The sequence below is a fragment of the Aphelocoma coerulescens genome, chromosome 6 (assembly GCF_041296385.1).
Source record: "Aphelocoma coerulescens isolate FSJ_1873_10779 chromosome 6, UR_Acoe_1.0, whole genome shotgun sequence".
Classification (NCBI taxonomy): domain Eukaryota; kingdom Metazoa; phylum Chordata; class Aves; order Passeriformes; family Corvidae; genus Aphelocoma; species Aphelocoma coerulescens.
Genome location: NC_091020.1, coordinates 29,009,749 through 29,152,379, shown reverse-complemented (window position 1 = coordinate 29,152,379; position 142,631 = coordinate 29,009,749). Strand labels below are relative to the sequence as shown.

The window sequence follows — 142,631 nt, the reverse complement described above, 5'->3', positions numbered from 1 at the left end:
TTGAAAAAGAGACAACAATTTCTTTACACTAACTATCCCCTAGTTACCCTGATGTCCTTTCTTATTTCCATTTTAAGTTTAGTGTAACATAAACATTTCGGCTGGAATCACAAAACAAGGATTCCTTAGAAATGTCTGGATGTAGTCAAATACAGGCTCATAACTGATATGGATGACTGTGGAGTGACTGGGAAAAAAAGTATTTGAAGTAAATTTGTCCTTTCCCTAGGTTGTCGTCTGTTGTTTGTTGTGACCTCTTGCTTTAAGAGATTTCCAAAGGTAGTAGGTAGCATTGCAGTTAATCAAGGATAAAACCCATTCTTTAGACATTTTAAAGCATTATCAGATCAGACTGGTTTAAATAGGATCATTTTCCTACACGAGCAGGCTCTAGTCACTAATAGAAAAAAGTATTTCCTGGACAATTCCCGCATATTTCCCTGTCAGAACAATCCATGAGTCTCCATGGTACAAACTGGCATAAATTGAGTGTTGCATATCTACTTTGTTTCTTACACGCTACTTTTGTTTTATGTTCTCTGGTTATTTTCTGTGGCTGTACTGAGTCTGACCTCATGCATAGTTGCCTTCTCCCCTCCTTTGGCCCTTGCAACTCTTGTTTCTCTGTTGTTTTTGGGACACTCCCTCTGAAATGAATGCAGATACCAGAATGGAGCCCAGGCTTTGCTAAATCACATGCCAAAGCTTGCATGTCTCCTGGATCAGCCTTCTGACAGACAACAGGAAAGGCTTTTCTGTGTGAGATGAACAAGAAAATTGGCTACAGTTACTTAGATCTAGTGCCGGGCTACACGGAGGTCCAGCAGTGCTGGGACTCTGAGGATTTGAGTTCTCTGCTTGGCTGTGCTGCAAGCATTAATTTTGGTCCAGGGTGAGTTGCTTAAACTCCCAAGCTCTCACTTGTTTCATCAGCTGGAAAGTAGTTTGCACTTGCCCACTGAACAGTTTAACATGAGTTTTATCTTGAGCTGTTCTCCCAGCCTTCCCCATAGCACCAAGCCCTGTCACAGAGCTGGGCTCTCTGGGTCAGTAGAAATTTTGGGGCCCATGCAGCTCACCCAACCCCAGAATTTCTGCTGGCCTTGCACTTGAACTGTCTCAGTGAACCACAAGTCAGATCAACCAAAGCTGCCTTCTAGCTGCAAGGCCCCTGCTGTACCAGGAATTTTGCTGCTTAGCCAAGACAGGTCTCAGTAAACTGATTTAACTCAGTTGGAAATTTTTCCAGTATAACCCGTGCTCCCTAGGAGCTGCCTGATGCATTTGTAAAATCTTCTTTCTTTGTTATGTCCATTGGAATGGTTTTTAAGGTCAGAAGAACTGCTAAAGTCATTTTGCTTGACCTTCTCTTTTCAAAATCAGAGCTTTTCCCTAGAAACCAAATGAAAGCTTATCCTTTGGGAAATTACCCAGTCATGAAAACTGCAGAATGATTGCAAGGCCAAACGTTTTCCCTCATGCTGCTTAAATTACCTTTGCTTTTTAGAAACTTCACCTTGTTTTGAGGTTAAATTTGTCTAATTCCAGCTTTTTGATGTCACAGAGTTTTCAATGGGATTGAAAAGCTCCTGCTCTTTCCTGCTATTACCTCCTTTCTTGGCTTTAATCACCTGTCATTGTGATCTAGTCCCCTCTGAAGCCTTTATCTGAGTAATGATTTGACTCTGAGTCCTTCAGGATCACAGCTAAAAGCTCACCTTGTGCTGATGTTCTTCATTGATTTCCCTTCTGCAAATCCACCTGTATGCACACACCAGGGTTATAAAATTTTTTCTCCTTTTCCTTTATATTCTTTGTATACATTAAATGATCAGAAGAGCCATCCCTTTCAGGTCCTCTGTGACAACCTTTTCTGGGAGATTTTGATGATGTTCCCCAACTGCCTCTGTCAATTGCTGTTGCCCAGAACATGGCTCTCAGTCTCACAAGCCCTTGCCTTCTCGATTTGCAGGCATTTTACATCAGTCTGTTAGAACACACTTGGTTGGTTTAGATGGCTTAAACAAGCATTGCCTATGAGTCACCAGCACATTCACCAGGGAAGGTTTTGTATTCTTGTCTTGGCCAGCGGTACCTCATGCTGTGGGTTGCAGGAAGTAATCTCTGAGGTATCTGGCTCAGCAGAGCCTCCCCTGCTATCAGAGCCATCTGTCTGAGCAATGCCTAGATACAGTTTTCTTAAGCCTCTTTGAGTTGAAATTATTCAGGTCTTGAATAACTTGTAAATCTTGATTCATGAAAAACACTATTAAAAAGAAAAATCTTGCTCACTAAACAGTATCAAACAAGAAATTGGCATTGTCAAATACAGACCCTAAAGATACACATCCTGAGTACTCCTGCCTTTTCTATGTCATCTTTCATCATTTTTCATCTACAGCTCGCAAGGGAGCTTTGCCTGATCTGCTTTTGTTTTTTTCATATCATGCTCTAATAAAGATTTTTATTGTCTTTAAACATACTGTTCCTACTTATTTCTTTGGTAAACTTATCTTTCTTATTAGTTGTGTTTATTTCTAATGTAATGACTTAGTCATTGCCTTTTTTTTTTCTTTTTAGTTAATATTATCTCATTTCTTATGATTGAGACATGCAGCAGAATGTCTTAAAGATTGTTGGGTTTTCCTTTTATGGTTGCTTTAAGATCTAGGAATATGTATGTTCCTTCCAAATGCCACATGCATGTATAATTATATATCCATATCTAACACTGCTCGCTGTTTTTGTTTGTCCATGCATGCAAACAAATCATGATTGGAGATAATTGCTAATTTTTGAAAATGATGACAAGCTTTTTATATTAGGATGAGGTTCAGTACTTATTACCTGCTGTCAGGTGCAAAACTTTCTGATTTATGAAGTAATTCTACTGAGTTTTTTTTAAGCTACAAAGGAGGTTTGTTACTGGCTTTTCTAGCTAGACTTCAGCAGGTTGGAGTCAGCTGTACTTCTACTGACTGATGAAGTTATTTCCAGTTCAAGTTACTTCCCATTGTTTCAGAACTATTGTTGCAGCACTGCAAATACAGCTGCAGTGGATGTGACCTGCTAATGCACAAACATCAGCTCTGTTACTCGAGGTCCAGCCAGAGGAACAGGTCGAGGGACCAAAAGTCACTTCATGTGAAGAGCTAAAAGGAGAAACAAGGTCGTGTCTCACTCCTGAACTCCCATATTCCTGATAACTCGGTGGTTCTGCCATCCCCTAATGAAGGAAAACACGAGGATGACTTGGAAAGGGGGAGATTCCCGGCATTGCGGAAGATTGGATACTGTGTGTATCCGGTACAAAATCCATTCCCAGGGCTCCCTGCTGTCCCTTCACTTGTGCCACGGAACTGGCACTTGGCACTGAACCAAGCCAAGGGCTTTGCTTTGCTCTCGGCAGGCTGGAAGCTGGGGCTGGAATGGCTTTCCCACCATGCTGCAGACATGGGTCACTCAGTACAGCGCAGCACACCTACGCTGCACTCTTGCAGTCAGCACAGGCTTTTCTCTGGCTGGTGGAGTCAAAATTGCAGTTATTCCAGCATTAGGCTGTTTGAAAAGGCCCTTGGCACTGTGGTGGAGTTACTGTAAAGTAGCTTTCCTGGTTAATTCTAATTGCAAACTAATCCAGAAATATGAATGTGGCTGTAAGCAGATCCCTCAGTTTCTGAAGTATCTTTTCACGTCAAAAATCGTGCTGGACAAAATGTATACAACATAAAGGAATATTTAGTTATCTAACGCTTTCTGAAGCTTATAGATTACAGAAGATATAGAAAGCCTATACCTATACTTGTAAACTGGACCTGTTCCAGCATTGTTGAGAAACAGAGAAGGGATTTGTGTCAGATACTTGCTGCTGAGGAGTTCAAAATTAAAAAAATCTTTGCAATAAATGGGGTTTAAAAGAAAATTAAATGGTGGGTGCTGGATTTTACTTTCATATGCACCTAAAATAAGGGTAATGAAGGCAGTGAATCACAGATTCATATTATAATTAGATAGAAATGTAACTTAATAAAATATAGTACATATATTTCTGCTGGATTGCTTCTGATTAGCTACATATTCAGTTAGTGGGATTAGATTTCTCTGTACATAAATCTAACATAAGATCCTAACGGGGTGATGCTGAAATCCTGGCACTAGGTAATAAAGCCGTGTTTGCAGTTGCTTTGCTCCTTTTTACTGCCCACAAGATCCTAGAGAGCCACTTTGGCTCCTGTGGGTACTTCTCTTAGTTGAGTGGAATTCCCTTTTTTGTACTGACCTCCTTCTGTTAACTGTGTAGGTAACACAAAATCTCAGCTTTGATCCTGTGTGTAGCAATAGGTGGATTTGCCCCTTAAAGACAGAATGAACAGCTCCATAAAGACCATAACTGATAGTTAAACATCTCACCTGTGTGTGCACCTTGCTCAACTTTGGGTGTTGCAGGAAAGTGAGAGCTCAAAGCAGAGCTGACAGTGCAATCACAAGGAACTCCTAGGACCTTATAATAAGGCAAGTCCAGTTGGTGTTCAGCTGCCACGAGGGCTGTTTCTTCATGCCAGCAGAGCAGTTGCACAGCTGGGGATTTAGACTGAATGATTACTCACATCTCTGCTGTAAGGAAAAACTGTATTCCATGCAGTGAATAACTGCACTGCTGTCAGCAGCAGCTGATGGCTACAACAATATTGTGTGTCGATAGAATTAACATTAATAAGTTACAAAGTTTTTTACAGTTCATCTATTAAGGAATACACTAGCATGACATTGTCAGTCACTTGTAATGCTGAGAAGTATTTTTGTATAAAATCAGACACTGGGCATGAATTAACAGTGCAAGTGTTCATAACAGCAGGGCAGCTGGGGTTTTGTCTCACCCAAGGCAGCAGAGCAATCAGTGGAAGATTCTGAGGGTCTCCCATGTCTCTTCCATGCATATTGTCATTCAGATTTACAGTCACAGCCTCACGCTCCATTTCCCACTTTTCCCCAGTCCTGTGTATTGCAGCTCTATCAGCTTGGGAACTGCCAGTGTGAGCTCTGCTTCCTGCTGCTCCATCCTCTTGCAGGTTGAACAGAGGCAGAGGCTGTGCTGAGAGCTGTTTCTATTGAGACGTTGTGACAGTAGTGTAAAAAACAGCTTTAGAAGGTCCAAATTTTAAAGATGTGTATTAAACAAGAACTAATTTTTTAAAAAAATTATTACAGTTTCCTTCCATTGGAGTAATAAAGAAACTTATGATAGATTCTGAAGTCCTTTGGAAGCAAAGAAACTGCACTTTTATTTTTTTTTTCTGAGCACAGATATTTGTAGTGACTTGCTAAACAGATAAGAGCCTGGGAAAAATGAGTGGACAGTTTGGGTCAGGATGTTATTAGAAGCAAATTTTGGTCTTCGCAGTGTTTATGCTGTTCCAGCCGCCTGTGAGATCACAGAAGCCTGCAGAGAAGGAAACAATGGAATTTGATGTTACACCAAACATCAAACAGGGTTGAAGGTTCTTTGACCTCTGCAAGTAATTAAAATAAAGCTTCACTGGAAAATGGTAGGCTACTGCCACAGTTCCTGTTTTACAATTCATGACATTCCTTAAGGGGTTTAAAAGATGAGTCTGAATTATTCTTTGTGCTGCTCCTTAGTCCTTAAGAGAGTTAAGAAATCAAGTCATTCTCCTCAGTTGTGGTAGGAGTAAATATTGGATAGGTTTGTCCATCAAATGGGCCTATTATAACTGTTCATAAAAACTTTAAAAAAGGGGAAAAGGGGAAGTGCTTTTACTCTCAAATGTACTCTTTCAACTACATAATAGTTTTTTATAGTATTTAAATAGAAAAGTTAAGCTTTCTACATGTTTAATAGCTCTCTGTCAGGTGACTGCTGGGTTATCTCTGAAAGGAGAGTGAGCAAATGCAGCTGTGCAAATGTAACACAACAAATATGCACTTAATTGTGTCCTTTGGCCAGCAGAACATGTCTGTTCGTAATTAGTTCTTCCTCTACCAGACCCAGTGGCATGTGAGCTCTCCTAGTGGGATTCTTGTTATTGTTCTCTCTGGCTCTTGTTCACTGTTGTTCTGGAAGGAAGGACAGAGCTAAAGGCATGAGTAATAGGAAATCTTAAGCTCTCACGTTCACCAAAGAGGAAAACATTTATTTAATCAGCCTAGAGCTTTACAAGCACTTGGAGAATAGAAGTTAGTCTTGTGGGAAGTGGGGGCAGAGGGGTTGGACTCAGAAAACACAGCCCTTGGCTTTTGAAGTGCTGTTACCCTGGGGTTAACGCTGTACATGAGCTCAGTGCAGGTACTTTTTCAGCTGGGTTTTTGGGACATGTTGTGTCAGCTTGTCTGCAGCTGTATTTGCAGCTCCTGGGTTGGAAATATTTCTTCCAATACCCACCACTGCCTTGCTTGACAGCTAGGTGTGACAGTACATTTCTGGCTTCAGGAGGTCCCCAAACAAGTGACGTTGATAAAGTGAAGGTAAATGAGTGTCGTGCACGTTGTGAAGAGGTTGGAGCATCAGGGTGAGAAGGTTGTACACGACCTCAGAGAACGGTGTTCAGCTGGTGCTTCAAACACCTCCCAGCCCTTTAGTTTACCTTTTAAACTGGTAAAGGTCTCTAAACTGGGTGCACACAGTGTGTAACCCAGTGCCTCTGTTCTGCCACCTCTCTCGTTCTGGACAACTGAGCAGGGTCATTACCCCCCCCCCCCCCCCTCATTAGAAGGAGCCTTCAAAGCCCTCTGAAAACAGCCCACAGAGGCTTTTCAAATGGCTTAATCAGCTAAGGAGGATTTGTAAAGTCCAAGTTGAAGTCATTTGGGAGAACAGCATGCTGGGAAAAGGCTGGAAATTTATAGCTTCTGAGTCTGAAAAGGTGATCTTTGAAAAATCTGGTATGAAAAATGTGGTTTCTCATTGTCAACTATTATTATAGGTCTTGGTATTGTCATAATACATAATAGCATTTGTACTTTTGCTCGTGTCACCTGGGACATGTCCTCTCCAGAATAAACACATCCAGCTCCCCTGTATAGCCCATCATCCATGAATCCTGGTCCCTGAGCCTCCGACAGTCCTTCATAAGCATTGGAGATGTGATAGCATGATTTTCTTTTTAAGACTGGTTATGAAGAATACATTTCTATAATGGTTTTCCATGGCAGTGTTTCTCCAAAGTACTTCATGTAGGACACTAAATGTAATTTAACCTGCTTTGTAGACTGGGAAACTGAAGGTCAGTGTTGATACAGACTTGATTCCAGTTTAAGTCTTGAAATTACCAGAATAAATAGAGCCTTAATACTACTTAAAATAATATTGTATCTATTTCATTAACAGGAACATGCATATAATGTGTATATTATGTATAGTATATTTCTTTAGTAGTATATAGAAAATAACTAAAACTCTTATATTGATCAGTCACCAATCAGTGAGATTTGCAGAACCATAGAAAGCTACTCAAATTTAGCATTCATATATTTATGTTTATAATTATATTTATAGAATTTCTTTGGTGACTGTTTCTTCACTCTGCAATTTGAAGGCTCTGGAAGTATTTGGTAAATGAGAACATACTTCTGCTTTTTTAAATTTAATTTTTTCTCTCTACTGTGTTCAAATGGGATTTAATCTGAGAACCTATTTTAGATTTGTCAGTGTGGGTAGAAGATAAATAGGCAAGTCAGAAGAGGTTGTATGTTGTCATAAATTGGTAACTGATGTGCTTTGCTTTTAGGGCAAATGCAAGTGTCTGATGATTTAACAGAGACTTTACAGGCAGTGACAGCAACACATAGGTTTAATATTTCATTTGACAATAAACTGCTGTCAATTCATTCAATTCCATTTAAGAATTTGTATGCGTAGTAAAAATGTTAAATATTATTTTGGTTGGTTTTAGCACTTCTAGCTAAGCAAACCAAGGTATTTACAGCAATTAATTTAGCTTACTCTGTCTTACTGTAGGGACAGTCCTCTAAGATATGGGTCACAGTTTGTACTTGGTGGTTTGGATGGTCCCGACAACTCAACCAAAGTGAAATAATTCAGAAGGGAGTATAAGCAGTGTATAACCCAGTGGCTGCATGGCACAGAGAACTGCAAAGGATTTCTGGGTGTGAACTTGGGAAGGGGCAAGGAGAACTCAGTATAGTGAGAAGAAAAAAGCCTTTAACCCTCTCTCACCTTGACTGAAGAATGTTTGGGGCAAATGTGCACTTAATCAATGTTACCTCTTACTGCCATGAGGATTGAGATGCAAACCTTTTAATGCACAGCACAGTAGCATAAGATCCCAGGAAGCTGCACACTGAACATACTGAATGAGGGTTTAGTAGCCCTAAAAGGGCAAAAGCAGATGTCTAAGAAGTGTGAATATTACACTGACTTGCTGATGCAAAAGGTTTTCCTAATGCATTATAAATGACTGATTTTTAGCAACCATTTTCCCAGATGATCACAGCAAGTCAGGCACAGCAAGATGAGTCCTGAATTAGATGAGATTCAGAATGTTTTCCAGCAGATACTCACTGTAGAAAGGATCCCACTCATGAGTTGTAGAAACACTACAGAGGCAGAAAACTCAAACTGTTTTGGAAGTGTTTAACAACAACAACTGCAGCTGCTCTGGTATGTGACTTCCCCAAAACCTCTCCAGTGCAGGGTGTGTTCGCACTTCGACTTTGCAGGGTTGTGTTATCTGGGGTGTGGTGTTCATTCATCATCACTCACACCAGGCTAAAATTTGGCCAGTTGTTTCAGTCTCGGGGAAAGACCTGATAAACTTGAAATCCATCCCTTTGGCTGTATTGAAGAGGCAGGTGTACATGGTTTAAACTATATTCCCTTGACAGTAGCTTATCAGAAGTTTGTCCAGGAAAATGAAACTTCAGAGAAGCCACAGGTCTACGCATAATAATGTGATGAATTCTGGATTTCTTTATCCTATAAATTCCAGTCTTGAATTAAACTAGTGGGACATCTCAGAGGTTAAATAATTGCTAGGGAGAGTCAGAGATGAAGAAGACAGCCAGTAAGGAAAATGATAGAAAATGAGCATTAACTGTGTTTTTCTCTCTCAGTTCAATATTGGCTTTGTTGCTGCAAGTCAAACATCAGTTCTGCATCTTCTCCCTCATTAGCTTTTCTTCCTTGAGTAAACATATTTTCTAGTGACTTTTCATTTTCCCTTTTAGAAGAGACCCTCTTTTGCCTGATGGCTCTAAATCTGCTGTACTAAAAACCCCTAAATCCCATTACTCTCTCTGTTTGGTGGATTTTGCCCCTAAAGAGCAAGAATCAACAGTAAATGCAGGATCTGATTAAGAGAAGTGCAGGTTTTTTGCAACTGAACAGTAAAATATATAACTAAACTAACAGCACATTGAGTCGTCTTCTGTGGACTTGTATTGCTGAAATTCCTGGATGGGAGTTGTTCAAACTGAATGGTGCAACTTTACCTGTAGAAGAGCTGGGTGGTAGAGCTGGTTTTCTGGTAGCTGTCAGGTACTTTAATCCATGTACTTCATCATCTCTTATAAATACTTTTAAATAGAAAGCCTGTGTGATGAATGTCAAATGTGAACCAAAAAAATGTTATTATTCTTCTCAATAGACAAATGGAAAGGTTGGATTTATTAATGTTACAGTCTTAAGTATAATGAGGTAGGAAATGCTTTTGATGACATTTTACAAGTCAGCTCTAGAGTAAACAGGTACTCTGTGCATATAACATCTCAGTGGATGGGGAATATTTGTGAAAAAGGAGTTGAGGTTAATTGGTTTGTAAAGCCAGATACAAATTTAAAGACTTTTAGAATTCTTTACTTGTCACTATGAAGGGTCATTTTCTAGGATTAATTCTTTTTCTGTTTAAAACCCTGATGTGGATATTGTGTGCTTAGTTTATGATGTGAGGAAGCTAATGCACTGATTGCTTCTCCTAAGAAGAAGAAATTGCATTAATATTTGTGCCTTGATCTTTCCTGTCCTTATAGTCCTGAAATCTGATCAGCTTTACCTATTATGGGTATCAATGTATTTAAGAGAATGAATGACTCAGTGGATTTGGATTTGGGAAACAGGATCTAGGGTACTTAGGACCTTTTGCATCAGTACAAATTCAGCTCAAGCTGTCTGTGCTGGTGTAGCTTCTGAAGTCAGGCATCTGTGAATTGAATTAATGGTCCCAGAAGTGGCTCTGGAAAGCTCTCTCCACTAACGCCCATATCAGCAGTGTAGGGAAGAAGGCCAAGGAATGAAATGGCAGGTTGAAAACTCATTCATTGACTAAAACCTTCCTTAACAATGGATCGAGAAAAATGTGTTGTTTGGCAAAATGAGGAGGTAGCAGGTTTACACAAATTAACTGCAGTGTGACATTCATTGCCTTGGACTGTTAGAATGATGAAGATTTAAAAAGGTGTTTGTCAAATCTTGGGGAACAGATACATTATGATGTAGCTCCTGGCCAGGAAGACACTGATTACTTGGGTGGGAAGGTGTGAAGAGGAAGGGCTGATCTGTATTGCCTTTCCTCTTGCAGACTTTTCCCCAAGCAGTCACTTCTGGCCTCCGTTGAGGACAGGATAGACCTCAGGACTGAAGCAATGTGGCAGAGCTTACATTCTCCGTGCTACTGTCACATCATGAGGGCAGTGTTGTATCATAACAGGTGAACTAGAAGAAAAAGGACAATGGTCAGTCAGCAAATGATGAGTGCTCACAAGCAGTGCAATGCATTTGTCCCTCATGTCCCTTTTTTGTTTTTGTGTAGGCAGGTGACAAGCATTATCATCCAAGCTGTGCACGATGCAGCAGATGCAACCAAATGTTCACAGAAGGAGAAGAAATGTATCTGCAAGGTAAGGATATCTCCATTCCAAAACAAGAAAATCAGACGTGATTTTTCTGTCACAGACCTCAGGATATAAACCCTCCCCATGTAATATGGCTAAGGAGGACTACAGTCATTCTGTCTTCAGTAGTGTTCTCATATTTTTTCACTTGATTCTTTTTTGCTCTATTAGGTGGCCATAACTGGCTCTGCAGGGACTCTGCACCCTTGCTGAGGCAGCCTGTGCTTGCTAAAAAATGAAATGTATTTATCCGTGAGATGCCTCTGAATTTGGCATCTCATGGATGACTTAGCCCCAGAATGGTGTATGAGATACCAGACAAAGTGAAGGGATTTCCCCTGATTTCTGCTGATCAGTTTCTCTGCTCTTCTGGACCACACTCCAAACTGTAAAAGGCAAGGGAAAATCTTCCAGAAGCTGCAGTGAGTTTGTTTTGAACCATGTCAACCTCATTCTTTATGCACATTGACAGAGTCTCTCCTCTGGTTCTTAATCATATTTGCTTCCCTTGCTACTTCCCTTTTATCTGGTCACATCTCTCTCTTTATTCCCATTTACTTTATTTTTATATCTTTCTATAGTCACCTCTTTCTTGTACGTTTATTTTTATATCCCCTTTCTTGTTAACAGTCTAGTGCTCCCAAGAATTGCCAGGCTTGTTTTTTTCATGATCTTTTCACATAAAAAAGAATATGCTCTTTTCTTTGATTAAAAGTAGCCTTGATCTGAATCCCACCTACTCTCTGAGAGGGTAGCATACTAACTATTGAATTATTTTAATTACTTGCTGTAGTATTACTGTTGGTAGAAGGATGTATAATACCCATTTATGTAAGCCAGAAATAAAAGTGAAAAAGGCAGATACATATTGTGATTTTATATATTGCACTTAGGTTAGAAAACTTGATGTACTTGAAAGGAATGTAGAAGAATAGGGAAAAAATTATGAAAGTGTGGTAACAGCCATCTCTTGAAATCCTGAGGAGAGGTTCTTGCTGGAGGAGTTCCAAAATAAGATAATATTGTTAAGGCATTCCTTTGAAGCTAGCTTGTTTTATTTTGTAGTTTGTCCTTCCTTGCAGTCCCTCTCTCATCTCTCACTGACCTTATACCTCAGTCATCTTATTCCAGCTGTGCACAGAACGGGATGTGAAATTGTGTAGCAGCTCTGCATTGCAGGAGCAGGGAGAGGCTGGAAGAGGGCTGGGTGGGAGGTGCTGCTTTCTGATGGCAAATTGGGAGGACTAATTTGAAAGCAGCAGTTAGAGCATCTGGCATATCTTAGTTTCCTCACATCATGGTGTGATAAAGTACAGGCAGAGTTCAAGATGAGCATCAGTTTGTCCTTTGCTGTCATTAATTAATAACAGCCATTTCCAACTGGTGCCATTTGCACCAGTCTAGCAGAGAGTGGGATTTTGGGTTGATTGAGCAGGCTTTGGTGTAAATTTCTGCAGATCAAAATGAGACAGAAGGTATCACTTCTACTTAAACTAGGCAGGACTTTATCCTGGACAAGTTCAGGTGATATGAAAGAGGAGAGGAGAGAAATCTGGCTGCTTGATCTGCTGTTCTCAATGTATTTCTCTTTCTGTGATTATGAATCAATGTTCCTTGTGTTTACTCTGTCTCAAGGGAGGGGCACCTCAAATTGCATTGCTTTATCGTTCATAAGCTGCTTTCTGACTAAATAATGTAATTGCTGAGTGTGCTCCAGACTGTCCTGCCAAAGCTTTCCTTGCTTAATTCAGTGTGCTTGCAAGAGTGAAGACCTAAAAGCTTTTCCTGTGCAAAGCTCTCAGCTGAAATGCATACCCTGACTCCATCCAAATCACTGACCCTAGGGTGCAGAATAACAGCATTCCAAGCATTTCTCTGAAATAAAAATACAACATCACAACAATAAAGCTAGAACAAAAATCAGTTGTTGATAAAATATATGAAAATAGGCGGCTTCCATCTCACTTCTAATTGTCCTCTCCCTAGGATATGAAAGCACAGTCTTGGTATTGCTTTGTATAATAGAGGAGCCTGGCAGGATTGTGGTAGAAACTTGTATTAGAAATGTGTGGGAAACCTGCAAAAGGAGAACATGGACAAACAAGCTGTCTGTCTTGGGGCTTTCTATGTTAGGGATGGTTGGAATAATGCTAGCAGAAGCACTCTGGCTTGGCACTCCTCCAACAGATGAAAATGAAAAGGAAGCAGCACCAGAAACTGCCTCTTTCCCACTGACTTCCTGGTAATACATTATTATATGGGCTTCCCCAGAAGGCTGTTGCTGAGCTATGATTGCCCAGTATTTAGAGGGATGCTGATGTTGAAATAATGGTATGTGCAAAGCATAAAGCTGAATAAATGAGCATGCTAGTTGGTGTTTGCCAGGTGAGCAAACATACATATGTTAAGAATGGGAATAATCACCATTTGCTGAACTGTTCCCAGCAGTAAAAGAGAGGAGTGATGCAGCTTGGGAACTTGCACCCTTAAAAGCATTTCAAAATAGATTGGTCTCAAAGGCCGTGATTTAGTAACACATCACCATAACTGCAGTCAGTCATGAGTTTCAGAGTTACATGGCAATTTATAACTTCTTCATCCAATAAGCAATTAACATGAAACTTTGTTTTGACTTCATAACCTATCACCTTTGGTACTTTTTACTGCATTGTGTCTGTTCCACAACCAATAACTTGCTAGCTCACATGCACACATATACTTCTATTATAACATCTAAATTCTTAACTTGAACTATAAAATCACATTACTATACTTAAAAACCCTTCACCATATTACCCAATACATTTTCTTACTTATACCTATAGAAACCTAGGTTTATAATTCTTCTGTTTAAAGTCTGTATAGCTTTGCTACTACATCAGCCTGGGCTGTAAATCAATCCTGGGCTGTAAATCAAATTCCTTAATGCCTGTGGAAGTTTCTTCTTCTCTGTTTCCCACAGATTGGCATGTTTGGATGAATAGTATCTACAAAATATAGGTGGCTCGGAGTTCAAGATCACAACAAATATTTCCATTTAACTTCTTAAGCCTGCTGTGTCTGATTAGGATTTATAAATGTCACATCTTTCAAATCTCTTATCATTTTGTGAAAGAAAACCCACAACCCTTAGCTAAGTTTCACCATGAAAATGGCATCCTGCATTTCTTGTTCACTTTCAGCATTCTCACAGAGTGTCCCTAAAATTGTGCCAGTTTGTGATAAATACTGCCCCAAATACTGTGATAGCTTTCTCTTTGATGGTAGGGAAAGTTTAATAGAAAAGAATCACAGAATTGTTAAGGTTGGAAAGACCCCTGAGATCATCAACTCCTATCATTAAGCTAACAGTGAGGTCCAGAGGAATAGGGATTATTTTTCTCAGGGCCACACAGGAAGGAAGCTCAGAGCTGGATTTGAGACTTGAACCAAAATCTTCTGAGTCTTAGATCATCCTTGAGCAATAGGTGTCATATTCAGAGAAGTACTACTCAGATCACTTCTTTTAACATGAACTTACAGCCTTACAACCTGAACTTTCTTCCTCCTGCATGGACAGGGCATGGCTCCCTCCTGATCTCGCAGGCTCTGTGGGGTCCTGGCTCTGAGGCTGCTGTTTGTTTACAGAGAAGGCTGTTGGTGCACCTCCCCTGTTGTCTGGTGGTTTCCCTCTGCCAAATGCACAGTTTCTTCTTCCTCGGCTTAGACTCACAGCCAAACATCTCAGACCCTTGATCCAGAGTCACAGCATTCTGTCCTGTCTCCTGATGATGACTGTGCTGCATACTGCTGGGAAGTGAGATGATTCCTGCTGGTCTTTACTTCTGTACCAAGCCATGTAAGGGCTTGTTAGAAGAAAGTTTCCTGGGGCCCTGACCCATCCTTCTCCTGGGCTCTGAGGGTGGGTTTCCTCTGGCTGCTCTTGAGCTAATAGTCACCAGCAGGAGATCTGGACTTGGCTCTGTTTGGTTTCTTTGTGGACAGAGTGAAGAGGTGATGCTCCCCCCTGCAGATAGTCAGGGCTCTGGATTGGCTTTGTGGTGACTGGAATGAAGGATGAATTTGACTGCAGCTGCAGTCAGTGTTAAAAATCAGTGTTAGTTTCTGCTCTGTTTCAACTTGGCCAATACCTGCCAGCAGCTTTCCAGTAGTGACCACAGTTTACACTCTGTTCCAAAGGATGGCTGAAATGGGATGGAAATTCTCCTTGCCCCTGACATTGCTCAGTCCTTGAGGACAGCAGGCTATTCCTACTTTACAGCATAAGAAAGAATCTCATATATTGGGAAACAAACAGCAGAGGACTTGACTTTTTTAGTAGAATGCATAGCTGGAATAGGCCATGTGGAAACACCAGTGCCACACATCAGAGCACGGGGTAGAAGTGCAGTGTGTGCCAATGGCAGGTACGGTGTGCTGGGATCCAGGAAGAGGCTCTCTCACATGCTGCTTTGCACCACCTGTCATCCTGGCCTCTCACCCACTGCCAGTGGGTCACACACAGCCCTGGCTCTTGCACTATGAATTTTTAAATTTTGCTTTTCATTTTGCTTGAGGGAGGATGTGATCTGAGTAGCACTTTACTGTAACTGAGTATGACACCTATTGCTCAATCGACTTATCATCAGAACTTCCTTTCTCGGTGCAGGGCAGTACGTAAGGGGAGAACAGATCAGGTAGCCATGGCCCAGTTCCTTTGCTCTTACCCTCCATCCTGCCAGAGGAACCCTCTCTCTTTCAGTTCCTCCAGCTGGTGCTCACTGACTCTGTTGCTGCTTGAGGCTGCTTGAGTTTTAATTAAGAATGTGTGCAAAGTGCTTTGACAGCCTCAGGACAAAGCTGAAGATACACCAAGGATTTGAATACTTTTTTGTTTCCCTTGTATTTCCCATGAGCTAGACTTTAATGTGAATACTCTCATAGTTCATACAGATTCACCATCTGATGCAATGAAGAGATTCTCTTTAATAACTGACTTGTCATGACCAGAAGTCATCTGCTTTGCTCTGAATAAAGATGTGTTTTTCCTCCCTCAGGTTCCACTGTCTGGCATCCCGACTGTAAGCAATCCACTAAGACTGAAGAGAAGCTCCGGGTAAGCTGAACTCATGGCTCAATGACACACCATACATTTTGCACACACAGTAATTGAATGTTGTTTTTAAAAGAGTGACTTTTTCCATGTTTTTTTCGCATAGCTGTCACAACTCTGGCAGAATATACAGTGGAGGCACTTCAGAGGTATTGCTCTGATTTTTAGGCTTACCACCTTCACATACCTGTCTCAGTGCACTGCCTTAAAGATAGTGTCATTTACTGACATACAGACGTGGCCAAGTATCTAAGACACTTCATTTCATATCTCAGTTGTTGTGAGAGAGACTCTTAAGGAGAAGATATGAACAGGGCAAATGCTATCATATATTTTAGTGGTTTTGCACATCTGTGTAATTGCTCTATAGTTATCCCCTGTTCTGCGTGGTTATTTGCAGCATTTAGACAAGATGAACTCTTCTTTCTTTGCCATCCAAGTACGCCTCAACCTAAAGTGATCCTGATTTGAATGCCAAAAAGAGCCACAGTTATCCTTGAAGTCACATCAACATATTCAGACAACCTTTCTGGGTCAAACCCTCAGTGACAATAATGCTGCACTGATAAATGCTAGAGCCTGGCTTTTTGCATGAACCAGGCAATTCTAAGCCCTTATTCACTGATTCATCCTCTGGACAATTTTCTCTTTTTGATGTCCCTTGAATTTTGCTAATTTGCCAGGATATTAATATTGGAGACTGCATACGAATAAATTGTCTTTCAGATAAGGAAACTAAGAGGTACTGGTATGAAGATACCTACGACATCCTGTGGGTTGTATTCTATGTGTGTCTCATTCACAGGAAGCCACATCCTTTAGCATTTATTCCAGTACACTGATCTGTAAAACATCCCCCCCAGAGAATTTATTATGGTCATAGGTAATGTGCAGATAAATTCTTGTTGAGCAGGGTTCATGTTAGTGTGGGCAAAAACATAACTGGTCCTGTGGTCTAGAATGGCCAAACCTCAGTGCAGGTACCATCCAGCATTCACACATTGTTCTGTCCTGACTTTTTGTAAGAAAACAGAAAATGATGCCAGACTGGATTTTCTTCCTCATTTAACAGTGTAAATGTAAGACAGTATTTTGGCCATGCTTAAGTGTCAGAATGCTTGTGCCTTCTAGTACTTGGTTTCAGTACAATACTTCCCTTTCACTTGGACCCAGGAGTCTTATCAAAGCACTCCTGACTACACTGTGGCCCTTATTAGCCTTCTCCAGCTGACCTTATAAATCAGTTGGCTTATTTCCATTCCCCATGGAAATGGCTCTAGTCCTCTTCAAGTATTTCCCTTTTCATCAGCATTTTCCCCCCCCAGCTAATTTTAATTGAAGTGAGAGAAGTAAATGGATTCACTCACCTGCAAGGCTTTGCCTAAGTGAGTTTTTGCAGGAAGATGAAGTGAAGCTCAAGAAGGCATTGAGGGAGCATCTGAACAATGTCACAGCACAGCTGTCTGGCAGGACCATGCTCCTGGAGGAGAGCTTCTAGGCAGAGGTTTAATATGTCCTTAAAAGGCATTGATAAATGCACCATACTGAAGCTGGCTGAGAGATGCACCATTTTTAGCTTCTATGGTACATCATAGATAGTCTCTGTCTGCTCTGGTGCAAAGTCAGACACCTTATTCTAAAATCAGCTGGAGTTCACTTTGATGACTTTGACATGTGCTTCATCTTGTTGACCCAAATGAAGGCAGTAGCAAACAGGTAGGTACAGAAACAAACACAACTGGGGGAACTGTGTGCTATTTGAGCATGTCAGCACTAAATTGGGATCTGTACTTTGATTGAATTTCAGTTTTTTATTCAGGGTCAGGCCTAGATTTTCTGGTGGTTCTGCAAAAAGCCAGTGCCATTGCCTATTTGCTTGCTGGGTTTCCTTTCCCTATAGAACAAGAGAAAACAAAAAGCCCTTTTATCACTGAAGTCACTTCAGAAGTTTTCAGCAAGTTCTATTTTCTCTCAGTAACTGAATTGTGATATAAACTAATCAGCATTCGAGCTGGTCAGGATCTGAGAGGGAGTTCATAAAAGCAATGGTTGCTTTAGATCTTTTCCCTACGGACATTTGTGGAAGTTTACAAAGACCAAACAAACAGAAAACAAAGCAACCATATGCATGTTACAAAAATATATATTGTTTAGGTGTTTATTTACAACTGTCTGGCTGTTTGTGATTCTGCAGCAGTCAGTAAGTAACAGATATTATAACACAAGTAGATGATAATAACTTGATTGAAAAAAGAGCTTAACCACTGAACTGGGGAAACTGCTTTCCTTTTCACTCATTTTTCCCTTTTGTGTTTCATGACAGCATTCCTCATCTGAGTTCTTTTATCCAAAGAGTCTGGTTCTGCGCAGGCCACGCTCTGCAGAGGTTTGCTGTTGTGTTTTCATAGTGTTGATAATGATCTTCTTTACTGAGAAGATTCTTCATTATTGTCATTTGCTGCGCTTGCTACTACTCCTGCCACACAGCTTTCCTGCTATCACTTGCCACCATGGGCACTGACGCTGTATTTTGCATCACTTGTTTCAGTGTTGCTTGTTAATTCTCACATTTTTTATTTTGTTTAATGAAATGCTTAAAATTAACTTTTTTATTTTAGATTCAGATGAGCTTTTGGGGGCTGTAGTATTGGTCTTGCAGTATTCCAGAAAGTTTTCCTTCTGAAACAAAAAAATTAGAGAGAAAATATGAAGCAAATTAAAATGGTGAAAAATATCTGACTTTAAAGTGATGGTTAAAAAGAAATAGTTTTCCATGAAGAATGACTTACGTTTTTAGAAAAAAAAAATGCCATCAGTTAAGTCACTTCCTTTTTTGTTTATATTGACCAACCACCCATGAATACTTTAGTTGAGAAAATGCTTACAAAATCCCAGGTTTGGATATATTCTATGTGCTGCCTGAGTGCATTTGCCTCTCTAATCTGGTGCACATCCACATGTGAGTTGCAAGGTCCTCTCTGTCCTCTCGACCCTGGAGTAGCTTTCTACTTTCAGATTTTACTGAGTTTGCTTTGCACCTACAAACACCACCCACTTCCACTTCTTCTCCTTCAGGGCAGTGTTTATTTGTTGGTTGTATCTGCTGTGGGACGTGTGGCTGTGCTGATGCAGGTGCACCTGAGGTAGTTTTCACCTGGTGATGAAGTCAGAGCGCACTGGTGTGGACCTGGTCCAGGCTGGCAGCAGGCAGACAGGCTGAGAGCCCGTGCCACTGGATTTCCTTGGTGTTGGTTTGTGCAGCCTTCACATCTCTAATGGCAGAGTAGATGCAGCCATATGTCAGCCAGGGCAGGGTGTCTGTGTTAGATCCAGCCTGCAGGATGGGGTTGGATGGTGGAACCCAAAGCTGTGATTCAGTGAGGGTTAGCGCAAGCCCTCTACCCTTTGTCCTGCACAGCAGTTTAGTTACTTAACTACTCTTGAACACCTCTCTCTCTGTTGGCTACAGATCTGTGTATCAAGAAAATGCAGCATAAAGATGTGTTATCAGCCCTCCTAAGGAGAGCAGTGTCTCTTCAGTCCTAAGCTTTATGGAATAAAATGTTGGAGTCTGAGAACAGCAAACTGTGGGCCATATCACTCATCTTTTAGGCCAGTGTAGTGACCTTTTGCATTTAGCTTAGCATGCACGAGTCTGAGTTTCCAGTGTTGAAATCCAGGAGCCTTAGGATTAAAAAAACAAATCCTATTCAATGTATTGGAAAAATATGCAGGGCAAAATAGGAGCAGCCCACATTAAAATAAAGGTATGTTCTGCTTCTTACTTTGTAGACGGTGTAGAATACAAATAGCTTAGGGTGAGATGAATATCCTCTTGTGTAAATCTGGTCAGTACTAAATTCTCTTTAGACTTACATGTTGGTTCTACAAAGTGTAACTCAAGGCAGATTTTGGCTTCAAGGCTTTCTCTACAGAGTAGACACAAAGGTACTGTCATTGCTGTTGCTATAAAAGTGGGCCTTGAATCTACATGAAAATTGTAGTTTGAAAATGGTTAGGTGAAATCCTCTGAATTCTCTGAGAAGCTTGTGTTGAATTCAGTGTGTTCTGGACTTCCCACTTTATTTTCTTGTTCTTCCCACTTAACTTGCTCTTGATGAAGGCTAAGTTTGCATGAGTAGTATTGTAGAAGTTTTTTTGGTACCAACATACCTTCAGTCATTATGTGCTGAAAATTCATTCTCTCTTCTGGCCTTTGTGTCCAGAAGGGAAAGAAAAAATAGTTGTAACCTATTAATATCTGTGTCTGTGTGAATTTGAACTTAACCTTTTCACTAGTTTTGTCTTGATGCATATTTAGTGCAGAGAAATAAGGAATGCATGCATTTGAAGGAAACACTCTTGTAAGGAGAAGGGTACAGTTAAACCAGCAGAGAGGCATAAAGAGTGCTGACATTGAGGGGTTTTGTTGGTGTTGTACAGCCACTAAAAATTACAAAAATCCATAGGAAATCCATACTTTATGAACCCTGGTTCCAAATCCTAATTAACTGTAAAACCTCCCAATTGATAGAGCAGATAGTGTAACAAGTGTTGTACTAAAAAAGTCAAATCCCTTACTGTTGGAAAGTCTGCCCAGTAGAAGAAATTCCATCCTAATCTTCTATTAGTTTATTTATAAATATGCTTCACTTAAAGTAGCTTCTGAGGTTTAGAGAATTTGCTTAAGCGCTAATGTTAAATGTTATTAAGTGAAAACATATTCATTCTTCTGCAGCTATTATCACCGCCTTGCATAATGAACTCTATCAAAAAATTAAGGCAGGTACTGTAAATGGTGACGATGCCTTTGTTAAACGATAGTGCATCCATTTGGCCAGATGTTCTTGGGATCAGTTTTGATCTGGTTGCCTGCACCTGTAAGTTTTTACAGAGCATGATGCTGAACATCTGTACTTGAGAATGCCAGAGCCACCACATTGTAGCAGCACCTGGATGATGTGAATGGCTCTAGTGGGGATTCTTTTATTTTTTTAAGAAGTTATTTATTTAGATGATATACCATGCATGATGACATGATAAACAGGGGTAAATGCAGATGAACATCTTAAGCATTGTAGTCTAATATTAAAATATCAAGTTAATCAGTTTGGGGCATCTGCATGGGTGATGTGATAACTGAGCACTCAATTCACGGTGAACCTAAGAGGATGAGCATGACAGTTGGTATTACCTCTATCAGTCTGCAAATTAAACTGGTAAAGAACTTCTGTGTTGAAGGCAAATGCATGGAATGAAGAACAAAAACATGAAAATAAGAAGTCTGTGATAAAGTGGGAAATACTGAGAAGCCTTGCAAATACTTTAGATGCTTTGTGATCTTTTTTTTCCTTTGGCTCCTTTAATGACATGCATGAATTTTACTTGACTCAATTTCTATTGATTTTTTTTTCATATACTTCATAGACTTTCTGTATTTGGTACAGACATCCTGTATTGATATATTTACTACTGTTACATCCATTTGCGGGGAAGAGGAAAGGAAAAAAGCGATGACTCTTCTACTGTCAGAAAATGTGGAGAAGCCATGTACCACCAGAAAAGAAAAAAATTATTAGCTCTTCATAGAAATTTCCTTTAAATTTCTCTGCACAAAGATGGCTTTATATAAAGCTGTATTTGAATCCTTCATGGAAAAGATCATGTAAAAAATGTTTCAGATCGGTTTGTAGAAGAAGTAAGGCAGCTTAACTTGTTTTGTTGCTGGGAGTGTAGGACAAGTGTTACAGGACTATTGTGATGGAAGTAAATACCTCTAAATTATTGCATTCATATTAAATATTGTGCCCTTTTTCTTCACCTGTTTTCTTTGAACAACGTGTGAAAGAGATGCTCTCATGTTATCTCTGCATCTCCAATGTTAAAGGTTACATCAGAGCCATTCCTATTCCTGTTTTAGCTGTGCTCTGATCAGCTCCCCTCTAAGGTGGAATTTGCACCCCAGTGCAGGTACATCAATAGAGAACTTGACCTCCAGTGTGTCTCTTGCCACCTGTTTAAGATACAGAGTCACAATGGTGTTACACAGGGTCAGGGATGAAAGTGGAACATTCTATCTAATAAAAGCCATACCAGGTCACAGATTTTCAAATGGGAGCTATTACAGGTCTCTTAGGAGAGGAGCCAACCATAGCAACTAAAAGTATGCCAGAGGAACAGCTTATATCAAGGAATCTTTGGTTTGTTAAAGCAAGCAGCATGAATGTTTTTAAGTGCAATGCAATTGTCTTTAGGGGAAAGTGCAATGCTGTGAAGGATTCCAGACCATATGGGAAGAAGCAGAGTAGGAAAGAGCCATCTGTGATGGAAACAGCCTGGGTAACTCAAAATAAGAAATAGGGCAAAGTGAGGCAGGAAGGGTGAGAGTAGATGTACGAGTCCTTCTCATGCACTGTCTTCAAGGGTATGTTTAGACATAAGCAAGGTACAGGCCTGGGAGCTGCTAGAGGAGCCTCAGAGTTCCAGGTCTGCTTGGATTCAGCTCCTCAGGAAAGGAGCAGTGTGTGCTCAGGCCGTGGCTGGCAGCAGGGCGTCCTGCCCAGGCAGCAGGGAGCTTTGCAGTAGGCAGAAGGTAAAATTGATGTACGCAGAAAGAATTACAGAAAATAGAAAACTGGTTTAAAGGGTGTCATATCTGGCTCATGCCCTTGTTAATGGGATGGTAAAGAGGAACTTGGAACAGAAACACAGTGAGGAAATGAAGAACAGGTGCTACAACTTACCAGTCCATCTGACAACTCCTCCTGTACTCCAGGGCTAAGAGCACCTAAGAAATTTATTATCAGGATATGGCTGAAACTATCTTCTTAATGTACCTAACTAATGAATTCACTGAAGTGATAAATGCAAGTGAATTTTCCTTAAATGATAAGATTTTTAGCAGTGACAATAAGAGATAAGTCTAAGGAGGTGGAGCAAGGACTGAGAATTCCTTGTTTTCTGAGGCAATTATAAAAGATCCAAAGGGCCTGCCAAGTGGGAATAAGCCATAACTGCCTCTAACACTTGTTTTCCTACAACAGGGAAAATTGAGCAGACTAAACTCTCAAAGTATGTCTGCCAAAAGCCAAAGGTAACAGAAAAACCCCTAACAGTACCTCAAGTACTTCATACTGTTCCCTATGTTGTAATGAAAACAGTTGCTTTCCATAGTAACTGCAGCAACATGTGACATGTGTCTCCACTCAAACAGAGTGAAATGGAAGAATGGAAGGGAGAATAAAGTGTTTCTCAACAGCAGCTAGATTTTTCCAGCTCAATTCTTGTAACATTTCCATGAAACAAGTGCTTGGTTGTTGGGTTTTTTGGTTTGGGAGGAGCTTAAGGGCAGATGAGAAATTTCTGTTCCCTTTTGAGATGTAGGAATTTGCAGCTACAGAGTGAAAAGCAAAGAAACATGTAAAGGTCCAGCTGAGAAAGTGTTCTCAAACATGCTCTGGAGAGGATTTGTGAAGGTATCAGTCCACAGCTACATCTGCTCTCTGTTTGATCCAAATCTTACATTTTTTGGTGGAACATATTTGAAGCCTTTTGTTTCTCTAACTCTCCCTGAATGTGGTGACTTCATTTTCAAAAGCAAAGTCAGAGAAAGCCCGCTGTATGATCCATGACTAGTTTTCAGCATTTTATATACAGATGGTTCCAATTGCTTCTCTGGCTTTGAAATTAAAAGTAGAAAGTCTCTGGGGTCAATTGAAGGGTTCTTCAGGAAATGTATGCTGAGAGATTAGATAGGTCCAGTAGCCTTTTTGTGCTCACTCCAGTATTTCCTAAGAAACAGTGAGCCAGGCTGTCAAGCCTTGTTTCTCTTCAGGTGTGCCTGAAGGTCCCTTAGTCCAGGGGGCCTAATGTCACAAGCTGATGAGGTAAGGGCTGTTACCAGGATTTAATTTTAAGTGACTTGGAAGTATCCCACTGCACTGGTGTCATCAGAGTCATCTGCTAGCACCAGGCTTTGTGATGGGATTTGGTTCTTTGCAGTCAATGAGGCAGCAAAAACTGTTCATGGTTTCTCAGTTGCAACTGGGATATGGTTGACTACCTTTGTGTGTCTGCTGCGTGCCAAGTTTAGGAGTAATCTTCAAAACAGCCAGGGTGACTTTGGATCAAATAGAATACTTTTCAAATGCATCAGGTTTTCAGGATCCCCACATCCTGGTCATCAGTTATTTTGTCTCCTCTCACAAAACTTCCTCCAGGGCATCAGTGTCTATTTAGTCCTGACAAAGTGTTGGAAAATGTACTGAATGTAGCAGCTCTGGCTCTGCAGGGATGAGAGTGTTCTCATGAGTTTTGGTTTGCAGGACATTGTCATTAAACATCATGACTTTTGCAGTGTGAGGAACCATGACATTTCAGTCAACATTTGACTTCCCTGCTGCATCTTGGTTGTGCTGCAGATGTAGGGAACAGCTCCAATCAAAGGACTTCAGGTCCTTCTATGTAGGAAGGCTGAATTCAGTTCTGATGATTTCATTCCTAATGGAAATCCAGGGATTGAACACGTGGAAAGAGATAACGTGTGTGCTGTGCTCCTCACAACGGTTTTGTCTGCTGGACTGCTGATCCCTACAGTGGTTTGTGAACTAATGTGTTGCTAAAATGACCAGCAGGACTATCCTGGATGGTTCTTTGTATGGCTCCTACAGTGTCTCTGGCAGGTGCTGTTTGATTTTGTTCATTATTGTTGTCAGTCTAGTCTTTTACACTGTATGATTTAGAAAACCTCTTCCCCTCTCACACCACTCCTTCCCCTACCAAAAAAAAAAAAAAATAAAAAAAAAAAATAAAGCCCACTTGCCTCACAATATTGTGGAATTTGCCAGAATGCTTGCATTTGTGTTGACATTTTTTCCTAAATTCAGTTATTTTCAAGATGTATGCAGATTTCTTCAGTTAAAATTGCCAATGTTAATGGCTTCAGATTGCTCTCAAAAGTTCCCTTTTGTTTTTCAGCCTACAAGAACATCATCAGAAAGCATTTATTCCAGACCAGGTTCCAGTATACCTGGCTCTCCAGGCCACACTATCTATGTAAGTATTCCTTCTGATGAATAAGCTGCTGAGCCTTTGCTTGCATGAACTACTTATGCTGAAATAAATCACTTTTATACGGATGCTTTGTTTTAGTGCTTAAATTGTTAAAGCTGTTGCCATGTAGCTTTTATAACTACAGGATTTGAAGAGCAGGGTAGGCCTTTTCCAGGTCACATTTCTCTTGGAAAGGTACAGTAAATCTTTTGATGTCACTTGGTGGTGTGAAGAGGGACAGAGGGCAGAAGGGTCATTAAACTTTGTAAGGATTTTGTGAGGAGATCTGTGCACTTTGATACACAATTTTTGAGAGATCTGCTCTCTGCACTTGGGGAATGTGGGGAGCAGGATCAGCTACACTGAAAGAAGCCTGCCTGATCCAGCGCCTTCCATTTTGAAAGTCAGATTTTTTGGTTGTGAAAGGAAAGGTGTTTTTAATTTAGGACAAAACTGTTATTAAGCATAATGCTGAATCACTGATTTTATAGATAACCTTGAGATTATATAGATGAAAATAGAGAATAAAACACAGAAATTTGGCAGTTACAATAATGCAGGAAAAATGTCCAAAAGTATGAATCTCACGTCCTGAGTTAAACTCTAGTTCTTCTGTAGATTTCAACAATCACAAAAATAAGCTGATATGTGGAAAGTGTTGACACTGCAGATATCAAAAGACAAAGCATGTCCTGGAGAACTACCATTCTGTGGGTAATATCAACTTCATAAACTGTAGTTTATGAAATTTAATTACTGCTCAAAATCACCATCTGTAGAGCAACGTGGCAGCCTAGATCAGGGTCTACAAAAATATCTGTAGTAATTTATATTGGATTAAGAGTATCCAGACATATTTGCAGCTCATTAACAGACCGTGGTAAAAATACTACATCATATATTAATATACCTAAATATTTTAAAGGTTAAAATGGCTTAAGGTATTTTGTTTTATCTGGTAATTAAAAGCTAAACAGATTTGATTCTGTTTTTAGACAGTGATTGTCCTAACTATTTCAAACCTTTCTTCTCTAGCAGGAAATGTTTTGTATTGTTTCTAGTTTAAGGCATTGCTTAAGAACCACCAAGACCAGTGTTTGTTAGAGACCTTAGGAAGGCAAATGCATGTTAATCTGAAGTTACTAGGTGCTAGCACTCAGCAAGAACAGAACTGAATGTGAGTTCCCTTATGCAATCTATTATGAATAAATAAGGTATCTAGTAGAAGTGTTGGAAAACAATTTGAGTATCTTTCACTTTTAGTCAGCAGTGTATTTCAGTAAGGTAGGTAAAAAAGTATGCTGATAACTTTTAAAGTCTTTCTGTAACTAAAGAAATATATTATTATCTAAACTGATTGTAAGACCTCTTTCTATCTCCCTCTAATGGGTGCAGCTGACTTTGGAATTTATTTCCTACTTCCTTTTTTTAACTAGTCAAAATCTCCTTGCAGTCTCATTGGAAAAAATAGTCCATGCTTGCACCATATAGCTGGTAAGGAATGGATGCTTTAGTCAGAAGCTTGGGTATAGGATGAGTGAGGAATGTAATGTAATAATTTCATTTGGGAGTTTGAAAACCCAGTCCTGACAGTCCTCCTTGTCTTTTTATTTCCTTCCAGTAAGTTCTGTTTCCTCTTGTGTGCACAGTTATAAATTGAGTATCTGTCTGTGGTCTTCAGCATGAAATCCTTTTGTAATCTCTGTAATCTGCAAACTAAATTGATGTTATCACCCATTTTACATATGGGAAAACAAGAGCAGAAAGGTGAAAATACTTGCCTGAGGCCACAAAATGAGTCATTTGCAGAGCTGAAGTTTCCAGCTCACTACTGGGGATAAGAAACTTTTGTAAATAGATCTATATATGCCATGTTCTTTCTTCCCTAAGAGAAGTGGAAACACTGTGAGCTGCTGTAGAGGAGGCCTGCTGGAGAAGAACAAGAAGCATTCACTGCACATGTAGGGTGCCTAAAAGGGGTTTCCATAGCAACAGTGTGACAACAAATACACAAAATCATAAATTGTATAAAACAGAAATTGCCAGTGCATTTTTGTAAGTTAATTTGTCTTCTGTCTTTGACCTTTAGGCAAAAGTAGACAATGAAATCCTTGATTACAAGGATTTAGCAGCCATTCCCAAAGTCAAGGCCATTTATGACATTGAACGTCCAGACCTAATTACTTATGAGCCATTCTACACCTCCGCCTACGAGGACAGACAGGAGAGACAGAGTCTTGGAGAGGTAATGACCCCCCAGCACCTCATTCCTCTGTGCGCTGCGTCCAGAGCCCGCTTCGCTTCCCATCGCACTCCTGGAGATGGTTGCTGCTGCTGTTCACACTGCTTTGTGTCTGTCTGATCTGGGGGTACTGGGAACACTCATGGTGCTGCCTCAGTGTGAAACTGCAGGATTAGACACCTGCACTAACACCAGCAGAGGAATGGCAGGGGGGAGGCTTGCAGGCTATCTCTGTGTGCTTCCTCGTAACTCCCAGGGGTATCCTAATCTTTGGGAATGGCCAAGTCCAGAAAGTGAGGCAAAAGCCAATGTGCTGCTGTGCTGTGCAGCACCAATATTCACAAGAGAATAGGAGGAATACCATGATATTCTATGGACTAAGAGCAGCAGGATACTTATCTCCCAGATACTGAAGGGAAGTATATATCACCAGAGCACTTTGCCAGACATACTGGATAAAACTGTGTCAGGCTGAAGTGCTCTTCCACCTGGGAAAGCAGGTTAGTCGTGTTATAGACATTCCTGCCTCGCATTTTAACCTGCTGGCATTTATTAAGGATTCTTGTATCATGCAGCAATAAGAAAAAGCTATGTCATTTATTCTTCTAAACTTGTGCATAAAGGTATCTTTCAGATTGTCAGTCCCCAGTTTCCTCAGGTGAATTTCCATAGCTGCAATTACTATTTACATGATTCCAGTGCAGTCTGTGAAGCAGGTTTTGTCATCTAATACCATCTGTCTGTGAATCAGCCTTCCTGAATGCAAATCTAAATGGATGTGGAAATGGATTTACTGCTGCAATCTCAGTGACCTTACTGACTGTAACTGAATTGAGTATGAAGATAAGTTGAAGAAAAAAGAATTACAGCAAATCATTCAGGCACCAGTGGTCTGTAGATGACCAGATCAGTGTGACTGGTAATCTGCTTTCTTCTCAGTGTTCTGCCCACCAGCAGGTCAGAACTGCATCAGTTTTTCTCATTTGTTCTTTAATGTTTTATAGAGTTATTTTAAATCATGAATTGAAAATTCAGCTCAGGAATAAAATAAGAGATTAACAGGTCAGAACACTACAGAATTTCTCCCCTCCAATTTATGTTGGTAGTGAATCCAGCTTGCATCTGGTTCAAAACCACTGTGAGATGCATTGGTGACCTCTGACCAGTTCCAACAGGCCTGACCCATTCCACAAAACCTGCTACAAACACAAGTCTCTTGCTGGTCACACAGAGGGAGCTAATCTCACCAGAGAAAGTGAACTATTTGTTAATCCTTAAAGGGAAGCTTCTTACTGACAAAGAAGTATGTTGGAAGCTGATAAAGCAGTATGGTGTAAGTTGTCTGCTTTTATGCTTGTTCTGGGAATAAGCAAAAGCCTTTGGGGTTTTCTTACACCGTATTTTCACCAGCATTAAATTCAGTTAATTTCTAGTGACTACAGAAATTTGTTCTGGAAACAGACGGGGCTCTCCCTTTCTTTTCAGAAGGTCTTGGGTTTTCACCCAATGCTGCTGCTGACTTCTGTCACCTTGGGCAAGTTACCTCACCTCTTTGTATCTGTTTCTCATCCTTTCCCTTGCCCTAATGAGAACACAAGCCCATTGGGGTGGACTGATCCCTTACCCTGTGTTTGTTTTGTGGTAATCAAGTGACAGCAACCCTGGTACAACACACATCAGTCCCCATCATCTTTAAAAAGCAAAGAAGGTGACATGTTTAATCTTGCAGACAGTGATTTATCCTGCATTCTCTTTGCAAAAGGTGTGTATGTGGTGGTGTTAAATAAAAGGGTACCTTCAGTTTACCCTTGTACACTGGAAATGCCCCTCACGATGATTTAAAGAGAAAAAGGAAAAAAAAAAAAAAAAAACCAACAAGCAACCCAGTCTCAGCAAAGGATTTTTGGGTGTACAAGGGGACAGGTGCAAGAGGCACTGAACTTTATCCAGAGATGAACACAGACCGTAGTTCTAGGGGATGGGCTACAAGAAGACAGTACACTTTAGCCGCAGAAAGCGAGAAAACAGCATGGCAGTGAGCAGAGCGGGCGTGAGGCTGCTCTCAGTGCGGGGCAGGGCAGTGCCCGGGCGGGTTTCCCACTCGCGATCCCTGCTGGGCTCGATCCCGGCGCTGGAGCCGCGCTGTCCCGGCGCCCTCTCGCGGGGAGCGCGGGCTGGCTGCGGCTGCCATCGGGCTCCGAAGAGACAAACGAGATTGGAAATTAATGTTATGCTACCGAGGCTGGCCCGCAACAGAGTGAGAAAGTTTCCAGAAACTGTCAGGTACGCAGGTTCTTCAGGACCTGTCAGTTCTGCCCTGTAAGCAGCAACCTGATGAGCGCTGAAGTCGTCTTTTCTCAGCTCCAACTTTTGTTGGGTATATATTGAGAAGCAGCACTTTATGTCCTTTATTTCAAGTATTCTGTTTGTTGAAAGCACTCTTAAACACCTTTCTCTAAACAAACGGACAAAAAATGAGAAAAGGATTTTTCCAAGTATGATGGATGCTTTAAAATGGAGCAGAGATCCCACCTGGTAGTTCAGTTAAAAGACAGCTAAAATGGCATCAGGGTGAAATGCTGGAACTTGTGTTGCAGAATGACACCTTTAAAAATTAGCAGAAGTTTCCCAGATGAAAAAATGACCTGTGTGGCTTCAGGTATTAAAGCAGACTCTCAGATCTCAAAGCAACAGAGAATTGAGCCTGTTGTGGTAGAAAATTTTATGTAAATTTGGTCAGAACGAGCCCTCTTCCCCTTCCTCTTTCTCTTCCCCTTCCTGTTCCCCTTCACCTTCTCCTTCCTCTTCCTTTCCCTCTTCTTCTTCCTTTCCCCCTTCCCCAACTGGAGTCATCACTGTATTTCCACTGGCTTGCTGTTCTGGAATGGAGCTGCCTTTCTCAGTCACCTGCACAGTGTGTTTTAAACTGACCATAGTGTGGCTGTCTGTAATAGACCAGGTTTTAAAATACCTGGAGAACCAAATATTCCTTGGCAGCCTCAGAGTTTGAGATCTGACAGTTCACCTGTGCATGATGAAGCAGTAACTTGGCTGCAGAGTGAGGTTCCGTTTCCCAAAAAGCAGGGAGATGATGTCAGCTAGTGATGGAGTAAAAATACATGAAAGGAAAAATACCTGGATTCAGCACGCTACTTTTTGGGCTGCCTTGCCAGTCTTAGATTCCTATGACCACCTTTACTGTAGCTGCTACCTCAGCATCCAGGTAACTCCAGCAGATGATAGAAATTCCTCTATTTAGAGTAACACGTGAATTGCTAGTAGAAAAAGTGTGGGAATGCACCTCACAACATCTGCTTCTTTCATTCATACTGAGAGTTTTAGGTTAGCTCTCAGTTTTTGTAGAGAATGCTGTTCCAAAGCACTGTGTATGGCATGTTTCATGTGGAACAAAGTTTTTACAGCTGCTGCTGTTAGATGATAGGAATTAGGAAAACACGAATATAAAAGACTTTCAAGGCTTTGATGGAAAGTAACAAAAGCAGTCTTTAACAGCTTTATGGAAACTTGATGAAAAGGAGACGTCCTGTATCCAATAAAAAACATTGCTCCTTTGTTTGGATACTTTGCATTCCCAGTGTTACCATCTCCATGAGAGTGAATGGTCTCTCAATCCAAAATGTATGGGTATTTACCAGCTGGATATTTATTACCAGAAACTCTGCACACGTTTTACACTACTGATGTTGTACATTAGAGTAGTAGTTAGACCAGAATCAGCAGTTTTGCTTCTGAGATATTATCTTAATAGCTGTATCATTCTATAATTGTGGTCTTATTTAAAAGCATAATCTCTTGCCCATTTTATTATGACAAATAATATTGAAGTTTTGTGCACAAAGGAAATAATTAAATCCTGCTCTCCCAGCTTCAAATTGTCTGGTGGTTAAAGAGCACATAACTGGTAATTACACATAGCCTTTATTCTTGTTTGTACCATCAGCATATGCATAATGGTATGTTTCTTCTAAAGGTATTTCTTGCCTCAGTTTCCCTATCTGTGTTGCAGAAAGTTTTCATAATATTGTGCATATTTCTGCCCACTGGCCTTTGTGCAGTTCTTTCACTACACATGCTTGTAATTCCTGTCTGTTCTCCTTACGTCACCAAGGAGCAACACAGAGATTTAAAGGAGGTTATATCAAAGAAATGGTGATGACGACTACGTGCTCCTTTGCATGGGTATGACATGTAAGGCCTTGGGGAGAAACACATTTTTGCCAGTGTGTGTGCATTGGAGGGAAAACATGCTTCATCCTGAAAGATATTCTGTATTTTGATTTTCCATGCAAAGCTCTGAGTTATGTTTATTTACTTTTGATTTCCATTTTAAAGATTTCTTCATAACAGGCATGGTTGTTAAATTAATAACTCTTTCTGATTTTGATCTTTCCAGCTATGTTTTAATTACCACAATGATTAGATGGCTAAGATGATCTTGCATGATACTTGACTGAATTATTCACACTTATAAAGATTCTCCCAGAAACTTTAAACTTCAATGATTCATGGACCAGTCCCTGAGCGATGTGGAAAAAGCAGGTTCCGGTGCTGGGATGGCCTCAGTAATTTCTGCATTGCCACTTTACATTGCCATATATCAGAGTATCTGCAGCAATGTTTAGATTACCTTTTTCTGTCCCAGTATATGCAATGGTATGATTTCATAACCTTATTTTTTATGTCTTTGCAGTCTCCAAGGACATTATCACCTACCCCTTCTGCAGAAGTAAGTTTGGTGGAACCTTTGTGGGCAGTATCCTACTGTAATTAGAATTATTCCCTCGAAGCAATGCAGGCATTGGGTTTATTATCAGTCAAATCCATCTCTGTTTGCCACACAGGCATGTTTTCTCGATGTTGAAACTTAACAAAAATTATTTCTAAGAAGGAAAAATGAAGCTCTTATTGAGCAATTGTACAAAAAGTGGAGCTACCACTCCTCCTGGTTGCTGTCTGTAAAGCAGAGCCCTGTGTCCAGCAGGCGTCACTTCTGGTACATTCCTGCTCCTTGTGGCACAGGCGGATTCAGAGCTCGAGAGCTGCAGGATTTACAGGAGATAAAATGCTGCTCTAAGCATCTAAATAATAAACCGTGTTTGCTACTGAAACATTTGCAGTTTTATCTTGAAGAAAACAAAACTATGGTCTCCTTTGGTTTTGCTTTGCCAGAGGAGTTAATTTGAACATCATAATAACAGGAAACATTTGTGACATCATTTGTCAGGATACAAGAGATGCTCTTGCAGAATCATCATCGTTGCATTATCACGTTGCTTATTTGCAACGTAAAAGTTGTACTGATTGCTACTAGTTAAAAATTAAGGGACTGTAAAATTTCTTGTAAATCTTCATGCATTAACATCAGTCCTTTCCCTTTTGTCCTGGTTTAGTTTGCTTCATGGGGGGCAGGGGAGAGGGGGGGTGTGTGAAGGTGTTGTCTGTTTTGAGGTTTTTTGTTTGTTTCTTTTACTGACTTTTTTTACCCCCAGGAAACCAAGTAAATTGAATTTTGCTATACAAGGAGGTGTCATGTTCTCAGATGCATGGGGAATCTGATTTGGATATAAATATCTGCTGATGTAGCTGGTTGTGACACATGGTAAATTTAGCCACAGAGAGCTCTGTGCTACACCTATGGAATTCTTGCTGGTCTCCAAGTTAGCTCACTGATGGCCAGCTCATGTATCTGTCTTGTGCAGGTCACTACAGGACACACACTCTCTGGATGCAGCTTCCCTTATGGAGTCAGGGACTGTGGGCAAATCTAGGATTATATAGAGTTAAATAGAAATTACAGGTGGAGTTGGAACCTTCCAAGACTGAATTCTGACTATAGAAATGGGTTGGAGCAGATCCTTGGAGAACAGTGCTAATAAAGTAGGTTGAAAGCTTAAGGGATGTTACTATTTCAGTCGCTTCTGCTGATGCCTTCAGATCCATGGAAGTTAAGTGCTGCTAAGAATGTGCAATGTGCATTTACATTTATCAGTGGATGCCTCTGTCCTGCAGGGCTATCAGGATGTTCGGGACCGCATGATTCACAGGTCTACCAGCCAGGGCTCCATTAACTCTCCCGTGTACAGTCGGCACAGCTACACCCCCACCATGTCACGTTCCCCCCAGCATTTCCACAGACCTGGTAAGGGCAACTGCATTACAAACACATGAAAAAATATTGTTTCTTTATTATGCCACTCAGTGGTGCAGTGAAGCACTTGTTTCTCTTAGAAGTGCAATTTTAGGATTGAAAAATTGTTGTGTATTTTAGTGTCTCATTTTCTACCTGTTTATTGTTCTGGATTGACATAGTCTTTTGCACTAGGCTGGCTGTTTCTTGCATCATAAATATAAGTCTTCTGGTTTTGTTTCCAGTCAATTCTTTAAAAAATATTTTTATGTTTCTGAAAGCAAGTGAAAATTTGCAGCAGTGAATCGCAAACTTCCTTCTGGAATTTGGGAGAAGTATCACATATTGGAAACAAAAATTACGGCTTGCTGTACAGAAATTAGTAATGTAGGTTAACTCCCTTGTAAAAAAATCCTTTAAAGCTTGGTGCAGCCATAGAATCTCACATTCAGAAGCAAAATACCCATATGCTCCAAATTGCTAGTCATTTTTTAAGACATGGACTCAGATGGTATCTTTTTAATTAAAGCCATAGGCAATTGCCTGGGAACACTTGAAAACACCAACTTTACTTTTTAGCAGTCATGTACAAGTTCTGTGTGCAGTATAGAAAATGTACAGGTCATTCAGGTTCCCAGTGCCTCCAAAATTACTGGTTGTGTATATAAAAGCAAGATATGAAAATGAGCTATTCATCCACACCCAAACTGCATAAAAATGTATTGCTAAATGCTATTCATTGAAGACTCTTCAAGACTGATTTTATTGTGTATGGTAATGAATTAAATCTTTGTGATCTGTTTTTAAATTAAGTGATACAATCGCACGGTTTCATCTTCCTTGGTGATTACAGCTGAACAGTTGGGATGCCAAAAGCCCATATGCAATAGGAGCTGCATTTTTAAAATTAAAGATTTATAATAGAGCCACCACTGTGGAACTTGAATGCTGTAGCCATTTCCTAGTGGGGGTGGGCTGAAAGCAGCCAATTGTGTCTGTCAGTGAATGCCTTATTTAAGGGACCCAAGGGAGGTGGGACAGAAGCAAATTGTGTCTGATACTTAGTGCTGACAACATGACTGTGTTTTAAGATGACGTTACAACTGAAACTGAAAGAGACTTGAAAACGTGAAAAAGCTGCAAACTTCTGTCCCTTGATTCTCCAGTTCTGAGGGGATTTTTCCATTTTTATCTGTTGTCTCAGGGATGTGAACAAATCCAGGCGCTATTCCAGACTTGACTGTGATTGAGTTTTACTGTCTGTGTTCAGTCAAAGACCTTCCCCAGAAGCAATCTCTGTTTATGTAACTCTTGTGATGGGCAGATGGGCTCAAGCCAGAGTTTGGATCCAAATGTAAAATCTTCCAAAGTCCATAGCCTGAAGGATTTTCTGAGAAGATATTTGTTCAAACTTACCTCTGTTCAGATGATCTCATCTTGGGCTCGCCTGTTACTGACCCTCATGTGACACAGAAGTAATTCTGTACAATTCATCATTTGATGTTTCCTATCCTGTTTTAGGGTAGTTGTTAAAGCTACTTTAATAATTTTCCTACAGTAATTATTTTCCTACAGTGATTACTCATGTTGAATAATAGCAGTTGTATATGTTCTTTTTTTTCCTCCTAATGGCACTTCTTTTCACCATGTTATTTTGCAAGAATAATTTCTCTCTGAATAAACCCAGTGGCCCCATATAACTTCTTTTTTGCTCCCAGCTAGCCCTTGAGAGAGAAGTGAACTGCTGCACTGACGTTGTCAGCATAAGGTTCTTCAAAAATCAAGTGCTACAAGTTCTGAAAAAGTTTGCAGCCTTTTCCTCCCGTGGTGCCCTAGCTGATGTTGGCAGCGTTTTTGGAATGTCTTAAAACAATAGAAAACAGCTTGCATGCCTCTTGACTGACATTTTTTGGTCAGGCACTTTTCAAACCAGCTGCTTTCTTAACTAATTGGGCGTCAATGTTTGTGATGTTTGCATGCTGGTAGCAGGCTACTTTCTGGTAACAAGGCATAGGTCAGAAGCTCATTAAGCCAATGATGTTATGCTAAATTAGCGATGCAGTTCAAAGCTAAGCCTCTCTTCTAATAACTTCCTGTAATTTTGTCTTAACATTTACGGACCCTTTGGTGCATCTTTAACCGTTTTGTTTTTTTCTCCTTCCTTCTTTCCAGAATCCTAATTGTTCAATGCCTTTTTTTTTCTCCTTCCTTCGAAGCCTCCTTCCCTGCCTGTCTCTTATTGCTTTTCTTTGTCTCCGTTCTGTCCTGCCCCCCGCCTCCCCGCTGCCGCAGAGCTGCTGGCTCTGGGTGCGCAGCGCGTGGTACCCCCGCGCACGAGCAGCCGCGGCCCCGCTCTCCATGACTCCCGCCCCAACTCCCCCTTCCGACACCACTTCATCCCCCATGTCAAAGGTAAGGAGCCAGGACTCTCTCCAAGGAGTATCCTCCAGGCTGGAGATCTGTTAGCGTTCTGGCAGAGCTGATAAGGCGTGTCTCCGGGAGGTTGCCTATGGCTGTGTTAGCTGAGCATGCCTCGAAATGTGCTGTTGCACTCAAAACTACAGTAGAATAGACATAATGTCCTTTTTTCTGGAGGAAATATGTCATTTCTAAGGGCCCTAGTTGAAGAGTCACCAAGCATTTACCTGGTAGAAACACACAGAAAAGCATTGTCATTTATTACCTAGAACCTGTATGTGCCTAATTTAGCTTCTTTCTAAAGCAGTACACAACAATCCCTTCAGCAGTTAGCTTATCAAATTTAATTACTGCCACGTTCTTAAAGCATGCATTGAAAAAATTGATTACAGTATTGCCTGAATGAGAACGAGGTGATCAAAAATACGGAGAAGAAAAAAAAGAGATGATATAAAGATCAATGGCAACAAGGAAGTTAATCTTTGTTATTCACATTGGCAATAATTAGGGCCGAAAAAAGTAAAATTAAAATCTCTAGGCCTCTCCTCAACTAATGCAAATTGGAAGGCTCTGCTGAAAGCAGTAGCATTGCAAGGATTTACATTATTTGAGGATCTGGTCCTTTTTTCAATCTTTTATTTTCCATGGTTTGATTTGGAGGAGGATTATTCTTTCACTGTGTCTCTTCAAGGAACTCACTTAGCTCAATAAGATTTTAGTTTTGTTTCTTGCTTTTTGTGAATGTTTGATTTCTGTTGTAGCACTTGGCTGGGCCGTCTCTTCTCTTGGGGAGAAGGTCAGAGCTTATATTACCTGCAAGAGCTCAAAAAGAGAGAGCTGAGTAAATTGAACATAGATCACAATCTGGCACCATTGATTAATGTAGATAATCTGGAGATAATCAAAATCAGTTGCAAGAAAGTTGTTGCCATGAAATTTCAAGAAATGTTAATAGATCTCAACATCATGGCTCTTTAAGCATTCAGATCACCACTACTAATTTTATATTCTTGCCTTTTTAGATGATTTTTAATAATCTGCACTGTCCACTTTCCTACTATGTCACTATTTAAAAAAAAAATCTCACTTAAAAAGATTGGGACCCTTAAAAATAGATATACTGCTCATTTCAGCATGCAGTTAATTCATAGTCCTTGCAATTTCAACATTTCTTTGCTGTAAGTCCAAATTAATGCTCACACTCTTTCAAGTGGCATTTTCATTCTTTTTCTGTTGAGAAAATAGCTTCTTCAACAGAGAAATGAGAAGAACTATTGGAAATCCATGCTTATTGTTTTCAGATTTCAAAGAATCACCTGGCATGTAGATCAGGTATTTTTTTCAGTTGTTGGTAAAAAAGGCCAAGTGGGATTACAAGTGCTGTAGACAGAGGGGTGGGTATGGTTTTTATCAGATATGTCCTGGAAGATGTTGTAAGAATCCTCAGTTTTCTGAAGGCCTGGACATCATTTATGTGTCATTACTCAGCAAAGCTCCTGAAAGCTCGAATACATATCACTGTGACAGAAGAGGCACCATGGGATCTTTTTACTGACTCAGCCTTTCTCGCTGGTACTTTTAGCAAGAAGGTGAACTTGATGTTGGTTTGTAAGAAAGATTTCACAAAACTGTAATTTTGGGGTTTTTTTCCTTTAAGAGTCAGAAAATACAGATGGTGTCTCAACTGCTTTGGTAAAGGGACATGATTTCCCAGCAGCATAATGATAACTGAAGTGTCATGTGACACATTACACCTGTGTTATTTTGTATGCTCAAGCCAGAAAACAGACATTTAGACCAGTTTCAGTGTGTTTTCATACAACATAAGGCTTAAAGAAGCATAATGATTAAATCTCACAGACATAGCCAAAAGTAAAGAAATTGGAGGAATGAAAGGGGCTAAATACGCCTCAGAAAGTTTTAGTGAGAGCTTGTTGATGTAACATACAGGTTGAAAAAGCTGGAAGGGTATGTAATATGCATCAGCTTAGACTTAATTTAACCTAATTTCCATTGAATTTGGTCTTGTCTCAATAAAGTACTGTCTTCTCTATGAAAGAATCAAAACAAGTCCACGAATGAAAGAAACCTTGACCCTTCTGAAATCAGAGACAAAACTCCCATTGAGAGCCAGGATTTCATCTCACATGCCTAGAATTTTTCAGAGGCATTCAAGAATATTGCAAAGCCCCCATAAGAATTCCATGTAAGAGAGTTTCAAAGTAGTGTGTATTCCTTTGCTCACAGACCTTCCCAAGAGAATCTACCCACCTTCATAGAGAATTTGGACCTTGCTTATCACAGGCTCCCACTTTCCTTCCCTGAGGCAGGTCTCTGAAATCAAATGCTTTCTGTACCTGGTAACTATTTACAGGGTTTTGTGGATGCAGATGAAAGTTCTGCTCTGGAAAACAGTTGTGTTTTGGCTGTTTCATGATTTTCAGTTTTGTGTGTGAAATAAGGGCTACACATCTGGACAAGAGGATGAATGATAGTTTGACAAAACCTGAATAGGAGTAAGGGTTTTAGGTACTGTTGAGCTTGTTTTCCTGTGTCTACTCAGAAGTAGAGAAAGAAGCTGACAGAAGGCTCAGTGTTGGTTGCATATGGGTTTTTGGCCTGATTCTGTGAGCTGAGCTTGTGGATCCCACTGAGCCCAGTGGTGAGCACTTCAGAAGGCAGCCGGAACCTGCATTACACTGGGCTGTGTGTGGGCAAGCAGTTCTATTCCTGGCTGCTAGGGCAACCTGCCTAACAAATTCAGCTATAGAAAACTACTACCCGATGGAGCAAAGAGAAGGAAAGGAAAAAAAAAGCCTCTGAATTTCCCTTCTGCTGCGCTCTAGTGATGATTTTTAGATTAAGCTTGTTCCATTATTTCTTAACATCCCCCCCCCTACACACAGGCATATTCATCTTCATGCCAAGGGTGTGAGAATTAGTTCTTTCTACAGTGTTGGTGAACCAGAGTGCTCTTGTTGCTTTGGGGAGTTAACAGTAGTTACAGCATATCTGACACAGTGAGAGAGACTTTCCTGTGCAGGCAAGGAACCCAAATTTAATGGGTTTTGTGTAAAGCTACAAGCAGGCTGGCCATGAGGCCCTGGGAGACAGGTAGAGGCAGCCAGGAGCTCTGCTGTCCTCTGTGCATGTGCACATTCCACAGATGTTGGCACTGCTTCCATAAATTGTGGGTGGTTTTGCAGCTGCATCCCAAGCACTTAAGCCTCGTTATGAGAGTGGGCTCCTTGGGGATGGCCTAATGGGAATCTAAGTAGATGTACCATTCCCTCTTGCAGAGGTTGGAAGTAATGAGGCTGCCATCCTAGGAAGTGTAAAGGGGAGTTATTTGTCACTACTAGCAAGAGTCATTAGGTACCCCAGGAAATAGAAGCCAGCAGAGACATCTGTAAAGCATCACATGCAGGATGATACCACAGTAATTATCTGCCTGGTTAGTAGGTGCATTATACATCACCAGTTCTCTCTAAACAAATTATCTGTGTCCCAGATGCAAGACCAGCCAGCATACATTTATGGGTGTGAGCACACTTAGTTGTGTCTAGAGGTAGAGAGGGCTCTAAGAAAGGTTTCTTCCCTGTATTTGTTGTGTTGGTGACAGAAGCACTGCAAATTGAACACACCCACATTTAGACTATCAGTTCCCAGTAGTTAAAACGTATTTGTGACTCCTCTGTGTGACAAGTCCACAGGTCAATAAATCCCCTTTGTTTTTTCTCTTTTATTGAGTGTAATTGCTAAGGGAAGCAGAAAAACAAAGTGACATGTTCTGTATAAACAATTAACTGTATCTCGAGACCTATCAATATTAAAGAAGTTTTTTTCCTTATAAAACAACGATTTTGCTGAAAAGTAACTCATGATTTCTCAATAGGAACAAAAGACATAAGTAAAATAAAGTGAGGTGTTCCGCCATCATAATAGCTCAAAGGCTGGAGAAGTAGAACACAATATTGGAATTGCTAAGTAAAGAGCCATAGATTGAAATATGACAGTAATGTTTAACTAATCATTCATGCTGCTTTTCAGAGTTAGCAAAACTAGCCCTTACTGTTACCTTGCAAGAAGCTCAGCCTCGCTGCACCCTAAATAGAAAACAACCATCAACTCATGTGGTTGAAAGCGCATAATGTCATTTAGGGCTGAAATGTCAAAGTGCTAAATACAGAATTTTGCACATGCATTCTTCTGGACAACTTTTGTACAGCCAAGGCCCCTGAACTGTGCATGTAATTTTTGAAACATTCATATGCAGTGGGTTAACTTGCATACTGGCTGAAGCCTCTGTGGCACATCTCTGCAAAGTTTGTAAAGAGCATTTGTTTTTTCCCTTTTAGTGCCTTTTAGATTGGCAGATGACTGTTCAAGTAAAAGAGGATTTTTTGTGTAAATTGTAAAGAAGACTTCTTTTTTCCTTCTCCCACACCTATCTCCCCACCCCAAATATATAAATAGCATGCTGAGTCTAAGGTTTTGGGTCCTCTAACAGGACATAAGAAACGGGTCTGCAGTTTATTTTTTCTTATGTTTTATAGCCCTCCTGTATTTGTTATCATTCCCTCCTCCACCTTCCATTTTTTTTCTTGCTTCCTAATCAGCATTTATAGGGTTTTTTAAGCCCTTATGCATTCTTTAAAAATGAAAGGGGTTTGATGCTCCCCTACTTTTCACTTCTGGGGTCACCGCCCTCATGTAAAATAAGCATCTGTGTGGATGGTTTTTCCTTGTGGGAGTTTGCTCTAGTGTGAAGAGTGGTACAATAAAAGAGGCAGCTGCATTCCTTTAAGGTACACACACAGACATGTGAATGAATATCTGGCTGTTAAGTGTTGATTCTTGGGGATCCACCATCGTGGCTGTGCAGCAGCCCTCTCTCCCTGACAAGACGCAGGAACTTTCAGGGCCGTTGGATTGCTGTGGGGCATTGTCAGGAGGAAAAGGGGTAGTCCCACTAAGAGTAATCCTACAAATAGAACAAACTGTGTGTGCAAACTAGAACTAAGGGTTTTAGGTATTAGATTCAGATTTGCTAAATCAGCAGTGAAGTATTGTCATCAGAGCCAAATTTGGCATTGACAGAGATTTGAAGCGGCACGAACGATGTGGGTGCAGCCACCAGATGGGCTGCACTGCTTTACAAATTATTTTGCCATATCAGAATTTTCCTAAACCAATGAAAGAGTGTGTAAGGAACAGTTAAGCCTCTTGATATGGGCCAAGTGACCTAACAGCTATTTTCTGTTTCTGGTTTCTGTACACTTTTGGTTTAGTGAACTGTAGTAACTGCCAGCATCTGCTTCTATCTGCTTTGGGTTTGCATATCAACTACTCTGCTCCGTGTTTGCGCCTTTTACTTACAAATATCAGTCTCCATACTAAATCATCATTGCCAAGTAACCTTCCATTCTTCTTTTCTATACTGCCCATCTAATCACCAGCTACGAACACACAGCTCCTGCCTGCATGCCGTCAGAATGAGTCTGAGCTGCTCAAACCTCAACTCCAGCCTGAACATGAATTTTTGTCTCTGCAGGAATAGCAGGGGGGAAAAAAGTCACCAGGGCTACTACCAGTCCTCCTCATCGTTTGTATTTATATTTTGGTTCAACTTCTTTTCTCCCTGGAGATTTTGATTCCACCAGTTTTGTTTGGGTTTGATTGGACTTGCTTTTTTTTTTATTGCTCTCCCTCTTCTCATTTTGTTTTCTCCATTCTTTCATTGGAGGCAATGAGCCGTCCAGCGGTCGGAACTCCCCTGTCCCCTATCGGCCTGACAGTCGCCCTCTCACTCCAACTTACGCTCAGGCCCCTAAACATTTCCATGTTCCAGGTAGGAGCTGGCACTGTGTGTGTCTCACTGTCCTGTCACAGTGTAGAATGTAGCCTTTAATGTAACTTCTGTCTTGTCTCCATCGTTTCACACCGTTTACCATGGGTTGCACCCTCAGGGTTTGGAACTGCTTCTGGGCTCGCTGAGAGGAGTAGTGCCTTAAGAACGTGGGGGTTCATTGTGATTTTTACCTATTCTCTTGGTCAGGTGTTTCACTGTAAGACTGCTTCATTTTTTAGGGTCTGTTGATGGTCTGTGAGCTGTATATGAGCTATGTAGGGCTTGGTTTTTCTCCCAGTTGCACCAGCTGAGCACCAGCGTAGCTCTGCTAATTTTAGAGGAGTTGGTTTTGATGCATATGCAGAAAAGAGGTTGAGTGATGTAATGGCCAGTGAGCCATTACATGTGTTGTTCATTCAGATTGTTGTGACTTGTTTCAGTCTTGAACCCAACAATTCTAGTTTAGTGTTCCTTTCTTTTTAAAGCACGTGAGGTTGTTTCTTGTTTTGTGCAATGGCCTGGTGTCCTCAGAGAGATCTGCAGATCCACATGAACATGTGTGCCTTAGGATGTCCTTTCTGTAGAGGACAGTTTCTGTTTTGAAGTGAGCTCCACAGTTGTTCCAGCATCTGAGAAGCCCATGTGTCTTGGATTTTGATGGGATGAGCTGTGTGTCCCTAGGGTTTGGACATGCATCTGGTTGCTTCAGCACTAGCTGAAAGCCTTGTTCTATCCAGTTATTTTCAGATTCCCTTCAGCCTGGTGTTCTTCCACAGTGCAAGAGGTTACTACCCTTCCTGGTCTCCTCAAATCTGGCAGATAAACATTTTGTGCACACCCCCTTTCCATCAGGGTGACCTGGCTTGGCTGAGGTCAGCTCTTTAACTGCTTAAGCTCACCTGGCTCTCGGTGTCTCGCCTAAACTCAAGCCTAATTGCATGAATAGCTGTGAGAAATGACCTGGAGCATCGTGGGGGAGCTCTCCTCGCCAGCTGGCGTGGTGCAGCCACGGAAGGAGCTGTGCTCCCATTCTCCCTGGAGCTTTCTGGTGTCCATGTGCGCAAAAGGACTGCATGACTACCCTTGTAATATTCATACCTGTTTGCTGGTCAAGTGGCCATAACAAATCACACACAGGAATGAAAGACCACAGTGTCTTTGTGTGCACTGAGTTTGCCTGTTTATTTAAGGATGTAGGGTTCTGCAGGGTATGATTTGCCTCTGTTTCAGTAGGTTTTTAGGTTTAGCTTTCCTTCATGCCAAAGGCAAAGTTGTCTCCTGTAGCACTTTAATTGGATCTGTGATACAGTGCATGTGTTTCTGAAATTCCTTTTCATCTTCCATTCTAATGTAACTGAAAACTTTTTTCAGGCAGAATAAAGTAGCAAAATGGGTTTCTGACATTAATTTTCTAGCTCCCTGCAGCTCAATTTGCTCTTCTAATAAGATTTTGGCACATTTTTGCACTGTAGTGCTGATTTTGGATTAGCTTTTGTATTTGTAGCTGTGCCGAATACACAAAGTGTTGGCTGGGATGGGAAGGTAGTTTAGAACGAAATGGTTCCTGTCTTAGATTATTATTTGTAAAAATATGGTATCACTTAGACATGCTGTAGATTTACTGCATTAGAGTTCTGGGGAGTGTTTTTATTCTGATTTACTTAGGTAATATGCAATATGGTGGGCCTTGCATAAAAAAAATCACAAAAAAAAAGGAAGAAAAACTGTCCTTGTGGTTTGAGAATTAGTAGCACATCAGTGAACACTGCATAAAGAATCCCTTTGACTCACTGAAGTGTGGCTGTTGTTGCCTGTTGAAAACAGTGTCCTACGTGTCTATGTTGTTCTCTGGATTTTGAAGTGAATTGTAGGCTTGCTGCATTCTCCTCTGTTCCATCCAGCCAGTCAGTTGGAAAGAAAATTGAGCTGTTCTGACTGAAGCACAGTTTTCCACAGAAGTCATTTGGTGTGGTTTTCCCCAAATGGCTTGTATCTTCACCATTGAAATGTCTTGCCTGCTTACATTTCCTCTCTTTTATCCCACTTTAAAATAAATGGTTCATGAGTTGATGCATCCACATGTTATGGAATCAGCTCCAAAGGACTTCATACCACACGTCTTTGACTTTTCACTTGTTCTTATGTTTTCTTTTCTTTAAATAATCTGGTTTTGTATAATACTAGAAATAGCTTTCTGGCTTTTTCTTGTGCTATATCCTTGATTTGGTCTGTCTGTTGCTTTAGTGGTGGAGTTATCTTTATCTAAAACTGAAGCAGTTTTCACATCCCCTTTTTTCTGTTTCTTAATATCACAGATCAAGGTGTCAACATTTACAGGAAGCCTCCCATCTACAAACAACACGGTAAATGACCTTTCCCTTTTTATTTCAACACTGGAGTGTCAGCTGAATTAAAGGGTGTACAATTAGTGAAAAGCATTCAATTTTTACTTTCTAAGCATAAAAATTTAGTAGTCCAAGCTTGAAGTGGCTGTAATTGCATGTCCTGGAAAGTGATTATGTTTTAAAGCATGTTGTTTTGTTTGGATTATATGGTTTAATCTTGCCATGTGGATATTAATGGCAAAATTGCCATTAGCTGGGATTTTGCTGTTTGCATTATGATACCTTCCAGCATTTCTCTTCTTTAAGTTTCTATTTTAAGAGTATAGGTACTGGTCATGTTAAAGTGGATTAACAGTAGACTGATCTCTGACAGGGACTTCGTGAAATATCCTTATTTTAAACAGACACAGTACAATAATTTATTTCAACAGCAAAGATGGAGATGTTATAATCAGACTGGAATTCCACATGTACCTGTGGCTTTAAATAAGAATCTTTAATTAGTGAAGATACTGTAGGTGACTTATCACTGAGAAGGCTAATTTGACTCTCAGCCCTGTGGTACAGCTCAGGTAGTTTGCTGTACTTGTTTTTCCAGGCGTTTGGCTTCTGAGTTGGACAGCAGTGTTAGTGCTCTAAGCTTTTTGGTGTTGGTGTTGTTATAGCAAGTCTGAAATGCAGGTGATGGCAGGAGCCCATGGCCTTGCCTGTCTGTAATCCCACGGGGAAGGCTGCATTGTAAAGAAGTGTGTTCACTTCCCTCCTGCTGTGAACAGAAAGCTGTGCATACGAGATGTTTTTTATTTACCTTGGTGAAAGACAGATTACTCCACTATTTATAGACTGAATTTGCATCCCTTTCCAGATGTTTTATCCAGTGGAATGTGTTTAGGGTTAAGTAGCAAATCAGCAGCACTACAGGGCTTAGATGAACAGTTGGCTGAGAGCTGGGATGAGCAGGAAAGCCCACAAATCCATTCTGTAGTCAGGAGTGAGCACTGCAAATTACACTGCTTCGGTATCACATCAGGGTTTTCCTTCTGTCTTTTTTAAGTTTCAAGCCATATGCTCATTTTTGAAAAAGTCTTAACATTGTTTCTGTTTATTTTTATGGTTTTAATGTATCTCCTCACCTTCCATTAACATGTGAATGTTTAACCACTGACATCACCAATTCTAATAAGTAAGTACTGTTTGAAGTCATGCTTTTGTAAACTCTGACCAGCTTCCTCCATGCCTGCAATTATGCTTAGAGTTTTCCAATCATCAAATGCTCAGAATTCCCAATGATATCTAACACTGATGTTGCTTAACTACCTGGAACATGTTGGATGAGCAACACGGTGCATCACTTTGTTAAAAGATGTCTTTCTGTGTAAAAAAAAAAAGAGAAAAGGAAAGAAGGGTCCAGAACCCTTGCTTCTGATACCATAGCCTCAATAGCAAAGGTGATTTGAGCTAATATTTTCCAGCTCAGAGGTAGTTAAGGCTGGGTTTAATGTAGACTTAATCCTATCAGATTTTTTTTTTCTTTTTTAATGTCGAGAAGAGAAAGCCATAATGCACGTCCTAACATGCTTTTACAAGGCTTTGGCTTAAAATGGAATTTAAGTGGAAGCACCACTACTGAGCTATTTTATTGGTGAGGTTCATTGTTTGCAAGTGCCTTGCCCTGCAGAGGTGATCTTAATGGAGTTTAGTATTTATTAATAAATTCAAGTCTGTTTTTTCTACTACTGCATGCTCTAAGCAAGGGCATGCAGCATGAAAAAAATCCCCTAGTTAAACATATTTGTTTCAGGTTTCTTTTCTTCTTTGTTTTGCAGCTTTTCACAGATAAAATAAGAAATAATTAGCATCAGTAGTGTTAGAATTTGTACTGTTAGTCTAAATTATTTATTTTCTTGCCCTAGAAGGAAAACATGTTAGTACATAAATATGAGTTCATCTTCATAAATAATCAGCTGTCCTTAGGAGATATTGGCAAATACTGTTAGGCTGCATTTTCTTACTCTTGCCTAATCATTCTTACACCGTGAAACCCTAGTAAAATCCAAAGCTGATTTGGGGTTATTTTGGGGTGGGGTTGCGGGAGGAGAGGAAGGTTTGATTCCAGCCTATTGGCAAGAGAAAGGCATTGCTTTGCTTCAAACTGCAATTGGAAAAGCAAAACATGAAAATGTTTGCTTTTGAAAACTAACTTCTTGTAAAGTATAAATTTTTGCCAGCTTAAGGCTGACCTTTGTACTGCTCCAGATTATTACATAGCTAAGTTCCCTGATTGCCATCTAGATGCAGCTGCCTTGGCAGCACAGAGCAAGTCCTCCGAGGATATCATCAAGTCCTCCAAGTTCCCAGCAGCTCATGCACCAGCACCCAACGAGATACCAAAGATTGAGACTGACCACTGGCCAGGCCCTCCCTCCCTGGCTGCCCTAGGTATGCAAACACAAACCATTCAACTCTGCGGCTCGAAAGGTACCGGTGCCCAAGGACGTGAACGTGTAGGAAAGGTGGTGTCCACAAAGGTGGTGTCCAGATGCTCACCATGAAGTGCAGTTCTCCTGGTGAGACCACTGAGTGTCTGAATCTAAAGCTATTGAATTGCACTGAGAATAAGGGGTTTTGCTAAAGGACTTGGGATTGATCACACAGATATTAACCCATAAGCAAATTTTTTGAACTCTAGTGCGGTAGCTTAAAAAGTGTGGTGTGTCACACAAGCCTGACTTCTTTCAGTTATTCTATTTAATCTTTTAGTCCTAAACTAATAGCAAAAATTGCACAGAAAATATGATTGTCTCCAACCACATGACTAATTTCATTGCAAGAAGCAACAATTGAATTGGAACTATTAACAGACTAAATAATTCCTGATTTTCAGAGTTACTGTTTCTACAGACTTTGTATTTTTCTTCTGTGTTTTAGCACTACACATATTTTCTTTTCTTTAATCCATGTGCACCATCAATTAAAATTTTTTTTCTTTGTATTTTTTTTCCTCTGTTATTTTTTTTTATTGACCCCTATAGCATAAAATAAGCTATCTAGCCCGGTTCATTCCTGAAGTCATGTCTGAAGCACTGAGGTGTTGCTTGTTTCAGGTCTCTGTGAGGGAATGTATGGCTTTCCTAACAGTGGGATCTTCACAGAAGTTCTGGGAGAGGAGACACAGGGTGGGAGAACTCAGAGACCAGTTGAAGGGGCTGCACATTCAGCAGCAATTTTTGGAAAATGTCCTTTAATTGGGATTGCAACCTGACAAACATGTAGAGTCCCTGAGTCACAGGGATAACATCAACATACTTGAAGCTCTCTCATCTATATACTTGAAATGTGTGCACATACTTTAAACACTGAGTTTGTCTAGCACAGAGTTGGTAAATAACTATATCAGATAAAGCCCTGTGCAGAAAAAAATAGAACTGCTGTCTAAATGCTTGCAGGAATAGCACATCCTGTGTATTCATGGAATTGTCCTGGCATCCAGACTGGGTTATTTCTTAAGAATATTTTAAAAAGAATTATTCAATAAAAACTAAAGAACTAAAATGTACAACACCTGTGCCTTAATTTATTTTAGCTTTATCCAGTGGATTAAATTATTTTATGTCATTTTAGACTAAGCCAATGCCTTGTTTATTCCAAATACGAGCGTTCATGTAGGAGACAAATGTAGTTTAATTTTCCATTTGAAGTGTTAATTCAGATTTGCTTCTCTGGATCTAGATAAAAGTGTAAATGTAAATCAGACTTTAGGTTTTCAGCTGTGATCCAACTGCTGGTGTTATTAAACCCCATGTTTCTAGAACCAGCAACGTGAACTCCTTTCTCTATTACATTGAATCCCGGCTTTTGTATGCAGGACAGCTGCTTGTTTTGGAACTCATATGCAGTTTAAGTTCTTGTTTAGTTTATAACAAGCCTGATAACCATAGGGTAGGCTACCCAAGTGAGTTTTATTAAGAGGGAGTTTTGAAAAAGTCTTTTGACTTTGTGGGAAAATGTTGCTTTGTTTATTCAGCAAATAAAACTGACCAGTACTTTGAACTAGCATTGAGGTCTTTGAGCTGCAGTTGAACTGATGCCCAAAGCTATCTCTGTGCTGTGGTTTTGTGGAAGCAGGAGCTGACATGAGACGCAGATCAAGTGGAAGGGAGGAAGATGATGAGGAGCTGCAGAGACGCCGACAGCTGCAGGAGGAGCAGCTCATGAAGGTGGTTATAAACTTGTCCTCATGCTGTTTCTGAACACCATCTAATAAATGCCCTTTGCTTTCTGTAAGCAATTTTTACCACTGTCTTGGTCAGCTTTGTTTTATTGATATGATTTTTAATTCCCATTTGTAGCTCAACTCTGGTCTGGGACAGTTAATACTGAAGGAAGAGATGGAAAAGGAGAGTCGCGGTAGGTCAGCCCTTTCTGCCAGTCGTTACGATTCTCCAGGTAATTCATGGAGACAATAAAGCTAATCATGAACAGTGGATAGTAAACACCACGAATACACATATCAAGCAGTGTCTCAGAAGAGAGACAGCTGGGAAGACTGCTTGATACGTCTGTATGTGGTGATCTGCCCTGAAAGAGTGGCCTAATTCGTCACCTGGTTTTGGTGAGGGGAGGACTGTTGTGGTTGTTCTTAAATTAGAAGAAATATGAGGCTGAGGATTTTCAGGCAATTTTGAGGAGAGAGCTGTTTTAATATAGATGAGGAGTGGGGTGAAGTGTTCAGCGGCTGTGACATCACACACATGCTAATAGGCTGGGTTATTAAATTACAACAACACATTTTGCTTAAAATGGTGGTTCCTATCCCTGTTTAGCCTCTTCTCCTAGGGAAAGAAATTCAGCAGTATTGACCAGTGGGGCTGCATATTCCAAACATAGCCAGTGTTTTCATCTGGGCTGACATTTTGATTGTATTTTGTTCCAGAGCAAAAGCACAAGAGTTAACTTTGGTTAATTGGTGACTTAGATTCTTTGCCTCATTGCACATTTTGATGTACAGCTGTGGCCTTCTCACATGTCCAGAGAAGGGTTTGGGGGTTTTATTTCACTCTGTTCATTCAGCAGCCATTGTAACACAGAAGCTGTACTTTGAGCCAAGAAGGGACAAGATGGGTCTCTCTGGAGTCATCCACTGGAGCAGCTGCCAAGCAAACTAAGATTTCCTTGTGTTCCCTGTTTTATAAGTGTGTTGCCTTGATGGCCTTCGAGAGGATTCCTGTGGCTCTCCCTCACTGTCTAATTTTTATGGGGTCAGAGTCTACCTGCTCAACTCAGAGCTTATGATTTTTTTATTAACCTTGTAACAGGTTGGAGAACTTTATTTGAGATGTGTCCATCCCTTTTTGCAAGGACAATCAGTGCAGTCATCAATTGCCTTTTGGAATCTGGGGTGTCTTTCCCAAATCTGATGTCATGGCTGATCAATGAGCTTTTTTTTAAATCCAGTGGAGACCACCTTGATTTTGAGCCTAGAAAAATCAGTGTCCCTTATTAATGGCCTGCCACCATGGCACGAGAAAGCTGTTTGTAATTTACAGAATGTGTGGAAGTTTCTGTTGAGTTTGGGACTGAGTTTCTTGAAGTCAGTGTGTCTCAGTTAGTTGTGTATATGCCTGGCTCTTTTAACTGTGTATTTTGTACTAGGTGATTCCTCAAGTGTTCGGGTTTTTAGTTTCCATGGGATTTTTTGAGTAAAATATTTTCCCTTCCTCGTTCAACAGCACATGCTTCAGCCTCCAAAACTTCTTCTCTCCCTGGGTATGGAAAAAATGGACTTCACAGGGTAAGAAGATGGTGATTTTGAGAAGTGAAAGGTGGCTTTAATTATCCATGGTATTTATTTCCATATCAACTGTATTGGATTTTCAGTTTGATAAATGTTTCTTATAAAACCACCTGAACCCAGACCAAACCTATTTTCCCCTCCCACAAACTACTTTGCTAAAAAGGCAAGAAAGCAATGCAAGAAATACTGTAAAATTGAGGGGGAAATAAAAAAATTAAAGCAATTTATTTCTCCCCATGTACCAACCTGCTTATAAAGTCATGAAGTGTGAATTTATGTGCTCTTTTCCTGTTACAGCCGGTCTCTACAGATTTTGGTCAGTACAACAGTTATGGAGATGTGAGTGGTGCTGTAAGAGGTAAGGATGAGGAGCCTTTTACAGTCTATAAATGTAAAAATGTTATAATGTTTGATCATTTCTGCTGTTTTATATTAAGGCTGTGGATGTGATTACTTTGTATTTGCTCAGTACTTTTTAATTTTCTCTGGCAAACTCAATTAACTCAAAACATTTCAAATACCTGCTAAAAATGTTGGGTTTATTTTGCTGAATCTGCCGTGTGGAACTAATCCTTGTTTATGCCAAGGGACTGCTTTAGCACTGGATCAAATGGAAAGCAAGTAATGTGTATACTATCAGGAAAAAGACCTTCAGTGACAGTGTTTCCTTTCTCTGCAAATGGCCATTCACTGTGCAGTCTGAAAGAATGGGAAGTGAAGAAAGTGAAGAAAGGGAGATCATGCCCTCTAATCCTCATTGCTGCTCATGATCTTCATTATGATTTTGAGCTGGATGTGATAACAGTCTTGCCAAATAAAAATTGACAATATTATTTATGAAAGTTACGAAACTTGGAGAGTTAAGGAAAAGGACTGCAATACTTGGAGTGTTCGACTCTACAAACCAAGTCCAAAATTAGAAATGTTGCTGGCCTTAGAGAATCAGATGGGATTTTGGAAAAATCAGGTAGACAAGAAAACAGAGAAGGAGTCTCTGGTAGATTGTGACTGATTCCTGTCCTTCCACACTCTAAACCTGATGAGATTTCTCTTTTTGCTTTTCAGATTTCCAGGTAGAGTACGGGTTTTCATCAATCAACTGACAACAGAACTTAAAGCAGCTACTTGTTCAACTCTGAGTTTCTGCTACAGGGAAGGGTTTCCTAAGACAATAGCTTTGATTTTCCTGCATGTTTATGCATAATCACCAATGTAGATTCTTATCAACAAAATACAGGCACAGCCTTGGATTCCTCCTTGTTAACCTCCCCAGAGCTGAGTTGAGACAGCTCACACCAGTTCTGTGACTTGCTCTGTAAAATCCACTGTCTGTTCATATATGAGTTATCTGTAATAGTCTCCTCTGGACACGTGAGGGTGGATTTATTTCCAGCCTCTCTAGTACTGTCCCCAGAGACACATAGAAAGTCTCTTCCGGAGGCAATTTTCTCTCAAACCAGGAGTTTTGAACTCCTCAATTTCACCGTGGAATTTGCTGTCCAGACAAGATGGCTGAGCAGTAGTTTTCTACAGTGCTGCCATCACAGATGAGCCAGAAAGAAGTGTGCTTGCAAATATAAACCTTTTAACTTCAATTACTGCTTGCAGGCATTTTTTCAGAATGGTTTGAGTCTGCCTGGCTCCTCAGCACAGTCACAATATGAAATGGCAATTTAAGAAAGAGTTTCATTACTTGGATAATTTTGTTAATGGCATATCAAAATCATGATGATTGGAAAGAGATTAAGATTATGGGAAGGGAGCAGAACTGTCCATGTATTGTGCTCCAAATGTTATTTCCTTAGATATAGTACCTGTGTCAAAACAGCACCTTTTTATCCTATCCCTGTTTATGTTCATAGTAAAAATTTCCCATTGTACAGACAAAAAAAAAAAAAAGAAATCCCTCAGCTGATACAGTAAATTACAAGAAAGAAAGCCCAGAGGTGTAAGAGTGCTTTCTGTGCTGTTGGGTGGGATCTGAGTTAATGCTAGGGAAGAATTAGAGAAGAACTTTACCTAGTCACTGGGTTGGGAGAGGGCCCAGCACTCTCTTGGAGTGCCCAGGTCCCCCTGGAAAGTGATACTGGTCAGCTCAGTGTGGGGCTGTCACCAGCCTTAGCAGGGACAGGAGCTGTGGTGGCTGAGAGGACTGAGGATCCCTGCCTCAGAGGTGTAGTGAACAGTAGCCATGGCAATGATCGATACAGTAAGACCAAGAATTAAGGCTTGAAGGAAGTCTCAGGGCAAATTCACCTTTGTCTTCACCACTACTTGAGTGCCTTTACCCTCTGTGTGTGTAACCTTTGTGTCTGATGTATACCTGTATCCGATGCAGTCCCTCCCGGATGGTCATGTCCCTGGAATGAGAATGGACAGAGGAGTATCTATGCCTAACATGTTGGAGCCAAAGGCAAGTGCAGATGTTATTCACTTTCCTTCAAGACACTGAAGGTTTTACTGTGAAATGCAGATAAAATATGGGAAATGTCTTAGTTCCCTTGTTTTCCTTTTCTTCACCTCAGTCCCTGCTCCTTATGTGCCAATCCTCTCCCTTTGTTCTGGGCTTTGTTCTGCAGGTGTTGGTACTCAGGCAGGCTGAGGGCAGCCCAGGTGTGCTTCCCGAGTTAAGGAAGCCTTTCTAGGGACAAAGTGATGGGTATGGAAGGTGCTCCATAGCTGGTTCTCTGTCAGGCTTTCACCAGCCAAAGCACCAGGCCAAACTCAGTGGGAAGGTCTCAGATCTGCCCAGTTTGAAAAGGGCTGCAGAATATTGTGGCTCACAATACGCTGCTGAGGCTGCCTTAATGTAACAATTATGGAAATACATGGATCTTTGACTGGAAGTAAGGTACCTACATGTCTGTCTGGATCTGTTCCTTAGCTCTCAGCACTGTTAACCTGAGACCTGTCCATAATGTTGAATTCCCTATACGAGAAACTCTTCAGGAGATTCATTGGAAAAAGAGGCAATGTCTGCTAATTATAATTTAAGATACAAATTATAATGCTTTTACAGCTATGTCTGAAGACACCTGAGTCAAAAATGAATATAATATATAGAGGGAATTCAACCAGGGCTGTGTTTTAAATCTTACAACTTTATTGCCGGTGAACCTTCCATGAAATCATGATTTTGCCAAAGTTACAAGGATCATAATTCCTGCAGTTAAGTGAGGAGCTCACTTTGCAAACCAGATTACTTCTTGTGCTTCCGAGTCACCTCCAGACAAACTGTACAAGGCAATAACCCTGGCTTTATAAGCTGAGACCCCAGTGCACTGTGCAGTTACAAGTGGTTTTATGTATTACATAAATAAGACCTTGGGGACTCCTGAGATACTACTTTTTATTCCAATTAATTTCTCTTTCAGTGCAATAGAAATTATTACAGTCACCACTGCTGTTGATGTACCCAGTGATTTGGGATGCTATTTTGGGTGACAAATTCTGTCAGTATTATTAATGACAAAATTTAATTATTCTTTATTAATTATTATTTTAATGATAAAAATTATGGGAAATTTCCTGAGATAATAGATCACTTTCTGTTAATATTTATAAAGGTGATGCCAGACACTCAGCATGTGTGAATTGGCACTGTTTTTATTCATGTCAGTGGTTCAACACTAACTTAAACCTGATAAAGCAAAATAAGCCAATTCAGAGTCAGCATGAAACACATGAAAAGTAAATAATAATCCTAAGAATGACCAAATCTTACCAAATGGTTCTCCAGAAAGGACAGAATTTGTGCATCTTGCCAGCCCAGATTGAGACATGCCTTGTTATGAATATTTAAATATAAAATGTATTTATGACCATAGATCTTGACTTAAACTCTGCCTGTTTAAATATGAAAAGTTACATTTTAGTTTCCTATAATGCTGTTTATGGTAGCCATTTCCAGTATCAAACATAAACAATGTAATTCCAAGTATAGACTTAATTGTACAATTGTGACAATGTCAGAATCTCATAAGAATCATATCTTACAGTTGGTATGTAAGCATACATTATTTAAATTATTATTACTTACAATAAACTCAGTGGTGTGTTCATTGATGCCTGAATGTTATTTATTATGTTTTTGAAAAGTTCATTGGGATAATTGTTAACAATGGAATGAACTTAATTGCTGAGTACTGCACAAAAGTTGATTAAGTCAGACTTCTGATGTTGAAATAATGTAATTAATAGCACTTGATAATAGCTCAGCTCTCTCCAGGAGAGCTTTGATGGTCTCACTCGTGTTCCCAGTGGGCAACTAAGACAAGACCCATAAATGACAGTAAAGGCTGAGCCAGTTACCACTGAAGTTTTCAGAAAAACTTCATTGACTTCAGTAGGGGTTGGATGAGGGGTCTGGGAATGCTGCTCTCCTGCTCTGCAGAGACAGGCAATGAGAAAGGCTCTAGAGATGCTCTGGCAGACAGAACATGAGCTCTCCTAAGTCATTCCAGGCATGGAAGTGTCCATCCAAGGAAAAAAAAAACCTTAGAACAGAGTTTTATTTTCCAGGGATGATTCTGGAAACTGATTTTGAGATTTTCTAAAATCCTTTCTAAGCAGCACTGTTTCTGTTAGTTGTTCAAATTCTTTAACTGTCTAAAAAGGCAAGGAAAGTCATGTGATAAATTCTACTGAATACAGTGGCCCCCACTAATTAATATCTTGCTTATTCAGAGATGCTGCTTTTTTCACATACTTTCATGTTTTAGAAGTCCACTCACTAACTGTGTCTCTTTAGGGCCATCCACACTCTGGCAACCATTAGTCAGACCAATGAGTGACAAATGCAATTACCTTAATAAATTTTTACATTGATGGATGAGGAAGTATATTGCCTAGAAAGGACTCTGCCTGACCAAAGACAGCTGATGTGTTTTATACACAATAAAAACTGTGGCTTTAAAATATAACGCAGTTCAACGCTAAACAAGTTCTGGCTCTGTCCAGATCAGCCTGTCTTCCATATAACTTTAGGAAAAAATGATAAGAAAAAAACCCCCTGATATTTGCTTTGAAAAAGAAAATGAATATTTGTGTGTTTATGAAAATGAGACACATTTTGTTCTGTCTGCTTTAGAATATAAATATAAATATCTCTTTTTCCCCCTTTTATACATTGTTAACAGATTTTTCCATATGAAATACTCATGGTGACCAACAGAGGGCGAAATAAAATACTAAAAGATGTAGACAGAACCAGGCTGGAGGTAAGAGAAGCAAGTTCCTAAATGCTCTTTCCTGCTGAAGTTGTTTGTTGTTTGTGAAAGCTGAAACACTGACATGCGGGTCCTGAGAAATGTGGGACGATTTCTCAGCATTAATCAGGGAAAGATGAATCAGACATTGGGAGGAAGCAGCTGCATCTCCTAGAATGATCTCCCACACCTCTGTCTCCCTGCTCATAGACTGAGCTTCTCACAATCCCCTTAGGTTTCCAGGCATTTCATTATATACTGCTGGATTTGCTAAAAGCCCCAAATTGCACAAGTTTCACAGGATCCATATTGGAATGGAGCAATACTTTGTTCGATCTTGGATCATCTCTTAGCTAAGAGTCTGTGTCAGCCATCCTTGAGGATCAAAAGTCTAACTTTCTTTAACTCATCATGAGTCCTGTGACTTAGTTAGACTGGCTGATATCCAAAAACACGAGGATCTGAATCTCTGCCAACAAACAAATAATAGTTTACAGCTTTGTGGATTAGGAAGACTTAAGCAGCCCAGTGGAATGCTGGGGACGCTTATGTTGTTTGTAGTCAGTTAATCTTCTGTGGAGATGAATGGGAGGAGCCACAAAAATGTGGGTAATTTGGGTAATAATTTGGGTTTATGCCCATTTTTATTATTAGATATGTGGTCACTAATCAGAATTCAGTGCTGCATTAGATTAGTGCTGCAGGGAGACACTTTCCTCATCCAGTGCACTCCAAAGTGGCTGAACAAGAGGTAACTTGTGCACAGGACAGCACCAAAAAGTGTTTCATTAGCAGTAGAGAAGTGTGCTGAACAGTTAGGCTGGCCAGACATCTTCCTTCTCAGAACTTGGAGCATGTCAACCTTCAGCCCCTCTGCAGAGCTCTCCTGAAAACCGCGGGTCTGTTTGGATTTCCATAGGCAGAGGTGACTCGCTAAAGCTGGGACGGGAGTGCAGGAGCTGGTCTATCACTGCTTGTTGGATGGCTTCACACCAATCATTTCTCTGTCTCTTGCTTATTCAGCAAGTGAAATAGTTCCCTGATTGATTCCTTGGGCACCCAGGTCCATGAGGACTTGGATATGTGTATTGCCAAAGCATTATTTTTTTCCAGCAATGGCTCTTACACAGCGACATTAAATCCCTAAGGCACTCCAACCTCCTGTTGTGTCTCTTTGGCTTTGACTGACCATTGCCTTTTCTCCTTTTTTTTTTTTTTCCTTCCCTCCTTTTTTTGTTTTTTAAAGCGTCACTTAGCACCTGAAGTTTTTCAAGAAATATTTGGCATGACGATACAGGAGTTTGACAAGTTACCTCTCTGGAGACGCAACGACATGAAGAAAAAAGCAAAACTCTTTTAAAAATCTCTCTTTAAACAAACCAACAACAAATGATGCATAGAATATTGTATCACACAGTCCAAACTGTTTGGAAGCAACTACTTATCCACCAAAAAGGGAAAATCAACATAGTGGCACCTCTGTACACATCAGTTGAACAAGATGAACAATTGCCCTCCTGGAATGCAGGGAGAAAATACCTGGGCTCAGAAACAGCAATGCTAGTTTTCAGAGGTGTCAACCTGTTACCTGTTATTATACAGGATAGAAAACTGTTCTGTTCTTCTCCCTCAATGATACTCCCTTTACTTCTCTCCACAATGCGATGGACTTTATTGCTAGAGCCAGGAAGTGCCCTTAGGATGCCTTGTAGACTAAAGTAGTTGTAACCACTCCAAGAACTGGAAGAGAATATATACATATATAAATATATATATATATGTATGCGTGTTTGCCTGTGTGCGCACATGTATTTATATCTCTCCATCTATCTCTGTGTGTGTGTGTGTGTGTATGTGTGTATATGTGTGTATACATGGAGAGGGACATAGGTAGGTCTGTAGGGAAGGAGGAAAAGCCCCTTGTAACTTATCCACGTGGTCACATTAAGGCTTTCACCCAACTGTTTCTTACTTGGCACTCTTTTGACACTTCATGTAACACAGCCTGCTACGGTGGGTGCTCTGCTCACCTACAGGACATACCACTTGGATTTCTGGAAAATGGACTCCTTGTAAATATTTGCTAGGGTAGAGGAAGTGAATTGCTGTGTGTGTTGTCAGTCTTCCCTCTTCCACACTTTCTGCTTGAATTAATAAGGCTGGAGCTTAACCAGTCCTTTGAATAATTTAAAATCACTTAAGTAATGGGAATGATGGAGAAGAGTCGGTTTTCTTGTAATTTACTCCAGGAGGTGGGTGGATGGGCGTGGGAGTGACGGAGTGAGAAAATGCTATTTTAAGTGTACCCTGGTTTTCACCCAGAGATTTTAGGACAAACTCCCTGCTAGTAATTACTAGTACAGCTCATCAGACTGCAGTGGAGTTGTAGGATTTTACAACGGCAGGGAGGATGGTTCTCTGCAAGCTAACATGCAAATTCATCCCTCTTAGGGAGGAATGTTTATGAATTTAAAGGTACCATCAAGGTGCCAAGCTCTGCCAATAGAGGCTTTTTGATTAAACTGCAGTAGCTGTTGTCAATATGGCACAGTGCATGGGGCCAAGCACTCATTTTAGTTAATTTAGGTTTTCACTTGTGCTTGGAAAAGAGGGCACAGACTTTTTTTTTTCTTTTCCTTTCTTGAAGCATCAAAGCTCCAGCCTTGGTTATTTTTATTTCCCTTTGTGCCTGACTTGGTTTTTGAAGACAGAGTAATCATGCAAGACAGTTTCTGAGCTGCATTGAACTCCTTATTGCTTTCAGTCTTCTTCCAATATGCTGCAGCTTGAAAAACTGCCTGTATATACCTTAACTGCTTCTGGGCAAGTCCTATACAGAGGAGGACATGAGCACCAAAGTAATTGAATGGATGCATTGTGACTGCCAGGTCAGCTTTTTCTCTTCCTTGGTGCTTAACTGCCAATGCGTAACTGCACTAATGAGCCTGTCTCCTGATAGGAGAGGGACATTTAGGTTCTGTGTCTGTCAAAGAATATCAAGGTTTCCTTTTTAATGCAGAAACTTCAGGCACTGGAGACATCAGAACCTTTGTATTTTCTGTTATATGAGACATTGGTGTTAAAATCTGGAAGTCAGGAAGGGGAAACAGTCCCGTGTAGTTGTGAGATTCAGTATCACTGTGTTGAGTTCTCTGTATCACCAAATTACATTTCATCATGAACTGTGCAGGACAGCCCAAACCCTGACTCTTCTTTGCTGGTTTAGGAAGTCCTGTTGTGACAGATCACTGTGGTTCCTTTGATAAAATCTGAGATGAAGATTCAGTGTGTGAGAGACAGAGACCAGGGCTCAGCACCTGCTCCATGTCCCTAGAGCTAAGGGAATTTGGGTCTGTGGGACAAGCTGGAGAACATGCCACCATGGAGATCTGGCATCACCCCCACTGAACAGAAGTCCCTGGGGACACTGTGACACACACTTGAGAGTGAGGTCTCTGGGTGGTACGAGGTTGCAGCAGGGATCAGTGTAAGATGTTTCACTCCATTTTTCAGAACATGCATCTGAAAGGTTTTTAGAGGAGCTCTGAGAAGTAAATGGGAGTGTTAGGGGCTTGGGTAGGTTGAGATGCATTTCTGAGTGACTGCTGAAACCAAATCCTTATGATGAAAGAACAGCAGTGTTTTACACTCACAGACTTCCTGAATGCTGTGGTCTCAGAAATTCAGTGTTTGGTCACCTGCAAGGTGTGGCTTAACTTTGAGATGAACATTTGAGTTTTAGTGCATTTAACCTATTAAAATTCTCCAAATTGTCATCCCACATCCTAAAGACACTGAAACTGTTAGGCATCACAGGTATTTTAGTCCAAGTCACCTTGACCATACCCCTTTTAGACCTGAAGAGTTGCTCTCTCAAGGATGTGAGCTGCCAGTCTGCATTTTTCTGTCCCCATCTCTAGGTTACTACTGAACTTCTCATAGCACATCCGAAACACACTACCCAGTCATTTCAGAAATGACTAAGCCAGGTTGTTTTCTTACCTCTCCCTCCTATGCAAAAAAAAAAAAAAAAAAAAAAAAGAAAAAAAAAAAGAAAAAAGGAAAAAAAAAAGAAAAAAAAGGAATTAAAAAAAAAAGAAAAAAAAACCCTCAGCTGTGAAGGATGGCATGGTAATTTGGATCTGCCTCATCAACTGAGAATTTAAAACTGCAGCTGAATCTTGGGAAGGAATGAAGAGAAGCCAGCTTAGATGTTGCAGAAACAATTCATCTCTGATTGGATTTTTGGGTCGCTGCTGGCTCCCATCTCACTGGTGTGGAGCAGTCAGTCAGTTCACAGCCCTCTACGCTAAACTTACTACTGCTTTATTCCTCACTGAGAACATGAAGGGTTTTCTGAGCTTCAGTTTCATGCCTACAGTTAATTCCCAGCCACCTACATGTAGACACACCCCAACAGATCATCTGTCCACAAAACCCACAGCTGCAGCCAGCCAGGGGGGCGGGAGGATTTCTGCAGTGGGCTCTTAGTGATTGTCACTGCAACATTTTCTGTTCCTTCATCTGGTCTTCCCACCTAAAAAGAAAATGTAGCCCCAGGGAGAATTTTCTTTGTAAGCAATTAATCATTCTCCTGGTATCCATTGAGTAGCAGTTCTTAGTAATTCCCCTCTTTGATATTCCCTTGAGACATGTCAGGAGTTGGACTAGGTGGTCTTTAAAGGTCCCTTCCAACCCAAATCATTCTGTGATTCTATGAATATGCCTTAAGTACATGCTTGTGTTCTTCTATCTCCTGCAAAGCATTTAAGCTTCTGACAAATTCCCATCCCATCAATGCTATCAACAGAATGTCATTACCAAGATGACTGAAAACTGATTGCTTTTGTCTTCTTCTTTCTCCTTTTCTGCTTTAGGAGCAATGTAAGAACAAGGCCCAGTCAAAGTGTTGCAGAATAACCCCACGTGTACACATGGGATGATGTACACATGGGATTATGTACACATGCAGGTCCTTGAGCACAGGTGCACGTGTGGCACACGCCCTCCCCATTTGGAGCCCATTAAATATCGAGTGTGGTGTGTTGTGGATGTACTGCAGTGTGCTGTGAAAGGTTAGGCTGGCAGAACTCAATAGCTGTATTTGGGGTAAGACATCTCTGTGGCTCCAGTAGTGCTTTTACTTCTGTCAAGACAGATGTCATCTCTCCTTACAAAGTCCTATAGTCCCAAGTCTGTGGGCCAGGCACTGAAGTGCTTGCTGCCCTTTTCCTGTTGTAGTTGGGAAATCCTTTCTCAGCCATGAAGTTCATGTGTCCTGCTGTTCAAGGGAGGTCACCAGCAGCCTCTTTTGTAAAAGTTTGCTACACTGAAGTTACACATATTTTGAAGTGAATCCCTTTCCACAATCCCTTTGTCTCCTCACAGGGTAATATTGATGGACAGAGAAGGGTTAAGGTCTGGGAAGGAGGAGGGCTGGCATAAGCTTGATTTCTCCAGGGCTTGCCAGGGTGGTGTTTGGCAGGATTAAAGGAAAACACTAGCATGAGCCTGTAGTACCTGTTTCAGACTGTGGGGAAGTCAAGTTTGGAGTTCATAGCATGTGAGCACCCACACTGAAATTAATGGTATGAGGCTGTTAGAACAAGCAACAGGAAAATTAGGCCCCAGAATGGTAAAAATATGAACATCCTCTGAACTCATCTTGGAATGACTTATTTTGGCTCACCCTGACTTAGGAGGAGATGTTGGCATATTTGGACCATAGCCTAGTAGAGCAGACAAATGAAAACCACCCTTTCTCTCACTCTGTGATTCATTGCTTTCCTCTGGAATGTGTTTGTGGAGGAGGATGTCCACATCCTGAATGTTACCTACAGCAGTGAGGAACACCAGTCAGTGATAATGACAATTCAATAAAACACTTGCAGGAAACAAGAATTAAGCTCATCTGTCCCAAAATGCCACTCATCTTTCCATGCCAGAGGGATGCTATGGGCTTGTCTCCACTGCCCCCTTCCCCATTCAGTTCTCCCCAGGTCATGGTCTGGTTTGTGGCCCTGTCAACACACCCACTAGAGTCCAGCACAGTCTTCAGGGTAGATGCTTAGCAAGGGCTGGTCTTGACAATATGTGGTACATTTTTACCCCATTGCTGCAAAATGAAGAGCTGGAGAGAGCTCCTGAGCACTGTGACAGTAGCACAATGCGCCTTTTCCCTTTAGCATGGAAACACTCCTTTCACTGTGGGCTGCAGCACTGCTCTGGCTGATCGGTTTTGCCTTGTGATTTCTCCCACACACCTTTTTTGTGCTTAATAAAAAAAAAGAAACGACAACAACAAAAAATCCATCACAATGCAAAGATACCGAGTTTTCAGTGAGACAACTCTGCTGGCAGGAGCTTTGTGATGCCCACATTTGGCAGAAGTGTTATTAATTTTAATGTAAGCATCAGTGCAGGAAGTGGCAATGTAATTGGCCATTAATGTTGTTTGCCTGTATGCAAAATAAATTATTTGTTGCCCAAAGGGCTTCTAACAGGGAAGTAGATTTCTGCTAATGAGTTGCTCAGAAATGCTCGTCCTTGTGAAGAGGGAGTACTTCCATGTGCACTGTGGTCCTTTTGAGGTAAAACAGAGATGACAAAGGCAAACAGTAACCTGTTCTGTCAGGATCACCAGAGTTAGTACAGGTGTTGGTCCCAGGACTTGCAGAACTGAGGCCCACAGGATCTTGTCCCTGGGCATTAGGAAATGCAGCATTTCAGCAGCAGAAGCAGCTGTGGGAATCCCAGCGGTGCCTTACCAGGCTGAGTCTCTAGCTCCCTTAGGATGCTTTGACAGGTCCCACTGGACATTTGCCTGGGCTTTTGTCACGGAACACCTACAGAATGCACTTCCCCCCAGATGCAAACCCGCTGGCAGCGGTGGAGCCTCTCGCTGGCACCGCACCCCTGGAGCCAGGGAAGCCTCTGGCTGCTGTGTGTGCCCACAGCGAGGAGCTCGGTGTGTCACTCCCAGATCAGCCCTGTCCAAGCAGTGAGGCTTGGTCGTTGTGGACAACTCTTCCTGTAAGGGGGCCTTACAGCTGGGGGCTTTTTTTAAGCTTTGGAAACTGAAACTAATTTTTTAAAGGTATACTTTCCTTTAAATCAGTAGATTTTGGCAATAGAATTTTTTTATTGTTTTATTTTTTTTTTCTCCTCCCTCCACATGTTACAAACCAGCGTTTTGGGGAGGTGTCCCTGTGTTTTCCATTCATCTGTCTCTTTTTCTGAGTCTCTGTAAAAGTGAATCAATGTCTTGTCTGTACAGTAAGTCTGCTTGTATGCATAATGAGAAGTTGAGCTGGGTTGCTGTTCTGTACAATTAGTGTTTCCACTGTCATACTGCAAACAGCACATATTGCACTCCTGTGCCACTGTAATCTGCATCACTGTTGTACTCAAGTCAATGAATAAAGTTTGGAGCTTTATTCTTAATTCCTGGATTCATGTTGCCTCATTTATTTTGGTTTTTCTTTTTTCATTTTGCAGAGTTATAGCAAAGTTCTCTTACAAAATAGGATGTGTGCTCAAGAAGAGAGCTCTCAGGTGAGATATGAGTGATCAGAGCAAGACAGATGACAGTTACAGGTTTGAAATTTGTCACAAGGCTTCTTGTAGCTAATCCACTAGAAATAGATACTCACTAGAAATAGGTATTCGTGCAAACCACATAGAAGTGTTACTTGTCAGTTGTGGTTTAAAATGACCTGAGATACCAGCAAGGTCAAATAGACCATGCTGTTGTGTCAGCTTCAAAGGCTAAATGGTTTCCTTTCTTGACCTTTGCAAATTCAGCTACATTGTTAGTCCCCATCTTGAAAATGGTTTATATTTAAAGTTAGGTGTTTGCTCAATCATCTGGAGTTTAAACCTGCCTACCCTTGGTGTGGGGTGGAAGGTGGGGGATGATGCCATCCAAGGAAATTGGGTGTTTATCACACCCATGATGTGCTGAACACCTGGGCCCAGCAGACCATCGTGGCAGCACAATTAAGCACGTGGTGCTTCTGAGGATGTGATGCAGCACAAACCCTGCACAGTCCTTGAGCATCCAGAAAGCCCCTGCAGCACCAGGATCCATGCCCTGCAGACACCAGGTTCTTCATCTTCTCTCCCACTCCTCAGCCCTCTGAGACTCCCCCCTCCCCTTCCCCTACCTTGATGCTCCCCACAAGTTCTCTCTCATGACAAAGGTAAAGCTTCCCCAGGGTTTTACTTCAGTGTACTGTGTTGAGAGTGTTTAAGGACTGAGTCTCCGATGAGATGAGGACTCAGGTTCCTGCTTGGAGAACAACAGCTGGAGGATTCAACACCACCATGAAGTTACTCTTTAGCAAGGTTCGTATCTGCCTGGATTTCTGCTGTGTTGTGTGTGTGCTGAGACTTGCACAAGAGAAACTTCTCTGTGAACAAATCCAGCAACCTGGTGGCAGTTAGACGTGTCCTTTCTTTGGATTGCATCTCGGGGCATTTCCTGTTAAACTCCCTGGGCATCTTCACTCCTTTAGGAAGTAGGGAAGGTCTGTGCATGAAGTACCTGCTTAAAAAAACACAAGTGAAAGTCTATGATTTGGCCTTGGGACTTTCTAGACAGTTTCCCAAACATAGAAAAAACTCAAAACCCAAAGTCTCCCTTTAGAATCACTCTGTCTCTTGAAAATCCACCAGCTGGCAGTCAGCTCCCTCCCTCAGCAGTTACAGTGCAGTGCCAGCCCTGGGACATGTCCTGCCAGCCCAAGCTCTGGAGATCCCAAGCAGCAATCCCAGCTGGGGATCATTGACCTGGCAGTGTCATGGAGCAGTTGCTCCATTACAGCCTCCCCCAGACCAGGGAACATTATCCTGACTGCACTTCTGTGTGTAGAGCAAATTCACAAGGATCCATTCTGGTCATCAGCCCCACAGTGTGACAGTGCCAGCCCGCCTAAGCACATTCTAAATTTCCCTCTGGTTAAATACACAAGCCCACTGAAATCAAAGTCTAGGATTGCTATTTTTTTTTTTTTTAATTGTTAGCCCATTTCCCCCTGCTCCCCTCCTCCCCACAAGTAATGTGAAGTTTATGACCCCTGAGTAATGACTGTGGAATGCTCTGCATCCTACAGCCATCTCGAGGCATCTGGCAATGGGAATCTTCACAGCATGTAAAAAATACACAGATAATACCATTGTAAATAACTCAGATCAAAACAAGTCAAATGTCAATGCTAATTTGCTGTCAAGTATAGCCCAAGACCACTTCCTCCTGCAAGAGGAGAGACCCAGTTCCCAAGTGTGACTTGCTCCCCACCAAAAGAAGCTTATTCTCCACAAAAAATCTCTCCAAACTGAGTTAACAAGAGTGGAGTTTTTTCTCCTTACTGTTTTATTTTTTCTGTAGCTTTTGTGCCTGTCTGCTGCAGAGTCCAAGGCTGGGAAATGAAACTTCAGTTTTGCCTGACATTTTTCTATTGTTAAAAAGGACTCTTGGGAGAGATATTTACTGTTTTCTATGGCTCAGTCAGAGGGCAAGAGAGAAAAGTTGTTCCAGGAGTCCCCATTACAAAGCATTTTTTCACATAGGCTCACTTTTATTTTTTAAAGGCTGGGAGATTAAAGAGCCGGCAGCCCTGGAACAGGAAGTTTGCTGTACATCCAAAGGTCAGGTGGGTCTCAGACAGCCTCTGCTTCCAGCTCTTTTATATACACACTGCAGATTAAAATGTACATCCCAGGCTGGATGTAGCCATGGCAGTGACGGGGGCCCACGGGTTTGGGGGAAAGGAAGAGAGGGGAAGCAGGAAAAAGCAGAGCACAGCCTCTCCTCGGGCTGGGATTTCATAAGACAAAGCACTGGGTGGCTGTTCAGCCAGCTTAAGGTATTCCCACGCCCCCACAGCTTTTTCCTGCCATCAGATATGTCAGCATGACTGCTTGTGGGGTCACTCTCAGTGACATTCGGGAACTAATCCTGCTTAAAAAAACATTTTTTACTTTTTATTTTATTGCATAGCATCGTTGGGGTTTTTTTATCTTTTTAAACCGAGTGAGTTCCCTGCTTTGAGTTAACCTCCCAAAACCAGTTGTGCTGGGCATGAAAAATGGGGTGGCCACAAGTGAACAGTGGGGTCTGAAGGAAGAGCAGAGCACATTAAACTGCCAGTGATACTGCACTCTGTGTGTCATGAAAGCTGTCTCAAGTCCATGGCAGAGAGGGCAGCTGGTGGCATTCCTTCAATTCCAGCAGTACCACCCCACCTCCTGTGACTGTCAGTTTAAAAGGGTAGCGTTGTCTCCAAGACGTTTGAGGGTCACACTGCTGGAGTTAGGTACTTTGTGCAAGGTGAGGAGTGTTTCAGCTGCCACCCCAGCATGAAAGAGGGAGGCAAGGGGATGGACTAAATCCCATCTCCACCGTGCACCTTCTGGAGGAGGTGGCTGTTCTGCTGGCCGAGGAAGCCAGGTGCAGACCCTGAGAGCTCTGTGGTCTGTGCGAGGTTGGGTGTTTCGGGGCACAAGCTGGGACAGAGCCCTGCCAGGCACACTTGCTTGGTATTGTAATGTCTTTGCTAAAACTATGGCAATACTGTTTGGACCTAAGTCAGGAGAAGATGATCTCTACAGAGTTGAGCTCCTCTTAGTGAAATTCCTGGCCTTCCAAGTTGGCAAGAGCAAAGGTCTGGATGTAAGTTATCAGTGCATCCCTGGGCAGCCAGTGAAGAAGCATCAAAAAGTGAGCCAGGTCTGCCAGGAACAGACTGACAGATCTGGAGGCTGATTTTGCTGCTTGGGGTCTGCCACACCTGGGAGTCATCTATTTCCCGTAATTTGGGCTATCCCAGCCCCCACAACTCCAGGCAGTGGAGGGAAGAGTCAATGGTAGAACCAAACCTCTTTGCAGGAATAGCCCAGTAAAGCTGCCAGAGGGAAACAGGGCTCCCCCTTGGCTGTCTCTCCTGGATTTAGGCTGGATACTGCAGAGGAGACAAAATGCAGCTGACTCCATTCAAGGAATTCATTGACAAAGGCTCTGAGGCTTTATGTGAACCAAAGCATTTGCTGTGAAACAAGCAAGAGACAAGGTAATAATTGAATCAGGGTTCACAATGAATGAACTGCTGCTGAGAAATGCCTGCTTCACAGCCTTGATATAGTCAGGATGTTCAATGACTGCCAGGGGCAAACTCTGTGGTATCTCAGTTAGCTCTTACCCTAATTACCGTTTACAGAGACGTTGCTGCTAGATGAATGAGGACTGCAATATAAGGACTTTAGTAAGATTTATTGATGAGATTACATGAATAATTCCCCTTGCAATGATGCATTTAAGACCACAGATATTGTGGGAGGAGGAAAGCCAGTGTTTGATATTTTGAATGATTTTAAAGTGTGTGTTTTGTTTTTATGTTTCAGCTATTGCTGTTCCCTCTAACTGTTCTCTTTCAAAAAAAAAAAAAAAAAATTAATCCTCCTGCCACCTAGGTTTGTGAAACAATAGTAGATAATTGAAAATAAGCTTCTTCTGAGGCCAGTAAATATTGGATAAATGACTCTATGATAACTGGTCTGCCATGGTGCTCAGGCAGCCCAGAACATAACGCTTCAGCGGTCTGATGTTGCTCTGATCTCTTGGCACTCAAAGTTTGGGTTTTCCGTAACTAACTAATTGTTCAGCTTCCTGAAAATTACATTTGTGCTCTTTCTCCCTTGGGAGCAATCCCAACAGAGGACCCTTCGGAGAATTTTCATGGGCCTGGCCATTTTGAGTGACAAGAGAGGTACCACCAGGGTAGGCAGATAACCTGGGGGGAAAAGCTGGCTGAAAACTTGACCCTGTGAGGAAAAAATTAGTAACTTTTAATCATATCAGCAAGCCTGTCAGCCTCAACAGGCAGCCAACCCACTGCCAGTGCTGAGATAAAGGAAGGGATGAGGGAAGGCATTACCACTCAGTGGCAAGTTTCAGCAAAGCAGAATTGACCCTCTGCCCAGGTCCCAGGATTTGACTTCTTCTCCTCATGGGACACCCAGGAAAGTTCACTCCAAATTAACTAAACTTAAATAAACCAAATTTACTAATCATCGCCCCAAGTGCCTTTAGTTAGATTAGCTCACTGTGGAATGGAGTAAACCAAAACAAATTTAAGACACTTGAAGTCTGAAGTTTTGTAGGATGTTCTGCAAGTCTCTTGTCTGCAAGTCTGCAAGTCTGCAAGATACTAAAGCTGCTGTAGCTCACCAGTTCACCACCACTCCTCTGCTGCATGTCACTTCCTAAAGCTGCAGCACTGAAGCCTCTGAAGATGTGAACACTGCATGCAAACACCTACAGGTTACTTCAAGAGATGTTCTTTGGTGGTGCCATGGCTTTGTGCTGAAAACTAAGTGCCACAACAACAATAGTGTTTGGTGAGTGGCCAGTGAGAAGCAAGCAGGGGACAGAACAGGCAACATCTCTTGAAAAAGCTTCAGTTCGGAGAATTGCCTATCAGCAGAAACCTCTTCCTGTAGCAGGAACTCACAGGTCCCCTTGTGACCTGTGGCCTGTCTGTGGGGAGACCAGAAAGGTGCATTCAGGCTGGAGCACGTGCAACTGTACAGTCACCTTCTGCCCACCCAGTCTGTTGTGGCTGCAGCTCTTTGCTCCCAAGGGATGGGCAGATGATGGATTGAGTGTGCAAGGGCCCCAGGCACTGCAGGACACTCTTCCCTCGTGCCATTTGTACACGAGGTGATGCACACACCATTGCCCAGTGTAGCCAGTGGCAGCCCTAATGGCCCATGGTCCTGGGCGACTCTCCCAGTTGCTCCTCTCCTCCAAAAAAACCATTTCTGGGCACCTGGCCTGCAGTGTGAAACAGCCTTTGTGTGATATTTTGTCAGCTACAAATAATTGAAAAAGGCCTACATAAAGTCCTAATTGTGTCACAGAACAGGCTCTTCAGTCATCCATCTTCCTATTAAACTTGTGAATTTCAGCTACTCAGCCCTGTTGGAGTTATTTTCCCCTTCCCCTCCTTCTTCTTTTAAGCTTCTATTTATATTCTCTCAGTTGTCTCTGCCAGAAGATCTCATGTGGATACATTAGGCCTTTTCAAAAGGAAAGTTGGATTACAGCGATTTTTCTCCCCGTAGGACACAACAGCTTCATCATTCGTAACAGAGCAATACACTATAACTTCATTATAGATGGCATGAAGCTGGCCTATTTAAACAGAATACTTAATGATGGTTAGGAAGGCAGGAGAAATTCAGCTCCACAGCTCTATGTGTGAAAAGAGAAACAGCATTTTTTGGTTTTTACTGAGGCGGATTTCTTGATTCTTAATTAAATATCTTTTCACAGGAACAAAAAAAAACCAACAAGTGGAAGATTCAACTGGCATAGGTGGGACCTATTACCTGGCAGTTAATTCCACTTTGGCAGGTAGTTTGGCATACCCTAACATATAATATTTATAGCAGGGAAGGAAACTTGGACTCCTCTGTAGTACTCAGCCTCCACTGAAACAAGCTGCAGTTTATTGGTGCTGTATGACCACAGGTTCTCATTCTTTCCCCTTGCCCACCTCAGCAGTGCTGACCACAGAAGCTCTGCTCCTTGACTTTGACTGAGTAGAACTGGTTAAGGCCTAAAAAAAAACCTGCAGGCTGAAAACCAGTCTTTTTGGGAAAATGCCAGAATAAATAGCCTTCTGCGAGCTCACAGCTGACATGAGACCACAGTTTGCAGTGATGACGGGGGAGGCTTAAAAAAATCCCAGTGAAAATGTAGAAAGACGTAAAAATTAATGTTTTCCCATATTTTGATAAAATTAGTTTTTCTTCTCACCCGGGTAAGCTTTCCTGGTGCTGAAAGGTGCCAAGAGTTCAGCTCTGTTCAGGCAAGTCCTCCATTTACAGCTTAAGAATCCACACAGATTTTTTTTTCTTCTAACTTGGGAGAAATTTTGTTCAATGCTGGTTTACTGGTAAAATCTGTAAGAGAGGATGAAATTTCTAATATTTTCTCAGCTGTCCTTAATAGGAAAGCCATGAATTCCTATCCTATCCCCTCAAAAATAGTACCATGTTGTCATGAATGAGTGTTTAGGTCACTTAAAGAATCACCAGCAAAGGCATCAGCAAAAGCAGGTTTAATATGGAAGAGAAAGTGCAACAAAGTTCACTGGCAAGGTTTACTCTACTAATTTCTAGGTGATTAAAGCACACAGAGAAAAAAACAAACTAAAATCTAAAATCAATTAATCTAAAACCAAACTCAATTCCAAAATTATCCATGTGGAGCCTGGGAGGAGGGATTGGGGAAAGTGTAAGGATAGGAAAGAGTAAGGATAAAAAGGAATAAAGGGCACCCTTCCAATGAGCCACAAGGTTCACAGTGGACCCCCTTGCCAAACTGAGTCCCAGAACTCACCAGTGGTTTAGGTCTAGAGGTTTAACAGCCCTTAAACTTAAGGGCACTTAATCAATAGCTTAAGTTAAACAATTTAACAAAGCATTCATATAGAATTTGCTATAAGCACAACAGCAACTCACAGGCCTAGCTTACTTAAAAATCTAAAGTACTTAAGAGTCGAGGAGAGCAACATTCCCAGTACATTTGGTATGGCATATTCACACTTAAACACACACGCATCTAAAGGAGCCAGTACAAGGTGTATATACTCATGAAAAATTCCCCTTGAATTCAGGGAAGCACTCATGTTGGATGCCTTTACATCTTCTCAAGAGGTGATGGGTTGAGCCTGCAGGATTTGGGGGTATCAGCCCAGGATCTGTCAGTGTTTGGCACTGGTCCTCCAAGAACAGCAAATGTGGGAGTTTGTGGCTCTGAGAGGCCCCACTCCGAGGGGGGTGCTGGGGCAGCCACTCACTCCAGGAGACCTCAAAGGGCCTCTCTTTGGACTGCTGTTTATAGGGTCACATGAGAGTTGGCTTCAGCCATATAATATTCCATCCTGGCCGCAATTCAGGTCAGTGGCTTTCTTTGAAAGTTCAATTACAAAAATGCTGTTCCGCTTGGGCTGTTATTCAGGCAAGAAAAATAAGTTTCCAAGGCTGTTTGTAAAAAACAGGAGCACATTAGACAGCACTAATTCCTGGGAGCAGACAGTGTTTCTGATAAGCTCAGGAGGAGCTCAGCCCAGCTGTTCTTCAAGGCCAAGACCTAAGGAACATTGCTGAGATCATAGGCCAGGAGGTTCATGGGGGGATGATGCACCACCACACAGGGCTAACTACGCATCAGGACTTTGTATCAGAAACTCAGGAAGTTGATGGCCACGTCCTGTGGTGTCTGTGAGTGTTACAAGCTGCAGTACAGTGCACGGATAACCACTGAGGTCTGCTGGTGTGAGCATCCCCATGTGGAGTTTGCAGGGAAGGGGAACAAAGAATGCCTGGGACTCCTTTAACTGATATTGAACATTGTCAAAAGAAAGCTGAGGGGCTTCTCAGGAGGGGATAGTGAGTCTGGGGTGGAAAAAAAATACAAGGAAGAAATGACTCCAGGAGGAACAAATGCTGTGGCTGTTGAGCACACTGTCTGGTCAGCGTGCCTCATACTCTGGCCACAAGAAGGTATTCTATCTGTCAAGGGAAAGAAAACAATTCAAGCTATTAGGACTCCCTGTAATTTGGCCTACAAGCAGCTTGGACTTAACAACTGAAAAGGAAATGTCAAAGAATGGGAAGCCAAGAGAAGCTCATCAAAAAGACATCTGGTCCTGCTGTCCTTAATGGGAAATCCCCCCCTCCCTCCAGCCACCCTCTTCCTAGCCACACTCTTTTGAAACAGTTAATGTCTGAGAGAATCCAAAACATTGCTGGAATGTATCAGTGATGAAGCTTTTGTATAGCTGAGCAGCTAAACAGCTTGGTTTTGTTTGTGTTAGGGTTGATTGTCTTGCCTTTCATCGGTGAAAGTCAGAAATGGCTGGACAGAAGTCAGTGGAGCAATAGTGGTCTAAGGCCAGCTTCAGCTGGGGGAGAATCTGGTCACCTCTTTTATGGCTGGAACCATGATATGTTTCACAGGGAAGCAAAAAGACCTCAAAAGAGGCACCCATAGACAGCATACTTGCAAATCACCCGAGATGAAGGATTCATGCTCTCCAACAGAGCATTTAGTTCTCTTCCAGTGAGCAGCTTTGCTTGGAACAACTATGCTGTCCCAGTGACCCATCTGCCTCTCTGTTTCTTCTGGCCCTTTCTTCACTGACTGAACCCTGGCAGGCTCCCAGTGCCTTCCTGGAACCAAGGAACTCATCTGGTCTGCTATAAAGCACCCACAGAGATTACTTATGGGGAAGGATTGCTGCTCATGCTCCTGAGTGGGTAGCCCAGGATCTTTAACATGTTTCTGTACTCAGCCACGTGGCAATGCCATTTATCACAGCCCCTCACAGAAAATTGTGTTCCCAGGGCCTGGGTGGCTCAGAGTTTCTGCACAGGACACAGAGTGTTTGATCACATGAATCAGGACAGCTGGCAGAGTCCAGCTATTTAGACCTTAAGGAATGAGCAGAGGACTCTGTTCAAATTCCCAAAACCAACCATATTCCCTTCCTCCCTTAAATCAGAAAATCTGGAAGACCAATGGGATTCAGCAGATCAGCGTTCAAAGACATTGATGAGAGCTCCATAAACGTCCTGAAATCCCACCAGTACTCCCACCCAGAAGGAAGATCAGGGGGACTTTCAAGGAGACAGCTGAGCTGTGACTGATGATTGCTCTTATCCAGTGCCAGCTGTGTGTTCCCACCTGCTCAGTGGTCTCCTCCTTCCATCCAGCTGCAAGTGCTTGCCATTTTCCTGGTACTGTCCCAATCCTGCCTGGCTCTACTGCAACCCAACTCAGGTTCTCAGGTGGCAGACGAATATGCCATTTTAGTTTTCTGTCATTTCAGCGTGGAAGTTGGTCCAATAGCTGTGAAGTGACGCTAGGAAGAGAGAGATCATTTGGCCAGAAGCAGGGAGAGGACAGACTTCTCCCTGTCAGAGACAGCAATGTTGTTTTGCTGGCTCAGATGTCCCTAGGTCCCCAGGCTTTGTTGCTGTTCAGAGGGATCCACCAACAGACAAAAGGAATTCTCCCACCTCAGATTATCGGCAGCATTACAGCCCAGCATTGCAGACAGGGACCCCAAAGTGAAGAAGTCTTTGGCTTCCTTATTTCTTGGCATTTTCCAGGACACACCTCAGCTTTAAGCTCAGCTCAGGTCTGCCACAAAACCCACCTCTGCTCAAATCTCTCTGAAAAAGTTTTATGTCTGCTTGACCACAACTGTCCACAGAGATAATACACCCTTATCTAAGTAGGTGCCTGAGATGATGTTTGGAAGGAAAGAGGACACAAGTGCAACACCACTGATCTGAGCAGATCTCCCTGCTAACCCCAGTCTGCCAAGCCATCTTATTCCTCCATCTGTCCTCCAGGTGCCTGTACAAGGGGAGCATTTGACACAACTTCCCATCTTTCAGGAGCTGAACAAAACCCAGTTAACTTTACCTCTGACTGAACTTGGTCTTGCTGAGTAAACTCCTAAACTAGGTTTTTACAGCATTGATAAGTGCATGGGCAAGAGAGAAAGAAAAGCCTCGTGAAACAACAGACGCAATTATGTGTGGAGGAAATTTCTAGCTTTTGTTCTGCCAGATGGAATATTTTCCCCGAAGAAAGGAAGAAGTCTGACCACTAGGGACTGCTGCAACTGGAATGAGCAATATCTGGGAGAAAGTGCCCCAGGGAGCAGCTCTGCACTATCCAGGTCAGGTGTGGTTCTTCCTGACAGTCTCCATCAAGCACAACTCCCCTGAAGTCAGTGGAGGGCACCTGCACACAAGTTCTCATGGCAGGGTTCTCTCTGGCTTTCACCACAGGGAGGTCAATAACTTTCACCACACTTTGAGTTATTCTTAAACCAGAGGAAAAGCAAAAAAATGCAAGCAAAGATAAAAAATTCATAGCACCAATTTAGACAAACAGACATTAAAGACTTTGCTGATGCAAAAGGAAGGTGTAACAATCAATAATACTAATCAAAAATATTAATGAAACAATGCACACCTGCTTAGTCTACTTAGGGACAAATGAAAAGTGTTTAGCATTGCCAGGGGAGAAAAGAGAGGATCAGGATTATGCTACTGCACAAGGTATTTAGCAAATTGTTGTAATTGTTAATAGATTTTGTTTAGGCTTCTAAATTTATTCATGTTCCTGCTCTGTTTCACAGGAAGCAAAAGAGCTTAAAGGCAGTAAGTCCAGAGAAGCAGAATGACATCAGTTGACACCACAGAATGATACAGGAAAACTTGAGCCGAAAGTTCCAGTTTCACTAGCCACCAGACTGCCTATCAATACAGCATGAATATGCAGGGAAAAAAGAATTAAAACATGTCAACTAAAGTATGAACCTCTGCACTGAAGGACAGGATGTCAGCTGCATAAAAAAAGGAATTAAACAAGATGAGCTTGGCCCTCCAGGCTTTTCACACCTGAGTCATCATTAATAACAATAATCATCATCATCAATAATAATCATAATCATAATTAATAAGCATCACTAATAATAAGAATGAAAAAAACAAGGAATACATGGGTGTACAGGTAGATGGCTGTTCTTTTATTGGCTCCAAGAAGCTCCACCAGGAAAACCAGTTTGCAAGTATTTGCTCTACCTGAGCACAGTGGCAAAACATCTAGATTTCAGCACCAACACTGGGAACATTCATTCCTCATGCCAAGCAGGGTCTGAGTACTTCTCAGTTTTATTAAACCCCAGAACACAACAGCCGGTTTGAAATAGAATACTCCAAAGTATTTTAGGTACTTCCTACTGCAAGAGGAAGGTTAAAAAAAAAAAAAAAAAAAAAAAAGAAGGGGGAAAACAGGAAGAACTTGTATTCCTCTGGCATTACTATTTGTCCCATTGTCACCTGTCCAGCAATTGCCATGGGTCTAACCAGCAGTCCTGGAATTCCAGAGCATCCTTATCATGGCAGGGGAAGGAAGGGACAAGCAGGGAATGTAAAGGCTCTGGGTCCTGAAGACAGGAATCACAGGTATCTGATGTTTTGATCTTTCAAATCATCTTTAATTAGTTTGTGTAACTGGTATTATCCTTAATTAGCCTTGCTCAGTTCAGAATGCCTGCTCACCTGCTTCAAGATAGAGGCACACCTCAAAGGTTTGCAAGACCAAGGCCTACCCTGCTAGATTTTGAAAGCTATAGCCAAGAAGCAGCTGGGAAGAGCTCTAAGAGAAATATTCCTCCATGGCAAGCATATTTATTTATTTGTTTTTCTCCAGTCATTGCAGACTGCTATCTGCTTGCTGGATTTGATGGTTCAGGCACCTGGCTTGCCTGTCTCTTTGTGTGGTGGGCATGCACTGGCAAGAGGTGAGAGATGCTCCAGCCTCAGCTTCCTTGAGTGGCAATAGCTCCTTATCCGACCTTGTTCTTGCATGGAGAGTTCCCATGTGGCACAGGTCACTTTCTGGTTCCACAGAGATCCTCTGTGAGGTGTCACCCCTGCCAAGCACTGCCTGGGAGGGTGGGGACAGGAGGGACACACAGGGACCCAATGAGTGTCAGGACAGTGCTCTTCCAGCCCGGCTGCTTGCATTCCATGTGACCCAAGAGAACCTGCTTATGGCTATTTTCAGAAAATGTAAGGAGGGCCATATGATGGAGGCTTGGAGTTTTTCTACACAAACAGCAGTGACATTTCCCAGGCTACCTTGGACCATGGATGTCAATGGTCTGTGGGCTGACAGCTCCAAACCCTGGGAAATACAGATCCTGTGAGCCCTCTGTTGGCTTTGTCTAACAGGTCCCAAAGAGAGCAGTTAGTTTTCTAGGTTTATGGTTGGGTATTTTTCCACCTGCACACCCAGGTCAGGCACTCAGCCTCACCTCTTGCTATAAAGGACCTGTAATAGGAAGGTATGGTTCCCTTGTCCCCACACCAATGTTACTTTTGAAAATATCCCCTATAACCCTCATAGACTTTGCCTACTGTTACTTTCAATGCTCTCATTATTGATAAACATTAAATCCCTGCAGTGTCTCCAAAACTTTAGCCTGAGGACAGATTCTCACCTGTGCCTCCTATTGAGGTCAGACTGGATGGCCACTTCTCCATGTGTTATTATTTGTGCACTTTGGCCATGATAGTTCTGGTTGCAGTGACAGAAGTCAGGCAAAAATGTCACTGGGACTCAGGGAGAGGAACACATTCCTGTGAGATTGGTTCTGTCCAGGAGCCCGGTCCTATCAGGAAGCCTCGCTGAAATCACTGGAAAGAAGAGTGCAAATTCAGTGGCTGCGGGATACAGCTACCCCGGGGTGGAAGGAGAACCCAACTCACCAAGAGCAGGGAGGAGGTGGGTCTCTGGTAGGCTCCCACCTGGGCTCATAGCACCGGGACCGCACACGGCTATCCCGGGATAACCAGGGCCGTTCTCTGAACGTGCCCAAAGCCCCACTGCAGCCAGAGGTCACCATCCCAAACACGGGGCACCCCTGAGGAGCCCCAGGAACCATCCCACGGTCTCATCCCCCCGGCGCCTTCCTCTCCTGCTCCCGGCTCCAGCCCGGCGCTTCTCCCCGGGGACCGGCCGCCGAGGGGCCCCACGCCCGCGGGGAGGGTCCGCTCCGCGGTCCCAGCTCCCCATCGCCGAGCCAGGTCCCGCTCGCAGCCCAGGGCGCCGATCCCGGCCAGCTCCGCGGCTCCGGGGCGGGGCGGGCGGCGCGGGCGGGGCGGCCCGGGCCGGCCGGGGGAGCCGGCGCTGCTGGGATCACAGGCTGCGGAGCGGAGCCGGGTGCGGGCGGCGTCGTGTCCCGGAGCCCTCGGCAGTCGCAGGGCTGCGGCCCCGCTCATCGCCATGGAGAAATACAAAGGTGAGGTGAGGTGAGAGGGGCATCACGCGTGTCCGTGTCCCGCGGCAGCCCCGCTCGGGGACCGCCGAGGGTGCACTGGGGACCTGCGGGGACGGCGTTGGGGGGTGACAGACCCGCTGACACGGGCCCCTGCGGAATGCCGTCCGCCCGCGTGGGAAGGCGGCGGTGGGATGCGGGGGCAGCTCCCGAGGCGATGTTTCCCGAGAGTGGGACCGGGATCAGCTGCGGTGAAGGGGTCCCTGCGAGTGGGGCTCGAGCCCAGTTCCTGGCGCCGGGAGGGCTTATCCCGCGAGTGGGACCGGGCGGTGAGGGCGGCGTCCAGCTCCGCGGAGAAGGCGGACGGATAGTGGGGACGGGAATTGGCTCCTGGGGGAGGCGATCTCCGCTAGTGGGGCAAGCGATCGGGGTCCCCGCGAGTGGGGCCGGGGTCGGCTCGGGGATGGAGGGGAAGCGGTGCCCGCGAGTGGGGCCGGAGCGATGGGAAAGGTGCGGGGCAGCGCGGGCAGGTCCCACCCGGGGATGTGAAGTCCCTGTGTACCTGCTCCGGGTACTGGGTAGGAAGGGCAGGAGAAGGAGAGAGACGTAGGAAAATTTCATGCTTTACCCGATCCAGAGATCGGGACCTTTTTTTGCCACTTAAAAGCAGCGTCTTGTTGCATTTTCTGCAGCCGCTCAATTGTCTGACATTGCCTGCTCCGTCTTTGGTCCTAAACCGCGCATCTGCGTGGACTTCCCACCCTCCCAGGCTGAACAGGCACGGCATTGAGTGTCCTGTTTTCTAAGCGCAAATAGTTTTGGTGGTTAGGGAGAGGGTAGGTGAGCAGCTCCCAGCTTTCTCCCTGGCAGGTCTCATCCGGGCTGGCTGTCACCCACAGCCCATTTATTTCCTCTCAGTCAATGGCTCTGGCGCTTCCTGTGTGTTGCTGCTTGGTCATGAACACCGAGACTGGCGCATCTCAGGTCCGTGCTGCTATGGGCGCTCCTGGACACTTTTCAAACACGAGCTCTCCTTGCCAGCTGAGGAGGGAGGAGGTGGGATGAGGTGCCCAGGCATGGGGCATTTGGATATGTGCGGGTACTCTGATTTCTGCTCCTGCTGGTGTGTAGAAACCTCCCCTGGAGGAGGTGGATCCAGCATTTGTGTAGCACGGAGTAAGTCTGCAGTAAATTTTACCTGTTGAGAGGAAATGTGACTCTCCTTGTAACTGCTGTCCTCATGGAGCTTGAACATTTAAGTGGGGAACTTGGTACTTAACAAATGTATTCCTGCCAGACCCCATTTGTACTACTGTCAAACCAGAAAGGTTAGCCTAGACCTCAGTAGATGCATTTTAGCTAATAGCTCTCATTCCCTAATCCTGCTTTGGTGAGGACTCCATATGTTGAAATATCATATTGTGTGAAGTTAACTTTTGCCAGGACTGTGTATTTTTTTCACTGTGCAATACTTTAGCATTCTGACAGGGCTGGCACTGTGCTGCCTGTTGCATTTTGATCCTTTTCCTCCTTACAATTGATGCTTTACAGGCCTGATAAGCACAATAATAACACACTGCAAAAGCGATCTTAAGGATTATATTACAAATCAAATATTGTGTAGTTGTTTTTTTTTTTTTTTCCCCATCCTGGCAGGGTCTGCACAATTCCATTCAGTTCCAGTAGCAAAGCAGTAGATTCATTAAGATTCAGCTATGTTTTGTATATTGTCTTTTTAAATATGCACACTGCTCCCTCAGAGCAGCAGGGATGTTCTGCACATGTGTGGTGAATAAATAGCGAGCGCAACTGATCGCGGAGCCCTGCCAGTGCTTTCTGTGTTGGTGCTGACGAGAGTGGGAGCGGGGGTGGTAATGAGGCACTGCCAGCCCTGCGGGGCAGCCACAGGGGATGGCACCGCTGGGACAGTGCCTGGGAGGTGTCCCCAGTGTGGGGGGTGACTGGACTCACCTGGGGCTGGTGAGATGTGGGGGAAGGGCTGGGCTGGAGGAGAACATGTGGGAGTTGGGAACCTTGAGGAGCAGCTGGAGAAGGCAGACAAGTGAGTTTTTATTAATAAGCACGGGGGATATGTGCCCGTTCTGGTGGGGATAACTTGTTGATGCCTTGCTATGGGAAGTCTTCATCCTTTTCACTAGCCAGGCAGAGTGCTTGTGCAGGGAAATCCTGTAATGATAGAGATGGATGGACTCAAAGAGGGCTGTTGAGCAATGAATTGGTGTTCTGGGAAAAGGAATTTGACTACAGGATCTGTCCTATTACTTACGAAATTAAGTTTGCATGCATCAGCAAACAGCAGCATTTCTTTCCTTTAAACATGGGCAGGGATGTGCACTAATCCAGACTCTAAGATGCCACGTGCAAGAGGTGTCTCTCGTGTTTCAATGACAGGTGAAGCAGCCACAGAAATCTGGTTGGGTGGAGCGTGCAGAGCCGGGTGGGGTGGGAGGCTGGGGCTGGTGGCTGGCAGGGTGGCACCGATGGAGTGGGAAGAGCTTGGGCTGCTGGACTCACATGGTGGGAAGTGAAGGAGGGATTGTGAAACTCTCCTGGGAATGGGTTTCCTCTCCCAGCCACTGCAAATGAGGTTGCAAGGCCAGCTGCATAGGAAGACACTGCCTCTTGACTCCTCTTGGGCTGTTGAAGCTCTGAAGGATAATCTTGATGTGCACTAGGGTTTTTTTTCTGCCAGGCTGCCCTAAAGAATGTCTGCTGTTGGTGAAGATGCTGTTTAAAAAGGCACCTTCTCCCTGTGATTAGGAAGTGTGTGTGAGGCCTAGAGAGCAGCAGTCCCAACAGCCCAAGGGAACAAGAGGGAGACCTGCAGAGAGCAGGTGTGACCAAGGGTGGTCACTGTACCACAGCTGTATAGTGACAAGGACAGAGCTGCTGGTCTCTTGCTCTTGCTCCTCCTGTTTCCTTCGAGTGCTCTTTCACCCCCTTCCCATGTGTTTTGCCTTTGAATATGGCAGCTGTCCCAACTTGTGCTCCCTGTTCTAGGCGCATTATGGCTTCTTGCCTACTCCTTACCATGCTTATCAGATATGGCTGGCTTGTCTGTGACCAACCATCTGCAGACCCTGGCAGGGGAAGAGGTGCTGAGTGCACTGTTACTGATGAGGGACACCTTTATTCACCCGCTATTTCTGTCAAGTCCTCCCTGACACCTTTGTCACCGCAGTCACGGCTGATGCAGCCCTATGCTCATAGTCTAAAATGTCAAGTGAAGTGAGCCTGGAGAGGTTTTTAGGATTATTACTGTATTTTTAATGTGTTAGAGATCTGTAATGGAAATCAGAGTAACTTCCAGCCCAGTTCTTCAAAGAGAAGTGTTCAGCATTCATGTTTTACTGTTTCTGTTGAGCAAAGATTCAATCTTCACATTTCTTATCAGAGGGTCCTTGGAAGTGTTTGTAGTGCTCCCCCAAGGAGATGAACATTGTTTGCCCATGGAGGAGAGGTTGTCATCTTAACAGAAGCTAACAGGTTAGTGTTGATAAGGAGTAAAACAGTGACTTGGTAGAAAGAAGTGTTTGGTTGCTAAGTTAACATGTTTTAACTGGGAGGGGAAGGGGGGGGTGCATCTGTTTAGGACTAGGGCATGTGTTCCTTTCCACATGTTCTTGCACATACAAAGGGGTATGCTTGGGGTTAGACTGCAAAGTGGAGACATGAATGAAAGACATGAACCCTGGTAACAATCTGAGGCCCTGTATAATAATCAGAGTTGGAAATGGATTGATTCATATGAGCAAAATCTGGGCTCTATGCAGACGTATGTGGTTTTTCCTCAGCTGATTGTCCACACAGCTGTTGTGTTTAACTCATTGTCTTGATGTGGCAACTGGAGAAAGCAGGGCAATGTGCTGCTCTGTGACGAATCCAATACAATTTTCAGCTGCTGGGCTGAGCTTTCGTTTAAATGCAGATGAAAATTAGTGTCATGCATAACCTCAGAACATACACAGTAACTCTCACTTATGTGAGAGGAGCCCTGGTTGGTTTTGGAGAATGGAATGGCCTTGGTTGGGGAATAGGCAGCAGGAGTGCAGAGTTATTTACTCTGCAGGGATTGAGGACATGAAACCTTTTTTCTGCAACTGAAACCACAGCCTTTCTCAAACATCTGCCATGCCCACCCTTCTAAGCCATCCCACACTGTCACCTGTGCCAGTACAGTACTTCTGTCTCTTCTAGTTCAGATGCATTTCTTGTTTAAACAGGGCACATGAGGATGCTCTGAGTTGTGTTAAGTACACACAGGGCTCTCCAGTGCTCTCCACACCAGGACAGGCTCTCTGCAGAAGGGCTGTAGGGATGCTGGCTTCAGCCCCATTTCATAAGCAGTGATGGCTCTTGAGATGTGTGCATGTAGCTGCCAGGTTTGGGATGCTCCTTTTGCTACCCCTGAAATGATCACTGGGGCTGGCTCCATCTTTTGAGAGTAAGGTCAGGGGAGCAGTACCCCTGCAGCCCTGCTGCTCTGGCTTCTGTGCCCCATCTATGTCACTACCAAAATTGCCAAGAGCCCTGCTCCTAAGCCAAGAGAGAAGCTTTCTTCCTAAAATAAGAAAAAAATAAGAGGATAAAAGCTAGTTCAGAAGCTCTGAGCCTTTGAGCATCTGCTTTTGGAATGTTCCAGACAGGGCACGAGCCCTTCCTTTACCCCTTTGTGTGTAAGCAAGTCTCGTTCCCCTTCCTCCCCACACCTTCACCTCTCCTCGAAGTGGGCCCTCTGTACCCTGCTGGGGACTGGAGACACTGCCTGAATGAGTTTATTGTTCCTGGGTTTTCACTGATGGCTTTCACTGAACACCCACAGCCAGGAACACAGGGAGTGTCTATGCAAAAATGCTTGTACTGCTTTATTCTGGAGCATGGCTGGCTCTTCCAGCTCCCCGCAGTGGCGATGGGCTGGGGGCAAGCAGGGAACTGGGCAGCTCGTGTCACCCAGGCTGTGCAGGGCTGTGCACCAAAGCAACACAGGCTTTAAAATCTGAATTCTGGATACCTGCTCAGCTGCGTACTTACTCCTCAGTGTTCCCATCTCAACATACAGCACATATGAAGGATTCAGTGACTTGACTAAGCCTAAAGATTTCATGGCAAATTCAGTACCTGAATGCCAAGCTCCCTAACTAATGGCCAATGCTGTCCTTGCAACCATCCTGCCTGGATCAAGGGAAATTAGGGATGCTGTTCTCTTGAGAAGTCTTTGTAAACTCTAATTTGCTATACCCTCTGGAGAGGCAGGATTCACCTAAGGCAGGGAAGTGCATCTTCAGGCAATAGCAACCAGAGAGTCCAGAGCTGTAGGGGACATCTTGGGGAACCAAAAATAAGAGGTGCACCGATCATCAAAGGGGATGCAGAGCATGTGCACCCAGGGCATAGGTGTTCCTCTCTGAAGCTGTCTGGCTGAAGCACAGATACAGACCCAACAAGTGTATTGGGATCCTACAGTCACACAGCCAGTTTGATGACCTGCATATTATTGTTTACTTCATCTTGGAAGTTGAGTCATTTGTACTTTTCTTTTGGGTCAACAGACAAGACAGACTGGTCCAGTCTGTGCTGCAGCCTGTCAGCACAGCTCTGTGGGTCAGAGATGTGTCTGACAGGGCCTTGCTCTGAGGAACTGCTGGTGCAGGTGTCGATACAGCCACTTTCTGGGCTGGAGCTGCTTATTTGGTGCTGGTTTGGTGGTGAATAGGGAAGAAGTGTCAGTGAACAGGCAAGTTCCCTGGCAGCAGCTGAGAGAAGGCAGTTCCATTGTAAGAGCTATGCTGCACTGTGAAAAAGAGGGGTTAAATTTGGGAACTTCTTGCTGTGTGCTACGGTGCATGGCTAAAAGCCTTGTGTGAACTGGAGGAATGACTGTAGAAGTTCACAAAAGAAAAATCCATTTAGAAGCGTTTGGTAGAAAGCCACCGATCTCCTGGTACCCAAAGTTCTTTTTTTTTTTTTTTTTTTTTTTTTTTTTTTTTTTTAAATAAAATTACTAAACTTACTTGAATCCAGGGAGCAGAGCTTTAGGAGGGGAAAGCCTCCAAAACAAACACGAGTTGCTAAGGGTGGCCAGAGGAGCCGAGCCCTTTGCGAAGCTCAGCGGTGCTGGCGCTGTGCCCACCCGCGCCCCTTCTGTGGGGCCGAGCCTTCGCTCTGAACCCGGCTCCTCACTCCAGCCACAGCCTGGACAGGCAACAACCAGGCCTGGAGCCACCCAGAGTGGTTTGGCTTGGGGCTGGTGGGCCAGGCTGGGAGAGCAGCCCTTGCTTGAGGAGGTGAGCACGGGGCAGTTCCTGCCACAGGAGGGATTGTGTCCCCATCCGGAGGACCTGTGCTGTATCAGGGCTGTGGAGGGGAGGCCTGGGAAATGTGCTGGGTTGGTCTGAGGTTCAAAGGACAAGGGCCGGGACTTACTGAAATACGTTTCCCCTCCGCCCCACCGCTGACCTGTCGCTTTCTCCATGGGCAAAATTCCATAGAAAGCAAGCCTGAGGATGGTTTGGAGCATGGCAGTATTGTGTTTGGTTGTAAACAGCTCTGTCTGGAAGTAAGTATCTCAGAATTATGGGATCAGACTTAAACTCCCACGTAACATACAGACTTGGCCACTTGCAATTTAATAAAAGTATTTCCCTCCTTGGTTGGACTGTGCTCTGTGTTGCATAAAGATTTTCTGATTTTTTTTCTTTTTTCTTTTTTACCCTTTGCATCTGCTTAGGATAAAAGTATAGCACAAAGCTTACAAAAAGCCTGGGAAATAGGGATTCACAAGTCTTAGCTGGCAGTTTAGCCTGTGGGCTTCATATTTCTGAGTGTAGGAATCTCTTCCAGGGATAACCAGGAGCAGTAGCTACCCCCAGCACTGGTGTGATGCACGTGGTTTTTTTACTTCCTTTTGTGCTGTAAGGAGACTGAATCTTTTGAAAACTATCTTTAGATTCCCAACCTTGCTAATAATTAATGAGGCTTTCAGAGCTGGCACTGAGCTTGGGGTGTAGAGGTGGGCAGCTAAGCAGTTGGGATGCTTTTTGAAGAAGTTTGCCTAACACTTTGGCAGCAGTGCTTTGAAAGATGTGGGTCTGAGCCAGGAGATTCTTATAGTTTGTGCTCAAGTTGTGGCTGGAGCCCTTCCCTCTTGGACTGAGTGAGGTGGGGAGAAAGTCTTGGTCTGCTGCAAGGAGGGGATCTCTGTCCCGCAGCCTGCGTGTGTTCTGAGGCAGCCAGCCCAGGCAGGTGGTGAGGGGAAGCATGTGTGCAGCTCCTGTGAGATGAGATAAGGTATCTGCAAAGAGATCTCTGATCCAAAGTCGCCCTGCAGATCTCATCATTGCTATTTGTCACTGCAAAGTATGACAACTGTTAAGGCTGGGAAGAAAGAGCTGGCTTGCGGAGAGCCTGAGTTGCACAAGGTTACATGATGTCACAAGCAGCTTTTGCTGAGAGTCCTCCACCAGTGTGTGTGAAGTTTGGGGCTTTCTTCTGCTGAGGAATGCAACCAAGCCAGCTGCAGCCCCACAGCCTTCCAGTAGCACTCTCAGTTTGTCATCTCTGGAAGGAACCCGTGTATTTGTTCAGACAGTCCCAGTGCCAAACAGCTCTGACTCCTGATGGTCCTGCTGTGAACGAGCTGAAATCAGTAGAATGCAGAGATGCTTTTTGGTGCCTGCTGGTAACAGGTACGTGGTTGCAGCATTTAGGGGGTCAACACTCGTGGTAGCAAAATATCACAAGTCTGGAAATTGGGGCTGACTTTAAAAGTGGAGATATGGCCAGCCCAGACTTGTGCAGTGGCTCGTGACAGCTGGAGGCCGTCTGCTCCATCCATCCCATCAGCAGCTTCATCCAGGCTGCTCGGCTGGGGAGCACGTCCTGGCTCCTTTGTATAAATCCAGCATCTCCAAAGTTCTTTTGTGTTCTGCTGCAGTCTCTAAATATGTGCCACGTAGTCTTGAATGGTGGGAACGTCTGCTGTTTTTATTGTCATACTTTTCAGACTTCTCCATGGCTCTGGGGAATGCAGAATCAGCCAGAGAGCTGGGATTGTAGTGTACAGTTCCACATCTGCTAAAGGGCTGCCTGATCTTGGTAGCTGCTGAAATGTGATAAAGAAGAAGAGGGCACTCAGACTAATTGAGCTCAGTTAGCAAAGCAGCTGAGCTGTCTTTACCTCTCTATGGTTACCTGGGCAGAGGGGTGGGATGTGCATTCATATCACCCAACCACAGCCAGGGTTTTGGTCCCTGTTAGGAATTCAGTACACATGCACATGGATGGAGGCAGTTCTCTTTGCTAAGAGATGAGCTGTGTGTGAAGTTGTGTAAGCTAGGTCTGAGTGGAGGTGCCAGGCAAAGGCAGGCAAGCCTGGCTGCTTCCTGTGGTCCAGAGCCCTCCTCCCCAAGCCTTAGGTCACAGACAGCTGGGGGCACACTGGGCAGGGTGTCTCTGGCTTCACCATCCACTGCTGCAGGGGTCTGGAATCTGCTGGGTGGCGTGGTGGCTACGTGCTTTTTCTCCTGGATTTTTTCAGTCCATATGGCTTGTTAACCTCATCTGGGGCACGGTGCACTTGGTGCCTGGGGCTCTAGGTGTAGCCAGTGCTGGGCCTGCAGGTACTTTTGGAGTTCAGCAACCTCATCTCTCTTGTTGGAAGATGGTCACAAGTGCCCCAGAGCTGTGCAGTCACCAGTGAAATGTGCGTGTGGCAGTTTGGGGTGGTTTTGGTTTTCTCCCATGCCAGTGCTTGTCCTCCACACTTACTTGTGTCTTGCTTCTCTGAGCAGCAGTGTCAGAGCTGAATGTGGTTGTTGGTGATGCTCAGCCTGTGCGGGGTCACAGTGACCTAAAAGCCAGTGACCTCTGGAACAGGTCAGTCATGTCTGCAGAGCAGCTTCTTCACCCTTCACCCACCAGTTCGTCCAGTGACGCCTCCTTTGGCCGGGCTGTGAGAAAGCTGTAGGAAGACATGAGGACTAAACTTCTCTTGATGGTCCTACTCAAGTGTTACTGGATTCTGTCTATAACTTAATTAATCATAACACTGAGGAGTAAATGATATAATCATTTTCTGCTAGCAAGGGCCTGTCTTGTTTCAACAGAAGTCAGCTACCAAACTATTTAGTAAAGCAACTCTTGTAAATGATTTACTCTTGAGTTAAGCATGGTATTATTTTATATAAACACAGGTTTTCATTACTGCTTCAGCTTTATTCCATTTTCTCTCTTCTAGGCATATTACAGGATACACACATGTATCCATGCACAGAGTCTCTCGCCTTTCTCTAGTGAGCAATGCTAGCTGATGATATTACCTAGTTGCCTATGTGCCACATCAGTTTAACTTGCTACAGCTAGAGCTTTGAAGTTGTCCCCCTCAAGAGATGATGGTTCTTGGAAGCTAGGTTGTCTTCCAGGTGTTGAAAGGAGTTATTGACTTGTTTGGTGCTGGCTGCCCTAATGCAGTTCTGTACAGACCCTGTAACTGATTAAAGCGTGTCAGAAAATTATCAATGCTCCAAGTGTGGTTTGGCTTACGTTTGAGTCCGTGTGAACTCCAAGGTCTGGTTCTAGGAAAATTCACCAGTAAATCAATCATGAAGTGTATTCATTATGCCAACATATACTCTTGATTTCTGGGATATTGAACTGTAATTCTGTCTCTGACCATGATCCACAGCTCTGGAGACACTGCTGATGTGGCCTGTCATCTGAGCACTTGGATCGTGGTAGCTTGTCACACTTTCAGCTCAGTGGGCTCTTGCTTTAATCACCTGTATATGCCAAAATACTGATTGAATCTGTTTATATGGGTTACCCTGGTCTGTACTGAGCCAGTGTAAACTGGCAGTGTGTGAAGCAGAGCAGACCTGGGCAAGGATGCAGTTGCTTGAAGCCTGTGCCTGTTGGCATCCTGCACTAGTTAACTTCAGTGAGCGTAGTTTTCCTATCAGGTTGTTCAAACAGATGCTCTCTGAGTGTAGAAGAGATTTATTTCTGGAAATTGAAGTGGGAGTTGACAGAGTGGGGGGAAGTGAAATGGCAGTCAAAATTCCCATACTTTATCCTAAAGGCTGAATTCCCACGTCTGGCTGAGAAGAGAAACAAATGCTTTCTAGACCCAGGAGGCTTAGCATTCCCCGAAACAGAATGATTTATTTTTAATTCTTATAGTTCACTGGAGCTCTTAAACCAAAAGAGCAGTGACAGCTTTACTATACTACTTAGAAATAAAGGCAGCAAGCTTTGGGCGATGCTGATGTTGAAAAACCTGGAGTGCTGTAGGAAAGGAGGGCAGGTTCATCCAGACATTTGACCCCTGCCAAGTCCAGCCCAGCCAGAGCATGGCCTGAATTGCAGGGGCAGCACCCACAGGCAAGGTTTGACTCTGGCTGGAAATCTGTGTTGAACAGCACGGGATTTCACATTGGTGTTTCTTTGGACTGGCTGCGTCAGCCTTCCTTCAATTCTTTGGCCTAAATAATGACATCCCCTAGGCTTAGCATATGCTTGGTATTTTTCATTTGCTGCTGATACCATTTCAGCTGTGGTCAGTCTTTTATTCTTGTGGTGGTTGGCTACAGCTCCCACAGGAATGCCAAAGCCATGGGGACTGACAGGAGCATGGACGGGTTGAGCACAGAGAAGGGTACTTGTGTGAGAGGGATTGAAGATCATGAGTAGGGTGTCCTATTAGTGCTGTGCAGGGGTTAAAATGGACTATCCTTGCAGTTAATGTTGGCTGTCCCTTTGAAACTGGTGTTGCCCCAAAACCAGGGTAAGAGCTGTGGACTGTTGAGTACTATTTCCAGATCACACATTCCTACACCTTTGGCTGCTCGGTGTCTCTGTTAAGAAATGTGTAGGTCTGGGTGAGCTCCAATGCTTTGTTTAAGATATTCTTCTAACATTTAACTCTGAGCAGACAACCTCACACTGACACTCCTGGTTAGCTATGAGATCTTTGCAGTTTGCTTTTGTTCCCATGCTGGATTGAGGCTTTTGTTGGAAATGCTCTGTTTGCAGCATATGTTCTTGTTTTTCCTGATAAACATGCATGTCTGTTGGCTCACATTTAGATGAGGTGGGAAGGGCCAAATTAATTCCTGGTGTCATTCCAGCATAGTCAATGGGCTGACCACAAGGATCAGACTGGGTCTAAGATTTACACTGCCTTGACTGCAAGTTTTACCAATTTTTACTGATACATTACTTACCAGTATTTCTGGTGCAATTGATAAAGATGCCTTTGAATTTAATATAATAAAAGGTGATTTGTGATAGAGGAGGGATGTAGAACTGACAACTCCTTAGCCAAGCAGACTTGCTCACAGTTCCAGGTGCTAATAGCAGTGACGTGGCTGACCCTTGCTCCAGACCAGGGTCTGGACTGTGTTAGTTATTTGGACCATGAAAGATGAGGAGATTCTACCACACTGGAGACATGCTTTATGAAAATGCAGCCAAATCATCTGTGGACACTTCAGCAAGGACATCTTCACCTTCTCTGATCCTCTAGGCTGAAGCCTCTCCAGCTGCTGATGCAATGGTGCTCCTGGGAATGCTGGCTTATCCCAGATTCTGGGATGGAATTTCAAATTTTCTTTCACCCGTTGATTGTACGATTGCCTTTCCTCATTCATACAGTTGCTTTTTGTTGGTTATTCACAAATGTGCAGGACTGCTCTGCCATCATGCTGACAGAAAGAAGGAAAATGTTCAGTTTTGAATATGGAAAAGGAGTTGCTGCTTAGCACAGATGGAACTGGCTTCTAGATGAAAGAGTCAAATACCAAACTGTTATGTTTCAGTTTGAGCAGGGCAAGCTTTGATCTAGAGGAGATGACTCAGTCAGTAGCAGGGAACAATTAGTTATAGTAAGTTTAGAAATAAACCCTGAAGATTTAGGCTATGATGGCTTTGACACATCAGTCATAGCATATATTACATGAAAATGAAAACCGTAAATATCTGAAATTAAGTGTGGAGGCTTTTCTGAACAGAGAAAATAAAACATTTCTGATATTGGTTACCAAGCGTTTTCCTCAAGTCAAAAAGAACTCAGGGTGGGGTAAGATCATTCCTATTGAGATAAGAATAATGAGCAATGTGGACAAAGCAGGAAGGGGAAAGACTTCCTGCAGTGCAGCTTAAGCCGGAGGTGGGGCTAGGATGAAAATTGGGATCTTCTGGCCTCAAGTCAGGCTCCACAATCCATCTCTGCTGCCCACTGTTCACCCTGCCTCAATGCATCATCCCCTTTGTCACCTCTCACAGCACTCTGGATCAGAAGGCGGCCGCGGTCAGGCCCTGCTCGGTCACTGGGCTGGCTCCAGTTGCACAGAGCAGGGATGGCCAGATTCCTGCTACTGAGCTGCTTTTATCTGGAGCCAGGTGACCGGCCCTGATCAATGCAGCTGTGTTTTGTGGCACTGCAGCTGGCCAAACAAACACAGCTGGAGCGTGGCTGGGTCCCTGCGCCTGCCGCACTCACATCCATGGACTGAGAGCTGTGTGCCATGTCCTGGGGACGTGGTGAAACACATCTGGCTTCACACAATGGGCTGTTGGCAGTCCCCAGTGTGGAAGGAAAGTGTCACTGGTACTCATTATTTCTGCAGCTTTATTCCATATTCAGCCCCTGACCTTTGTTTTGTTCTGTGCCAGTGTCCTATGTAGGCTAAGAACAAATGGGTATCTACCTGAAGAATGTTTCTTGGTTCCTTTTGGTGGCTGCATGCAGGAGGTGATGGAGGCTTCTTTGGCACAGTTGCCTTGTGAAGTATCCTGCTACTAAGTTTGTTTCTGCTGCGGCTGAGTTTATTTCTCCTCAGTCTCACAATCCCACCTCCTTGCCTCCACCATTTCTGACAGTAGTTCTCCTTCTCACCAGCTGACAGCTCCTGACTTTTCACAAGGTTACTATTCTGCTGGCTTGGCTTGATAGTCTGGACAGTGATGGGAGCAGGGTGCTGGGGCAGGGAACCAGTCTATTGGGTAGCAAAGCTCTGTCAAGTGGGCTCCCTTGGGATGCTGAAGATGTGCAGGTCCTTCAGTGATGCCTGGCAGCAGGACTCACCTGGTCTGTCTTGTAGCCCTGGTCACAGAATTTGTTAGAAAATAGAAGGCTGGTTAGGTGGCCCAAGCTATGCGGGTTTGGAGGTGACATGCCTCCTCATAGAGAGGGAGAAGATCCTTTATAGCATCTAGTTCATCCCATGGCCTGGACAGTGTTCATCTTCTGAGGTTCTCCCCATCTACATGCAAAATATTCCCAGTGAAGTGACTTGCCTCAGTTCTCCTAAGGATTATTGCATGGTCAGGAAGGTCCTCTTATTCTTATGGGTGTGATGTATAAGGGCATCAGATGACTCATATTGGATGTATATAATGGAAGAATCAGATTGTTTCCTTGCTTGGCATGGCAAACAAAAAGCCATTTTCACTGATGCCAAAGAACAGCCAGTGTTGTGATGTGAGAACTGGAGACAGCGTGTCTGTATCAGCGGATGTGCTGAGGATGCAGCTACCCACATTCCATGCTGTCACCAAATCAGAGCTGTCCTGGCTCTGGGTCACAGCCAGACTGCATTCAGCAGGCAGTGCCTGTCCCACTGTAATGTCACCATGCAATTTGTCAGACTAGTGAGAGTGTGAGAGCAGAGGTTGTGCTTGGAGCGGGGTCAGAAGCTCAAGGCTTGCAAACAGAAAGTGTTGAGAGTGTGGCTGGAGGGCAGCAAGGTGCTGGCCAAGCACTGGCTGAGCTGCAGGCAGGCACCAGGGACCATCCATGATGGGAGGGCTCCGTGCTCCTTCTGGGGATGCATCCAGGGCAGCCCCACTGGCCTCTGGCGGGGTGCTCAGGTGAGGGGCTGACCTCTGGCAGGTGGGGAACAGGGCTGAAGGATTGTGTCCCCTCCTCAAGGAGAAAGGAGCAGGGTCACAGGTGCTTTCATCCTGGGCTGTGTGGGAGGGGGATGGCACCTGCTGTCCATCCTACAGCGGAGAGGGCTGAGAGCTGCCAGATGTCTTCACATTCTTCTCTTCCTCTTCCAACTTCCCTTTGTACATACCATTATGATGATTTGTTTTGCTGATGCATTTCCAGGAACTAACACCCATTTTCAAAGACCTGCAGAGGCAGAAGGAGTTCCTTTCTGTGAAGGAGCAGATGGTTAATTTTATTTTTTAAATGGTTTCACTGTGGGCAATGGCTCTCCTGCCGCAGAAAAGACTTCTTCAACCTAGGGATCCTTCTTTTAGATTGTCTTTCCCTTAAATCCCAGTTTTTTGAGTAGAATAGTTTTAAATGTGTTGTTGATGTTCGCATGCTTCAGTTTACTCCTGTCTTGAGTGCACAGAACTGCCTTTGCTTTAAAAGAGAATTGTGAAAATTAATGTCTTTACCCAGTGGCATTGCATGAATGTTAAAGGAGAAACATTTTCGTGTGAGTAGCACTGGAAATGTGTATGTTCTCAAACAGAACTCCAGGGGCTCCAGTCCTCCAGGAAATGGCCCAAAGGACTGAACCAGAGGTGGTACCGAGTGTTTATTGAGTGAAGCTGCTGAGGGACCATGATAGTTTTACGGATTCCTGTCTGTTGGGTGGGATACATGCAGTGAGAATTTTCGTCTGCAGCCATAAAACTACAACCTTTACAGTCAGCTCGGGTTTTTGGATGACTGTCAGATCTCATAAAATTGATGTTTATGAATGATAAATAACAGTTAATGTACCTAAAGACTTGGGTGTCATAATGATTATTAGCTACTCTTAATGTATGTTGTAACAAAATGTAACTTTACTCCAGAACTGGTGGCAATCCTCAAAGCTATAGGGGTGTCCATACTGCAGGATGGTCGTGGAGGTCTCTTAGATGGAAGGAAATGGATGTGATAAACGTATCAGGAAACAAACAAAAAGTCTGTAGAAATTTCTGCTTGCAGGCAAAGGCCATACTTTTTAAGCATAGGACAAAGAGATAATAAATTATAAATTCAGCAGGGAACAAGGAAGTCATGTAGCAACTGCAAAAGATCCAAACATATGGAAAATTCAATTCTGTGGAGAATTAAGTCACTATTATGTAATCAGGATCAATGGAAATGAGCTGATGTCAGTATTGGACTGGCTTAATGCATGGATGGAAAATTGTGTTGTCTCAGAGAGACTTGCTAATAGGAGTGGAAGCTCCATGTATGTTGCATGTCCATTAGCTGCTGGGTTTTTCTACCTAGGAGGGGTCTGATCCAAACCCAGCAGAAGTAAATAAGCTTTCCACTAACCTGAAACTCATTTGGGGTCTCAAGGTAGAAGATCTGTATGAGGTGGCAAACAGCAAGAGCCCGGGATGCACCTGTACCTCATACTGGTTGTTCAGGGTGAAACTTAGCGTTTTTTTCCATCTGTCTGAACCTTTTGCACTACAGGTTACCTGTCTGTCCCTCCAGGCAGGGCCACAGTGGCCTTGGAAATGTCCTGCCCAGGTAAGGGCCCAAACCCCCCAGCTGTGGACTGGAAGGAGCTGTACCTGGCACGAGGAGAGAGGGGTGTCACCTGTGCCCAGGGCAGGGAACTCCAGAAGTGTTGTACACTGATAGCATTGCAAAAGTGCCCTCCTGGCCTTCCTATGGCATGACTGTGATCCCATGAGACACAGCATGTGGTGGGGAAGGGATGCAGAGCAGAAGAAAAGCTCCTGGAGAAGGGCAGGCAGCCGAAGCACCTGGCAGGGTCCTGTGTTTGGTGTTCTGTTGTGACAGGGCTTGGCAGCAGCAGCAGCAGTCTTGGAGTTTGTCCCTGAAAATAAGCCATCATTAGCCTGGCAGCTGTGCAGGGAACAGCAGAACCTGCTCCTTGGCATGAGCCTGCTCTAGTTGGTGTTCCTGTCCTTGGGAAGGAGGGGCAGTAGTGCATCATCCTGGGTGTGCACATGTGTGCTCTGGCTGGTGTGAGGGAATTGGCAGCACAGGAGTGCACTGTGCCAGAGCCTCCCTGCTGGAAAAGCTGCCTTGGGTTCAGCAGCAGCAGTTCTTCTTTGGCCACTGGCTGTCAGGCACTTTGCTGGTCCTGAGAATCCAGCCAAGCTTCCTTGCTGCTGGCTTTAGAGCCAGGAGGAAGTTTTGGGGAGGTTCTAGAGCGTGGTGGTTTTGTGGGGATTTTTTTTATGGTTGGTTAGTTGGATTTTGATGGCTTTCTTTTCAGGCTTGTAGGTGAGGATAATGGGGAGAATACAGCATATAAGGGTTCAGTGAGAAATGTGTGCTCTGGGTACCTTGGACACTGTGACAGTGATCAAGGTGCTGCACTGGGACTTACTGAAGCTGTGTTTGAGTGATGAGTACCAGGCACGTAGTAACTAGAAGAGACCTTCTGGTGGGAAGCAAAGGGATTCATGTGAGACTTTTCCCAACATGAAATAGGTCTGATGTTCTGGAGTGTTACTGTGTATCAAAACATGCCTCTGAATCAACAAATTAGGGAATAATGTCAGCTGTTAAGTGTTAGTGGATGGAGCTGTCACATGAACTGAACGTGTGGGTGGTTTTGAATTAAGAGATACCAGAGGTAGGGAGAGTAATAAGATAAAAAGTGGTGGGAAAGTCTGACCTTGACAGTTTCCAGTCCAGTGAGAGCCCAAAGGCCAGGTTGAAGTGAGTGAGGTTTCTAAGGGGGTCATCACAGTGGAGGACCTGAGTTGCTAAACACTTCTCAGGCACTGGAAAGGGGAGCTGCATACCTGCTCTTCCCTAGCCAGGCGTTTCTGCTGGTTGCTCTGTGCTGGCTCTGACAGTCAGAACTGATTCATTGGGCCAACCTAATGGGGACAAAACACCCACAAAACAAAAACCAAATCCTTTTGTTGCTGCACATATCTTCCCCTGAATGAGAATTGATGTGGCTCATCATCAGCTCATGGTGGACACCATTGTAGGTGCAGGGAAGGGCTGAATCTGTGTAACCAAAGGCAGGGAAAAGGAAGAAGACAGAGGATCTCAGTAGCTCTGTGGGTTCCTTGTGAAAGGTTTGTGGATCTGTGAAAAAGCTTTGATGTTTCCCAAAGTGAATTTATTGAAAAGATACAGAGGGGACTGTACGACATGAAGATACCAGACAGTTAGTTCCTTAGACATTTCTTTTACATTTTTAGAAAGCCTGTGTATCTTAATTCAGGAAATATTCTCTGTGAAATGGAATAATCCCTCTTAAATTTCTGTTAGAGAGGTGAAGACACCCCTGGCTTTGTGAGCAATGTTAAAGTGGTTGTGTCTCCTTCCTACCCAGCAGCTTTGCACATTCACTGAAGGCTGGCTAGTGTCTTTCCTGAGAAACAGCTGCTCAGAAATTTGGGAGGAAAAATATTTTATTCCTCACATTCTGGTGGATTTGAGGCTCACCAGCTGTTTGAGAAGCCTGCCAAAGCTCCACACTGTTGTGGAAATATACAGTAACTGGGCATAAGTAGCTCTAAGCCCTTTTTGGACTTAGGGGTGAAAATATCTTAATGCTGGGAAGCTGTTGAATGTCTTTTTCAATGTAGAAATGAATCAGAAGGGAATTGTGCTGTCTTTGCCAACAAATAAACTAATTTTGGGGAGTTTATTGTCCTTGTGTCCACAGGACCTCTTATGCTCTGCCTGTTAGCTGGAGCTGCCCAAGCCCTCCAAGGCCCTCATGTTGTTAATGTCTGTATTTGAAATACAATTTTCAATGTTTTTTTTCCTGAAAAACTGCTTCTTAAATTACAGTTTTGAGTGATTGTATACATAATCTGTGTTATTTCCATCTGAGAACCAAATTCTCACTATATTGGTGAAAGTATCTGAATGACTTCAAGGAAACTAGGCCCTAGATCTGGCAGGCTGGGTTAAACCAGGAAAGACAAACAGAAGATCTCTGTCAAAATGACTTTGTGCTAGCAAATGCAATTTCTGTGTTTCCCTGAGTAAACTATTCTGATTTGCTTTTTTTCAGCTCTCTTCCCATCCGCAACATGGAGAAAAGTTTATATGAAGTATTTTGACTGCTGTAAAGCAAGGATTTTGTTAGCTCTAAATTGAAAAGAAATATGTTTGCCCCGTTCTTAAAGCCTGTCTCTGGATGAGAAACTGGATTTTTCCCAACTTAGGATGCAGTGGGGGTACTTGGCCATGGGGATAGTCTTGTCCAGCTCAAATGTGTGCCCAGGTTGGGATGTTATGGTCCAAGGGGGTGGGCTGTGGATGGGTGAGCTAGCGGATAGGTAAAGAACTGGCTAAATTTTGGGGCTGAAGAAGAAAAATATTGTGCTTCGTGCTCTACCTGAACTCCTGCCTTCGGGGTGTGCAGAGAGGGCCCTTGCCCAGGGGGAATGGTTGAAGGCCATGTGAGCTGTATTTAGCTGTTTTGTGAGTCCTGCATGCATGTCAGGATAGAAAGTCCAAGACTGCTCTAATTTCTCGCCAGGAGCTGCTTGTGTGTGGCTTTTACAGTGGGATAAAGACTGTGGGAGCTGTCAGTATAGCAAGGGTTCTCCAAGCTGGCTTCCTTCCTCTGGCTGGAATAGGTCAGTCTGCTTGTAGCAACCCTGTCCATCGGTGAAACTCAGATCAAGGCTTCTTTAATGTGGAGTGAATTGTTCTCTTGGGATGAAGCTCCGGCAAGAGGCCAAGAGCCCAAGATTTTAACAAAGAAGCATCAACCTGTTTGTATGATTTTTGTATACACTATACAAATCTCCTGAACAAGATGTTCTTCTAACCCCATGGAAAGGAAGGCCAAGAGAGAAAGTCTGATGCATTAGTGGGAGGCATTCAGATGCTGCCAAAATGGTGTGATGTAACTTGACACAGTGCCAGCATTTCTGCTGTAAACTGAATGCAGGTGAATGCTGATTAAAATGAGCCTGCACAGTATCTATCTACTGCATCTGTTGTTTGGTTTGAGGCAGCATCTAGAAATACAGGTGAGGGAACCAGATTCTGTCTGGCTGATGATATATGGGTATTCTTATCTCTGTATTTTCATCCAGAAACAGAAATACAAACAACCCATAGATACACAGTGTTGCTCGCTCTAAATAGCCCCAAACACACCTTACTACTTACATTTGGGTTTTGATGATTAGACAGCTTGGGAAAATGCTGGCTTTATTTATTACACCCTATCCTGTCACAGTCTTGGTGTGTGTAAAACTCCAACAACAAGCTTGGCAAATGGAGAGAGAGCAGTGGGTGTTTATTGACTTTCTTTCAACACTCTCCTGTAACATCATCCTAGGCAAACTGGTGAAGTACAAGCCCAAGAAGTGGATGGTGAAGTAAGGCAAAAACTGGTTGAACTGCCATGCTCAATAGATTGTGACTAGAGACACAAAATCCAGCTGGAGGCCAGTCACTTCTCCATCTGCATTAGTGACCTGGTTGAAGGGGCAGTTTTGTAGATAACACCAAACCAGGAGGAGTGGCTGATGCACCAGATGGCTGTGCTGCTGTTAGGAAGGGCCTCTCTAGGCTGAAGGAATGAGCCAGCAGGGATCTCCTGAAGTTCAAGAAAGAAGGGCAAAGTCCTGCCCTTGGGGAGGGATAACCCCAGGGAGGGATAACATGCTGGGCCAACCAGCTGGAATGCACCTGTGCAAAAAGCCTCATGGTGGACACTGAGTTGAGCATGAGCCAGCAGCGTGCCCTCGTGGCAGCAGGCCAGCAGCCTCGGGGGAGCATGCATTAGTGTGGGAGCACACATTAGTCCAGTCCTAACACGTACTGGTGTTGGATACACCCTCGGTAACAGAGGTGGAATTTTTAAACAAAAGAACACACAAACCATCCTGTGATGCTTCTCCATGGTGGCACAATCTGTGTCAGTCAGGGGAGTTTTATCTTCTTGGAGCAAGGCCTGTGTTCCCGTAACACGTGGCACACCCGTCCCGTTCCGCTGGATCTGCTTTTGAAACGCTCCAGGTATCTGTGAATTTTTGGCTCTAAAGCTATTCTACAGATGAAAATCTTGAGTGTTGACAGTGTGCTGTCAGGGCTGGAAGATGAGGCTTTTCTGTGCTAATGGGTTTAATGCCTCCCTGATTTCCTCGAAGCACTGCTAAATGTGTCATGCAGAAAGATGGTTTCATTAGCAGTTCTGCTTGACTGGGGGAAAAACACTCTCATTATTTATTTGATTGGTTCAGCATGAAGTCTCTCTTGGCAGGTCAGTCACTTCCCAGGCCCTCCTCAGCTGCTCTTTTCCAGTCCTGTGCTGTGAAGGAAAGGTGAGCTCCCAACCGTGGCCAGCTGTGGTTGATGTGGGCAGAGCTGCTGGCCAGGTCACCCTCCAGTCTAGCCAAGCACAGTGTTTGCCATGTTGACCCTCTTTGGCTACCCTCTACTTTTGTAGGTCTGGAAGTATCCCTGGGATGCTCCTCACCAGAGGATCTGGCACATTAGGTCTCCTGCACGCTCTGGAGTTCAGCTGGGCAGGAAGGACTTCTAGGGGAAAGGAACATCTGTTACTCCTTAAGTGTGACCACTGTCAAGGTTTCCATCCCTTCAGCAAAGCAGTTCTTAGCCAAAGGCCTGGTAACCTCTGATTTTTTTCAGGAGGAGAGGGAAAGGGAGTAAATCTTCAGGATGATTCTTTTTTTTAACTGAAGAGATTAGTTTTGTTTTAAATTACAGTATATTGAGTCAGTGTCTTTGACACCCACAGCTGTGTTGGTGGAAAGCTGCTGAAGGGCCTGGCCAGGCAGCATCCCACGTGTCTGCTGTAGCTCTGTGCAGGTTGCACCTTGCAAGGGGCCTTGCCCAGCCACTCGTGGAGGATGGTCCGTGCTCAGCTTCGCTTCTCCAGCGGGAGCGTTCCTGCTGGAGGGTGTGAGTGTGCCCAGTAAAACAAATGACATTGTTTTCACATGGTGTAAAACCACTCCCTGCACCTTCCCCTGCACCACTGCCTGTGTCCTGGCCGTAAATCCTGAGGGGAAGCAGGGCTGAGTCATCTGGCTGAGTGTGTATTTATAAAACAGAAAGGCTGGAGCGCTGCGGAGAAGAGAGGCCAGCGCTCGGAAGGTCTTGGCCAGCGATGGTGGGTTCCCCCACGCCCTGTTCCTGTCCTCGGGCTTGGTTATTGACCCAGATCACCAGGTGTTGGCTGTGAGGTGATCAGTAGGAGCTGATTCAAGGAAACCATCGATGAGGCATCAGACTGCTGGGCTAATTTGCTTTCTTTTTCCTTACAAAACCTCACACGTGAGCTCAAGGCAGAAACATAAGCATGGAAAAAGGCTTGCAGCGGGGAAGAGCTTTGAAGCTTTGTGATGCTCACAGCTAAGTTGAGCTGGCTGGTTGCACTTACCCCACAGCACCCAAGGGGCTGGTGGGGGATGCCTGTGCAGTTCTGGCCATTTTGGCTGCTTCTTGCCTTGTCTACAGCCTGCAGCAAGGTAACTTTGATCTCACTTGCATAAGGGTAAGCAAGAGGGAGCACCAGGGCTGCTCCTGGGAGCACTTTGGAGTGGAGTAGCCTGTGCTGTGGCACAGAGGAGCTCAGCCTAGCCTGGTTCTGAGCTCAGGGTTATGTGGTTGTTTTGCAGCCTCCTCACTTTCCCTTCCATCTCCTTTCCTCCCAGAATGACAAAATCAGAGCAAGGAGGTTTGGTTTATTGTGCTGAGTCTCTCTTTCCTCCACCTGCTCTGGCAGCTGATCTCTTAATGAGCAAAGTTGCCTGGGGATGCCATTTACCCAGGGGGAGCAGTTCCCCCTGCACTGTTGGATTGATTTTTTTTTTTTTGTGCAAACTGCATGTCCAGCCTTGCTTGCGGGTGCTGTTAATTCTGTCCATGCTTTCTCTGGAAAAACTGGTTTTCGGCAGGACTGTGTTTGCAAATCTTCCTCCTTCCTGGAAGGAGCAGGGTGAAACAGTTGATGATCCTGATACTGTGTGATGGAGAAGTAGAGACAGTGGAGGGGAGAAGTATAGGGTCTTGGTTGGGGATTTGAGGCCAGGGGATTTCTGTTTGTTTGTTTAAGAATGTTTTATTCATTTATTCCTAATTGCATACAGTTCTCATAATTGCTTAGGCCGTGGCTTTCAGCTATCTTGAAATGAAAAGAAAATACATGTTTGTCTTCCAGCACCTTGGGAGCCAAGGGAAGCCTTAACCAGAGCCAAGATGTAACGTGGCAGTACAAACACTAATATCCGATGCTCCCCCAGATTTGTAATTAAAAGCTGATGATTTTCCCAAGGTTACCAGAAGGACACCAGCCTACAGGACCCAGTTGTCTGGCTGCTATAACACTAAACCTATTCCTGTGGCAATGAGCTGATTGCTGTTGGGCTTTGTGCTGATTTTAGGCCTTTTTTTCAGTGTTTTTTGGTTTTTGGTTTGTTTTTTTGTTTGTTTTTTTTTTTTAATGAGTGCTGCTGCACATCTCCCTTCTTCCTGATGCAACCAGGATCTCAGCACAATTTCTTGGCACTGCAGCATCCTGTAAGGGCTGTGGGCAGTGCCAGGCACTCTGCAGGGATGTCGTGAGAAGCAGCCCTGTTGCCAGAGGTCCCTGAGTCCCGATACCATCCCGGAGATGAACAGGGCCAGTGCAGCTCCAGTGGCTTCTGCGGGGGCCTGGTGCTGCCTCCAGGTCGTTTTTTCTCATAGTATTTTTGTCGGAGGAATGCACCTCCTGACCCACTGCTTGCAGCGCTGCCTGGGAGAGCTGAGTGCTGGGAGGGGGGGCCGGCCCTGCTCCAGCTGTGAGTCGCCAAGCTGCTCCTATTTTGGGAATGGCTGGGTGTTTCCGGGTCCCCTGGGTACGTGCTGAGTTTGCCTTCTTGCCTTTGTTAGTGCTGCTTGGACAATAACGAGGACCTGGAAACCAGCTGTGATTTATGATCTTTTTATTAGGTAAGCAAGAGACAAAATACAAAGCATGAGACCCAGCTCTCCCCTTTTTGCAGAAGGGATGCTTGTTTGAGTAGGAAGTGTGCAGGGTGGGCTGTGTTGGTGCAAGTACCAGCCATTTTTTTCATCTGGTTGGTGCTCCTAAGCCACAATTCATGTAGCAAGGGGAAGAAAAGATATTCTTGTCCCATTGAAAATTTGGGTCCTACTTCCTGCTTGTACTGGGAGGTGAAATATGTTAGGAATGAGCACTGTGTACATCTCAGGAGCTCCTCTCCTCTTCCCTCTGTAGCTGGGTTGGATGCTTTGGGAGGTTTTAAACTGACTAAGCACAGGCATGCTCCTGCCTGCTCTGCTGTGGAGACATCCTTCCCCCAGCCCGAGCATGGACTCAGAACCCACGACAGACTTGCTTCAGAGTGAACTGTGACTGCAAGGATGTGCTGTGAGGGGATGGAGGTAGCCATGTGCTTGACATCTTTAGTTGGACCAGGGCCATCAATAAGTCACACCAGTACTTTGTACAGATCTGCCCTTCCAGGTTGCCAAAAGATGGGCTTGATGGATTAGGGGAAATAGATTAATTGAACACAGCCTTCACGTCACCCACCCACTGTACTTGGTACATGCAGGGACTAGAGGACTTTGCTTCAAGTTATGTCCAAGTCCCCGCTAAGCAGGGATAGCCATGGGCATTGTACCCTTGGGGCTCTTTAACTCCAAGTCCTCCTCTTGCTGAATGACTGTCCCAGGCTCCTCGTTTCCCACTTCTCATGGCATCCTGAAAAGTTTTAGTCTGGCACAGCTCCCAGCTGAAGTCCTTCTGGAAACCAGATGTGTCAGCTCAGCAAGACATCCTGCCTAAATATTTCCAAACAGAAGTTCAAGGTTGCCTTGTGATTCTTGGTCTGGGTGTTGTTTGTTTTTCAACATTGGTTTTCAGTCTTGTGGCTACTCCTGGTAATTCCCAGCTGCTTTGGGTTTTTTGGGCTAATGCAAAAGGGCCATAAACTCAGTCTGCAAGTGCAGTTCACAGGAGCTGTAAGGGCTTTGTGGCACCCCTCTGGGATGGAGTCACTGGAGGTGCCCGGATGATTCTGGCTCAGGGGAACTCTATTGGCATGGAGAAGTCTGATCCTGGTATTCTCTTAAACAACAAGTAGAAGGTTTTTCTGCATCCTGACCCATCAGGACAGCGATGGGTTTTTTTTTTATTTTTTCATTGTGAAGCTGCACAGAAGTATCTTTCATGAAAGTTCCTTGGGTCCTGGCTAGTATTTCTGATCAAAAACAGCCTTTGTTGTGATGGTAGTGCACAGGAATCCCAGGTCCCCAGGCCTGAGCCTCACAGGTCACTGCCTGTGTTTTGCAGGGGCTCCTACCCCAAGGAATAGTAGCAGTATGTATACATGTGTAGGGGAATGACTTCAGCAGGAGAGAGCAGCTCCAGAGGAACTGGTGTTAAGTGTGCAGAGGAGTTGTCTGTGGTGCTGCACATCGTGAGCTTGATTTTGGTCCCTCAGTCCCTCCCACCCTTGAGGAGGGCTCCCCTAACCTGGTGGGGTTTATTGTTCAAAACAAACAGAATCCCAAAGTTTGGGCTTCCCACTGAACATGGAGTGGTTTGCGGTTTCCTGTTTCAATAAAGTGCAGCTTGCATTTGTTTCACTTTCATCTTGGTTTTTCTCTGGTGTTTTGGAATCCCCAGAGCTGGACATCTGCATCTAATGTGAACTGGGAAATTTCTGCGCTGTCCATTTGTGCCTGCATAAACCTGGAGTTTCCTGATAAAAGAGTATCCTTCTTTGGGCATAAATTCAAATTTGGTAGGCCTCAGTGGGGCTGCATAGATCTGTATCGAGATGAAGGTACAGCTCCAGTTGACATCTGTGGTGATTGCACAGCAGTGCAGTGATACTTGTGTGCCCTCCAAGCATTTCTGTGCTCTCAAGTGAGTGTTCCTTTCATATGTAAACGATTCTAGACACAACCTTCAAGCTTCCAGTGCAAGTCCAAGAGTCCAGGCAGACCAGCTCAGCCCATTGAGCTGACACCCAAATCCTGGCACTGACTACGGAGGTGAGCAGGGGGAGCTGGGTGTCCAATTGCCTTTGATTCATGGCTCAAACCCCACGTGGCTACCTCTGTATGGGTCAGTGTTTATGGTGACTTATCGTACCATTGATATCTCCTAGAGCAAATTTTGAAGTCTTCACTTCCATAGCAAGATGCTTTGCCAGTCTGCCACTGTGTCCCCATAATGTGGCAGCCTGTGTAGACCTTCTTGTGAGGAGTAGCTGCATTTGTACAAAGATTGGTTTTTTTCCCTCAAAATTGAGTCAGGAGCTTGGGAAGGAAAGTCCCCATGAGACTTGTGGGCATAAGTGACATCATAGGGTGAAAACTTTTATTCCTTTGAGATTATGGTTGCACCCACAAGCCTGAGGCAGATGGAATCCAACACAGCTTGAACTAAATACATAAAGAACATTTGAATGCCGAGACAATTTTCAGTAAATACTTTGTGTTATGACATCCTGTGAGCTTCCTCAGAGTATTACTGGAAGCCTGTTTAAGCTTGCCAAACTCTCAGCAATCTTTTTTTCTTGCCCACTTGACAGATGAGCAATTTGAGAGCCTTAACTGCAGTGACCCACTGAGCTGGGAGCGGGGCGGGAGGGAGGGACCGGCTGTGCCAGGTGCTGCTCCTGGAGCTCATTCCTCCAACCTGACTCACCATATCTCACCTGTACCTGGTGAGACAACAGAGCCCTGTTTGGCTTTGGAGAGCTGTTGACTCATTTTAGTTGCCTCTGTCACTGTCTGAATATGAACTGTGGAGTCTCTACTGTAGGGAAGAAAGAAAATGGGCATTAATGTCTTCAGGTAGAGAACAGATGTTGGGAACAAATGGCCCTGGTGGAACACCAACTTCAGCTTCACTCCAAAGCTGTTGTTCTTCTGCCCTTGGATTTTATTGCAGACCTCTAGCTTTGGTCTTTGCTTTCCCAGAAGTGTTGAGACCTCTTGGTGGAAGGGGCTAAATGCTGGGTTTGTTGTGAGCTTGCTGGTGAAAACCAGAACAGACATTTCTGCTGTGGTTTTGCTGTTGCAGCCTCACATTTGTTTGAGTTACCAGTTTAAAGCCTCCATAGCAGAGATCTCAAAGCAGCAGAAATTTAGCAATGATCCTTGGTGACTGGAAACCACTGAGTTTTGTGTGCAGTTTGATCTCCTGACTAACATCACACCTCTCAAGTTGGAGTAGTGCTCTTGACCTGGCAGGTCACTCACTGGCAGAGCAAACATCATTGCTCACCGACCCTGCAAGCCTTTGAAGGCTTTGCTTCCAAAAAAAACCCCAACCCTGCTCTGAAGGAAGATAAACTGTGCTGTATACAAAACCCCTCGTCTAAGAAATGTCTTATCTCTGAGGGGTTTGCAGAAACCCTCTCCTCTTTGGGAATGATGAAGGCAAGACAGCTATTAATAAGCTGAAAAGAGAAATGGGAGCAGGAGGCATCTAGCTTTTGATGGTGGCATCTTTCTCATGTTTTCAACAGCTGCAAGGGTTTTCTGTAAAAATGTTCGGAGACAGAGATATTCATGAAACTGCATTTCTAACGTGGGCTAGAGAGAGCTGGGAAAGCTAAAGAAACTTTTTTGGCAGCGGTTCATCTTTCTTAGCCTAATGTACTTGTCCAATCTGTGTCCCTTTTAAATGCTAATTACTTCCTCAGGCACCGCAAACACTCTCTCCTTGTCACTTCTCCTTTTGAAGTTTGCTTCTCATAATGCAGCCTCTTCTGAAGCGCTCATGCTGTCGGTCAGCTAACTAGTCCAAAACATTCCCCTGCTTCAAAATCACTTAATTCTTTTTCAAGTACAAAGAACAGCTTTCCTGTTGCTGCCTGCTGACTCATGCGAGAAAGGTACTGTGCCTTGTATCAGCCAGGAGAGCAAGTTCCTGCAGGCACCTCAAACAGGGCGGAAAATCTGAAAAGGGTGATGGCTGAGGTGGGAAGCAGAGGTCTGGATGCAGTGAGGTTTGTTAAGGTGAAACCAGAGCCTGAGCAGCACTGAGTGCTGGGTGTGTATCTTTGCCAAGGTTATGTTATCAGCCCCATCGCTGGAATCATGTGCTTTGACCTGAAACGCTGCCTGTGATGAAGGACCAATGAAGAAAGTGGACTTTTGCAAAATCCTTAAAAAATTTAACTGTGCAGTAGCCTTTTTCAGGTCTGCAGGACAAACTTAGCAAGCATTCCCAAAGCTGACTGTGCAGTTTGGTGGAGATGCTTACAGTAGCAGAGAGGCAGAGCTCGTGAGCCCTGTGCTGTCCTGAGATGCTGTTTCCAGCACTGGAGCGTGGTCTCTGTGTGCTGCTGCATTGTGTGAGCACACCAGCCAGCCCAGGGCAAGATGGAGATGATGTGGCATTGAGGGATATGGCTGTCACAGGTGTTTTTCTTGCCTGACTTTCCTTCTACTCCCTTTATCCCCCACTACATATGCCTGCACCTAGCTAGGGATGGGCTCCACTGCTCCTCACTGAGGGCTCTTGGCCTGCACCAGGGATTTAACTTTTGCTGCTTTACACCAACAATCAACACTGAGCCTCAAATGCCCCTTTGATGTGCTACTCTGAGACAGGCACACAGAGGATGTGGGTGAAATGTGCTGGAGCCCTGCCTCCAAAGAACTGTGGATAAGGATGGATAACCATGGGTAGGGAAAGTGAAATGTATTATTTTGTTGCTGAGAGGTTCCTATAGGTTCAGTTTCTCTTCTGCATCTCTGGAACAGTTTCCTGCACTTTCCTTGCCCCACAGGAGAGGGAATTTGTAGAAGCGTAAGTTGGCATTTCCCACATGGAAATTTCAGACAGGTGTTACTCAAAATTGAGAGGAAATTTAGAGTGTACATTTCTTGAATGCCATGACAAAGGAATCTGATGGCCTGAACAGCCCTTGAGAGCTTGGCAGCTCTTGTGTCTGTGGTTTTGGTCTGCAATTTGTACAGTGTGACCTGCTTAGCTGTTTACCCAGGTGGCTGTGACAGATGTCCCTGCTGAAGGCTGGGATGGAGCTAATCACTGCTCCCTGCCCTTTCCACCTGGCTGCCAGGCCAAGCACTTCTCCCCTTTGGGTAGTTATGCACACAGGTAAGTGTGGGGAGGCAGCAAACTCCTCCTGGTGTCAGTGTGAGAGAAATCACTGTCCTGGGATGACTGCCTGAAAGAAACGTTTTTTGGGGACAAACAAAGGATTGTGTTTTCCTTTGTAACCAAAGGTAAGTGATGAAGGACTAGGCCCCACAACATGTAGAAGCTTTTCAGTGGAACTGAAGGAGACACGTGGTAGTTACATCCCCGTTGCTGTTTGAGGTGGGACTCTGGGTGGGAGAGCTGGTGCTTCTCACCCTCTGTAGCAACACAGTAGATGAAGCAGCCTCCAGAGAAGGTGAATTCAAATCCCTTCAGTTATGGGAGGGATCTGAATCCACCTCACCACTTTGGAAGTAAGGATGAGAGGACAACTGCACCAGGGATTTAGCCTCCTCCTGCCCACTCTATTTTTTCTCTTTTCCTGAAACAAACGAGTAAAATCATAGTTATTGTTATTGTATCTTATAAACGCCCACACTTTTTATTGTTTTCAATGTCTTCTGCAACAAAATATGCCTAGTCCTAGAAATGGGGAATGTTTTCCCAGTCATTTGTCTTTCCTTCACCTGCCTGTTTCTTTCTTAGAAAGGCTGGGCAAACAGATAGCAATAAAGCAAACGAAATTGCAACAAACCACAACAGAAGCAGTCCTTGTGTTTTCTTAACCTGAGAAGATTGAAAGGCTCCGTGGCTTTGCCTTGGGGCTGGGGCTTAAGCTCAGAATTGGTGTAAGGAAAGACGAAAGGTTGAGTAGAGGTTGGCAGTGGCAGCCTGTGATCACTCTCAAGCCATGTCCAAGATGTGCTGCTCCCTAAACAGGTAGGCAAAGCAACGTCTCTGCCTCCTCTTTTGCTCCGGGCCCTCAAGTTGAATGGCCAGCAGTTTTCTCTGCAAAGCAGGAAGGCTGCTGGGCTGGCTGTGGCTTACCAGCTGGCACTGGTGAGGATATGCATCTCTTTATGCCTGTGAGTACTAGAAAACTGTCTCGAGGGCAGTTCCTGAATGCAGGATGCTCCTCGTGTCCTGACTGAATTGCTTCCAGCACTGCAGGCAGAGTGGTAGCCTAGCCAGGCTGCACTTAGCACTGAGTAAACAGAGAGTTCCTTCAAGTTATTACTTTCATTAAGGGTTATTAATTCACTAGTGCCAATGCTGAACTGTATTGCATTCATCTTCTGGATGGAAAGCACAGCAGTGTGGTTTGGAGTGAGGGTGGTGTGGCCTGCCCCAACCGCAGGGAGCCAGGCATGAGCTGCTGATCCCAAACCACTGCTCCACAAATGATCCTCGGGTACCAAGGATGACATAAGTGTTTATTAGCATGTAATGATGAGAAAAGAGAAATTCCAGGCTGGATAGGTTATAGCCAAGCTACAGGGATGCCTCCAAAGTATGTTAAGAGGGAGATGAAAGAATCAAAAGTGCATTTAGAAAAGCTCCAAGGGCGCTGAATTTGCTGAAAAGGCTTGAACTCATTCATCAGCAGTTTCTTGTCACAAATTTTCTGCTGAAATGGTAAATGAAAATAATGATCTAACTTTTAAATCTGTGATAGGGTTAGTGATACCTTTGGCATATTTATGTAATGGGTTTCAGAGGTTTAATTCAGAGTATTGTTCCCAGTCTGGATAACTGGCTCTCATTCATGAAAACAAAGTGCAAGACAGACAAAGTAAGAAAATCTTTTTTATCCGGTAAATGGTTGTTTTTCTGGTTTAAGAGCTGTCTTTCATTTCCCATGCCTCACAGTCAGGATAGAAAGGGAGAAGTTTTCCAATTCACATGGAAAAAAAGGAAATACCGGTCTTTGTCCTGGTTTTCCACTGCATCAGCCCCCCCCTGGGCTACTGCCAGGCCCTGCTGGGGAGGGTGGCAGAGGTGCCATGGGGTTATCTTGTCCTGAGCCTCCTATTCCCCCAGGGCATCTCTGTGAGCCTGACTTGCTGCTGCTCAGAGATGAGCTCAAGCTCAGGGTGCAGGTGATAAATCAAGGTTTATTTCTCGGTCTTGGCAGAATTTTGGGTGCTTACCTCTACCTTACCTTATAAGAGGTTCCCCCATGCAGTAAAGCATCCATGGGCAGTGGGGCAGGGCTGTCACTGTGAGTCAAACCAGGAGCCGTCCATTCGGTCACTGCGGACATTGTTTATCTCAGTAGGTTCATGTCCGCCGTGGCTTCTCTGATCCTTGCTCCACGAGTCACATCACACCATGTGGGGCCTGGATGTGTAGGGAGACAAATGGGAGCTCATGTGTCTCCTCCTGCCACTTGTGGTGTGCAGCTCCAGCAATGCCACCTGTGTTTTAGTAGGACACGTTTCTGTCATGTGGATGGACCTGTGCTGGAAGATTAATGTGTGTGCAGCCATGGCATAAATTGGGTGGCCTGGGAGAAGTTCTCTTCTGAGCATCCTCCCCATGAGGGACACTTGTTTTTCCCAAGGCCACCAATGTTTGTTTTTATGAGTATTGGACAAAGAAGCTCCACTAAGAGAATACATTTGGGAGTTTCTTGGCAACGTGAATTAGTAACACAGATGACAAATGGCACCAAAGACTTGAATCCCATTTGAAACCTGTTGAGTGATGAAAGCCATGTTTGGGGTGTGAAGCAGGGCAGAGCCTCTCTTTCTCTGGGCATCACCGCAGAATTAGGACAAGACTGATGTTTCCTCACAGGGCACATGTGTCTTGAAGCAGCTCATGTGGTGCCCAGCTGCCGTGGTAATCCATAGCAAACAGGGGAGCTGCCTGCTCCTGGGAGGCTGCTCTGCCACCCTGACTTCAGGGAAATGTCATTTTGGAGGTGTGGGAGAGGAATAAAGGTGGCATCGCTTGAATAGGAGAGTGAGGAATGTCCTCAGGTCACCTGGCAGCTGTGCCTTCCCCTCACATGCGGGAGAGTGGTGGGTGGGTGGTGGCCTCCTTTGGTGGCAGATGTTGGATGGCTGTTGGGAGGTACTCAGTGAGCAGTGGTGACTCATGGCAGGAGAGGGTTTGTAATTTGACCTTTTTGTAATATTCTTAAAGTTTCTATGCTTCTTAACCCTAAACTCTGAAGTGTAGTGACCACTGGTTTGCTTTCAATCTTGTTAGTAAGCAGTGTGAACTTTGGTCCTTAGTGATGTCTATAGATGGAGGAATTTTGGGGTGAAATTTTTTTTGGGGGGGGGGGGGGGGTGGGAGGAGGATGTATATTGGGGTTGGGGTTTTTAGCACATTTCTCTGCTGATGATTAGACATTGGGTTTCCAGAGGAAAAAAATCTCTGGTTTGCACATTGCTGCATCAACACTGCTCAGTGCCTCAGCTGCATGATCCTCCCTCCTGGTGGTCAGGCTTCCAGATTACCTTGAGGAGGGTGGATGAGGACTGCATGCAGTGTCTGGACAAGGGATTGAGCAAGATTATTAAGAAAGAAATCTAGCAATCAATAATGGTGTTGCTGCAGGCTCTGTCAGCCTACCCTGATACACTCAGGACACTTTAAAAACCTGATCTGCCCCTGCATTAGTGCAATAGCCTGGTGTGGTCATTCTGCTTTTCAGCTGTGGGCACAGAGTCCCAGCCCTGGCTCTTGTGGGCAGCGTGGCTCGAAAAGCCCTTTCTGTGGAGGAAACAGCAAGGAAGACTGGGGACTCCAGGGCTGTGTGTCTGTCTTTCTCTCTGACCCTAGAGCTCTTGCTTTTGCTTTCTCAAACATAATTGCTTTCCCCTTCTGCTATGTTCCTATTGTTCGTTGGAGAAATGATGCCATTAAATCAACAGAGAATGGTGGGAAAATGCTTTGATATGAGGCCTTAGGAGGGCGTGTGCATGTGTATGTGTGTGCTCGTCCTCTCTCAAAAAAACAACACAACCCTATGTGTATCTGGCAGCTTCCTTTAATTTGTGTCTTGCCTGTGAGAGAAAAATCCATCTCGAAATATATTTGGCAGTTAACCTCCTTTATTTGTATTGAAGTGGCACAAACTGCGGGTGTTGTTCCAGGGCTGTCGTTCACCATCACTGTGATAGTTAATCTCTCCAGGACCTTGCTTTCTCTCACTCGCTGTTTTGGGAACGAGGTATCCCAGGCTTCCTTTTTCCATGGGAAAGAGAGCCTCCCATGGCTGTGGGCTCAGCAGGCATTAGGGACTGTTGTGTGCCTCTGTTGTGCTGCTGCTCTGTAATGTGGACGGGGTGGAAACGTGACGTGCTTTCCTCTGGATGCAGCCATGCAGAGTGATGAGCAGGGATGATGCAAAGTGTGCCTCAGCATTTTGACTACAACCATGCTCCAGGAGCCTTGGCAAAGACTTCAGCTGAAGTCCAGGGAGCACGTTGCCCCATTCATGGAGCAAAGACTGCATTAAGGCAGAGGAGAGCAAGGCTGTGCTGAGCAGGCAGCTGTGGGATGCCTTCTTGCATAGGTTCCAGCAGTAGAGCCCTGTGTGTTTGTGGCATTTGGTTGAGGTTTTTTGCGTGCTTCTTTTCCTTGGGGGCAGCTGTTCTATTTGATCAGCCACCTCTTAGTATAGCCCCTTCCTGGGTACAGCTGTGCATTACATTAGACAGCAAACAGCAGATGTGCTTCAAGTTGCAGGTCAGATGGTCACCAACCCCCCCAGTGAAGTCAGCCTCATAGAGTGATGGAGAGGAGAGCAACACTTCACAAGGCAAAAAAACCGCAAACCAACCAACCACCAATCTTAGCTGGAAACTGAAGGAGTAAGGGGGAAAAGCAGCAGAAAAGACTATGGGGACAGAAGGGAATCAGTGGTGGCAGCTTCAGAGGAAGTGATGTCTCTGCCACGCCACTGTGGGTTCAATCTTGGGCTTGGCAACAGATGTGGCTTCTACTTTGTACAAATTGTTGGGATTGTTTTCCTCCCCATGGGGAAAGGAGTCCACCAGGCCCTGCTCTTGGAGCCATTTACCTTAAAAACAGTGCCGTCTTTAATGTCCTGCCCTGCCTGACTTGGTCCAACTTTTTTAGCTGACAGGTATGTTGATTTATACTGACATTACTTACCCTCTTGACTACTGCGCTGATGTTTCTTTCGTTGCTTCCCTGCTGTTTTCCTAGCTGGGATCTGCCCCAGGAGGAGTTGCTGTGGTACACAACTTGTCTGTGACCTGGTTCCCTGCACAGTGAGGATGTGGCACTTCTCAGGGGGACAGTCTGATCCACCCCAGGTCCCAGCATGGTTTTCCATGACCCTTTGTGATATGGTCCCATCTACCGAGGCTACGAGCATCCCTAAGCACCTGAGCACAGACCTGCAGTTTGTAGCCTAGTACAGCTTTGGGGATCTTGTGACTTTGGTGGGCAGTCTGCTAATGAGGCATGCTCCAAAGGGAAGAGGTGCCAGCGTCTCTCGGATGTCATCCAACAAATTTGTTTGGCAGTGGGGGACCTCCAGTGACTCACCAGTTGCTCTGTCATGGAAAGGCTGAGACCCTTTGCAAAGAAAGACATCACTATGTTGCCCATGAAATGTCATACACACACCCTCCTTGCATACCAGATAATCGTTAAGGTCCCTTCTTCCAACCTAAACCTTTCTCTGTGTGATACAGTGAAGCAATATGGCACTAAAATGCAAGAGTGCTCAGTAAAATCTCCTTGTGACAGGGTAAGTTTCATGTTTTGCTTCTCTTCTCTCTTCCTTTTTTTTTTTTTCTTAATTTTTCTTGGATGCTGTTTCCCACCTTCCAGTGGAGGGAAGAGGAGTCTGTTGTTTGCTCAGCTAACTGAAAAAAGCTTTGTGTGCATTTTCTGCTGCCGTTTTGTTAAAGTTCAGAGTTCCTGGGTTGGAGCTGCCACTTCTCAATACAAGTCTTGTTCAAACTTCCAGAGCAGCCCACGCAGAGCTGCTTGGGTTCATCTGCGCAGTTCACAGCCCACAGCCAGCCAAACACATTGTTTGCCTCTGTCCTTCCATGAATCATACTTTGCAACAAAGACCAGCCTAGTGCTCCCAACGAGAGTGTGAATCCAGGCAGTGCTGGATTTTAGGTACATCAATAGAACAGTCTGGGTGGGTTTTTTTTCTTTCTTTCTTCCCTGTGAGCACTCATTGTGTCTAAAAATCAGACTGCTTTGTGACAGTGGTCATAACTGTCTGACACTTGTCTGGCTTATTAGGAAAACTCTGATAGGAGTTCTCCAGTTTTACAGTTTTCTTATTTTGAGGGATTTTAGCTTGTCTCAGGATTATGAATTTCGCCTTTTGTTTTGCTTAATCTAGCAGTGATTCTCCAATGAGAAAGTTCATTGTTTACCAGAAGCTTAGAGGGTTTTTGTGGGTTTTCCTTCGATAAACACAGCACTTCTCATTTTTCTGTGGGGAGATTTCTTTTTTCTACAAATATTTATATATTCATAATTATTTTTCTGTGGGTAAAAAAAATCCTTTCAACTGGACAACAGTGGGATGGGCTTTTTATTCACTTCCCATGAAAAGCAAGACGATGGAAGGCTGCCCAGTCATTACAGGTGCAAGTGTGGGAAGTAAAGCATTGTTTCTGATGGTCAAAACCAAAGTGGTAAACTTTAGTTTGCACTCACCTGGGTTATTCTGCTCTACACCCTGGGTGAATGCTGGTGGGGTTTCAGTGTGATGGGGATGCTTCTCAGAGGAGCAGCTTTCTGGGATTCAACAGAGATGTTGCTTCTTCTCAGTGTATTTGGATGAACCATTTACCACCTGTCCTTCCCTGTGCTTCATTGCCAAAGCCAGCAGCATCCAGAGCTTGGCAGAGGAGCTGCAACCACTGCAGAGGGGCCGAAGCATTGCTGTTGCCTTTTCTTCACTGCTCCTCTGCACGACCCTGGAGCCGGCAGGGTGAGGAGGGTTGGTTTGTCTGAGGATTTGTCTGATCGGCTTTGCTGTTCTGGAAGGTGGCCCGGTGTAGGGGTCATCCAGCTGTTACAGCTGTCACCATCCACACATCTGCCTTTCCTCACAGCTGGGGAGAATGGCCTTCTCTAGCTGTAACCGTGGGTGACTTTTCCCTCTTGCAAAGCCCAACTGTTACTGTAAGACTCCAAATTAGCCAAGGAGGCCTGGGCTGGGTCCTCCTGCTCTTCTGACAGCACTTGCTATTCAGCAGCGTGAATGCTGCCTCTGTGCCTGCCTGTCCTCTCTGCACGCTCCTCAGCTGCCCTATTCATTTTCTGCAGTGAAGGAAAAAAAGAAACCGGGGCTAGAAAGGAACTGCTTTCTGCCAAAGCAACCCCTGGGGAATCCCAGTGCTGCCAGCAGGGCTGGTCAGTGGGAAACGGGGGCTGAAAGGCTGCCATGGGATGTAGTGCATGGAGGAGGCAGTCTGGGGAGGCTGTGCCTGAGCAGGTACCTCAAGATATTCCGCCGGATCCCCTCTGCTCCTGGGGACTGGCTCCTTCATGAATTGCAATGCAGTTGTTAGTTCTACTATCTCTGGAATTTCCAAGATTTTTGAAGCAAAAAGGTTGGCATGGCACAGGCTGCAGGTGCCTGAATGGAGCTGTTTGTCAGCTGCTTAGCCCAGTTCCGTCTAGGAAAGAAGGGTGAAGCCAAAAGTACCAAACCCAGAGTCTGCTTTGGGCAGGAGGGTGGAACATCTCCCAGCACTTTGGGATCTATTGATGGGGGGTTGGAAACAAAATCTGCAGGCTGGGACATGGGAAAGCTATTTTATATTCCTGGTGTGCTGAAGAATATGCCCATATCCTTGGGCAAATCACTTAATCTCCCAATACCTTAGTTTCCTGTTAGCAAATGATACTCCTTATCTTTCACCTCTCATCTCAGCAGAGGAAAGAGTTTGTCTTTTAGTATATATCTTATTACAGTTCTTTGTCCGGTGGCTGGGGCCCCTCTACCTTGATGAAATAAGTAATTGAATTTAGATTAAATGGTCTAATACAATCCTGCCCGGTGGTTACTGAAACACTTGAATGAAAGTTCATTCAGAGCCTGTCTTTCCATTTCCTCATAAGGCCAAGACATGAAGTAATTAGATGTAGATATAGGTTGTTATTGTAGCACAATGACAGAGATCAGTGGTTATTGGTAGGAATGGCTTCTATAATCTAGTTTAATGGTCATTTACCTTTCAGTGACCTTGGTGTCAGGCAAAATTGGCAGCTCTTTTGCAAGGAATGTGCTTCCTCAATGAGGGCTTTGCAAGCTGTTTGATTTTTGGCTCTAGCTTCACATGAGCTGGGATAGACACTGCTGCAATGCAAGAGACTTTCAGCCTGCGAAGAAAGGCACAGACTCCTGCCAAAAGAAGCCCTTTTCAGCGCTGTCCTGCTGCCACTGAATTGCTGTTGGAACAGCTCAGTCGTGTTTAAAGCATCTCTTTGCTTATTGCTGCGACCAGAGTTGCAGCCTTCAAACTGAGAGAGCCTGTGGTGGTCAGGGGCAGCCCAGGAGTTTCTGTAAAAAGGGTTGCATTGTTTTGGAGTAAAAGAAGAGAGAACATATCTCATCATCCAGTTAAGTGCATGCAAGAAGAAAGAGATGGTAATTCTGACTGTAACCCCCACCCTGAAAGTCCTTATTACACCAGTACAGATGTGATATTTCTATACACTTTAAATTACCATCCTTTCAGTGATGATCATCCACTCACTGCTGATAGAAATCAAGTTTCCCATTGACTGTGATGCTCCTACACCTCCTTCCATCTTGTGCTGAGAAATTCCTACAGGTTTTATCCAGTTACTGATGTCTGTTGCCATGGAGAAGAACATGACATGAGCTGTGCTGTGATTTCTCATGGTGCCCCAGGCCTGTGGCCATGCTTTGTAGGGAGCTGGAGTGGGTCATATCATGGTGCTTGAGAGGACTGGATTCAGTGCAGGTATTCACGGTGACCTTGGCCAAGCCTCTTAATTTTTCTGACAATCTTAACCTTAGAGGCACTCCCTTGTTTTCTGTGAAGGGGACTGAATTTTTGTAAGCTCTATGAAGGTCTTTATTTGAGGTGGTGCCAGAAATATGACTTGAGTCACAAAGAAGTGCTATGAGAGTTGAGAAGAGCGATGTAGCAGTGGAAAAAGGTTTTAAAAAATCATCTGCGAATTTCTCTGCCTTGGGACTTGGGTTTCTGTCTACTTCTGATCTCTCATCCTGCTGCTCACAGCCATATGATTTTGCAAATACATTCCTTGCATCTGTAACTATTGCCCTGCAGATCAGGAATCATCTCTTTATGTGCTCTCATTTCTAAGCTGCTAAGATAGGGAGAGCAAAACCATGCAGCTTGCAGGGAGACCCATTTGTTTCAGGCTGCTTTGAAAAGCCACCCACCTGGTTTTACCATGAGCGTGTTCCATACATCACCACCACAGCATGATAGGTCTTCAGCTGAGATCAAACAGTGACTTCCAGCACTCAAAATCCTGAGATGGCTTAGTGTACAAGGGCTCTCAATTGTTTTTAGTCCTATTGACCTGCTGGGACCTGCTGTGATAGTGGCTTGCACAGAGGATCTTACAGACCCTCATCATATGAATTCATTTTACTTCTCATGTTCATCAGTCTCTGATGAGTATTAGCTTGTTCGCCCTCTGATAGGAGAGAATGAACAGTCAATGGAGTTTATTTTTGCAGGTATCAGGTTTGGGTTGGGAATGTCCAGCTGAGATCAGAAAGATACTTACATAGAAGCAGATGGTTTATATACTGCTTCTTGCAGAAGAAGAGCAAAATTAATCTCTCTTGAGTCCCTGAAGTCTGAATCCATTGAGGTCTGACAGAGTCTTTCCACTGACCTCTGTGGCCCCAGGATCACATCCTAAATGAGCTGCTTTGAGTCACTGGAAGCCTGAGTTCAGCTTTGGTGGGCTGGAAAATGTAACCTACTATATGGGCTGTACTATTCATAAGTGCTCAGCCCTGTGTGTCTGTTAGCTGTGGATGCCTGGGAGAAGAATAAAGTCATTTTCTGCAGTCTGGGGGTGGAGGAGGGAATGGGAATTGTATCCCCTTCCCTGCAGACCCACTGTTGTGACATCCATGTGGGCAGCTGCTGGGAGCTGACCCACTTCTGAAACTTCAGATTAAGGTTAGGTGTTCTCTCTTTCTTCTGATATCATCCCTGACACATAAATGTCCTGTCCAGCTGGCCTGACCAGCAGGACCTGACCTCAATTTGAATTTTTTGAAGTGGGCCACTGAAGCAGGTGAGTGTAGCAAGGCTGTGACTTACCTTGGGGTTTCCTTAAACTTGAAAGGAACAGGAGCTTGAGAGAAGCCAGTTGTGAGTAGGTTTGACACCATTCATTGCTTAATGGCATCCAGTATTATTATCAGCAAATGCTACCTGTTTTCTCACAGCTTATGGAAAAAAAAGCTGCTGTTTCTTGAAGTGATTCTTGTTTTCTCTGGGAAAAACATCAGCTAGCAAAGACATTTGAGTTAACACAGCATGATTCCCTACTGCTCCTAAATCAGACCAGATGAGAATTAATTTGGTGTAGAGGGTATAGAATGAAATGTCAATAACTACAGGTTGCTTGGTTCCTCTGGAGCTGTTATTGATTGATCTGGAGTCATTAGACTATTTTACAGTCAGTCTGGTGGAGATTAATTCAGTTTGAGAGCAGTAGCAAGTTTTTTCAATTAATGGCTAGCAACATAAACCTTTAATTATTTATCGATCTTCTGATATGTGCTTACCCCAGGACAGTTGCCTGGTGGCTAAAGATAGGTGAGTAAGAAGGTGATGGCTTTCTCCTGCCCTTAAACAAACGTTCTTTGTGACTTTAAATGTGGCCGCTCTTTAACTAGCAATGCTCAGATGCTTTGCATTTATGAAACCAAAACATTTGCACTTTTCTAGTTCATGGGTGTGAACTGCGACTCGCAGGGGTTCCATGGGATCACCCAGTGTGGAAATGCTGTAAGCAAAGGGACAGGAGCATTGCCCCCCTGGAGTTATCCCTAAATTCCCTGGTGGAGAGCTGAGGAATCACTGCCTGGCTTGCAGGGCGGTTGGTGGTGGCGAACCCAAGTTTCACTGCCCATCTCTGCAGATCCTCAGCACCAGGGAGCGATGGAGAGGGGTACCAGGGGAGCCTCCAGAGGGGAGCAACAGTCCCGGCTGGCTTTGGCACGTTTTTCCCACATACTGTCATTCTTGCGCAATGCTTCCTCTCTCTACATAGTACTCTGTTATTTCCTCCTCCTGCCCCTGCTGCTAATTAGCCCACGATAAACTTTGGTGCGAACAAAAGCGAGCAATTAAGCATCTGTTGCTTCAGCGTGAGCCCTGTCAGAGCAGTGATTTGTTGGTGGCAGGGCTTTGCAGCACCTCCTCGGGAGGAAAACAAACCCATTAGCCTGGCTCAGCCGCTAGTGACGGGGAGTGGCATGTCCAAGGTGCTGGTTTTGGGTGTGCAGGGATGTCTTGGGTACAGCAGGGCTTCCTGAGGCTCTGAGAGATGCTGCTGAGCCTTTTGTCTTCAGTTTCATGTGATACAATGATGTCTGTGGTCACTGCCCAAGCAAGGTGGCTCGAGAAGTTACTGAATTGTGATTTATGTATATGGGGAGGTGGGGATCTTTTTTCTTTTCTTTTTGGAATACACACATCAACATTTTCAAATTCATCCAGACAGAGAAATAATGGTAGAGTGAAACATAAAATTGTCGAGTGGTTTGTGCTGGCGGGGACCTTAATGATCATCTAGTTCCTACTTTCTGACCATGGGCAAGGACACCTCCCACTAGACCAGGTTGCCAGGGCCCCATCTCTCCCAAATAAGGAGGAGGCTTAGAAAGAGGAAGCAAAAAGCAGGACCTTTGGTAGATCCCAAGCCAAATGAGGTTTGAATGATGTTTTCCAGAACTCAAGGTGCATGTATGAAGACCTTGCAAGCTGCTTCCGTGTAATCTCAGCCCTAATGCTCCAAATCTCTCTGGGTTTTGTTTCCTTGAGCAAAAAGTCCTAATGCAAGAAGAATAGGTATTTACATAGGATTTCACTGATGTGTGAACAGACTAAGGGAAGTTGGAAATTTTTTGTTTTGGGACCCACTTTCTTTCCAAAGCTAGAGGCAGAGTTCAAGCTGGAAAATTAAATATGAACTGTTCCTGGGCAGAAAAAAGCCAAGGATCTTGGAAAGCGTGAAATTAACATATGTCCTGTTTTGACACACCACCCAGCTGCTTTGCCAACAGTTGTGTCTGTTTCTGTTACAGCTCTCGAGCAGCTGCTCACAGAACTTGAAGATTTTCTAAGGATACTGGACAAGGAGAACTTGAGCAGCACTGCTGTGGTGAAGAAGAGCTTCCTCTCTGACCTTCTGAAAGTCTACACCAAGTCCAGTGGTACAGATGAGGAAAACCAAGGATGGGGTGGTGGGCTGTCATGGGAATTGCTACATGGTCTTGGAGCAACATTTTCCTGGCGGCTGGTGGGAAGAGGAGGCATGAAAATTAGAAGGAGAAAATGAAACTGAGTTTATTTTTGCAGTGACCTCTAATTGTTTATGTAAAATTACTATAGTTATGTGTCCAGCTTTACAAGCAAAGGATTCCCAAGATTCCTGATCCTTTCTGTTTTCCTTATTAAACCTTAAGTTTATTTAATCCACTTTGTAAGATACACAGGATGTACTGTTTGGCCAAGTTAATGTTTAAGTAGAAGTTTTAACTTACGGAATTTCCTGACTATAAAGCACTAATTTTTCTGCTTTTTATTACTTCTTGGGGTTTTTCCTGCACATTGCCTCAACCAATGTGCTCTCCCCAAATGTGCTCAGCAGAGACACTTTTTACATCTGCCTTTGTGGAAAAACTTAGCAGCGTGAAAGCAGCATTGTGGATTAAGAGTTCACTTTTCCCTTTGTTTGCAGGTGGCGATGAGGAGTATATTTATATGAACAAAGTGACAGTCCATAAACAGCAGGGCGACCAAGAGAAACAAGACAAAGGTAGGGAGCTGAAGATGAAGGGTCTAATGGGGTGATGAAGGCACACGAGGTTAGAGCCTTGCTCTGGCAGCTCTGAGGGCTGAAGCAGCTGCTGGTGTGGAAGGGCCATTTTCATAACATTCCCTTGGAAATAGTGGTCCTTGCCAGCACTGCGAGGTTATTCCTGGAAGTAGCACTTTGGAGGTCGTTATTTTGGGATAAAAATGTTGCCTTCTAAGGCTTGAAGTTCCAGTGCTTGAAATATTTAAGGAAGGCTTCATGCTTTCTTTGGCCACAAAACAAATCACTTTTTGCATCTTTGAGACCTTGAAAGTGTATTTCTTGTTTGCTGTGTTGCTCTGCTCTGGCCCGGAGGGTCTGTGTTGTCAGAGCCTTGAGAGGAGAGTTCTCAGGGCTCAGCCCTTGCCATTTGCACGGGCAGAGCACCTTCATCCCTCAGGGATGTGAGAGTCCTGCAGAGTAAAAGCCAAGAAATTAAACCTAGATAAAATATTCATTTCCAAGTTAGATTTCCCAGGTTTTGAATTCGTAACACGGCAAAGAACATAATTGTCTAAAAATGTTCCTCCTCTTTGAAGTTCACCATGAAAGAGGTTGCTGATAATTGCATGGAGTGAGAGTATTAGTGAGACACATTTCTGTAGTGCACACCTACTCAGGGGCTGATCCTACCCCAGAGTTTCCAGTTTAAAGGGATGAGACAGGGACTCATCAGTGCAGCCTGCTGCTGATGTGCTGGTCCTGCAATAGTTGGGATTGCTCCACTTCCACAGTTGTTTGTTTTGGTTTTGCTTCTCTGTGGTGGGGTTTTTTGTTTATTTGGTTTGATTTTTTTCTTTAAACTACCTGCAGCCAAACTTGGGCTAACTTCAAATGCCTCTGAAGACAGGATATCCTCCCAGATTATACGTGCAGTCCCAGTGTGATCTCCAGACAGGGCCCTCTGGGTGATGCTGTAATGCTCTATAATAGGATCACACAGCCTCCCAGTAGCTCCCAGCAGCTGAGCAGCAACAGAAACATATCTTTATATAAGTTCTCATTTGAGTGGATAAAGGAAAGCTTGCACTGCTCCACCATGCTCAAACACAGGGAAGATTTCAGACAAATTATTTTTAGAGGTGGTTCTTTTATTTCAGACTTTTCCCTATCAAGGCCATGACCCTGCCCACTTGGTCACTCCCTGTTGGGACATGGCACTTCCCTGTTTTCAACAACTTCCCTATTCCAAGTAAAACTGAGTTATTTGGAAGTGCTGAAGTCAGTGAGACATGTATGGGATCTTAGCCACAGCTGCAGCTGGATGTAGAGCTCTGATCCTGCTCTGTAACTGGATGGAGAGGTACCTGCAAGTTCAGGTTTAGCAGGTGGAGGGGGCCCAAGTGCCCACTGGTGTGATTTCAGTCTTCCAGTGGTTGTGCAACTCCCTCTATCCCTTTTATCTACTGCAATTCCATGCCTGTAATGGGACTGGGGACCACACTTTTGTGGCTGAGGCCGACAAGACCTCTTGTGCTCTGCAGAGTTTCTTCTCCACAGCAGCTGTGCACAGTCATGTTCCAGCAGCACAGAGTGTAATGCTTTCCAAACTGATAGCACATCAGCTCCAGAAGTCCCCCCTCCAAACTTTAAAATATGCAATTTCTGCACAAAAATGTGTTTCCCTGCTCCGTGTATTTACTTGCAATTTTCATCAGTAAGGATTTAAGCAGAACAGACACTGCTTTTGAGATGCCTTTGTGTGGCACAGTAATTGAATTCCCTGCACTGGCTGATGAAGGCACCATCATTTTCTGGATCTCATTTACCTGAGAAACACAGCAAGTCTCTACCCTGTGAGTCCTCGGGGCTCTTAAGTGAGCCAAATGCCATCTCCTTCTGTAAGTCAGCACAAAGGGGCAGGAGTCTGGGAGGTGGGACTGATGTGAAGGGCTCCTGGTGTGGACACTGTGATCTTCTGAGCCCAAATACCAGGTGACATTCACTTGTACAAGGAACATAGAGCACAGATAAGTAATAGTTAGTACAGATGTGAATTTTAGCAGGATTTTGGATGGTTTTTCTTTTTCCTTCCCTCTTCTAAATCCTCTTCAAACTGCAGGTTTTAGAGAGACATCTTTATCAGAGGACACCTGCAAAATGTTAGTGCTTGTCTAGGGAAAAATATTCCTTCCCTCCCACTCCAGTAAGGAAGCAGTCTGTGATTTGTGATGCTGGTGGGTGTAGCTGGAGAAGGAAGGGATATGTCCATCATTGCACTATCTCAGAGGTCATGGGATTTGGGCACTTGTTTAAGGCCACCCAGGAGTTCTGTGGTAGGAGAAGGGGGACTGAACACAAGTTTTCTGAGCCTTCAATGTACCCTCCAGATACTGAATCACTCTGCTCTCAGCTGCTTGGAAAATCTGACTTTGCAGAGGCAGACACGGATTGCCTGGAGCAGTTCTGCCATGTGCCCATACATGTGTTTGGCCTGGGCTGCTTCAAGAGCAGCCCTCCCTTGAGCAGTGATTACACTGCTGATCATGGCTGGCTTTGATAAGCCACTGTGCACTCAGCTAGGCAGCCACCTCTGCAGTTCGCCCTGGGAGGGCTGGTGTTAGATCCGTTTTTTTGGAAAGGTAGCAGAGGAGCAGACAGTCACCAACCTGTCTGCTTGCAGCAGCAGGGATCAGAGCTAGCAAGGACTAAAGTGCCATGGGTTTCCAAATACTGTGTAGTGTCTGCCTGTGCTGCTTCTCAAGACCCTTTGAAGTCTCAGCAGTGGGTCTGGCCATCCCAGTTTTCCCTCCAGAAGGAAAAACATGCCCTAAAACCAGAGGTCAGTTCTTTTGCTGGGTCTCCTAGTGTCTCATTCCTGGCTGTGGCCTGAAATGACATGGTGGCCCTGCAGCCCTGTCTGTAATTGTCGCTCTGCTTCCCACTGAAATAGCATCTTGCCCCAGCACAGCCCAGGGTAGCGAGTGCTCTGCTGGGAGATGCCACATGTCATCTTTGTAATTGTTTCTGCCTTGCAGTGCTGGACCAGAAAAACTCCCTGACCAATGGAGACTCGGGACTGCATTTGTCACCTCCTCAGAAGAGCCTGCCAGACCTCCCCCCTCCAAAGGTAAGTTTTTCACACCCTTTGCTTTTTGCTGCCTCAGCCTGGGACTCTGAACCCCTTGAGGCTTCACTTTTGTCGTGTCCTGTGCAGCATGGCTGGGTGGAAAGACCTCTGCCTGTGTATGTTAGTGAGACAAAAAGTCCTGGTGAGCTTTATTTAAAAAATAATAATAAAACATTGAACTAGGGATTTGCAGCTGTATGTTTCATGTTTACAAAGGCTGTGGGTCAGTGTGTGGCTGGTGCAGGTGTTGCAGCTGGATGGTGGCCTGGGGTGGCTGGACACCCAGAGACTGCTGTGGTTCCCAAAGCTTGTGCACAGATGGAGCAGGAGCTGTGGGATTTCCCCGTGAGTGTGCAGGAGCACTGTGCAAATTGGGCTGTGCTCCCTGTCAGGGAGACTCACACCCACTGCATGGCACTCCAGGCTCAAGGAAGAAGTGAGGTTTTCCAAGAAACAGAGGTCGTGATGACTCTCAGCTGTTGCCTTTGGAAATGTCTCCTGAGCTATAAATCAGCTGTGCCTGGGCTGATGATGATTTTAGAAAAGCCAGAAATCCTTCAGCTGCAGGATGGTGGGGTGGTCCCTGGGCAGTACCAGGACATCCCTTGCTGGCAGAGCCTTTCTCAGTTTGGCCATTACCAGAGGTTTGCTCACAGCTGGAGCACCTGGTGGTGTCTGTGCATTGGCTGCTGGTGTTGTTCTGGTTGTGCAGCCCACAGGTCTGTGAGGGGGAGTTGCTGGCACTGTAGATTTTTCTGCAGGGCAGCTATAAGTCAGTTAAACACCATCAGCTCTCAGTGAGATGTTGTCTCTGTGCCAGCAAGCCAGCCCAGCTGTCCTAGACACAGGTCATCCTCGAGACCTTGGATGTCGCTGTTCAGTAGTTGATGCAATGTGGGAATTGCTGTTAGCTGGGATTTCAGGATGTGAAAGGAAAGGAGGGCAGGGAGCATGCATGGGGAGGAGGAGGAGGAGGCATGGAGGAGGATGGGGTAGTGCATCCATCAACCACAAAGGAGGATCTGTTCCTTTCCCAGGAAGGAGGATGCAGGGTGAGGCCCCAGGACTTTTGCCCAGGGATCTGTGTAGCTCAGCTGGGTTAGCTGGAGGAGCTGGGAAAACAAGGAGTAGGATGGGATGCAGCTGACAAACCCTCGGATGCAGCGTGATTGCCTGCTGGGAGCTGCTCCAGCCCCAGAGGGCTCTGCCCACGCAGATGGCTGGAGCTGGAGTGCCTGGGAGCAGTGGCCAGAGCAGGAATCTTTGTTTAGCCCTGTATTTCACGGTGGGCAGGAGGTGGAATGAAGGCACCACTGGGGAAGCAGCAGCCGGGTGTCCCCAGGGCATTTCTCTTGAGCTTGGTGCAGCCCAGCTTTCTGACTGGGAAATCTGGAAGTTAAGAGGGAATTAGAAAAAAACAGTCTGATTTTAGCTGAGAAGGGGACTTGTCTTCTCCCAGACCTGCGCTGGGAATTACCTTCTCCCACCTGCTTACTACTGGAGCTAACCTCTCTTGGATGCAGCAGTCAAATGCTGCTGACATTTGACATTTGAACATCTGAGTGTCAGTGAGCTTTGGCAGCAAAGATATCTGAGTGTCCTTCAAGGAGAGGGGCTGGGGAGAGCTTTAATTAGTGGAAATTGCTGTTAGGGGGAAATAGATCTTCCCTGCCTGTGTTTGCAGCTCAGTGCAGGCAGGAGCCACAGCCACCTGGGTGGTGGAGGGTGGAGCACAGCTCCTTACACAGAGCCTGGGAGGTTAGCAGAGGAATTCAGATTAGATCTATTTTAGCTCTGCAGAGTTTTCTGTGGTTTGGTGACACTCAGGCACCCTGTGGTGTTGCTCTACACTTGCCTTTTGAGGCATGGAAGAAATATGGTGATAAAGCTCTGCACAGCAGATTGTCCCTGGTACCCACTGACACCAGCAGTCATTAGGCAACCCAACAGGGGTGGCCCACCTGGATCCCACTGATTTCTTTGGCTTTGTCCCAAAACAACCTTTAAACAATGAGTTCTGCCGGCCACGGCTCAGACATTGGTGACCTCTGCTCTCCTGCAGCCCTGGCAGCTCTGCCTCTTCCCACAACCATCTGCAGGGAAAGTCCTGTGGTGCAGATGCAGACACCCAAGGTGGTTATATTTGCATGTTCATGGTGCCATAATGCAACAGGCAAATGTTCTGCAAGGGCCAGCATGGTTCAATAACACAATATATGCCCTTTGACTTAAGTTAGAGAGTAAACAACTCCATTCCCCTAGGGAAAGAGGAGACAAAACAAATACCTTCTGGGGCAGCCAAGGTGCAGTCCCACCTATTTTCTGTTGGCTTCCATTGTCTGTGGGAAACAAAACAGAGCAGCCCCTTCCCTGACAGTTGTGGGATGGTGTCAAAAAAACCCACAGCATTTCTTTGTGTAGGCAGTTTGTTTATGGCCAGCACAAAGCTGTGAGCTGGCTACACACAGGAGACCACCACAGATGGCAATTACAGACACATTTCCTAGCCAGGGAAGGGATTAAGTAAAGCCTTGGAGTGACTGGGTTTGTTTTTTTTCTTTAATGTAACACATTAGGACAAGAAGTTCCTAAATCTTTTAAGTGTTTGGAGGGCAAGTGTTTTCAGCAGTGTTCTACGTGGCTCTGGAAGGAAAGTTCAGTCTGCTCACAGCATCTGGCAGACCCATGTAAGAAGGAGTTTTAGCACTGGAGGAGTTTGGGAGGTTGGCGGAGCCACGGGCAGCTCTCCAACGTGGGAACAGACGTGTGACTTTGGTGTGGTCAGGGTTCCTTGCTCCCAAAGACTCAGCAGCTTCCCTTTGTGGGCAGCTGCTGGCCAGAAAATCCTTTCCTTCAAAGCTTCCTTTCTGCTTCTGGGCACCAGTAGCTGCTGGTGGAAACATCTGGGGCAGGATGGGCAGCTTTGCACCTGCACTTGACATTGGCATGACCTGCAAAGGACTGATCTTGCCTTAGGCTGCTCTGCAATGCTGATGCACAGCTGGCCCCTCTTCCCTAAGCCCCCAGGAGCAATCATGTGGGCTGGCACAATGCATGATTCTGACCTTCAACCTTGCTCTCTCTGCAGAGAGAGCTGCTTTTGTGGTCCTCCTCCGGGGGAGAGTGGGGCTTTAACCCTGAGCATCCCATCAGGGTTTGCACAGCCTCAGTCGGGTCAGCTGAAGCATTGTGAGCCAGAGCAACCTGTTGTCACATGTCTGGGGGTGGTTTCACCTCGGTGAGGAGTAGGGACGCCTCATTGGGAACAGGGGGATGCTCCTGTCAGGTCAAGGTGGGAGATAGGATGCCAGGTATTTGGGAAGACAATAAGCTCTGTGCTCATCCTACTGATCTGTTCTTGCTGCTGCTCTGCTGTCTCATGTCCACCATCTGTGTGAATCACCTGAAAAGTAAAAAGTTTGCTTTGTAGCTTTTTTTTTCCCTCACATATTGGTATTTCTAAGGGATCAAGGCATGTGTTTCCTGCCAGCCCTTGCTTGTGTTTAGGGAGGGGTTTGGCAGGCACCACAGGGATTTTCCAGCACTTGGACTCTTTTCAAAGGCTTATTTTCCATTGGTGTTGTTTATCCATTTCCTTCATTTTTTGTTAAGAGCACAATTAAAGATTCACAATATAGTTCCTAAAGCAGAGATTTTTAACTGTTGGTTTCTATCAGTCAGAGACTTGGAGACATGACCAGAGACTTCTCAGTTTAAGCTCTCAGTGTAAAGCCAGGGTTGCACCAATTGTCCTCCCTTCTGGTTCCCTGATAAGATAATCCATAGAACAGAGGGCCATCCCCAGCTATGATGGGGAGCTTAGGGGGGTCAGTGCAGCAGGCAGAAATCTCAGTTCAGGGAAAGGCTGATGGGTTGCAACTGCTACTATGAGTTGATCTTCCCAGGGCTTTTAGCAATGTGAAAGTAACATTTGTGATGCAATTATAGAGTAATTTCAATTTATATTCGAGTTAACTGTACCACATCTAAAAGATCTCATCACTGGGATGCACCTGAGTGCTAAAATTAAAGGAAAAAGGATGCCCCATTGTTTTCAAGGATCTGTTTTACCTTAAATAATGGGTTTTTTAATGTGTTTATTCTGCAGATTCTCGAAACAAAACAACCTCCGGTCCCCAAGATTGAATCCCCAGAGGGATATTACGAAGAGGCTGAGCCCTATGACATCTCTGTAAATGGTATATCCCAGCTAACCCTTGGGAGGGGGTTCATGTGGGAGATGGAGGACTTGAGGTTTATGAGAATCAGTAAATGAAAGCACAGATATTTCATACAGCTTTTGGGAAAAAAATTGTATTCTGCTGCTCATCAAACTTGATATTACAGACTTAATGCTAGCTGGAAAGCAAAGACTACTGAATGACTCCAATTTTTAACTTTCCTGTAGAAGTAAGTCATATGCTTGGGTCAGTATAATGTCACTGTAAAATGTTACAAACCATTGCAGGTTCTCTTTGTCTTGGTGGCTTTCTGGCAGATAGGCTGCAGTCAAACCCAAGTCTCTGCTCAGGACTGAGTGGTGAAGCTGTGGTGGCTTGCATTCGTGTCCTAGTGCTCTAATTGTCCCCTTGGGGCTCAAAATCCGTGGCTCTGCTGGTCTGTTGGGAGTGATAACCATTTTTATAATTGGCTCTATATTCAGCTCTGTCTCTTGTGGCAGTTTAACCATCTGTAAACTTGATTAGAAAGCCACGCTTCATGTGAGGGGACAGCGTGTGGGTTCCCTTGCACACGCTCACCGCCTGGGACAGCACCCCCAGCCATGTCCTGGAGCAGTGCCACCCACGCCTGTCCCCTGCAGGCCCCCCACCCCTCTGGGAGGAGGCTGCTGCATTCAGGCTGAGCTCCAACATTCTCACTTTTTACGATGCATTCCTGCATCCTTTCGGTGAACACCCTTCACTGAGAGATTGCCTTTCTCTGATCTGATAGCAGGGCTGATCTTGTCATGGCTTTATAATCCATTTAAGCCCTTATGAGATAGATTATATCACCCTGCTGCAGAAGCAGATCTCTGCTCATCAGCCTTGGCTGCAGCAGCATGTATGGCATGGGCAGAGCTGAGCGGGGAGGGTTGAGGCAAGCCAAGAAGTGAGAGTTAAGGGTGAAAGATTTGGGTCGAAACCCTCGGCTGTTGAATCTGAGCTGAGAGAAGCTGGGTCCTCTCCAGCCTCAGTGTGAAATCCTGGCTTTGGAGCTCCATGTCAGTGAACAGGAAGATGGTGCCCAGCTCAGATGGGAAAAGGTGCAGGCTTATCATGTCTAGGGTGAAAGATGCTGTTTGGTGCTGAGGAGAGGCCCCTCCACCTCTGCCGTGTGTTTTGCTGAAAGTCTCTGGGTTGTTTGGCTGAGGTGAGGGCTGTGATGCCTTGTGAAGCCCTCCTGCATCTGGGGCCTCATCCTCAAGGCAGGGGGATTCCAATTGCCTGCAGTGTAAGATAAAGGAGCTTTTTTTTGCCCCCTGGTGCACACTGGGGAATTGGATAACATGGCATGGCATAAAAAGGCACATGCCAGATTAGCTGGAGTACAGCCATGGATTGATGTGCTGTGATACCCAGCTTGTGTTACCCAGACAGTTCCAAGAACTCTCCCTCAGTTCAGAGACTTGGCTGGCAGGAATCTTAAGTGCACACCCAGCTCCCACCTCTGCTTTTCCTTGGTAACCTGCTGCTCAGAGACACAAATACACCCAGCACCCACCCACCGAAATCTAGGCCAGTCAGATGCCGAAGGAAATGAGAGATCAGAGCTCTGCAAAAAGAGAGAAAAGCTCAGATGATGGGAGCACTGTCAAAATGAGGCAGCTCTGCGTGGCTGGCTGTGGCTGCTGCGAACAGCTGTTGCTCCAGCAGGCTCCGTGTTTTACCGAGCCCTTCCACAGCTGTGAGTGGACATTGGAGCTTGTGAAGCCAGCAGAGATGGGACAGAGGATTCCAGTGATTCCTCACCACTGAGGTGTGTGGTGCCTTTGCATCCTGTGACTGCTCATCCACCAGTCCCCTCTCAGGCCCCGCCGTGTCCCTTCTACCCAAACCTCCTGGTGTGCTACAAAGTATGTTTTGCATGAGAAGGAGGGCAGCCTCATGAGAATCTCTGTGCTCTTTGGCAACCTCATGTTGGAGGTGGTTCCTTGGGGGTGAGCCAGAAGGAGGAGCAGGGAGAGATGTGGAGCAGCAGATATGTGGCAGGAGGGGGCTGCAGGGGCTCAGGAGAAGTCTAGTGTGCTGTGCAGGTGGGAGGCTGGGCAGCAATGCTGGTGCTCTGGTTTGCCTCAAGAGATCAGGCTGAAGCATGTGGGCAAACCTACAGGTCCCTGTCCTGCCCTTTGTTTCAACCAGCACAAAGCTCCTCATCCCTTCCCCCTGCCCCACCCCGTGCCCTATCAGATGTCACTGGTACTTTGTACCTGTCCTACACAGAGTGATGCTCACTGCTAGCAAATGATTTGGGACCCTGGTGTAACTGCAGTTGTTAAAGGGCAGTCTGGACATGCATGGCTTTGCCCTGGCCAAAGATGGTAAAGCCTCGTGCCAGTAACCCCCCAAGGCCTCTGTGCCCACCCCCTTTCCCCACAGGCTGGATAGGGAGGGGGATGGCAGTCCAGGGAGCTGCTGGTGGTGTTTCATAGAATCACAGAATGGCCTGGGCTGGAAGGGATCTTAAAGATCATCTCATTCCAACCTCCCTGCCATGTACAGGAACATCTTTCACTAGACCAGGTTGCTCAGAGCTCCAGCCAGCCTTGCCTTGAACATTTACAGGGATAGCCATCTACAGCTTCTCTGAGCAACCTGTGCCAGTTCTTCATCATGCTTGCAGTAAAGAATTTTTTCCTAAAATCTAAGCTAAGCCTACTCCCTTTCAGTTTGAATCCATTCTCCCTTGTTCTGTCACTGTAAGCTCTTGTGAAAAGGCCCTCTGCAATACTGTTTCTGACAGTGTTACAGCATGGGCCTTGGAAGACACCCATGTGTCCCCAAACAAATGGGCGTAGTGAAATCAGACAAAAATAGGAACACCACTAAAATAAGTGGGTGCACTGCCAAGAAAGGACATCAAAGCAAGCCTCCAGATGGGCTGAGGAGATAGAGGTTTCGTGCAGCATCGGGGTGGGACTGTGAGGCACGGTAGCAAACTGTGGATGAATTGATTAAAATGCAGCAGGGTGAGTCCGCTGGGTCTCGGGGTCCATCTTTCATCAGCAGCGTTCCCGCCCCTCCGTTGGGGACGCTCTCCCTTTCATTTTCCAGCTTTGGCAAAGGCTGCTGCTTCCCTTCCCTCTTGGGCTGGAATGTGTTAAACCCTTATCAGCAGCCTTTGCATAATTGGAGGGTGCAATAAGGAGCGGGGTGAAAACCCGAGAGGGGCTACGGGGCTGCCAACTGAGCAATAATTATTCTGGCTGAAACAGCTCATCGGCCCTGCCTGCTTTTAATTATTATGACGATGATTGTGTTTTAAAGGGAATTGCCTTGTTTGAGGGGATGGGTTGAAAACGCTGTCCCTGTTTGAAGTCTTGGCCTACCTATGGCATGCAGGGATGGGACAGCCCCACTGGCCAAAGGGATGGACGCCCTTGTTCTCTGCATTTGCTTATCTGTGGCTTTCTCTCTTTGTCTCCCTTTCTCTTTCTTTTTGACTGTGCAGGTCTTTTTGGTAGGCTTGCTGCGGCTGGACCCAGGCCAGGGTTGCAGGTTACTGAGGGAGTTATTTATGCCACAATAACAATGGGTATGGCATGCTTTCCAAACCTGAAGTGCCTTTTTTTAACAACAGCAACAAAAAAAACCCAAAAAAAACCCCAAAACCTCAGTTTTAGCAAAGATTATCAGGTACCTCCCCCTGGATTTGCCTGTTACATGCATGGTGGATAACCACCTCTCTCTGTCTGTTATGCAGAAGGCATTATTTTTTGTGGCTTTCCCTGTGCTCAGGATGACAATGAAGAGAACTTCCCTAGATTTTATTCCCCTGGTTCTGCCACTGGTGTGGAGCTGATGTGTGGTAATGCTGGCTGTACTGGCGAGTAGCTGGTGAATGATTGAAGGTGCTCCGCTGGGGCAAAGCCTGATTGGGAGTGTAAGATGGTTGGAGCTTCCTGCATCATGGCATTGATTTAGCTCCCTGGGAGCTCATGGGAAAACCCACAGGGAAGCAGAGGTGGATTTAGATAAAAACATCAAAGATTGTGGCTGCCACCGATGCCTGAACTGTATGACTCAGGACTCAGTGAGCCTTAGTAGTGACCACAGGGTTGTCACAAGCCACCAGGCAAGGCTTGTCCCAGTTTGCCGGCTACCCAGCCTGGTAAATGCCTTACCTTCATGAGGCTGTAGCACTGTCACCAGGCCAGCAGTGGCTGCAGTGCTCTTCCCTACTTGAAGAGCTCACCTCATGAGGAACCACATGTGTGGTTGTGGTTGATGCACAAAAGAGCATCCGGGTCTTCTCAGGAGGAAGGTGGCAGCCTGAGACCTACTGCTTAGGTGGGGGGCACCAGAGACTTCCAGAAAGTGCCAGAGGGGTGGTTAGTGATAGCCTCACGTGGATAAGGAGGGAGATTTGAAGATGAGGTTCCCTTTGGCATCCTTGCTGCTGCTGCATATGGAAAGGTCCCTTAGCAGTGCAGAGGTTCAGCTGCTTGGTGTTTGTAGGGTTGAGAAACCTCTACACTTTTACTCCGCCTGAATTTCTGCAGAGGGTGCCTGTGGACCCTCTGCAGAAAGGGTCTGCAGAGGGGGGTAAAGTTTTCCCATAAAAGATGGACAGTTTGATACACTGAGAGTGTGGAGGTGGTGAGGCAGTCATGTGCTCCATTCAGAGACTTCGAAAGGGAGTGTTTGCTTTTTAAAAAGTTTGTTTACTTGGTGCAGTTTTGATCACTTGAGGAAGGTTATGGAGTGAGATTTCACTGGGGGTAAGAGTGTAGCTTTGTTACTGCGTCTCAGTTCCTTTTATTTAAAGAACAAATAAACCCAACTGAAATGTTCTTCAGTGAAGCTCCTAATGGCTTTTTCTTTCTCTTTTCTCACTGCTTTTCTTCTTTTAATCTGCACCAATCTGATAATGTTATTTTTATGTAGATAGTAAGATTTGGTGAAAATCCAAATTAGATTAAATTCTAGTGAGAGAAACTTAACAATATCTCTCCATGCTGTTTGATAGGACAAGAATGCAAAACCCTGCACAGATGCTGCCCAAATCTTACCATCTTGCTCTGTGAGCTTATCTTGTGACTTAGAGCTGTAAATGCCAGCAGAGCACTGCAAATCCCCCTGCAGTCAGGGGAAACATTTTCCATGTTTCTGATGAGCCTGGTACCAATGATTAGCTTGAAAACTCCAATAATCTGCAATGAAAATTCCAAATCATCCTAGTAACAGCAATCCATTTAAGAATGGACATAAAAAATGTTGTTACTGCACCTGACATTTGCCACTTATGACTAATTTTTGGTCCTGCAACAGTGTGTTACTTCAAAGCCCCTTGCTGTCCCTTTAGATGCTGAGGAGAGAGGGAGGGACCTGTTAGACCAGAGAGGGAAAGTGAATGACATCTCAAATACAAGAGATCATTGCTTGCTGCATTGGCCTTGCAAATACCATTTTTACTTCTGGCATTTAGAGGACAAGGGCTGATTGTAGCTTGCTGTTGCCTTAAAAATTGTGCATATTTGGCTTGAAGTGGAAAGTAGTGAAAGCATCTTTGGGGGGAAAGCAGCAAACATCAGGAAATGTCTAAGGGAATGTTCTCAAATTTGTTGTCAACTGAGAAGTGTCTTTTGAGTGTTTGGTAACAGAGTCTATTAGGCACAAAATACTGCAATGCAATTCATATTGGGCTAGAAAGAAAAAAGGATCTATGAGGATAATTTTCCTATTAATTATCCTTCTGTAGGAGAGCCTCAAAAGACACGTCCCTGCACTGGAAGCTTGTGCATGTGTGAGCATGGCTGAGGGAAGCATTTGACTCAGAGTTATTCTAAAAATGGATTTGATGATAGAGCTTTGCTTTTGTTATAGAAGATGGTGAAGCTGTTAGTAGTTCCTATGAATCTTATGATGAGGAGGAGAGCAGCAAAGGCAAGTCAGCAACCCATCAGTGGCCATCCCCAGAGGCCACCATTGAGCTGATGAAGGATGCCCGCATCTGTGCCTTCCTGTGGAGAAAGAAGTGGCTAGGACAGTGGGCAAAACAGCTGTGTGTTATCAAGGACACCAGGTTGCTGGTGAGTAGATCCTCTACTCTCTGTCTAAAATAATGTGGTTTTATGAGCTGGGGGAGGAAGTGGCACCTCAGACCATGTTAACGAGCTGGCAAAAAACAAAGTACCCTTAGAAGCAATGCTTCAAAAACCATGCCCTGGAGATTTGGGGATCTTATTCCATTTTCAGAAGGAACATGGGAATGGGATTGCTGAAGGGGGCACAAGGACACATTTGTGGCCAAAATCCCAATCCCCAAAAATGTGTAGGGGTACTTTTTGAGGGAAACTTTTTGAGGTGGTTGAGCAGAAGGGATACTTATCCCAGAGGCTAACAACAGACTTAATCCTGTGTCAGTAAAAGGTATTTCAGACTTTATATGCATGCACTCAGATGTATGTGTATCTGTGCACACAGGGATGTCCTGTGTGTAGTCTGTGCAGACTTTTTAGGACACAGCTTTGTAGAACTGTAGGATGTCCTTGTGTTCAGTGTACTCGATGCATGAGGCTGCACTGAGTCACTTATGGGGTTGAGTTTGTACCAGTGAGCAGGAAGGTTCCTCCTCTGCCTCTCACCTGCTCCCATCTTCCTTCCCCAGTGCTACAAGAGCTCCAAAGACCACAACCCTCAGCTCGATGTGAATTTGCTGGGCTGCACTGTCATTCACAAGGAAAAGCAAGTGAGGAAGAAAGAGCACAAGCTGAAGATCATCCCCACGAACGCCGATGTCATCGTGCTGGGGCTGCAGAGTAAAGACCAGGCGGAGCAGTGGCTCAGGGTCAGTGACACCTTCAGGACTTGTCCCACCTGTGCTCCCATGCTTTGCTGGGAGACCAGATCTTATCTCAGCCCAGTGCTTGCGTGCTCTGGCTCCCTTCCTCACTGCAAGCCTTTATACAAATACACCACTTCATTTTCATATCATAGGACAGATTCTTCCTGCAGCTCCCTGCCGCCTTCAGTGTGCTGGAGGCCATGTGGAGACCTCCCAGCCCAGCTGCTGTGACAGGGGGGATGTCTGGGTGGGTGCCCATCATGAATTGACTGAGGACCGGGGTAAATGTGGCCCTTCCCCTGAGACAGCAGCAGGAGGAGGAGCCTTCCTGGAGCCCAGGACAGCCATGGGGCTGAGAGACGCCAGGGCTGCCTTTGCTGGCAGCCTCTCCCAGCGACTTGGATCCAGCAGTTTCTGCTGGATGCCTGATGCAACCCCAGAACAGTCTGCAGGGTCACAGGGACAGTAAACTGTGGGCCTCTCAGGCTGCTGTGGTTTTGCCTGTCCTAGTTGGAGGAGATTAATTGATCCTGTTACTGCAGCTTTCTCACAGGCTTTGGCTTCCCCTTCTGCACAGGTAATCCAGGAGACCAGTGGTCTGCTCTGTGAAGGAGGCAGTGAAGGCAACCAGTACATCCCAGACTCGCAGCGTCTCAGTTACCCAAAGGTACATCTTGTCTCTACAGACAGAACGAGCACTTAGGCTTTTCAGCCCTATTCCTTTAATAGATGGCAGTGTAGGTGCCTTAATTTTAGCTAAGCAAAGACTGATACCAGTGTAACCAGACCCCTGTACTGCTGAAAAGGAGCATTCTTGGAGCCATCCTAATTTTCATTTGCTTCTTAATTTTGTTGCCATATCTCCCCTCCCAGACTAGCTCAGTGTTTGGCTCCCCACTATCTAGGGCAGCAGCTGCTATCTCATCCAATGGGATGGTTGTGTTCCCCAAGAGCTTTGGGAGGGACATAGACCCTTGGATGCCAGGGCTTGGGCCATCTCTACTCCAGGTTTAGGTGACACTCCCCTGGGAGCAGTTTGTTCCAAAACAGTGGGAGGACAAAGAAACTTTCATAAGTCTCTGGTGGACACCCAAAATGGACCTGTTTGGGCACCTGGCTGGTTCCTCTGCCCATGCCCCCTATAGGGACTGTCAAATGCCCCCACCAGCCAGGCTGCAGTGCAGGAGGCCATAGAGTGGCACCATTGGTGCCACTGTGTCTCTTCAGAGGTGAGCCAAGCTGGGGTGGGGCATGCTCAGGAACAATGGGAAGGGCACAGTGTGAGTGAACTGGCTGGGGATGTCTGGGTGAAAGCATCTGCTACAGAGAGAGTGGGACCTCTTGATAATGGGGGAAGGGGAAAAAGGTCCTTGCAGCACGTTCTGGCTGGAAGAATGGGTCACCTGCATGTGTGGAGCTTGTGCCTGGTGCTTGTTGACAGGTGGAGGTGTCCGAGAGATACTCTGCAGCCTCTGAGAGTGGGAGCAGCACCGATGGCCACCCAGAGACAGCTGAGACAAAAGATGGTAAAACCTCATCCTGGGAATGACAGGGAAAACGGGCCCTTGACCCTGCATGGGACCAGGGCTTCTGTAGCTTCTGCCACTGCCACCTCAAACAGACCTGATGAAAGCCATGTGTGCATTCACTGCCTGGGAATTTGATATTCTTACCAGGATTACCTGTTGATTCCACAGCCTTATTCACATACTGACTGATGTGCTCAGCAGGAAAATGCTGAAGAGGCTCTTTGGAAATAAACTTTCCCCCTCCCCACCTTGCATCCCTGTTTTAGAGAGGAAAACACTTGAATACAGTAAATGCTTATGGGTTAGGCTTAATTAAATTCTTTGTGGTGTAGGAAAGTGAAGGGAGGTGGGAATCTGCACAGCAAGAGCTGTGCAAACACTTCCCACTGCTCCTGCAGTGACTGGCCTTTGGTCAGAGCTAACCCACGTGTAAAACAATACAGACTAGCATCTTCCACAAATCCCTAACTGAGCTTACTGGGGCCATCTTGCCCCTGAACTCCCTGGGCTTTGGACTTTTCCAGCCTGTCCCTGAGTCTCAGGTTTGCCCTCTGCAAGGGATGTGTGTGAGGTGGGGGCAGGACCCCCAGCTGGGACAGCGGGCTGGGAGCTGGGAAAGCCATACATGTGTCTTTTTCATTTCTGGTAGTTAAGAAGAAGGGCACAACTGGCCTGAAACTCAGCAACCTGATGAACCTCGGGAGGAAGAAGTCCAGCTCCCTGGAGAGCCCAGAGAGATCCCTGGAGACTTCAAGTAAGTGGCAGCATGAGTCCCTCTGCAGGGACTTGTCTCGGGGCTGGATCTCAGTGTGCAGGGCAGATGACCACCAGGCATTATCCTCCTCAAACGTGTCTGTGCCAGGTGGTCCTGCCAGTAAATCCATGTAGATTATGGTGCCTGTGGCTCGCAGGGTGACCCAAGAGGAAGGGTGGGTAATACCAGACATGCATTGGGAGACCAGCTTTGTCCAACCATCTGCAGCTAACTTGCTGCTCCAAACCTATCCTGAATTTCAAGGATCTCATTTTCAAGATTTTTACCCTTTTCACCCTGTTTTGTATGGACAGGACAGCTTGTCTTTGTGCTTCTGCTCTTTTTTTGGTGCCTGTGGCTTTGTGTTGTGTGGTGATCTCGTAACTTATGCATTAGATATCCCCATGCATATAAATTAATATGGATTAAATGGAAAATGTGTCTAAGTAAGCTGTGCTTGCTTGCAGGTTACCTGAATGTGCTGGTGAACAGCCAGTGGAAGTCACGGTGGTGTCAGATAAAAGATGGGCACCTCCACTTTTACCAGGACAAGAACCGAAGCAAACTGGCTCAGCAGCCCCTGAATTTGGCAGGCTGTGAAATCATCCCAGAGCCAAGCCCTGATCACCTTTACTCCTTCCGCATCCTGCACAATGGGGAAGAACGGGTTGTTTTGGAGGTAGGGTGTACATTTCCAAGAAAGCTCCACTTAAAGTCATCAGCTCGTGTATCTTGGGAGGTTTAAATGCCAGTGAGTTCCTCCAGACGAACCCTCAGTCCAACAGAACAGAGCCTGAAGAGCAGGACTTTGGTTCGTCTGCCTGGGGTCACCTGGAGTGTGTCCCACCCCGCTGGTTAATCCAGGCTGTGTCCAGAGGACCACTGAGCCTTCATCTTAGGCACTCATCTTAGGGTGGGATGTGGGGTCCTCTGCAGATTCCCATCTCTCTCCACTGACTGCAGGATAACCTTGGATAATTGAGTTCTGTGGAGTGCATTGCAGATGGTTAACGTTAGATGAGAAGAACGCCACTTCAGGGATTTAAGGCTGTGGTTAGGAGGAACAGATAACTTCATCTTTTGACAAGAGATCCCCAAAGCCATGGGTCACGCATCCCAAGTAAGCCTATCACAGATCTGCCCCTGAAAGTGCAAGTGAATTCATCACCATCTGTTACTTTCCTTTGCCTGCATCCAGGAGTGTTTATCTCCAATCTTACTTCTCTCTGACGACAGCATGATTATAGTAGGAGGTGGACAATGTGAGCAATTTCCTGTATTTTTCCAGTGGGTGGAATATTTATAGCTAAACAACTGACTTCAAGGGCATGCCATGAAATTGGAAGACGTTTTTGTTGAGTTTCTGATTCAGGGTATGTCTTTATCTAAGAAATTTTGCCCAATTGCAGCTGTGAAGAAGAGGTGCTGGGAAAATTTACATTCTGTGAATGGAAGAATCTGTATTTTGTTGGGATGTCAGACTCAATGTACAGACTGGCTGGCTGGCAGGCTTCCCAGGGACTGAAGTCTCTGCTAAATAAAACAGACTGGAAGCTTAAAATATACTTTCCAGTTTGGAAAGTGTATATATATTCACTTACCCTGAATTTTACTTTGTGGTTACTGCTCTGACTCCTCAAATCAATGCAAAAAGTGGCTGCATCAGCCAACTTCTTCATTCAGGTGGAGTCCCCCTGCACTGGGAGGTGCACGTGGCTATTTGCTAGAGCTGACTTTATGGCACAGAATTTAACTCTACATGTTGCAAAATGCCAGACTGCTCACTGCAGCCGGGAATTTGATACTGACCACGTTAAAGCAACTCTGACTCTGATGCTTTAAACTCTTCCCTTCCCCTCTCTCCTCTGCAAAGAGCCCTGGAAGGGGTTTGTACTCTGGCAACGGGACCTCCTAGGCTCGGGTCTCCTTGCCTCTGTTCTAGCAATCCCATTGCTGCACTCTGCTGGTGCAAAATAAAACCCGCAGGCTTTCCTCACCCAAAGGTGCTCCCTGGTAGCATCTCCAGCCCCAGAGACTTCTCATGCTCTTGTGGACAGCTAAGTTGATCACCACTGAAAGGAAAATGCAGACTGACTAGAAATTTTAGGAAGGAGCAGAGAAAAGAGAGGCATTTATGAGCTGCCAAATTTTTGAATCAGTCCATACACAGAGCTGTACTTTTAATGCAGCTTCAGCTTTACTATAAATACCCAGCAGTTCATCTTTCCCCTTGGAAGCCCAGGGGATTGCCAGCATGCTTCCCTACCCAATCTAAGCCCACATCTGTGAGTGCAGAGAAACTGCTGCTGCAGCCTGTCCTGTCTGTCTGATCACCCTGCAGGCCAAGTCCTCGGAGGAAATGGGCCACTGGCTGGGCCTCCTCTTGTCCGAGTCGGGCTCGAAAACAGACCCGGAGGAATTTACCTACGATTACGTGGATGCTGACAGGGTTTCCTGCATTGTGAGCGCTGCGAAGAATTCCTTCTTGTATGTCAGGGGTAATGGGCTGGGGCTGAGTGGGGCTGGTAGAGGGGAAGCAAGCCAGAGCATGGGCTCTCCCCTTGTGGGATGTTGGCTGCCATGGAAATAGGTGGTAAATTCACAGCTGCAGCTCAGTCACTTTCTCTTGGGACAGGAGAGCGCTTACTGTCCCACCAGGGTGCATCTGGCCTGAGCTGCAGCTTGCCATGGGCCACGTGGCTGGGTGGCTATTGCAAAGGCAGGTTGGGCTCTCAGCCACCCAGCCCATCATGCCACTGGAGCAGAGTGACTGGGCTGCTGTGGCTGAGGGCTGGGCAGGAAAGGAGAGAGCTGAGGGGAAATACAGCTCCACTCTGGTGGGTGCTGCTTAATGGGCAACAGCAGCAGTGATCACACTGCTTTGTGTGGCTGTGCCATCTCCTCTGCTGCACCTGGCTGCCTGGCCTTGCCCAGACCTCAGGACTGGTGTTCTCAGATGTCCAAAAATGCAGCACTGCAGAGCCACACAGCAAAGACAATCCCTCCTGATGGGATGTCCTGCTGCTTGTTCACAGCCTCATGCAGAGGAAATACTCGGAGCCCAACGCCTACATCGACAACCTGCCCAAGGGCAGGATGCAGCAGGACGAGCTGTACGACGATGTGGATCTGCCAGACCTGCCTGTGGTAAGACAGAGGCCCTGCTGCAGGGAGCTCTGGGGGGACCGTGGCAAACATCTGGCCATAGAAAGTCTCCAGCAGTGAAAGGGGGGGTTTTCCAACAGTGGTGAAGGGGATTCCCAGCCCCTGGGGAAATCCTGGCTTTTGCAATGGAGCAGAACCAAGTGCTGGAGAGGAGTTGCTAAGGAATGGGAGAGAGGTTTCCAGAAAGGAGCTGTAGGGATCCTCAGGCAGCTGGGATAAAATTCCCCATAAAATTTCATCAGCAAACAGCATGGATTATTTGGTGATAGTGGGCTTTTTGGAGCCTGGTGTTTCAAAATTCCTTTTTATGCCTGTAAGAGCAAGTCCTGTGTGTAAGGGCAAAAACAATGGGTCATGCTGGGATTGGGACTGTTACCTCAGGAAAGGCAAAGAACATGGCAGGGGTTGCTGGATGTACAACAGTGTGATACCCTTGCATGGGGCTGCTGCTACCATCAGAGAGACCTATTGAAGGAAAACAAGAGGAGCCTTTCCTTCAGTACATCAAAAAGCCCTCTGTGGAATGACTCAGAGACTGGGGCCTTAGTTCCTCCAAGAGTTTTGGAAAATACTCCAGATTGCCTGAGATAGTGCTGCTCTGCAGCAAGATGTTTCTTGTGCTTCTGGTTGCATCAGATGGTCTCTTTTGCAGGAAGAAGTACCCAAGAGTGAGAGCAAATTGGAGGGGGACCAAGACAGAGTGTATTTGGATCTCACTCCAGTGAAGTCCTTCCTACACTGTGCTGGCAAGATGTCATGCCAGTCTTCACCCCTCAGCTCACCATCTTTAGAAAGGGCTGCCAACAAGGCTGCCCCAGAGAGCACCGCCGAGACAGCCCCCATGGCTAAGGAAGCTGAGCCCTGTACTAAGGCAACAGAGACCTTGGAGCAGGTACTGTCCCAACTGTGGGGCCAGGCGTAATCAGTGAGCCAGTTCCCTACACTTCATCATCCCACTTTGTTTCTCATTTCCAGAAACACCCAGAGAAGCCAGAGCCCGAGGAGGCTCTGCCACGGGGGCCTGCTGTCAAAATCCAGACCCAGCAGCAGAACGTCGCCTTCCCCCAGGCGGCCCCCGAGGTGCCAGTGGGCACAGTTCCAGTGGGCAGTCCCCAGCTGGTGCCTGCACACCGGCCCAAGATGCCACTGCCAGGTGAGTGGACTGCTCGGATGGCCCAAGGGTGCTAAAAGAGAGGTGGTGCCCTGTGCTTTGACTAGCCTCTGCTCCACAGCAGTCTGTGTGCTGAGTCTCGTGGTTGGTGACTTTCCAGACCCTCACTTTTGTTTTCAAGCACCTGAAGAGGTTTTGTCCTTCCTGCTTTCTTCCTGTGACTGAGCTTGTTTTGGTGGGCTGTGTTTCCAGCAGCAGCAGTGGAAACCAAGCTGGGCAAGAACAGGACGGAGGCAGAGGTGAAACGGTTCACGGAGGAGAAGGAACGGCTGGAGAAGGAGAAGGATGAAATCCGGGCTCAGCTCACCCAGCTGCGCAAGGAGAGACGGGAGCTGAAGGAAATGCTTGGGGGCAGCACAGGTAGAGCAGGGCAAGGTGGGATGTGTCGAAATGAGCCAGGGTGGGACTGTGGGGAAAGAGGGAGCAATGAACCTGGCCCTCCTGGGATCAGAAGGGATGGGGGGAACCTGGTGCTTTTAGCCAAGCCACATAACCCAGATTGCACTAGAGCAAGAGCCACAGTCCCTCTTGGGGCAAAACACAAGGAAAATGTACAGGACATGCTGTGATCCCTACCCCCCTCAGAGCTCCCCAGGTTCCCAGCAGGCACCAAGATTCCTCTCCCTTCACAGACAAGAGCCTGGAGCAGAGGCTGAAGGAGATAGACGAAGAATGCAAAAGGAAGGAAAGCCAGAGGGTGGACCTGGAGCTGAGCCTGGTGGAGGTGAAGGAGAACCTAAAGAAGGCGGAGTCTGGCCCGGTGACACTGGGCACGGCTGTGGACACCACCCACCTGGAGAACACAGCCCCGCGGGTACGTGGGGCACCCCTGGGATGCACAGCAGCGTCCTGGCCTCTAGGCAGTCACACTGCTTAGAAATGTAATAATTAATAATAGCATCATTGGTGTAATAGGCAATCTTGTATAAATGTATAGCTTATATGTATGTATTAATTATTATATATAATATACATAATATAATAATAACCTAATGAGGTAACAGCAGCAATGGGGAAGTGAAAGGGAGCAGAGGCTCAGGCGACTGGCTGTATTTTCCTGTGGGACCTTGAGCAACACCCTCCAGAGACATGCAGGTCTGCACTCAGCTCCTTCTGCACTTGGCTGAGCTAAGGGATGGTTTTTGCAGGAGGAGATTCAGGCATCTAAATTCCTTCTTGGGAACTTGTTTCCCATGAAATGGAGATCTTCACCACCTGGACCCTGCTCTGTACTTAAGTCCTCAAAACCCAAACACACCACAAAACCCCCTGGTATTTCTTTGAAATTGGCATGTCACTGAAACAATGCTTCTCAGTGCAAATGGGATGATTCTGTGACTAGGAGATGGTGGGAAAGGGCAGCAATCTCTCTCAGTAGTCTGTAGTCATAACCATTTCTATGATTTTTTTGTAGGTTCAGGCAAAAAGTGCCAGTCCAGCAAACAGCGCAGAGAACTCACCGGTCAACTCAGCAACGGCTTTAAAAAACCGGCCTTTGTCTGTTATGGTCACGGGGAAGGGAACAGTCCTACAGAAAGCTAAGGTAAGGTTCAGCAGAAAAGTCCATCTGGGACAGCCACTGCTCTTCCCTTCTGGCAGTGGAGCAAACTGGCTGTGGTGGAATGGGGTTGTGGGGGGTCTCACGTCCGGGAAACACCCCTGACCAGCACAGTTCAGAGCACATCAGTCTGGTTTCCCTCCAGTCTTTTCACCTGGGTTTGTCTTGCCTACACTTTAAATGAATAAATATATGTATTGTTTATAACTTAGAGACATCCCTGACCCACCCTGCAGCCAAAACCACCCGGGGACCAGATGATCATGTTGTACTTTATGGCTACTGTGGCTTGCCTGATTTGCATTTCAACTAATTTGCCTTTATTCCTTGGCAGGAATGGGAGAAAAAGGGAGCTAGTTAGAAGCACATTGTTCAGAGATGGACTAAAGACTCGAATTGCCCACACATGGCCCAGGGGATTCAACCATCTGTTGGTGGAGGTTGGGTGTTCCACACCACCACACACCAAGTGCCTCCTCCACGTCGCGCCAGGGGCTCAGACGCAGCACTGGAGTCAGCAGCTGCTGCTACCAAGTTATCCCAAATGAACTTGCTCTTTCCAGACAAATCCCAATCACGTAGCTAAAACAATAACAACCAGTGGCAATCCTTCCATCAAAGTCCTAACCCAGCTGATGTAAACAAGAATGTTACTGTACATAGCGGTGTTTTGTGTATTTCTACTCTGAAGGTTTATCAATGAGTTATTAAGGTTTCTGTATTAGTGACTGTAGTGGATTCAGAAGGGGCCTCTACTATTCCTCAGCCTGGTGGGTTTCAACCTGTCCTGATAAATTTGAGTCAATTAAAGTCTCACCTGTCTTGCTGCCAGTCATCACCCAGCTGCACTTCATCCAGCCTTCAGTCAAGGGCTAGCCCCACATGTGAGCAATGCTTCAAACATGAAGGAGAAGCACACAGCAGCTTGTCCAGGGCATTTTTTATCAGTGTCCTGATGCATTCCAGCATCTCCTACCAGCTGCAGATTTGCTAGAATATTGAGCTGCTCACCTTCTCATGCTGTAAGCTGTGTTACAGACTGGCCAGCACCAAGAGCTCTGGGCAAAGAAGATCTGCCAGGCAGATTCAGTTAATTTTTTTGAAGATCTTACTTCACCTGAGAAGTTAGTTCTGGGGAAAAAAAAGAAAAAAAAAAAAGAAAAGAAAAAAAAAAAAAAAAACCAAAAAGAAAATAAGTCATGTTTGAGGGCTTGCTCGGCTGTTTTATGGGAAAGCTGGATCCCAGTGTATCCTTCAGGGCTTGCCCTTTCCCAAGAGAGGGGAGGTAAAGCTGTCCCCATGCTCCTGCCCCAGCTGTGATGGTGTCTGTTCCTCACAGAGCTGCAGCTGTTGAATGTGCTGAAGACATCCCTGTACCCCTGAGTCCCTCCACACTGGAGGGCTGAGCAGCCTTCCCTGCAGTAAGGCTGCACTGCCAGGGCTCTGCTGAGCTGCTGGCCACCTTGGTGCTGTCACTCTTATTTCCTAATCATTAATACTGTCTTTGGGCCCTGGCAGTATGGCCCACAAAGCCCACCCCTCTCTTCCCTAGCCAAGCTTTCTAATGAAAGATGTTGGATATTTGGAACTGCTAAACATAGAGACAGTGAAATTTGAAGGGTGGTAGTGGGTTGGCAGAAATCTATGCACTCCTCTCCTCCCTGTCACCTGCTGACATGGCTGATGGCCTGGAGACACCTCTTCCTGTCTCCTCTGATGGCCCTTCAGCCTCGGAACCCAGGCTCAGTAACTGGGTTGACTGTATGGGGCTGGAGCTGTTTTCCAACCCTACAAAGTTAAAGAGGAATCAGTTCCCTGGACGGGTTGTCCCTGGGGTGCTGTGGCTACACCAGAGCCAGGGTAAAGGCAGACAGGAAAGATGTTGTACCTTCTTCACCTTTGAGAATCTTTGGCAGGCCTGAGACCACCATAAAGGGCTGTTCTTTCTTCACTCAAAGGCCAAACAGCCAGTGGGATGAACAGGGCTGTGATGTCCAGAGCTGGTGGTGTCACTGGGGTGAATGAATGTGCTGACAAGGGGTTCTGGGCTTGCTTGCCCTCACCACAGAGCCAGGGTGCAACAAAACATTTGGTCAGGGTATCCTGCAAGCAAGAAAGGCAACCTTGCTCCCATTTTTTTTACTCTTTAGTTTCCACTCTGGTGCAGATGGAGGAACTGCTAATCCCAGGCCTCAGGAGCCTCAGCTGTCAGGTTGCCCCTGTGCAAGGTTTTACACATAGGAAAAATTCATGCAAATAAACCGCTGACTCTTCTGGTTCAGGACCATGGGGACTTCCTTCTCCAGAAGGCCACAGACTCCATGAAGCTTATTTTTTGACCCATGATGAGCTGGCAGGAGACACTCTCTATACCCTAAATATCCATGTAGTGCTGTGCCCTCACCGTACACCCCGCTGTCATCCTCCAGAAGTTGTCCAGACATTTCACAGTGGTACTGAGACAGCGATGGACAAGAGCAGCTCTGCTTTCCCCTTCACAGCCCAGTCAGCTTCAGTGGTCCTGCTGGGATGTCTCCATGAGGGAATGGTAAACATAGGCAAGTCCTGAACAGCACACTTTCCCCAAACAAGAAATGTTAAACAATGTCCCTGTGTCCCCATTGTTTTCCTAACTCAAGGCATTTCCTTTGTTGTAACTGTGACCTATAAAATGGCGCTTTAGAGGGTTTTATAATAAAATGTTGAGTATATTATGTTACCAGTGTTTTTCTCAGTAACGGGGCTTGTCCCTGCTCTACTTTCCAGTAGATTTCAAGTACATCAAATACCCAACACCATTAGTTACTACAAATCCTTAGCTATGCAGTCTACAACTGCAAAGAACTACAGCTTAAATAGTGACTGCACTGTCAAGTAAAACAATTTTTGGAGATCTAACCCACTGTAAAACAGCAGTAACCCCAACAATTTACATGAATACACGTAATAAACTGCTGTATCTCTGTAGCACAGTGCTCTTGCACAGAACAGCAGTGAAAAACCTTCCACTACCTTCCTCTGGCCACTAGATAGCAACTGTGTACAGGCTTAATGCCTGCTGTAGTCTCTGAGGGGAAGCTGGAAAGGGAGGGAAAAAGTTATGAAAGAAAACAGTTTGAGGCCTTTACAGAACAGACACCAAAACAGACGCATCTGTGAAATATCTCCTGGTGGCTCCACTCCCACAGAAAGCTTGGGGAGGCACTGTAGTTACAGCACGAAGTCCTGGGGAAGGTCCCACTCCCTGGCCTCTCCTATCCCACCCCTTGACACAAGCCTGCCAATGAGCTCCTTAGTGTCATGTCAGTCTCTGAGCCCAGGAATCCCCAAATAACTCTATCTGGGGGATTGCTTTTGTGCACTGAATGGACAGCAGCAGCAGTTGCTTTTGTCCTTCCCCAGAATTGCTGCCCCATCACCTATAGCTGCTTTAGAACACCTCTGTATGAGCTCCAGCTGATGAAGTTACTGC

General features: G+C 44.8%; 2 protein-coding genes across 16 annotated transcripts in view; both read left to right on the top strand.

The window, feature by feature from the left end:
* Positions 1-62,457, top strand: part of ABLIM1 (actin binding LIM protein 1) — a 193,983-nt gene extending 131,526 nt beyond the window's left edge. For 6 of the 12 annotated variants that reach the window (XM_069020080.1, XM_069020087.1, XM_069020076.1 and 3 more), the window contains exons 7-21: positions 10,785-10,872; positions 15,903-15,961; positions 18,282-18,344; positions 24,935-25,012; positions 27,099-27,254; positions 31,963-31,998; positions 33,282-33,411; positions 41,564-41,668; positions 43,984-44,031; positions 46,306-46,452; positions 48,139-48,230; positions 48,363-48,459; positions 49,743-49,804; positions 50,105-50,165; positions 50,873-52,124. In XM_069020080.1, coding sequence (XP_068876181.1) covers positions 10,785-10,872; positions 15,903-15,961; positions 18,282-18,344; positions 24,935-25,012; positions 27,099-27,254; positions 31,963-31,998; positions 33,282-33,411; positions 41,564-41,668; positions 43,984-44,031; positions 46,306-46,452; positions 48,139-48,230; positions 48,363-48,459; positions 49,743-49,804; positions 50,105-50,165; positions 50,873-50,910 — 1,260 coding nt within the window. In that variant the 3' untranslated portion in view covers positions 50,911-52,124. Of the gene's footprint in view, positions 1-10,784; positions 10,873-15,902; positions 15,962-18,281; positions 18,345-24,934; positions 25,013-27,098; positions 27,255-31,962; positions 31,999-33,281; positions 33,412-41,563; positions 41,669-43,983; positions 44,032-46,305; positions 46,453-48,138; positions 48,231-48,362; positions 48,460-49,742; positions 49,805-50,104; positions 50,166-50,872; positions 52,125-52,145; positions 52,221-54,945; positions 55,027-56,260 lie in introns of those variants that run through there. The other 6 variants (XM_069020088.1, XM_069020079.1, XM_069020081.1 and 3 more) reach the window with 6 other exon arrangements.
* Positions 62,458-75,800: 13,343 nt separating this feature from the next.
* AFAP1L2 (actin filament associated protein 1 like 2) lies at positions 75,801-141,878 on the top strand. 4 transcript variants are annotated; one of them, XM_069020075.1, is made up of 20 exons: positions 75,801-75,908; positions 116,133-116,261; positions 116,789-116,866; positions 119,884-119,975; positions 124,084-124,174; positions 127,647-127,730; positions 130,022-130,227; positions 130,806-130,985; positions 131,560-131,649; positions 132,424-132,508; positions 133,161-133,265; positions 133,733-133,944; positions 135,607-135,752; positions 136,301-136,412; positions 137,083-137,322; positions 137,406-137,583; positions 137,794-137,961; positions 138,234-138,415; positions 139,016-139,144; positions 139,494-141,878. In XM_069020075.1, the coding sequence occupies exons 1-20, from the start codon at positions 75,893-75,895 to the stop codon at positions 139,518-139,520; spliced, it is 2,550 nt and encodes an 849-aa protein (XP_068876176.1). In that variant the 5' UTR covers positions 75,801-75,892; the 3' UTR covers positions 139,521-141,878. The 4 variants fall into 4 exon arrangements, with proteins under 4 accessions (XP_068876176.1, XP_068876174.1, XP_068876173.1 ...); XM_069020073.1 differs by lacking the exon at positions 127,647-127,730 and having other exon boundaries at positions 130,025-130,227; XM_069020072.1 differs by lacking the exon at positions 127,647-127,730.
* The last annotated feature ends 753 nt before the right edge of the window (positions 141,879-142,631 follow it).

Coding starts and splice junctions, on each gene's coding strand:
- AFAP1L2 (XM_069020075.1), top strand. Junction 130,228..130,805: donor TCAAGGACACCAGGTTGCTG/GTGAGTAGATCC, acceptor TTCCTTCCCCAG/TGCTACAAGAGCTCCAAAGA. Junction 139,145..139,493: donor CAGTCCTACAGAAAGCTAAG/GTAAGGTTCAGC, acceptor ATTCCTTGGCAG/GAATGGGAGAAAAAGGGAGC.